This window comes from Telopea speciosissima, chromosome 2 (assembly GCF_018873765.1).
Source record: "Telopea speciosissima isolate NSW1024214 ecotype Mountain lineage chromosome 2, Tspe_v1, whole genome shotgun sequence".
Lineage (NCBI taxonomy): Eukaryota > Viridiplantae > Streptophyta > Magnoliopsida > Proteales > Proteaceae > Telopea > Telopea speciosissima.
The window spans coordinates 40,666,813-40,810,991 of record NC_057917.1 but is presented as its reverse complement, the minus strand read 5'-3'; the positions used below and the strand labels follow the sequence as shown (position 1 = coordinate 40,810,991).

Below are 144,179 nucleotides of genomic sequence, written 5' to 3'. Positions count from 1 at the left end.
TGATGGAATCCCCAAAAAAATTGAGGACTCCAGTACCCTTCTCAATCCTATTGTTGAATTAGACACTGACTAAACCTTCAGCTTCAACTCTATTCTGTCTTTTACTGTTCTTTATTGTACTATACTATTCTTAGCTGTACTTTGCTTTACTTTACTGTATTAATACTTCTAGACTTTAATTCTATCTTATCATGCCTCACAGTTACTGTTAAACAATCATAAAACAACGTCTCTTTTCGATTTTAAAAACATATAAATCATGGGGGCAATGATACTATGTATTGTAATGGGAAAACATGCAGAATATGATGGGATTCTCCTCACATGTCTCTGTAACTGTGTAATATAATCTATATCTGGTTCTCAACAGCGTTTCTAACAATCCTCTGTCACTCTTCGAATCCAAAAGAACCCCTAGACGACATTTGATAAGCATTAGACTCCTCTTTTATACTATGGGGATAGTGAAAATAATCTCCCACCATCAAATCTCTATTGTTCTTATCTCTATAGCCTTATATAGGCATTTAGGCAACACTAGACAACTCAAAAGTTGAACCAATGGCCAAAACCATAAGTTCCTAAACCCAAAGTTAGGGTTTCTTTACATTTTTCCACATAACTTTGTGGAGAACCATCCTCTTTCCATGAAATTCATTTCTGTAGCTTTACTATTGTACTATGCATCTTTCTAACGGATCAAAACATAAAAAAACTAACAATAAAACCAAAAAGCATTTAGGGTTTACCTTTTCTAGGCTTGAAACCCTAACTTTATCTTGAATCTTTGATCTTCTCAATGCAAATGGTGATCCTACGTTGTTTATAACTTGATTCCACGGTGAAATGGTGCTAAAATCACTTCTCCTTTAGTTTTCCTCTGTTCCCTCTTTTCTCTTTGGTTTTTTTGATGTTTGGAATGGCTCAAATGAGCCCTAAAAGTTTTTTAAAACATTGGTTCGGGTCCATCCGATCGACCGCCACAATCAACTGGTCGACCGGTTGGTCACCACATCTTATTTTACCCTTGCTGGACTGTCTCCAATCAACCTACAGATCGACCAGCTTCAACCGGTCGACCGATTTCTCAACCGGTTCAAACCAGCAGGTTGCTGCCGACAAACTCTGTGTAGGTTTTACTCACCTCTGGCCAGTATTTTGGCCATAACTTTCTCGTCCGATGTCCGTTTGATGCGAATCTTATATGGTAAAGTAGATAATTTAATTACCTAAGTTTCTCATGTTTTGGGAAAACCCAAAATCCAACTCTAAAGTCCTCTAAAACTCACTCGAAATTACCTTTTGACTAAAAATATTAAAATTTCTATTCTTTGGTCTTTGCTATAGAACACCCATAGGGTCCACACTCTATAAATAGCCTTTCTAACTTTACTAAATACTTATAAATATGAGAAATCATATTTACCTATACTTTTAAAATTTCCCCCGATGGGCTATCTCGCATTGGATTCCGTCAATATGAACCCGCTTAAGTCTATTAACAGTAAAATTAAATATTATATACATTTCTTGGGATGGGGTATTACAACCCAAGCCTCTCTTTGATGCATCACAATAAACCACTAACTCTTCGTTTTTGAAGGGTAGGGTGAGTACAGGAGTTGTCATCAATTTTTCTTCAATTCCACAAGGCTCTCCTCACACTCCGATGTCCACACAAACTTTTCATTCTTCCTTGTCAACTTGGTCAACAGAGCTACAATCTTAAAAAATCCTTCTACAAACCTTATGTAATAGCCTGCCAGGCCTAAAAAGCTTCTGATCTTTGATATCGTAATCGGTCTTGTCCAATTTACTGCCATTTCAATTTTGATGGATCTACAGATATCCCATCTTTAGACACCATATGGTCCAAGAAATTCACTCTAGAGAGCCATAACCTGCACTTTGAGAGTTTGGCAAAAAATTACTAGTTCTTCGATAGTAATTGCAATACCGTTCTCAGGTGTTCTTCATGTTCCACCTTAGATTTTGAGTACACCAAGATATTGTCGATGAATACTATAACAAAGTAGTCCAAATGAGACTTGAACACCCGATTCATCAAGTCCATAAACGCTACTAGAGCATTGGTTAACCCGAATGGCATAACGATGAACTCATAATGCCCATACCTCATTCTGAATATGGTCTTTGACATATATTCCTCCTTGACTCTTAACTGATGGTAACCCGATCTGAGATCAATCTTAGAGAAGAATTCTGCTCCCTGAAGTTGATCAAACAAGTCATCAATCCTTGGCAACAGGTACTTGTTCTTAATTGTTGCTGTATTCAACTGGCGATAGTTTATGCACATCCTCAAGTTACCGTTGTTCTTCTTCACAAAAAGGACTGGAGTACCCCATGGCGAAATACTTGGCCTGATGAAATCCTTATCCATTAGCTCGTCCAATTGGTTCTTAAGTTCCTTAAGTTCTGAAGGAGCCATACAGTATGATACTCTAGAAATATGTGCAGTCCCAGGCCCTAAATCAATAGTGAACTCTACTTCTCTTATAGGAGGCAAGCCCAACAATTTTTATGAGAAAATGTTTGAAAAATCCTTCACTACAGTTATTTCTTCCAATTTTACCTTGCCTTTGTCCACCTTGCTCACAATAGCTAGGTAGCATTCACGTCCTCCATTTAGCATCTGTCTAGCTTGCAAAGTAGATATCAACATAACGTTACTACGTCTTTTTATTCCCTTGAACTAGAATGTTGGCCTACCCGGTATCTCGAATGAGACCAACTTGTTAAAATAATCAACCCTAACATGGTATGCAACTAACCAATTCATGCCTAAGATAGCATGAAAGTCTTCTAGATTTAACACAATGAGGTCTACCACAAGTTCTTCTTCTCCTATCCCTACAATGCAATTCTTGTACACCCAATTTGTTTCCACTATATCTCCTACTGGTGTTTCTACTCGTAGAAAAAATTCTAGCTTGCTAGGTTCTTTGTTTAACTTGTTAGCAAACATAGTAGATATATAGGAATAGTTGCCCCTGGATCAATTAATACATGAGCTATAATGCCAGAAAGAGATAGGGTACCTTCTATGACAACCTCGTTAGCCTCCACATCTTAAAGGTTCATGGAATAAAGCCTCCCCCAGTGAGTTTGCTGACTGTCACCTTGCTTGTTACCCGGGTTTTGTCCTTGCTGTGAGTTCTGATGTTTGTCTTGTTGAAATATTTTCTTCAGATTAGGACATTTACTAACCCTGTGTCCCTGCTGTCTACAACCGAAACATGCATTGCTGAGTTTGAAACAAATCCCCCCTATGATGTTTACCACAGTGAGCACAAATAGGGTACTGGTTTTGAGTGGTTGCTGGTGTGCCCTGAGTCTTCTGCTTCTTCCCCAATGGGGCTTGAGCCCCAAAGTTGCCACTGCGATTCTTGTTCTACTTAGCTCTGTCCGATGGTAACTCATTGTCCCCCTTTTCTGCAGTATACGCCTTTTCCACCACTAATGCAAAAGTTTTCAACTTAAAAAGTGACACCTTATTCTTCAAAAATGTTCAATGGCCTCTAACAAACTTGTCTGCCTTCAATTCTTCAGTTGCCACCATATGTGGAGCATAGCGGCACAACTCAGAGAATTTAGACTCATACTGAGCCACAGTTATGTTCCCCTACTTCAAATCCATAAACTCTCCAGCCAAACTGTTCTGAACATACACGAAAAAATACTTCTCATTGAATGAATCTGTAAACAGCTGCCACGTTATAGGTAAACTCTCTACTATGCAGAGTCTTTCCACTCCCTTCCACCACTACTTGCCGTCACTAGATAATTTGAACACTGCCAACTTAACTTTCTGCTCATCTATGCAAACCAACATGCCAAAAATCTCTTCAAGGTGCACAATCCATTCATCCACTTGACGTGGATCTAGGTTTCCTTCGAACCGTCGTGGGTCAAAATCCTTAAATGCATTCATTAATTTTTTAACACCATTATCTCCAGTTATCCTTATAGCCACAGTCTTCTAGTAATATACAAAATTTCATTTTAGAATCTATTTTGGAGTAAGACACACACAAAATAGAAAACTTAATCTACCCAGCCTCAATGCGTACCCATTCTCACATCGCCTTAGGACCACTAAACCTAGGATTTGATACCAATTTGTAACGACCCAACCCCTCTATTGGCATGATATTGTTCTCTCTGGCCTAATGGGCCTCAAGGCTTTAAAATGCGTCAGACTAAGTAGAGGAGGCTACTCTTTATCAATAGCTCAGGATCTCCCTCCCTAGCCGATGTGAGACTAAGTTTACACCCCCTCACCGATCTCCCAAACCCTGGTACTGAACCATGTTTTGGTGGGGACAATCTCAACAATCTCCCAGGAAAGTCGGTACTGAGCCATATTCTTAGGGCGTTACATTCTCCCCACAGCATCCCTGCTATGGCCCCACCACCGATATGGGGAGTTTGCTCTGATACCAATCTGTAACACCCCAAAACCCGAATAGTCAGATTTCGAGTTGTTCACTCAAATCAAACATGCTAACCATTATTGCAATGCATTAGTCATAAAAAATATAGAACCTCATTAAATCAAAACCAAAATAAGTATGTTTGTCTTCAAAGAAGATAGCATAAACTAATGGTCCAAGCCACCCAAGCTGAAATAGAAATGTTGGCAACATGAGCTTTCCAACTCAAGAAAGTATAAAGTACCAATTGAAATAAGCCTAATAAAATGATAACGTACTCAAGAAGGCTCTTCACAATCACACGCGCTCAAGACTACTCGTTCCCGAAATCCTTGGCTAGATCTACGTCCTCATTTGCAAAACATCACATTTTCCAGAGTTTTGGAATCTCAATAGGCTGCCTTGAGTTAAGGAAATGCTTATGAAGACATGATAACAGTGGTTCATGATCTAATTAAGTAACAAAAATATAATGTAAACAAGTGTAAATTTCATATTCTATAAATGATTAAAAGTTTAATGTGCTATAATCCAAAACCCAAATCAAAATTTGAAATGACAACTATACTAAAAATCGTATAGCTTGTCTATCAAAGGGAAATAGCCATCGAAAGTGTACTCCAACAAAATATGAAACCCTAATTCAAACAAAAATAATTACATGAAAATCTTCAAAAAAATCAGAATCAAAGACAAAGGCTTTCACCTCCCATATTGTTATAGCCGGCCCAAAATACACCCTAATTTTCTGGGCCAAATTGAATTTTCATTGATAGGTGTTGCGACGCTGCCAACGGTCTACACCTGTGACTTTGAAAGCTTTTAACCCTAAATGTTAGGTATGCATACCCCTCCTTGAAGCCATTGAAGTGCGGGCCAAGGCCTGAAAACTTTACCCTTATTGTTTAGCTTTTTCAGTAGGAACGGACCCACTGCTGATGAGTCCGTTCGTAAGTCCAGTCGTGTTGATTGGTAATTTTGTGAACGAAATTCTTGTGGGACCCACATACCTCGCATCTCGGACACCATAGTCATGATCCTGTGCATTGTGGACCCCACCCCCATCTTTCCCTCATCTTGTTGGGCCATGTAAGTGGGCCCACAAGGCCTAAACTTAGTTTTAAATCGATTTTAGGATTTGGGAACCAAGGCAAACAGGCCTTAAGGCCCATTCTTGTTATAAAAGGACTTGAGTCCTAAAAACTCTATTCACTTCTCGTCAAGGCAAAACGTTGGAAGGAGGGAAAGAGGAGAAAGAAGAAGGAGAAAGAGAAGAAGAAGAAGAAGAAGAAGAGAAGGAAGAAGGGAGAATGGGGGAAACTGTTGTACTCTCTCACTCACACTCTTCTCCTCCCCTAGTGTGGTCCAGATAAGATAAGGGAAGGAAAGGATGAAGGGAGGAGAAGAAGAAGAAATTGGAGGATGATGAGGGTGGACTCGGCTGAAGATGGATCACTTGGAAGTAGCTGCGGAACTCCTCCCTCATGGCATAGGTAAATCCTTAAGCCCTCTACTTTTTTCTCTCTTGATTTTTGGATCTTGGAAGCTCATGGTTGGGGTTAGACCTAGGGTTCCACTTGGGACCCAAGGTTACTCTTGGCTTGGGGTGTAGATCATCTTATGGTGTTAGTTCCATCCCCCTCCATGCTCTTTGACCCCCATTGAACCTCATTATACAGCCTAGGGTTTCAATTACTTCAAGAACCCTAGTTTTGATTCAATATTGAATCAACCTTTAATTCCCTCAATCCCTCGGTGTAGGTATGTTTCCTTGACCCTATGTGGCCCTAAAAACACTTTCCCCAAACCCTTGGTGCCAATAATGGCCTTAGGAATCAAGTTGAATGAATTTTGGGCTGAAAACCCATGTTCTGGGACGGACCCAGGAATGGATCAACTGTAATGAATCCGTTCTGGGTACGAACGGACCAAACCTGGCTGATGTGTTTTGACAGCATATGTTAGAAGTGAATCTTTTTACCCCAGTGACCTCAAACCTAGGGTTCTACTTGGAACCCAAGGTATGATCTTGGTGGTATTATGGACCTCATTAATGAGACTCTACCCTCTATTTACAACCTTAGGAAACCCCACCCTACAACCCTGGTTGCTATCCTTGGGTTTCACCTGTCCAAACCCTAGAAATCAATCTTTGCGAGATCCAATTCCTTGAATCCCCAAGAACCAATGAATGGGTTATGGCATTGTGACCTTAGGGAAACTTAGGGCACCCTCCCCTGGCCATAAAGGCTTTAAAACCCCATAGAATTAGGTTAGGGAAGTAAAGACCTGCAAAATCTCTGTTTTGCCTCGAACAGACCCACGACCAGACTCATCAGTCTGCTTCCATTCTAATTGTTGTGACTTTTACCACTTCCTATCTGTGAATGGATCCACTACTGGACTCATCAATCTGCTTCCATTCGAGGATCCGTTCCATATATTTTGGGTTTTTACCTTGAGTGGACCTAGGAATGGACCCAAGGGCCGATGCCTCCGTTCCCAAGTCCATTTGTGCTCTGTTTTGCTGTACTGAAAGAAACTTTGGGAACCCTCTTTGGAGCCCTCCTACACTTCCTAACATTAATTTTCACACATTCCTAGGCAATTAAACTGATACGGGAAGACCCAGTCAGACAATGAATCTTATAACATACGCGAACTACTAGGTGAGTGGGTTTGGGTTGATTCTTGGGAATGTTTATATATATATATATTATTATTCAAATTTGCATCATTGATCAAGCATGTCGCATTTTGCATTTATTGTCTATGATTTGTGAGTGATTGATGATTTTGTGTTATGGACTTGATTTTATTATTTATGTCGGGTTACAGTGTCAGGAAATGCCAACATCAGAAACCCCAATAGATGTATTATTGATCGCATGTCATATTGGCTTGTATGCATTGGGTCATGCTGGTACCCGAATGCTAGATGGAATGGGACATTGATGCATCCGAAATACCTCTCAACACGATAGAAATTATGTAGTATAACTGTGATTAGGTTTCCGTTCCCTATGCTACGACTCTTACTAACAGGGGTTTAGGTGTTGGATAATCTGGGCTCCCTGTGTGCCTGAGGAGTGATACGAGGCTAGGTCAAGGATGACCATTGGTTATCGAGGTTTGCCTCTGGGTGGCTTGGGGCTTCTACCAACACGAGCTCCAAGGTAACAATTGAGGTTTCACTGTGGGGATGATGTAAGTGAACCACAGTGTCTCCCGAGTTGTTACAGTAGCATATGCCTAGTGACTTAAAATTATGTGTTAGGTGAAAATTTATTAATAATTACATGCATCATGGACTATGTGTATATGTTGTTTGTGTGTGCGTCTCCATCCCCTCACTGGGCTCGGTGGAGCTTACCCCTCGTTGCACAACCTTTTTAGATGTATGCAGGTGATGTTTTGAAGGTGTTACACCCGTACCCCAAATATCCCTTGTACCCCGGGGTAATCTAGACCTTACCCAATGGGAATTGCCTTATGGCTATGGTCAACACTGATGACCTTGAACTAGAAATAACATAGAAAGAACTCCCTCGAAGACTTGGAAGTGTGGGCCAAAGCCCCGCCATTTTCCTTGAAGTTTGGGCCATGACAGCAGCATCGGAGTCACGAACGGACTCACTCTTGTTGAATTCGCTCGAGGATCCACCTGTGCTATCATCAACCTTTTGGGTTATTTTCCTGTGGGACCCACACCCCCGCGTCCTAAACACCCTAATTGAACCATTGGACCCTGTGGACCCCTACCCCTACCATTTATTGGCCAAGTGGGGCCCATAAGGCCTAACTTAGGTAATTAATGGGTTTTTTTACACCCTAGCCTAAACTAAACAAGACCTAAGGGCTAATAGGTCTAAGTGAGGTTTGGACCCAACCCAAACAGACCCTAACTACCTAAATGGACCTAAGGGCCATAACTTGAGCCAAACATGGCCTAAGACCTAGCCCAAAACCCATTTCTAGCCTAAAGACCTAACTACATTCTAAGACCCCTAACCAAACACACCCTAAGGTCCCTTCTACCCCCTTAAAACTAAAAGAACCTCTTTTATTCTCTTATCCCTCCCCCTCCCCAAAACCATGGAGGAGAAGAGACAAGAGAATGAGAAGAAGGAGGAAGAAAGAGGGAAGAAGTAGGAGTGAAAGAAGAATGAGAGGGGAAGGGAAGAAGATGGGAGCTATGCCAAAATGGCTGGGTACCCCACATCTCCTCCTCTTGCTGACCGGACCAAGAAGGAAGAAGAAGGTGAAGGAGAAGAGATGAAAAGGAAGGGAGGAGAGCATGAAGGCTCACCTAGCCTTGGACCTTGCCTCCCCATTGGAGCTCCTCACCAAGGTAAGACTCCAAACTTGATATCTCTCTCTCCCCATTCCTTTTATTTTGGTTGATCCTTTGACCTAGGGCTAACCTAGAGTTCCACTTGGGACTCAAGGTGATGCTCGGCCTTTGCTGGGAGCTCTAATGGAGCTACCCTAGACCTCCTTATGCTGCAATTGCAGCCATGGTTGTGTGATCCTTGGTTTGAACTTTGAAACTCATCTCTTTGGACCAAATTGAGACCCAACCCTGTAGGATCTTGGATCCATGAGGTTAAGCCTAGGATCTAGTGACCCTAGGAATGCTTAAACACCCCTCCCCTGTCCCTGAGATGCTAAGGAGCTCCAAGGTCCAAGCTGAAGCTGAAACTCCTTGAAATCTCGGAAGACACTGCTAGCGGATGGACTACGGGATCCATCTATCGTGGTACCGCCCGTCAGTCCACCCAGTATAAACCCTGTGTATTGGCCTGAGCGGACGAAGGCACAGATTCACCCTGTTTGCCTCCGCCTGGGATCTGTGGCTCTCGGGTTTGTCTCAGGTATTGAATGGAGTCAGGGGCGGACCCAAGAAGCACATCCGCCTGTGGATCCACTCCCTTTTATGGTTGTCTCAGGTGTTGAACGGATCAATGACTGGATTCAACTAAGAAGATTTGCTCATGGGTCCGCTCGCTCTGATTTTACCCTTTGGCCTGAACGGAGTCAGGGGCGGATTCACCTCTGCTGAGACCACCCGTGAGTCCGCTCATGCTGTCTTGGTTGAAACTTGGTTTTAACCATTGGGGCCTAGCATGGGACCCTTATATACCTATTTTAATGCTTTCTTTTGTATGTTAGGTTGGTGCACCAGTGAGATTCATGTGAATCACGTTGGATGACACCCGATGGCCGAGGAGATTCATGCCAATCACGCCCAGTGATACCTACGCCTGGAGAGTGGGTTCTGGGTGACTTTGTTGGGTTTGAATATTATATAATTGTTAATATTATGCATGCTATGATATATTTATAAGCATGGTGCGCATTGCATTTTATTTAACTATGAACTGTTATGAATGTGATAGCATTCTCACCACTGTATCTGGCTACAGTGTCGGGTGTGCCAGTACCAAAAACCCTAATTTATTTAATTATAAAAATTATTGTATGTCATCCTGAACTGTATGTGCCGTGCCGTGCTGGTACCCGGGTACTAGATGGAATGGGACGTTGATGCACCCGGAATACCTCTCGGAATGATAGGACCCTGCATATAGTATATCTGCGGGTAGGATGCTTGTTCCCTTATGCTACGACCCTTGCCAACAGGGGTTTATGTGTTGGATAGTCTGAGCACCTGCGGTCTATGGAGGTGGGAGAGGCCAGGGCAGGGGTAGTGATGGCTATTGGGGTTTGCCACTAGGTGGTCATGATGGCTTCTACCGGCGCAGGTCCCTTCGTGATAATTGAGGTCTCACTGGGGCGATAGGATAAGTGACCCTCAGTGTTTTTTGAGTTATCACAGTAGCATATATTTGACCGATAGAATTATGTGTTAGGTGGAAAATGAATCGAACATTAGCATGCATTATTCTGTCTGATATTGATTGTGTGATGTGTGCGCATTCCCCTTTGCTCCCTCACTAGCTAGTGTACCTAACCCCGTTGTACAACCACTTTTTAGTTTATATGCAGATAGCCTCTTGACGAGCACCATTGGATGCGGATCAAGTGGAGTTGATGACTGTGACTTGGATGTAGATGTACACCCAAGCATTTGTGCCCTTGGGGTAATGGTTTATTATTATTTAATTTTCTGTATTCATTCCACAACTATGTATAAATTGTGTGTTTAATTATTAGGAGAGTTTGAATGGTTACGAACATTGATATCGTATTATGTGTTATCATTAGAGAACCGATGCTCTATAATTTCACATATTTTAATTTGATTTTGCTTTCGCTAACTCTGTGATTGGAACGATTTATTCCTCTGGTACATTCCTTTATGTCATCATAATGTGATGACTGGGTGGACTGTGGCTCGGGACACTGTATCTATGATCCTGGTAGGTGTTGGGATGATGTGTGATTGTCCCAGTCATACCCCTATGTGGCAGAATATCTTACATCGGGATGGGGGCGTGACAGAAGGTGCTCCTTACTCTTGATGTGAACCATTCGGAGCCGGTGACCTAGGACGTTGATGCTGGTGTACATTCAAGGACTATGCCATTGGGGCACAATTTCATCTTTTGTTCTTTTAGTTTATCATTTGCATTGTATAAATATTATAATATTATTGTTGTTTTAGTTTTAGTAAAGCTTTTGGGATAAAATGTAATATTCAATATTATCCATCACTTAGACTTTTGAACCCCTTTTGAATAGTTGATAAATGCTTTCGAACTCTTGATTTTACATTTGCTTATGTTGTAAATGTGTTACTTTCCGCACTCGAACGTATATGAGATGTTTGTGTTTTAAGTTGACTGTGATTCGGATCACTGCATCGAGATCCTGGTGGTGGTTCGGGATGTTGGGAAGCATCCTAGTCATACCAAAACCCTAGGATGGGAGTTAGGGTGTGACACATACCGTCGCACGGGGATTCTAATGAGAAGCAATAAAAGGGACTCTATCGGGAGGACCATAATCCATCATTTTTGGGCAACCACTCCCAAGGACTAGTAACCAGCCCCACTTTTGGCTCAAAAGTATTCCTAAGGTTGGCACTTACTGCCTCAAAATATGATAAAATATCAATTTGATAAAATGTCATGTATATAAAGTATATAACCAAAAGTTGCTAAGATTCAATGAGACAATGGTATGCGTACATATGTATATATATATATATATATATATCAATTATAAGCCTCTTAATGATGCCTTACAATGGATCCGATACCCTATACCTAACAAAAAAGACCTACTCCAAAAACTTTACCAATCCACCATATTTTCCAAATTTGATATGAAATCTGGTTTCTGGCAAGTTCAAATCCACAAAGACGATCGGTATAAAACAGCTTTTACTACACCTTTTGGCCATTATGAATGGAATGTCATGCCATTCGGTCTAAAAAATACCCCCAGTGAATTCCAAAATATCATGAATGACATTCTAAATCCATTTGGCAATTTTATAATTGTCTACATTGATGATGTCCTAATATTTTCCACCTCCATTGAACAACACTTCAAACATTTAAAGAGTTTCTTCCACACTATGAAAATTAGTGGCTTAGTATTCTCTAGGAAGAAAATGGAATTATTTCAAACCAAGATCCACTTTTTAGGATACTACATCTACCAAGGCAAAATTATCCCAATTGAAAGATCAATTGCTTTTGCAGAAAAATTCCCAAATCAAATTCTTGACAAAAAACAACTCCAAAGATTTTTAGGAAGTCTCAACTATGTAAGAGACTTCATTCCCCAAATCAGTCATATCTGTAAAAACTTATATTACCGACTTAAGAAAAAACCTCCTCCTTGGACTACTGATCAAACTACAGCAGTTCAAAATATAAAAAAACTTGTCAAAGAAATCCTCTGTCTCCATCTTGCTGATCCTACCTTACCCAAAGTTATAGAAACTGATGCCTCCGAATTAGGCTATGGGGGTATTCTTAAGCAAGTCCAAGATGATAAGGAACAACTTATCTAATACACTTCTGGGTTATGGAACCAAGCTCAACAAAATTACAGTACCATTAAAAAGAAAGTTTTATCTGTTGTTCTTTGCATCCAAAAGTTTCAAGGAGATTTATTAAATAAAAAATTTCTTGTTCGAGTTGATTGTAGTGCAGAAAAACAAGTTTTAAAAAATGATGTTCAAAACATTGCTTCCAAACAGATTTTTGCTCGTTGGCAAGCACTCTTATCTAGTTTTGATTTTGACTTAACTTATATAAAAGGAGATATGAATTTCATTTCAGATTTCCTCACTCGTGAATTCTTGCAGGGCCCAAAAACCATTTCTTTCATTATGGCTCCAAAGGAGCCTCCTAAACCCACAATCAAATCCAAAGATTCCTATGCAAATTCTACCCCTTCTAATATCCCTTTCAGTCAAATTGTAGCAACCAGTTCTACCCAACTTGTCTCAGCCACCAGGTCCTCACAATCAATTACTCGACCAAGTTCTTCCACTATAGTTTCTAAACCAGTTCCCTCTCAAACCCTTCCCCAGAGCCAATATGTCCAAAAATCCTTTTACCAAGATCTTTTTACCCTTGATGAACAATTTACCAGAGGATGTAAATCTCCTCTTGAAGTAGCTCAACGAGTATTCTACCAAGGATGGCATTTTTATTCTCCAAATAACACCAAAACCCAAGAGTTTCATGAGTTTATCCTTGTTGATACGGACTCTGTTCGTATAAAACAAAACTTTGATAAAAATGATCCCCAATTAGTCTCCCATACTTCAGTAACAATCCTCCAAATCCTTAGTCCAAAAGATTGGGGTACTCACCCTCTCACTACAAAAAGATTCTCACAAAATTACCAACCCCAAGACTATCACTATTTTGATTACATGGATGCTTGGTACCATGCATTCCTCTACCAAAATAGTAGAAACCAACATTCCTGGTTCTTTTGCTTTGACTACAAGTTTTTTAGCCCAATTCCCCATTGGTTTCCTAGATGGTGGGCTGTCTTTGGCCCAATTATTGATATCCTATCAGATCCAATTTTTGAAACTTTTCATATTTTTTGCCAACATACCGAACAGATCCCTGAACAACCAGACCTTCTCCGTTTCTTTATCCAATGCCGCCTTGCTTGGATCATGTATTGGGAGTATGCCATTGAACGGGTTGAAACTCCTGACTGGTCTATCCCCATACTTATCAGAGGTTTCAAAGTAAAATGGTGGGACAAATGTGACCTCAACAAGTGTTCCAAAGAAGCTCTTATTAAAGCCCTAACCACAATCAAACCTAAACCGCAAGATACTCTGTCCATAAAATCTGGAGACAGTAAACGCCTCCAGCTTAAAGCCAAACAAGCTAAAATTGAGGCCCAGCTTGCCGCATTGGACACAAAAGAAGAGGATGAGGATGATACCCGATCCAGTATTGGGTCAATTACACCTCACCTCCATGAAGGCCAATTTGCCCAAGATCCAGACGAAGGGCTAGAGTTCATTAGCCAACAATTTTCTTCCTCTTCAGCAAGATCCACTAGAAAGTCCATGGGCCACATGGGCCAAACATCCATGAAGGCTCTTGAGAAGCCCAAGGGCTAGTTTCCAAGCCCTGATTTTGGAAAATCGTCAGCCATGACAACAACAAACAAATGGCTCAGCAATTGACACGTAGCTGATTTCTAAAGACGTGTCTCAGCCACTATCTCTGATCATAGATAGTCAAGCCACCACTGGGCCCATTCTAATACAGTGATCACTCTAAACCAAACCAATGAGGAAAACAATGTTTTCACACGTGGAAGGCCTCGGTGCGGTTTTTGAAGATTCTCCAAGATCCATGGCTCAAATCTTCACCGACACTTTGATGAATAGTAAAAAAGTCAAATGTACTATAGCACTCCAGTCCAAAATTACTTTCGATGCCTTTTGCCTCGAAAGTCAAAAGTTTCCACCTCTACTTTCGGCGTTTGGGTTCCACTTGCCCCCGAAGTCAAAAGCAGCCGACAAGCCTTTGTACTCTCTGTCCAAGATTCCTTCCGGATAAGGTTTCTTTTTTGATGAAGAAGCAGCAAGTTCTCTTTAAAAAGGGCTCTTCATCTCCAAACAAAGGGAGGAGAATTGAAGAAGAGAAACGAAGGCAGATCCTCTGCAACTCATCTCTTCAAGGTTCTTCAAACATCAAAAGGATTTAAGTAAATCCTCTGCAAAATTTTAATTTTAATTTTTAATTTGTAACCCAAGTTCTCGAATGCCTGCATCAAGAATCAAGTCTATGTAATATTATTTCAAAGTCTTTCAAGTGTTCGCCCCAAGTTCCATAAGATTTTATCTCAGGCTTTTAAGTGTTCGTCCTCATACTTGTAAGTTACCCCTTTGGTATCCTTCCAGGTTTCAAGTCCTTTGCTTGTATCAAGTTCTCTTTATTTCATGTTTGTAATTCAAGATCTCCTTTAATATAATATATCAAGTTTTTCTTGTTTTAAATTTCAAATATTTCATATCTACTTGGCCAGCTCAGTCGCCTATTCAAATCACAGCAGAAGACTACCTGCAAAACGGTAGATCGCTGAGGGTTACCCCCTCTGAGTGTGAAAAAGGATCCATCTCTGGATTGTAATTAGACATTCCATCTATGTTCCATTCATAGATGATACCACTTTGATAGTTTGCTTGGGAGAAATCTTTCCTATTTTCTAGTTGGAGATCTGGGTAAGTAGGTCTGGGATAATAGTTTGGGGACATGTAGCAACTGGTTATGGCATAAACTTGTTCATCATCATCACTGGAAGTATCAGAAGAAGATTGTTGTTGTATGGTAGCAACAGTGCTACCCTGTGATTCTTTTTGGGGTGTGTCAGGGATGCATCTTCCTTGGTTAGGACCTTTGTCATGAACGTGTCTTTATACCATTTGAAATCATGCAGTTTGTTACATTTGAGATTGGACAATTGTTGAGGATCTATCTTTGAGTCTGATAGGATCTCCTAGGAAATACTTAGTGATACTGAAAATAAGGGTATTAACAGCATCTCCTATTGGTTGATTATTGACTATGATGCGAAGGCCAGTTTCAGTGATTTGGATTGCATTTAATATCGATTCTTTTTCTGCTTGGCTAAGAACATTATCCCACCATCCCTTGAGTTGACCAGTAAATCCAGAAATAAGTATTTCTGCAATAGCTTGGTCAGGAATTTCTTTGATATATATATATTATTTATTTATATATATAGTACACCAAAATCTTCTTCAAGAATAAGGGAAAATCTGTAGAATAGCGAAAAGAAATAAAGAGTCTAATTAAAATAGTCACATAAGAATGAACCTAATATTCGACCTAAAGCAACATATCAATGTGTTAAAATAGTCATATAAGCATGGGCTCAAGATAGAATTTAAGACAATATATTAGAGTTTTAAGCAGTTGCATGAGAATGAATCCAAAATAGAATTTTAAAATAGCATGTAAGATGTTAAATAGTTATCTAAGAATGGATTCCAAAACAAGATTTAAAATAACATTTTAGATATTAAGTCGTTACCTAAGAATGGATTCCAAAACAAAATTTAAACGACAATATTTTAGATAATAAATCATTACATAAGAATGGGTTCCAAAACAGAATTTAAAAACAGCATTTTAGATATATAATCATTCCCGAAGAATGGGTTCCAAAATAGAATTTAAACTGTATTTTAGATATTAAATCCTTAAATAAGAATGGGTTCCAAAAACAGAATTTAAAACTGTATTTTAGATATTAAATCCTTAAATAAGAATGGGTTCCAAAAACAGAATTTAAAAACAGCATTTTAAATATAAAATCATTCCCTAAGAATGGGTTCCAAAACAGTATTTTAGGTATTAAATCATTAAATAAGAATGGGTTCCAAAACAGAATTTAAAAACAAAATTTTAGATATAAAATCATTCCCTCTAAAACAGAATTTAAAACAGTATTTTAGGTATTAGATCATTAAATAAGAATGGGTTCCAAAACAGAATTTAAAACAGCATATCAGCTTTTAAGATAATCATGAATAGGAATGAGCCCATAACTGAATTTTTCTATATAACTCTTACATGTTAAAGACCCTTAGACCATAAATGCCAAACCAAGACAACACTAAGACAAACTGCTCCAGAGTATCAAGAACCTTAATCTACCCAAATCTGGGTTTCTTTTCAGACAATCAAAACACCCAACCAACAAAAAGTAAAGGATAAGGAGCCTATCTCAAGCAAAGCCGGTGTTCTCTCCCTTCTTCTCCTCAGCAGAGATTCTTCTTAGCCCTTCTCTCCTCCTTTTCCAATCTCCTTAGCTCTTCTCTCCTCCTTTTTCAATCTCCTTAGCCCTCTCTTATTCTTGAAACCTTCTGGCGAAGATGGAATGATTTCCAAAGACCTAATTTCCTCTACACAAAATACTCAAATCTCAGTCGCAAAACAGGGAAAGGAATCAGCCGAGACCTTCCTTTCCTTTCCCATTGTCTACAATCCTCCTCTTTCCTTTCTTTTTTTTTTAGTCAACGATCCCTTAAATGTGCCTACTTAACGGCCCAAATAATTTTGGGTCAAGTCTAAAGTTTAGGGTAGTTACATACTGCGCAGTGCACACAACGTGTTTGAGACTTTGAGTGAATGGTGTACCAGAAAGAGTTGACAATAGATTCTATTATTTATCTGGGTAATGACAATCTCTGTGGGGGAAAATGTTTTAGGGAAACTGGTCGAGTGAGAATAAACAGAGACGGCAATGCACAAAAAGCTTGGTGTTAGGTAAAAGTGAATCATATTACCGGCAACTAACATTCAAATATCGCCAAGAAAAGGCACTCTATTCTCACTTTTCACCCAATCTAACATTACATGATGATATATAGCAGACGACTTTGAAAAGGAAGGAGAGATTGAAGATTGGATGATAATAACTGTTTAAGGAAAGCCCAACAAAGTTTTTCTTTTCTCTAATGAACAAAAGACCATGTTTTTTGCAACTGGTTGTGAATCGCGTTCAACGTAGACTGGCTTACTGGAAGTCTAACTTTCTCTCTTTTGTAGGACGGTGCGTTACGATTCAATCGGTTCTCACATCTACTCCGGTCTACCTTATGCCCTGCTTCCTCTTCCCTAAGAATGTTTGCAGGGCCCTCGACTCGGTTTGCATCATGTTTTGGATAGGCGGGTCATCCTCAACCAGAACTCACTCTTTGATTGCTTGGGACAAGATCTGTCTCCCGACTAAGTTTGGGGGTTTGGGTATCCGCAAAGCCTCTGTTACCAACTCTGCTCTGATTCTCAAGCTTGCTTGGCGACTCCTATCCGAGCCTAACTCTCTTTGGGCCAGGGTTCTTAAAGCTAAGTACTTTCCCTCCCACTCTCTTTTCCATCCTTCCGTCACGAGGCGAGGATCGTGGACCTAGAACAGCATTGCTCATTTGATCCTGGTACTCAAGGGCTTTTCTTTCCGCGTTATTGGTAATGGGAATGATTCCTTCTTTTGGGATGATCCCTGGATCCCAAGTTTACCCACCTATTCGCTACCTCTCTCCCTAAACCCTAGCAGGAAGAATGAAAGGGTAAGCCAGTTTTGCTCAGGGTATCAATGGAACACGAAATTACTCTCCTCTTGTATTCCTTTTGAGCTTTTGCCTAAGGTTACTGGGGTCCACTTATCAGATCAGGCTGACAGATGGTGGTGCACTTTAGCACAAAATGGTAGATTTACCTCGCGGCAGGCAGCCCGTGTTCTATCTCTCAACAACTCTCCTTCCCCCCTTCAGGCTGGCTCTATCCGGTGGTGGAGGTTCTTTTGGAAATTACCTTTACACCCTAATTTTAAAATCTTTTTCCGGAGGGTTTTACAGGCCGGTATCCCTACAAGAGCTATTTTAGCTAAATGGAGCCAGATTGATCCAAGCTGCTTGTTGTGTGAACACTCTACAGAGTCGATTTGGCACATTCTGCTCTCCTGCAATTGGGCGAAGCATATTTGGGCGGTGGGGCCCTTGGGCCTGAGAACTGAACACCTCTCATTCCCCTCTCTTCAAGATTTATGCATATTCTTTCTCTCTAGAAGTAACTTTAATCTAACGTCCCTTACTTGGTTCTTTTCTGTTTTTTAATTACTTGTTACTTCATCTGGGATGCTAGGAACAAAGTTGTTGCTGGCAAGGCAAAGGCTGATCCTCTCAGAACCATTTCCTTGATAAACCGCTGGATCACAAATCTTAATCTTTATTCCCCTTTACTTGATAACTATGAAGCCACACGAATATGCAAATCATACATTTCACTCTCTATCTCTGATTTGTATCGACCCAATATTGAACTACCAACTTTATTTTGTGCAGGATGGTTCGACCCGGGTATAGATTCCTCGGCTTGAGCTTTTTGTGTGATGATCCAAAGACGTCTGTTTGCTGCACATGTGGATTTTTTGACGGCATATAGCCCTTTGGAACCAGAGGCGTCAGCTCTATTTTTTGGTCTTCGTTGTGCTACTTCTTTGGGCATTAAGGTCCATGAGGTTCGGGTTTCAACAAAGGAACTCCTTCACCATATCCCACAACCATCTACATATCCATGGCCGTGGGAGATGGTGCCTTTGTTGATGGGCATTCATGCTTTTTTGGATGGATTGTATATCTCAGAAAACAGTGATAGCTATATCGTAGGTTGGCTAACCCGCTTTGCTTGGAATGCCATTGAGCACCACCAACTCTTTTTGTATAATCAGGATGATGTACATACTATGGTTACTCCTTAGTTTAATGAATCTTCTTTTATCATCAAAAAAAAAAAAAAAGACCATGTTTTTCATTGACAAAGTCTCTAGTCTTCCAAGTTTTTTCAAAACCATTAGTTTTACTTTACATGTTCAAACTTCAAATACAGTATCTCCTTCTCTTCTATTCATCTTCACTTTTCCTAGTTCTTAAACACAACAATGTTTCTCCTCCACCAACTTTGCCAATTCAAAAGACCCAAACGCGCATCAATCCTATCCCATGTCCCATCTCTTATTATCAGCTCTCTAAATTGGCTATATATATTATGGTAGTTTAGCATTTCAGTAACAGCAGCTCTTCATTCATAAGACATTAATCTTCTTTAATTCTCTGAACCAAATGGGTTACTGTTTTGTCGTTTTGGGGGAAAAGAGGGAATATTTCTTTCTATTTCCCCTAATTCTTTAGAGCATGGAAATCGAAGCAAAAATGGTGCCTGTAGATTAGTCCCCTTCCTTGTTCTTGCTTCTTCCGCTTTCAGACCAACAAAGACGATGAAGAGAATGGTTTGTAATTTGGGGTTTTACCCTTAAGGGTATTATGGGAAGTTCGCCCTGTGGTAAGTGTAATTTCACCATTATAAAAGAGTTAACAACGACTTAATTGCACAGACCTAACAGAGTGGACTAAGTTGAAATAAAGTCATAAGGGTAAAGGGTGTATGTGATGTTTTAACATTTTTTGGGGTGTTCGTGATATATGATATACTTACAGGGGTGTCCATGAAATTTTCCCTTTTCTATTTGGTGTAAAAACAAAACTTCATTTCACCATTTTTTTTATGAACATAAAAAACAAAATAGATTAAAACAAATCTAACAAATCTAACATCCTTTGTTGAGTCACTTTTTGACCCTGTGATCTCCAACTCTTACTCTGTGCTCTGCCTGATCTAACTGAGGTTCAAAGGGTAATCTTCTCTATTGGCCGGAGCTCTTAAAGCTCCAAGTTTTAATGGGTTTCAAGATTTTTTATCAAAATTTTTGGGACTTAATTGCATCTGATGTCATGGCCTTTGTTCACAAATTCTTTCAAGGCCACCCCCTCACTACTGGGGTAAACCATACACTCCTGTGTCTTATCCCCAAAACTGATGATGTTGTTAGGGTGACTAATTTTATGCTCATCAGTCTCTGCAATGTCTCTTATAAATTACTTGCAAAAATGTTCGCCTGTAGATTAAAACCCTTCCTTTCAACCTTTATCTCTCCATTCCAATTAGCATTCATTCCTGGTAGACAAATCTCTGACAATATTGTTATAGCTCCATAAATTTTGCACATCTTATCTCACAGAAAGGGCAAGTCCGGATTTGTTGCAATTAAGTTGGATATGTCCAAAGCTTATGATAGACTCGAATGGAGTCTGCTTGAGGTAATTTTCAATTTCCTTGGGTTCGGCACAACTTGGGGGAATCTACTTCATAATCTAATCTCAATCTCAATCTCTTCCTTCTCAATCAAATTAATAGGTAGTCCATTTGGTTTTTTCCATGGCTCTCGTGGACTTCGCCAAGGATGTCCCCTAAGTCCCTATTTGTTCCTGGTAATTATGGAGGTTTTGTCAAGATTACTAAATATTTATAGGGATTTGGGAATGTATAGAGGTATCAAAATCTCTAGATCTGCTCCAAAAATTTCTCATCTTTTTTTTTTGTAGACGATACATTTTATCTTTTGCAAAGCAATTGAGAGCGACTTGCTTACTATTAAAGCTGTCCTCGACCTTTTCTCAGACCTATCTGGTCAAGAAATCAATTTTGGACAGAGTGGCCTTTTCTTTATAAAAAATGTCCAACATTCTGACCAGATAAAATTTGGATCTATTTTGGGAATAAAAAATGATAACCCTAGTTCTACCTACTTGGGTACTAACCTGCTTCTTCTGAGATCTAAAGTCAAAGAATTGGGAGGATTAGTGAATAGAATCAAATCTAGATTATCTATTTGGAAAGCTAACCATCTCTCTTTTGCAGGACGAAAGATCCTCATTCAATCGGTCTTAAGCTCCATTCCTGCATACTTAACTTCTTTCCTCTTTCCTCTAAAGATTTGTAAAAGCATTGACTCTATCTGCCTCAATTTTTGGAATGGTGGAGCAAAATCCCATTTGATCTCATGGGATAAAGTCTATTCACCTCAAACTGCGGGAGGGTTGGTTTGTGCAAAGCTATTATTCATAACAAATCCCTAATCCTGAAACTGGGTTGGAGACTTCTCAATAATCTAGAGGAGATGTGGGCTAGGATGCTGAAATCAAAGTATTTTAACAATTCTTCTCCCTTTAATCCTAAGGTAATGAGGAAAAAAGGTTCCTGGTCTTGGAATAGCATTGCCCAAATACTACCAACTCTGAAAGGTATGGTCTTTCGTCACATAGGTAATGGTACACATTCTTTTCTTCTGGGATGAACCCTGGATAGCTTCAATTCCTGGTCATAGTCTTACTAGTATAGCACATGTAAATAATAATGATGAGCTTGTTTGTAATGCTTTTGATAACTCTGGATCTTTACACACATCATTCTTACAAGGGTTACCCACTTGCTTTGCTTCAGTTTGTGCTAATTTTGGCCTTACCAATGGAACAGATTCTTGGATGTGTACCCTCACTAAATCGAAAAAAACTCTACAAAAAAGGCAGCTCACTCTTTTATGGTTTCTAACTCCATCCACTCCCAATGGTGGTGTTTCTTTTGGAAAATTCCCACACACCCCAAAGTCAAAATGGCGTGTGTTAAATAATGGTTTACCTGTCAAAGCACACATCTCACAATGGGTCAAGGTTGATTCAAATTGTGTTTTCTGTGGTACAAACATGGAATCAGTTTGGCATATTTTCTTATTCAACGTATATGGGCAGCAGGACATTTAGGTTTGAGAACTAAACATACTGCATACCCATCACTCTCTCATTTCTGTCAATCTTTCCTACAATACTGCACAAAAGATAGAGGAATGGCCAATTGGTTTTTCTCAGTCTTTATCATAACCTGCTACTTTATATGGATTCGTAGGAACAAATTCTTTTTCAGGGAGCTAAACCTGATCCATTATGGATCACCAATTTGTCTAACAAATGGGTGTGTGAGCTCTCGGTCTCCCCCCCCCCCCAATGTCACCAAGTTCGGATCTCCCTCATGGGTCCCTAATAAATTCTCTTTATTTCCCTCCTTATCTACTCTACCAGATCTTAATTATCCAATTTTGCTATGTGCAGGAGTTGCCGCCCCCAACCTAACTAGATCCAGTTGGGTGTTTTCCATTTTGTTGCAGGGAGAGATTAAGTTAATTTCTGCAAATTTTTTGAATACTAATGATATTTTGGAAACAGATCTATATGGAATTGTCCAGGGATTGGATTTTGCCAAAAAGGAGCGCTATAATGTAAAAGAAGTTTGGTGCAACAACAAGGAAATCATGGAATTGATCAATCAGTCTTATAATACTGTTCAACACTTGCCGCTGTTACACCTATTACTCCAAGCTCACAAGGCCTCTGTTTCGAGTCAGTTTGTTTTTAAAGAGGATGCCGCACTCTTTCTTCTGCTCTATGAATTAGCAAAATATATGTATATTAACAAAGAGCACATAATGCACTCACACATTATTGTACAGTCTTTATCCTTTCTTGTTTAATATATATATGTTTATTTCCCATCAAAGAAAAAAAAAAAAAAACAAATCTAACATACAAAATCCTGAAGTGTTGTGTAATATAGCATGGTTTGCCAACCTATGAGTTGGCAAGATAAGAGATCTAGGTTGCTTAATAATAGTTACAGACCCATAAGAAGAAAATAAAGTCTAAATATCATAGAGTAAATGGAAAAGTTCCCAAGGCCACGGATATTTAGCATTATCCATCAATCAATTCGTCACCTCCAGAGAGTCAGTCCATATTGTTAAGTTTTTGCATTTCATTTGGAGTGCCCTTTCACTTCCTTCTTTGACTCCTCTAAGTTCCATTTCCTGTGCTGAACTTACATAACCATAATTCATACAATAATCCATAAACCCATTTTGATGCAAGATAAAAGAACCCCAACCTCCCTTGTTATTGGACTTATCAAAGCTTTCATCAGAGATGATTAAGCTGCAATTTATTGAGATCAGGTTTAGGTAGAAGCCGAGGTTATGTTTAGCCACACCAAGGATGTCACCCTCAAGTTGAGTTGCAGGCTCATCCAAATTCCCACACGGATGAAGATTGTTGTCGATGATCCATTGTTCTATCTTCGTCATGAGTGATAGGGGGCAAAAATTCCTTATTTGAAAGACCACATCATTCCTATTTTGCCAAATGAAATAAAGTGTAATACTGATAATTCCAAGAACTCTGTTTGCCTCAGAATTAGAGAGGGGATCAAGAAGGGTAGAAATTGCCCCCAACAAATTATTCCCTTGAAAGAGTTCAGTTCGAAGTCCCAGAGGTCCAACCGCCCATATTCTTTTGACATAGAGACAAGATAAGAATAGGTGCCACGGTGTTTTAGGTTCAGTTTTGCACAGGGGCAAAGTGGTGAAATCAAATCAATCAACTTAAGCTTATCTCTTGTAGAGGCACCTTCTAAAAGGACCTTCCACAGGAAAAGTTTAAACTTTGGATGAATCTTGGGCTTCTTGATTATTAGACCTTGTTAGTGTAAGGATTTATGTAATATCCCTTCATATGTTCTAATATAATCCTACTTGTATTAATGCCCAGGCTGTGAGGGGCAATCTAGTAATTAGCCCATCTGACCTAAGCCCTAGTTTCCTATAAATACTAGCTGGAGGCAGCAGTCTGGGTATTCCGAACTAGATACTCAGGGTGTAATGCTTTAAGCAACCTTGTGCTTAAACCCTAACCCTAACAATCGTAAAGCATTAGATTAATTTTCTAGTAGATCGGCTTCAGGGTTCGTCGGTTTTTGGAATCAACGTTCGGCTTCTGATTTTGTTGATCGATTCTGTGATCGGCTTCGGCTTTGATTCATAAGCTTTTCTTGTGATTGACTTTGTGAAGAGAGAACGTTCATCATAAGTTTTTTATTTGATCGAAAGGAAAAAGGAAGTTTTTTAAAGCTTTGATTTGATCCAAAGACAGGTTTGCAGAACACTGTTTCCAAAGCTCTTATTTAACTCTTTTTGATTTGATTAGTTTTATTTTGAAAAAAAAAAACAAAACAAAACAAAAGCAAAAGCAAAAGCAAAAGGACAAAACAGAGTACTTGATTGCTTGTTCCCATTTTCCTTTTTTTAAAGAATTGGTTCATTATTTGATTTGAGAAGAAGACAAAATCAAAACTCTTATCAAATTTTGAAAAGCTTCTGTACTTTAGTTTGATTTGACAGAAAGCTTTATTAAAAAAAAAAAAAGAGAGTAAAATAAGAACATCTGCACGGATTTTCTCCTTTTGGTTTCGGCTATACATAATCGAATCGGATCGGCACCAGCATCGACATCATCGCACTAGCGCCAGCATCGTTGCATTATCGCGATCCTTTTCTTCGCTGCTCAAATCCAATGTTCTTCATCTCAGGTGTGATTGGTCCTTAGAGTTTTTATTTTTATTTGAATTTCTTCTTGGGCATATAAACAAATCACATCATAATGGATAAACATGTTGTTCCAATTGAGATGATCAAATTGGAAAGCTTTAGTGGCTCTGAGTTCAGTTCTTGGAAAAGGAAGACTCAGTTTGGACTGAAGTACCTCAATATTTTTTATACTGTGGTAAATACCTTTTCTGATTGCACGGACCTAATTGAAGCGCAATGGATTAGTGATGAGGACTTTTGCAAAGACTACCTATTGAACTGCCTGCCAGATAGACTGGCAGAGACCTATAGTAAATATGAGATTGTAAAAGAGATTTGAAAAAACCTTGAAGCCCAATTTAAAAAAGAGGAGGACCTATCAAAAACCCATTTGGTTGATAAGTTCATGGATTTCAAGTTTCAAGAAGAAAAGGAAATCACTCCCCAAGTTACAGACCTTGAGAACTTGAGAACAAAACTGAACCAAGAAAATATCGTTGTTGTTGATGCATTCTTAATGGGTGCAATTATTTTTAAGTTACCCTCTACCTGGCATTCCTTTAAAATTGAGATGCATAGAAAGAAAACACAAGTGGGGTTGGATGATCTGAAACGGTTCATTAGAATCGAAGATGAGAACAAAGCCAGGAATAACTTGGAGATGGTGAAACAACAACAGGCATCTACAAATTTTGTTTCACAACTCAAGAAATATCCTAGGCAGTCCAAGCCACCTAAGAAAGAACCCGAACAATTGGAGGCCACTAAATTTAAAAAGAAGGGCAAGTGCCGCAACTATAGAAAGTGGGGCCACTATGCATCTGAGTGTAGGAGTCCTAAAAAAGGGAACACTGACACACCACAAAAGAAAGTTCACATGTTGGTGGACAAGACTGAGCCTACTCACTTTGTTGCCATGGTTGGCAAGGGTAAAGGGTTGGCCAATACATCTTCAGATTGGTGGTTAGACTCTGGGACGACTTGTCATGTTTGCAATAACAAGGACCTGCTAACTGATACTATTCAAGTAGCAGAGGCTGTCACTGTTGCAAATGGAGACGTCGTGGAAGTGATACAACAAGGGACAGCAAACTTGGTTCTTTCATCAGATAATTACTTACTTTGAAAAATGTTAAAATCTTTCCTGATTTTGAAAAGAATTTAATTTCAATTGGAATTTTACTTAACGCTAGCATGTCTGCTATTTTTAATAGTGGTAGAGTAACACTGTCAGTTAACTCTTTTTATTTTGGATGTGCTTACAATTTAAATGGTATGTTTAGGCTGAGTTTAGCTAATGAGACAATAAATCAGGCTAACCATAATTCACTTGATCCCAAATACTACACTGTAGGTTAGGACATGTGAACTATAGAAAAATGCTCAAACTAGCTAAAACTCATAATTTACCACTAGACACTTCAATTAGATTTAACAGATGTGAAGTGTATGCTCAAACCAAAATAACTAGAAAACCTTTCAGACCGGTTACTAGGAGCACTCAACTTCTTAAACTTATACATTCTAACATTTGAGACTTTAAAAGTTATACAACTAGAGGAGGTCGAAAGTATTTGATAACATTTATAGACGATTTTTCTAGATATTGTCATTTATACCTATTAAAATCTAAAGATGAAGCATTTGAAAATTTTAAAATTTTTAAGAATAAGGTAGAAAATCAGTTGAACTTAAAAATTATAAGATTTAGAAGTGATAGGGAAGGAGAATACAAATTGACAGAGTTCAAGGAATTCTATGCCTTTGCGAGCATAATCCTTGAAACTACTGCTCCTTACTCACCTCAATCAAATGGCGTTGCTGAAAGAAAAAATAGGACGTTAACAGAGATGTTAAACTCCATGTTATTGACAGCTGGCATGCCCTCTTGCTATTGGGGAAAAATAGTGTTGACTGCAAATCACATTCTAAATAGACTACCACATTCAAAACTGACTTCTACACCTTATGAACTATGGCATAACCATCCCTGTAGATATGACACTCTTAAAGTTTGGGGCTGTATAGCTTATGTTAGGATACAAGACCCTAGGAGACCTAAGGTGGGACCTAGAACAAACACTTGTGTGTATCTAGGTTGTACAGAAGACAGTGCTGCAGATCAGTTTTTGGATCTATCAACCAATGTGGTGATAGAATCTAGGGATGCCATATTCTTTGAAGATAAATTCTTCAAAGATAAAGGCCTAACCTTGCCTGGTTTGACTGAATGGTTACAGAATCACCTTTGGAATCTGAACCAATTGTTTCTGACACTACTCCCACAATGCTCCCTGAATTAGAACCTAGAAGAGTATCTACTAGAGATAGAGTACCCAAAGATTTTGGTGAGGATTTTGTGACCTATCATTTAGAGGCTGATCCATCCACCTATAAGAAAGCGATGAGATCTAGGGACTCACTGCTATGGAAAGAAGTCATTGATGAGGAAATGAGCTCTTTAATGTAGAATGAGACCTGGCACCTTGTTGATCTGCCTAGAGGGGCCAAGACAATGGGGTGTAAGTGGGTACTGAAGAAGAAACTTAATCCAGATGGGTCTATAGCCATGTATAAAGCATGGTTAGTAACTAAGGGCTATAAACAGGTGAGAGGGATAGATTATTTTGACATCTACTCCCCGGTCTGCCATTTAGCAATGATAAGGATTCTTCTTGCTATAGCATCTATTGAGCACTATGTTGTGCATCAAATGGATATAAAAACGGCTTTCCTTAATGGAGACCTAACAGGAGAAATCTACATGAACCAACCTAAAGGGTTTATCATGGAAGGTTTTAAAAAAAGAGTTTGTAAATTAAACAAATTTCTCTATGGTCTTAAACAAGCACCTAAATTGTGGCATGAGAAGTTTGACAAGACAGTAAAGAGCCTTGGTTTTTAAACCAGCAACTCAGATAAGTGCTTTTATTTTTGTCTGAGTCAAACAAGGTCACGATTATTTGCTTGTATGTAGATGACATGTTGATTCTAGGTTCTGATCTCTCTGTAGTGAGTGACATTAAAGAAACCTTGTCTAAAGAATTTGACATGAAAGATCTTGGTGTGGTAGACACCATTCTTGGGATGAGAGTAAACTTCAGTGAGCAAGGGATCACCCTTAGTCAAACTCATTACATTAAGAAGCTACTTTCTAGTTGGGGATACAGTGATTGTAAACCGATTAAGACACCCTATGACTATAACAAACGATTGAAACCTAACACAGGTGGTACCATGAATCAGTTAGATTATTCTAAACTGATTGATAGTCTCATGTATGCAATGAGTTGCACTAGGCTAGACATAGCCTTTACGGTAGGCATGCTGAGTCGTTTCACTAGTAATCCTGGAAAAGAGCATTGGGATGCCCTATCGAGGCTGATGAGAAACCTTAAGGGTACTCAAGGTTATGCTCTATGTTATACTGGACATCCTCCAACTTTGGAAGGATATTCTGATGCATCTTGGTGCTCAGATTTGAGAGACAGCAGATCCACCAGTGGTTATGTATTTATACTAGGAGGAGCAGCTATAGCATGAAAATCCAAGAGACAGACTAGTATTGCTCTGTCATCTATGGAATCGAACCTTTATGCTCTACCTTCTGCGGGAGATGAAGCAGAGTGGATAAAGGTTCTGATCATGGATATTCCATTGAGGAGTTTTAAGTTAAACTCTATATCTATATTCTGTGATAATCAAACAACAAAGACGATTGTGAATAACTCACTCTTTAATGGTAAGAGGAGACACATCAGGCTAAAATAGGTCATGCTGAATTATAGAACGGAATAAGGGATTATCACTTTGATTGATGTGAGATCGAAGGATAATACGGCAGATGCTCTTACAAAGGGATTGAACAAAGATCAAACATTCAAAACTACGGGGGAGATGGGGTTAAAGACCATTTAGTCAGATCTTAATCTAACCCAGTATTATTTTGAATTATTCGAATCTCATCTAGCCTTGGTAAGCATTCGGGACAGTTTACATGTTTCAGATAACTTAGTTAGGTTACTAAATATGGGGGTTTGTGAAACCATTTCAAACTTGATGGTGTAGCAAATCTTCATGTGAAGTCTCCTTACTTTGTTATTCCACAAAGGAATATGAAAAATATCTGATATGTTTCAATGATATTGTGCTAGTCTTTATGTCATTCCAATTTTGATGATATGTCTTTCATAGTATTGTGTACCATTCCAAATTTGATGATACAACATAAATCTATGACTGATATGAGGAACACAGTATTCCAAATGGAAACATGGTATGGTCCTTATGATAGAGACTATATAGGATCGAGTTCTTGTAAAGAAACTTGATGATGATGCTTATTGTTTTTTGATTTACCTTCAGTCATATATGAAATGTACTAAGTTCTTATTGTTGAACTAGATACTATTATGCGAATGATTGAATTCATATTATCTTATGAAATTCATATTTGACAAATTACAGAGAATGGCGAAGATAGAGGAGAACGGTTGAACCTGGATCTCGATGAGGATGACTTCCTTAATGAGTAAAGTCACATGGATTGCAAGGACTTTTCCTTTTGATTACTTCTTTTGGTTTAGCCACTTGCATGTGGAACTCCGGATTTATTGTTGGATTTAGTTTTGATCTAAAACCCTAGTTTTATCTCTTGAAGTTTACCTATTGCTTACTTGATTTTTTGGATTATTGATATTCAATTTATACTGTTTCAATTACTGATTGAACAATGGTTTTCTATACATGTGTGGTGGATATATGTAGAACATAGGAGGAGATTGTAAAGGTATTTATGTAATATCCCTTCATATGTTCTAATATAATCCTACTTGTATTAATGCCCAGGCTGTGAGGGGCAATCTAGTAATTCATCCATCTGACCTAAACCCTAGTTTCCTATAAATACTAGCTGGAAGCAGCAGTCTGGGTATTCCAAACTAGATACTCAGGGTGTAATGCTTTAAGCAACCTTGTGCTTAAACCCTAACCCTAACAGTTAGACTTTAACAGTTGGGATTTGGGGCACGACAAAGGCACTCTACTCCTCAGAGGAAAATTTGTTTCCTCTGTTCATCCTCTGGTGTAGTAATATCATCCGAAACATGGCGTGCCGCGTTCGCGTTAACTCCGTTATGCAATCCCCTTCTGATTCGCAGTTTTTCCCGGTGATTTACTCCCGCCAAAAGCTTAGCATACTCTTCCACTCTCCCTCTAAATTTCCCCAAAAGGTAATAAATATATTTAATTCAAACTCTCCATTTGTTCAATCTATCCATGGAATTAAATTCACAGCATTAGTTTCTCTTTCTGATTCTCTGCACTTCACTAGCTCAAATTTCTTGCTCGAGTAGAATGCGAGGCAGCCTTTTTGTTGTGAAATCTCAAACGGCGACGGTGAACTACACAATTGTCGATGATAGAATGCTGGTCAAATGCTCTTATATTTGTCTTTTAGCAAATTTCGATTGTTTGGGGGTATTTATAATCGAGTAATCGGATTTACAGGTCCTTATTCCTCCACATCCGTTGATTAAGCACTGGGTTTCTGTTCTTAGAGACGAATGAACTCCTTGTCCCATCTTTAGTGAGTAGAAATTCGGCTGTTATACATAATTACTTGTTTGTCTGTTGAGCTGTTTATAGTTTATACTTCCTCATGTTGGTTGGTGGCTGAAAATTGGAGGACTTGATTTTGTCTAGAGTTGAGTGTCATTGATAACTCGGAAACACTTCTTTAGAGTTTTAGATGCTTGGTACTGGGTAACACTTAAGAATTCCAGATGTTTGGTAATGTTTTGATAGTGTCTTACATTGACATGCAAGTGTTATAGTGAAACGCTAATATTTGTTATGGGAATCTTTGCAAATCAGTGTCTTTAGATCTTCTTTGATAATTCCTTCCTTTCCAATTTCTAAATGTGTCTTATTTATTTATTTTGGGTGGGCAGGGAATGCTATGGCAGAGCTAGGAAGGCTTCTTATATACGAAGCATCAAGAGATTGGCTGGTAAGTTGTTTGTGGTCCATGAATGTAATGCATCTGTTAATTGTTGTATTCCGTTAACTATTTTGGCAAATATAAAACTTGCAAATTGAAGAAGATAAGTGCATGGTAGCCTATATGTTATCCTTAACAAAGTTGTGATATAGTAGTTATAATTTGACATTGTATGGTATATATTTTTTCAACAATAACACCCCCCAAGGGAAACCTAAAGGATGGGGGGAAAGGAAAGACTAAAATAACTTGAAACCTTGAAAACAGTAGATACCATTTAAGTCAACGAAGGACTGAAGGTACATGGTTTTCCTGTCCACTTACACCACAAATGTTGTGTGTTCAAATGCATATCTCTTGTTATATTAACATTTTAGGGACCTTATACCACAAAGGTTGCATGCTCTTGTAGATATGCCTTCTAGATTTGACCCTTAAGATAATCAAATAGAATGGTACCAAAATTTCCTTGACAATACATTTGGCAATTACTTTTAACTGCATGTGGAGTTGAACTTCATTGTTGCTGATAAAAAGGCAAAAAAGAAGTCATCAGAGTATGCGTTGTAAGCTTTGTACTTGACAAGGCTTCGCCCCCATTTCTTTATTTTTAATTATTATATCTCATAGATTATTCATGTGTGGTTTAGTCTTTTGTGTGTATCATACTAATATGTACTTCAGAGTTTTTTTTTTTTTTTTTAATATTTAATTTAACATTACAATTTGCATGTTTACAGAGGACAAAGCAACTATCTAGAGAATGAATGCTATATAAATAGCATTTGTGAAGATTATACTGCAAAATAATAGGTTATTCATTTCTTGGGAACAGGTTTACCGAGATATCTCTGTTTCGTAGGTTTTCGAGATGAGTTGGCCAGGTACTTGAAAAAATGCATGGTTTCGACTGGTTTCGATTGAGGTGTTAGTAATTTCGCAAGTTTTAACACTTATGCCCATCGAAACTTGGGGAAACCTAACTCGAAACCAGTACAGATACTTATGTATGCCAGAAACCAAACTAGAAATCAGCATAAGCACTTGTTTATGTCGAATATCATTTACATTTATTTACGATATTATTCATAAATAAGCAAACACCCCCTATTTAAATCCAATAAAAATAGTTAAAAAAATAAAATTCCTAAAGGATAAAAAGTCAACCCCCCAGTTCAAGAACAAAAACTGGATTTTCGACAGTAGGTGAAATTTTCAACGTTCTAATGTTGGAGTTTTTCTCAAATCTATAAATTCTAAAAATCTTAATATGGTAAAACATTGTTAAAAACAAAAAATGTGGTAAAATATTAATTTATTTTGATGTCTAAACAATTATTTTCATTCAGAGCCATTTTGACAGCATTCGCGCATACCAAATTAACTTTGACCAAAACATAACTTCTTCAATATAAATCAAAATTGCGTAAATCTGATTTATATTGAAAGAGTTATGTTCCGGTCAAAGTTAATTTGGTGTGCGCGAATGCTGTCAAAATAGCTCTGAATGAAAATAATTTTTTAGAGATCAAAACAAATGAATATTTTATTGCACTTTTGGTTTTTAGCAATGTTTTACCATATTATGATTTATGAAATTTATAGATTTGAGAAAAAACCAAGCATTTGAAAATTTCACCTACCGTTGAAAATCAAGTTTTTGTTCTTGTACTGGGGGGGTTGACTTTTTATCTTTTTGGAATTGATTTTTTAACTATTTTTATTGGATTCAAATAGGGGGTATTTATTTATTTATGAATAATATCTTAAGTAAAACATTTACTTACATGATATTTGGTATAAATAAGTGTCTGTCTTGACAACAATCATTCTCAGTACACTGTACATACACTAGTAAACTTGGGTAAAAAATCACAAGTACCATTTCGAGTGTTTTTTTTAATGAAAATAGTTCATACATTGTGTTTAAAATGTCAAAAATAGGCTATATACAAAACTTTAGACCTAAAAAACCATTTCTGGGCCTCGAAACCATTCTCTCGAGTTGGCTGGGAAAAAGTACCAGGTTTCGACCTGGTTTCGGTAGGTTTCGACCATAGCTTGGTTTCAGCCTGGTCGAAACTAGGTCGAAATCTGAGATCTTGAACCTTGGTTCTAACTTCATATTGTAGTTTCTATGGAAGCTCATGGATTTGCTCTACTATTGCACGGTTCTATTATTTTTCAACTGTAAAATCAGTGAACGCAAACTTCTGGAAACCATCTGTATTAATACATAACTAGCTAACTTTTCTAGGTTGTTGGCTAGGTCTACCTTGAGCCATGGCAAGGTTTTCTGATCCTTGTTGGAAGGAAAATTTTCCATTTGTGTAAAGCACGGAGAAACTTTTTAACCCCACTATAACCTGGGGGTAACATCTCATTCTTCTTTTCATACTGATCAACAAATCAGACAGCAGTTACTGCCTTAGCATCAACCTGGTAGTTGACTGGTTGGGAAGATCCCAGAATTTCTATCTTGTCAATATTTTATTACTGCCTTACATAATGTTCTGGGGATTTGAATGTGGCCGATTTCATTCATTTCATACTAGATGTATCTATACACGAATCATTTCACACTAACTTTTGGCTTTAAACTTCATCTCCTGATGAAATTGGTGAGTGTTAGCCTTAAATCAAATGTGCAAATTCATATCTCATCATAGATAGTGCTCTCAACTAAGATTCTCACTGCTTATATAAGCATGTTGCTTGAAAATAGATAAAGTCAAGTCTAAAAAATGGAAACTTTTTGTATTATTTTTTCTTTTAACACCTGAAAGTGTTGATTTCAAACTGGGGGAAAGTGGAGTATCAAGAATCAAAGATCACTATTTGCTTTCCAATGTTAGTCTGACACTTCAGAATAGGCCTCTGCCCCGTTCAGTGCATCAATTAAATGCAGTTCTCATGACATGCATGTGTCATGTCCCTCCTGTACCTGATCAGAGAGCTGCATTAAGTCAATAGTTTTCTAGAACTTCTGTAGCTGAAAATTATATAATTGTTTATTATCTTCCTATGAAGAATTTCTACGCTTTTTAATTGGAGAAAGATAATATGTGTTCCTTTGGATGATATCTGAGTCCGGGCATGTTCTGCTTGTTATTTTCATAAACTGAAACTCCTCTTGGTATTCCACTTCTACTTTTGAAATGTATTTTCCTAACGTGATATCATTTCCCTAATTGCTTTACCTCTAATAGTAATACTTATTGGCTCTTACAAGGTTCACTTTGTAATATTTTTGGATCTTGGAAAATATAAAAAAAACTATGGTGGAAACAAATCCAAGTTGTGGCTGTGTTTCTCCTTTCACTTCAGTTACCAATGGTATCTACTCTTAGGTCCTGCTTATATTTCTGTGTGATTGCTCACAGCCTACTGTCACTGGGGAAATTCAATCACCGATGGGTGTTGCTTCTGTCGAATTTATTGATCCAAGGGAACCTGTGCTGGTTAGTGTTTAAAAATTATAAGCATCAGTTTTTGTGTTGTTTTTCTAACAAGCCATGCTACTCTACTCTGCTTTTGTGTCCTGAATTTATTCTGCACACGTGTTAGTCTCCATTTTGTTTGTATAGATATGGTGATTTATGTAGGATTTATTTTTACTTTGTGTTAGTTTGGAAATTTAGAGGACTTCTATTGAGCCATCATCTAACACAGGATTCTTTTAGTCTAGCAGGTTGTCCCCATCTTGAGAGCTGGGCTTGCTCTTGTTGAGCATGCATCATCAATCTTGCCAGCAACAAAAACTTATCATCTGGGTAAGGAAAAGTTAATGATGTCCTAATGGAACATAAGTGGGATTTTTCTCTTAAAATCTTTGTTAAGCCCTAGTATTGAATGATCTGCTTAATGTCTTGGAAGGATTTTTTTACATACTCCATATATTAAGGCATAAAATGGGTTGGACATGGGTTGCAAATCCATGCAGTTTTGACTCGGGTTCAGACATCCGTATTTAAAACAAAATCCAGCTGTGGATCCATATTTGGCCCAAAATTCAAATGGATCCTACATGAGTTGGATTTGACAGCTTTTTGCATAGGGTTATTATAAGTGCAACGGCTTAGTCGTACACTTGTTACTGTCAAGAGGTCACATTTTGTGCCAAGAGGCAGGCTTGGATGGCGTGGGTGGGTCTTTGTGATAAAGGAACTTGCACCAATTTCACTGTTCATATTGCAGCCCGAACAAGCATTGGAAGTGGTTAAAAAGTGATTTTTTTTGGGGGGTGAATCCAGTGGCGTAGCAAAAGTGAATTTACACTTTCATAGAGATTATAAAACTACCATTTCACTATAATGGAATCCGGTGGCATTTCTATAATTTTTTATCACTTTGAACTCACTTTAATGCACTTTCCCATTTATTTTGAACTGAAACTTGACCAGTGGGATGGGTGGAGTCCTCTATCTCGTGGACCTATTCATGGTTGCTGAAGTGAAAAATATTAATAGATATCAAACATTATGAACATTCGTTACCCATGTGAGGACCATTTTATATATAATGTTGTATGGAAAATTATCCAAATGGTCCTATATCTAACTGCCTAGAGATTAGTGATAAACCCAAATTCATACTGACCAATCGGGAGCCACCACATGTCCCGACCTAAGGGAGTGGGCCATCCCAAGACCGGCGGAGAACCAGCTCTGACATGAACCACAAGCACGACCTCCAGACACAACCTCATGGGGCGCGACCTCACAGGCGCTGCCTCATGTGCGCGGCCTCACAGGTGCGGCCTCATGGGCTCGGCCTCAGGCAAGGCCACGGTCTCGGTCCCCGGGCACAGACTGGACCTCAGGCGTAGACCAGGCCCGGAGACATGACCAAGATCCAAGTGCAAGTACAACAGACTACTACCACCTCTATCAACAAGACATACACTATCTCAAGGACACTAGGCCACCGCCTACTAGCCACATAGTCCCAGACGGACTCAAACACGAAGGACCTTATCCAACACGCGCAAGCGCCTATCTACTAAGGACATCAACCCTACTGGGACACCACCTCCCTTAAGGAGACAACCAACCAAGGAAGAACCCTGCTACCCAGGGACTCTATCAACTACGAGGACTTCTCGCCATCGACTAGGACCCTCCACACCGCCACATTCCACTATAAAAGCAGAGGTATTCCACCCCATCAACCTATCTTGAATTCTATCATTCATCTGTTTACTCAGAGAGATCTAACTTAGGCATCGGAGAGTCCTAGGCCGGAACCACACCGGTTCTCCTTTGTCATTCTGTTCCTTTTGCAGGTTACGACACTCGAAGGGACCACCGGACGATTTCTTGACGAAACAATTAGTGTTTATAAAACCAAGTAATTTCCAGAATCTCAGAATTAGGAACTATGAACCAGAATAGAGAAGTCAAATAATAGAAAATCAAAAGGTCTGATTTAGCCAATGTTCAGGTCGAAGGCTCAGTAATTAAGAGATTAATATATTAAAATATGAAGATGATCAAATGGCTTGATCAAGAAAGATGGCACAATCTTTTAGTGTTATCCCATTCACCAAGGGGCTGGAGAGGGCAAGAGTGCGTATCGGGAGGGTATTTTGGAACATACTAAAACCCTAGGAGGGGTTTGTGAACCATCCTCTGGGTGGAGGAAGACTTTGTCCTTTAGTGTTTAGGATTCTTAATTGAGGAGTCCAAAACTGTCAATCGATATTAGCAAACTTATGGTCTTTACCACCAGTAATCAGAAAATGATCTGATATTGATACTAACCAGAAAAAAACTAGGTGATGTGATCTCGGGTTGTGAAACCCTCAAATTGGATTGCCATGGGCCGTCAAGAATAATAGATAATTCAAATTAAGAATCTAGTGAAAATTCTTTAAATAAATGGAATTTTGGAGGAACCCTTTTGGGTAAAATAACAAATTTAGGGAATAAATGGTTAGTAAAATTTGAAGAGGAGGGCTTTCCTAAAATTTCATAACAAATTTAGGGAATAAATGGTTAGTAAAATTAGAAGAGGAGGGCTTTCCTGAAATTTCAGAAGAAGAGAGAGAGAGAGAGATAGTAAAACTAAAAAAAAAGACAGTTATAAATACCAGAAAAATAGGTCTTTAATATCGAATGGAAGAAGGATTCTTCTTCTTTCTCACAATGAAACAGTAAACCTGCGATGGAAGAACTCCCTGCGATTGATCCAGTTTCTCTACTAGGAGCCCAAATCACAGGAAAAATCAAGAGCAGGTTCCTAACTCAAGTCACTATCAAAACGAAACCTATAACAGCCTCAAGGAGTAAGGAGTAAAGCAGAAAAGTTCAGCAGGTTAGGTATGGCAGTATAGCAGGATCCAGATTTGGTTTCGGGAGGATATCTCACGGTTTGGTTCGCTCTAGCTAGGGTAATTATTTTAACCTCCGAAGTCTAGAAACCAAAATAAGAATGACAGAGAAATCACACACTATCTCTTGCTGGACCCAGCTTTATGTTAGAACAGAGCATCGCCCACCAGTGAAAGGAAGCAATATTAGAAAAGAACAGAAAATAAATGGAAGAGGAACAAAGAATAACTAAGAAGAACAAAGGGAAGGAGTGTGTAAACTATCAGACCCAAGGATTAAAGTATCGGTCCATATCGTATCGTATCGGTCATATCAATTCAATACTGACCAATACGTCTTTTTTTTTTAAATGTATTGTATCGAGTGTATTCTAATGTATCGACCGATACGTGTCGATGCGATACGGTCGTACATATCGATACACTCGATACGTACTAATATTACCGTTTGTTTGGGTTTTTTAATGTATCGATACACATGCTTTTTTCACATTTTATAACAAACTCGAACCAGAACCCCCAAAATTTTTCTCCCTTCGGGTCGCGCCACAAAATATGTCAGGTTAGGTCAGATCCACATCGCACTCGAATCCTTGGAATACAAGATGTACTCAGCACTTGAAGGGAAAGGTAGGTTTTTTTCAAAAAACTTGATCTTTTGCTTCAAATCTTGCATTTTAGTTCTTTTTTTTTTGTTGCTATGATTCAAGGAGAATAGGTTCAACTAACTATTAGATGCATGCTTTGTAGACATTTGCAAAAATTTGAACTCAAATCCACCATTTTTCACCCAAAATCGAAAATGGCTTCCTTAAGGGTCAGTATTGTGCTTATGTTCGGTTAGTACACAACATCATCCTAGCAGCTCTTATTCTTGAAGACCCTTACAGACATGAGTTTGATCAACCCTGACATTCTTCATGGCAATAGAGTGACTCTGCATGTAAGAAATCTCATCTTTTATAACAGCTTCAAAGTGCCGCACTTGTCTGGTTATACATTATTCACAATTCTTAGTGTATATGCATGATATATGACATATATTGTTTGTTTATATTATTTTTTTGTGTCCAAAAATGTAGTTCCATGTGTATTTTGACCATTTTCATGCGTTTCTACACCGATCGATACATATCTCCGATACGATACATACGTCTCTTAAAATTGCCCAGCTGATACGACCCGATACTGATACTTTAAACCTTGATCAGACCTGGAGAAATGATGCAGGTCTGAAGACTTATGTTCGAAGGAAGAAGAAGAAGTCAAAGTTGTTCAAGTAGTGTTGGTGTTAGTAGTTAGTATTTACTTAGTTTTTATTTTAATGTAATAGTCATGTGACTACTTAAAGTTCACATCGACCTTTTTATTATTTGAACTAGTTTTTAGTAGTCATGTGATAGTTAAGGTTGCTCCATTGTGACCAAAAGGTCACAAGTTCGAGTCTGGAAACAGCTTCTCCGTGAAAGCAGGGTTAAAGCTGCGTACATTATGACCCTCCCCAAACCTGCAGTGGTGGAGCCTCGTGCACTGGGTACGGCCTTTTTTTCTTAGTCATGTGACAGCTTATTTGTCACCTCATAGAATCGATTAGGCTAGTTAGTAGTCATGTGATCATTTAAAATAGTCAAATGACCCTTTTATTTGTTGACTATGTAATTGGAATCGGCTGGGGGGCTTCTTAGTCTTCTAGGCTGAATAAGAGCATGGCCTTTTGGCCTTTATATATAATGTTGTATGGAAAATTATCCAAATGGTCCTATATCTAACTGCCTAGAGATTAGTGATAAACCCAAATTCCTACTGACCAATCGGGAGCCACCACATGTCCCGACCTAAGGGAGTGGGCCGTCCCAGGACCGGCGGAGAACCAGCTCAGACATGAACCACAAGCACGACCTCCAGACGCAACCTCACGGGGCGCGACCTCACAGGCGCGGCCTCAGGCAAGGCCACGGGCACGGTCCCCGGGCACAGACTGGACCTCAGGCGTAGACCAGGCCCGAAGACATGACCAAGATCCAAGTGCGAGTACAACAGACTACTACCACCTCTATCAACAAGACATACACTATCTCAAGGACACTAGGCCACCGCCTACTAGCCACATAGTCCCAGACGGACTCAAACACGAAGGACCTTATCCAACACGCGCAAGTGCCTATCTACTAAGGACATCAACCCTATTGGGACACCACCTCCCTTAAGGAGACAACCAACCAAGGAAGAACCCTGCTACCCAGGGACTCTATCAACTACGAGGACTTCTCACCATTCACTAGGACTCTCCACACCGCCACATTCCACTATAAAAGCAGAGGTATTCCACCCCATCAACCTATCTTGAATTCTATCATTCATCTGTTTGTTCAGAGAGATCTAACTTAGGCATCGGAGAGTCCTAGGCCAGAACCACACCGGTTCTCCTTTGTCATTCTGGTCCTTTTGTAGGTTACGACACTCGAAGGGACCACCGGACGATTTCTTGACAAAACAATTAGTGTTTATAAAACCAAGTAATTTTTAGAATCTCAGAATTAGGAACTATGAACCAGAATAGAGAAGTCAAATAATAGAAAATTAGAAGGTCTGATTTAGCCAATGTTCAAGTCGAAGGCTCAGTAATTAAGAGATTAATATATTAAAATATGAAGATGATCAAATGGTTTGATCAAGAAAGATGGCACAATCTTTTAGTGTTATCCCATTCACCAAGGGGCTGGAGAGGGCAGGAGTGCGTATTGAGAGGGTATTTTGGAACATACTAAAACCCTATGAGGGGTTTGTGAACCGTCCTCTGGGTGGAGGAAGACTTTGTCCTTTAGTGTTTAGGATTCTTAATTGAAGAGTCCAAATCTGTCAATCGATATCAGCAAACTTATGGTCTTTACCACCAGTAATCAGAGAATGATCTGATATTAATACTAACTAGAAAAAAACTAGGTGATATGATCTCGGGTTGTGAAACCCTCAAATTGGATTGCCATGGGCCGTCAAGAATAATAGATAATTCAAATTAAGAATCTAGTGAAAATTCTTTAAATAAATGGAATTTCGGAGGAACCCTTTTGGGTAAAATAACAAATTTAGGGAATAAATGGTTAGTAAAATTTGAAGAGGAGGGCTTTCCTAAAATTTCATAACAAATTTAGGGAATAAATGGTTAGTAAAATTAGAAGAGGAGGGCTTTCCTGAAATTTCAGAAGAAGAGAGAGAGAGAGAGAGAGAGAGAGAGAGTAAAACTAAAAAAAAAGACAGTTATAAATACCAGAAAAATAGGTCTTTAATATCGAATGGAAGAAGGATTCTTCTTCTTTCTCACAATGAAACAGTAAACCTGCGATGGAAGAACTCCCTGCGATTGATCCAGTTTCTCTACTAGGAGCCCAAATCACAGGAAAAATCAAGAGCAGGTTCCTAACTCAAGTCACTATCAAAACGAAACCTATAACAGCCTCAAGGAGTAAGGAGTAAAGCAGAAAAGTTCAGCAGGTTAGGTATGGCAGTATAGCAGGATCCAGATTTGGTTTCAGGAGGATATCTCACGGTTTGGTTCGCTCTAGCTAGGGTAATTATTTTAACCTCCGAAGTCTAGAAACCAAAATAAGAATGACAGAGAAATCACACACTATCTCTTGCTGGACCCAGCTTTATGTTAGAACAGAGCATCGCCCACCAGTGAAAGGAAAGCAATATTAGAAAAGAACAGAAAATAAATGGAAGAGGAACAAAGAATAACTAAGAAGAACAAAGGGAAGGAGTGTGTAAACTATCAGACCCAAGGATTAAAGTATCGGTCCATATCGTATCGTATCGGTCGTATCAATTCAATACTGACCAATACGTCTTTTTTTTTTTTTAAATGTATTGTATCGAGTGTATTCTAATGTATCGACCGATACGTGTCGGTACGATACGGTCGATACATATCGATACACTCGATACGTACTAATATTACCGTTTGTTTGGGTTTTTTAATGTATCGATACACATGCTTTTTTCACATTTTATAACAAACTCGAACCAGAACCCCCAAAATTTTTCTCCCTTCGGGTCGCGCCACAAAATATGTCAGGTTAGGTCAGATCCACATCGCACTCGAATCCTTGGAATACAAGATGTACTCAGCACTTGAAGGGAAAGGTAGGTTTTTTTTCAAAAAACTTGATCTTTTGCTTCAAATCTTGCATTTTAGTTCTTTTTTTTTTTGTTGCTATGATTCAAGGAGAATAGGTTCAACTAACTATTAGATGCATGCTTTGTAGACATTTGCAAAAATTTGAACTCAAATCCACCATTTTTCACCCAAAATCGAAAATGGCTTCCTTAAGGGTCAGTATTGTGCTTATGTTTGGTTAGTACACAACATCATCCTAGCAGCTCTTATTCTTGAAGACCCTTACAGACATGAGTTTGATCAACCCTGACATTCTTCATGGCAATAGAGTGACTCTGCATGTAAGAAATCTCATCTTTTATAACAATTTTAAAGTGCCGCACTTGTCTAGTTATACATTATTCACAATTCTTAGTGTATATGCATGATATATGACATATATTGGTTGTTTATATTATTTTTTTGTGTCCAAAAGTGTAGTTCCATGTGTATTTTGATCATTTTCATGCGTTTCTACACCGATCGATACATATCTCCTATACGATACGATACGTCTCTTAAAATTGCCCAGCCGATACAACCCGATACTGATACTTTAAACCTTGATCAGACCTGGAGAAATGATGCAGGTCTGAAGACTTATGTTCGAAGGAAGAAGAAGAAGTCAAAGCTGTTCAAGTAGTGTTGGTGTTAGTAGTTAGTATTTACTTAGTTTTTATTTTAATGTAATAGTCATGTGACTACTTAAAGCTCACATTGACCTTTTTTTATTATTTGAACTAGTTTTTAGTAGTCATGTGACAGTTAAGGTTGCTCCATTGTGACCAAAAGGTCACAAGTTCGAGTTTGAAAACAGCTTCTCCGTGAAAGCAGGGTTAAAGCTGCGTACATTATGACCCTCCCCAAACCCGCAGTGGTGGAGCCTCGTGCACTGGGTACGGCCTTTTTTTCTTAGTCATGTGACAGCTTATTTGTCACCTCATAGAATCGGTTAGGCTAGTTAGTAGTCATGTGACCATTTAAAATAGTCAAATGACCCTTTTATTTGTTGGCTATGTAATTGGAATCGGCTGGGGGGCTTCTTAGTCTCCTAGGCTGAATAGGAGCATGGCCTTTTGGCCTTTATAAATTAAGTAATTTTCGTGGGGCTCTTTTACCTCACAATTTGACAATTTTGTTCTCAAAGCTGCTGGTGCAAGTCTTCTCCAAGGAGATTTGTCTTGTGTTTGATCAAGGCTGACGAAATCAGTGTTTGATTCGATTGACACCTTGCGGTGGGAAGCCCGGGTGGTTCAATTTGATTACTTGTTTGCTCCATTGTTGTTTACTTTCAAGTTCTAATTTCAATCATTATTTTATTACAAAAAAAATTTTTGTTCAAGACTGTTCTTCATCAACAAGTGTTAACAATCTCAAACCCTAGAATCCCCCTTTCTTCCTTTTTCTCCAAGTTCTTAATTCACTACAGTCCTAACCTACCGTGGGAAATTAGTCCATACTATGATCGGAGTGCTCCCCTGCCCCTTTGGGAAACTCGATCAAAGTTGGAGGCAATTCTGCCCACTCTAACCCTAGGATTTCTTCTCTAACCCTAACCCTAGTTCCATCATACTTGTTGCTGATTCTGTCCAGCAACCTTAGACCTGTTATTTGTTAACATAACCTTCATTGGAAGACTCCCCTACACCATATAACCTTAACCATACCATCAAACTCTAACCCTCACTAAACCCTAATCCTAAATTTGATTTTTCCTAGTAGTTTATCCCTAATCGAGTCACCCTTTTAAGAACAGATTCTGGTTCTGGCTTATAGGTTGATTAGTTTCAATCTAGGACTACATTAAATTGGTATCAGAGCTATGGCAGAGGATGAAGATTCAATCATACTTCCAGCACCACCTGATCCTATGACAAAGGTCATTGAGATGTTTCAACAGTTAGCAGCTGAATAGAAAATTATTAGTGAAAGATTGCTACAACTTGAGGGACGCCAAGTTACTTCAATATGGGATAGTAATCTACCACTAGAAGAAGACAGGTATCAAGTAGCCCTAACAGATGGAATAGAGAATAACGGGAACAGCCTAGAACCCTAGAGGCTAGGCCTACTTTTGAAGAACATGTGAGCTCTTATTCTAATGCTGATACTGGTACTCCTCATCGACGTTTGAATGACACACATAAGGTCAAGCTCAAGTTGAAGGAATATGATGACAGACATGATCCACAGGTATTTATGATTGGTTAGCTGCTTTAGATGATTATTTTGATTGGTATGATTTGTCTTAGTCTAGAAAGATGAGACTAGTGCATACTAAGCTAGTGGGTTCCGCCCATGGATGGTGGAGAACTACTTAAAGAGATCTTGAGTATGATAGCAATGCACCAATTAATTGGGTAGAGATGAAGCAAGGCCTGAGTAAGAAATATTTACCAAGGGATTTCAGGGTAGAGTTAAAGGGCAAGCTAACTACCCTATGGTAAAGGAATTTGTCTGTGGCTGAATATATGCAGCAGTTTGACTCAGTCTCTTCTCGTACTGGCATTAGGGAGTGTTGAATAATTTATTACCAGAATACTGTGGGGGTATTCTGATCCTTTTGGGGCTTCTTTTTATGTATTGCCGACTCTCTTAGTAGAGTCGGCTAGAATAGGGACAATTCTGTTCTTTTGTAATATCCCTATTTATTATAAATAAAATGACTTGACTGATTTTTCAAATCATTCAAGCATTCACTCAATTTTGTTCTATTAACATGGCATCAGAGCCAAATTTTCTGATCTAGGATTTCAGAAACTTCCCCCCCATCGTCTCTCTTTTTTTTCTCCCTCCCTCTTCTTCTCGATCTCTTCTCTCTCTTTCTTTTTTTCCTTGGTTCTCAATATCCACATTAGGGCAGCACTAATGAGGTGATCGTATGATCTAGTTGCTACCCTTTATCCAACCTCTTCAATCACTGCTATAAACAAGGTTTCAAATCGATAGTTGCTGCCTCTCTCATCTGCGATCTTTGGGCAGCACTAATAAGGTGATCGTATTAGCTAGTTGTTGCCCTTTATCCAACCTCTTCAACCAATTCTATAAACAAGGTTTCAAATCGATAGCTGCTGCCTCTCTCATCTATGATCTTTGGGCAGCACTAATGAGGTGATCGTATGATCTAGTTGTTGCCCTTTATCCAACCTCTTCAACCAATGCTATAAACAAGGTTTCAAATCGATAGCTGCTGCCTCTCTCATCTGCGAACTTTGGAGTTCTCCCATTCTTGAAGATCGAGCCTCTTTCTATGTTGAAGGTTGATCTTTCCTTGTTGGAGATCCATTCTAGCAGCCTTGGACAACACTTATCACAGATTTATACCATCCATTGAAGACATCTCCCCTATATCGATCTCACTTTCAGGGTTTTCCAAAACCTTGACACTCATCGATTTTGGGTCAGGCTTCAGCCCTTGCTGATTTTTTTAGGGCACTTTTATTCTACTTCAAGGAGTACTCGACCCTGCTGGTGACTCTTTATATTGAAGCCCTTTCAAGTTTTTCAGAATTCTCCTCCAAGGATTGATTTCTGCCCATAGTTATCAAGGCATCGCCAAGGCGATGCCATGGCGTCCTGGCGGTTTTCTAGGGTCAAGGCAAGCAGTCACCTTATGGAAAGGCGTTATGTTATTATTTATTATTATTATTATTTTATTATATTTCCTATATCTGTATTGATTTTGTGTCTATGATTTTCATACAGTGTGATACACCGAATCATTTAACAACAAAACAAAATAAAAATATTTAGAATTTTATTTCATTTCTTAGATTTTCATAGGCTTGTGTACATTATTTTTGTACATTGCGTTGCATAGAATCACCTAAAGCAAACAAAATCGAAAGAAACCCTCGACTTCAACTCTCGACTTTGTGCTTCAGGGACTCCTGCTGCTGCTCAGCGACTCCAGTGCCTTCGACGATGATGAATCACAACCACGAACTCTGCTTCGGTGAGGGATTGCGACCACGAATCTTCTCCCGGTAAGTTTCTTTTCTTCTATGTTCCATTCTCTTCCTCTTCTTCTTCTTTAAAGGAGAAAATAAAACCCTCAACCTCCTGCTCCAGCGATGCCGGCTCTTGCTTAGCGACTCCAGCGCTATTTCCTTTGATGATGATGAATCGCGACCATGAACCCTACTCCGGTAATAGACTGCGACCTCGAATCCTTGGTGCAATGTTCTATTTTTTTTCTTCTTCTGTGATTGTTCTGTTACTCGATTATGTTACCTGATTCCTTTTTTATTTTATTTTTTTAAATATTCTTCTTCTTCTTCTTTTTCCCCTTTCCCTGCGACACTTCTCTGAAGAAGAAAGGAATCAGGAAACAGAATTGAATGAATAATCGAAGGAACTAGATCGTCTTCTTCTTCCCCTTTCCCTGTGACACTTCTCTGAAGTATTCTTTGTTCTTCTTTCGATTGTCAACTGTTTGTTGCAAAATTGATTGTATTGGTTCCCCTTTCCCTGCTACACTTCTCTGAAGACAATCATGATCTCTAGATTTTTCAGAAACAAAGGCATATGCCCTGTTAAAATTTCTGAACTTTCAATGTTCTTGCTCTGTTGCGTTTTCCCCCCCTCCTTTTCTCATCTTCCTTCTTCTATGTTGGTGGCAGTAGAGGTAGCTACTGGTGGCGTGGCCGGTGGCTGTAATTCTGTGGTATGTGATTTTGTTATTCAAATCAAATTATGCAACTGTTAGTATAAGTCATGTAATTTTATCATTTTCTGATTATATGATTATGTAAACTGAGATTATTTGATTTTGTGTTTCACTTATTTTGTAATGTTGTGATTATATGATTATGTAATTCCTTGAGTGTTGACTTCATTTTAATGTTTTATGGATGGATTGTTGACTTCATTGTAATGAGTCTAATGAATTATATAATTTTTGATATGCTATTTGTGCTAAATAAATTGGTTATCTAAAAAAAAGAACACTAGAACGCCTTGTTTGCCGTGGCGATGCCTTGCGGCCACCCTATCGCCAAGGCGATTAGGAAGGCTCTCAAACGCCTTGGTCACCTTGCCGCCTTGATAACTATGTTTCTGCCAATATCGATCTTCTTTTTCTGGTTTTGGTTCTTGGTTGGCTGCATCGATTCATTGCTAGTTTTGCTGATCTGATTGTGTCAGTATGTTTGGTTTTGATATTACTACGGCTACATCAGATTTGGGTTGCTGCTAAGGAGACTTATGGACAAGTTCGGAATGATGCTCAGGTGTATGAGAACAAGAAGAAGGTCCATGATACCACTCAAAAGGAACTCTCTATATCCCAATACTATGCTGTCCTCAAGAGTTTATGGCAACAGTTGGATCACTATTTTGATTTTCAGCCTATGAGTCCCATTGACATTGCTGCCTATCGAAAGCATGTTGATAAAATTCGGGTATATGATTTCTTGGCAGGTCTGAACATTGAGTATGATCCCATTTGTGTGCAGGTTCTTAGTAGATCTCCTTTCCCTACACTGGAGCAGTCCTATGCTTTGGTACATAATGAGGAAACTTGTCGGGCTGCTGTGCTGCATACTGCCACTGTAGATCGGTTTGCTCTACAAGCTGGTTCCAGTCCTACTCCCATAACTGATGGCTCTCCTAAGATTAATACTTCGTCCAAGGAACCTGTTAAGTGTGAACACTACAACAACCCTATCACACTAAGGCTACTTGTTAAAAACTAAATGGGAAACCTACTGATTTTGAAGCCAAACATGGTCAGGTAAAACTAAAAACAAGGCTAATCACACTGAAAGTGTAGCTACAACCCCCACTGCTGAAAATGGTCTCTCCCAGGAAGAATTACAGGCTTTCAGGCATATGTTGTAGCCTTCTACAGTTCTGCTGTATCTACTACATCACTTCCATCCACTTCTTCTACTCCATCAAGTTCCCACTTTGCCCATTCAGGTATTTCATTTGGTGGTCATTGTGCATTGGTTGTCTCCACTCCATGGATTATAGACTCTAGTGCCATTGATCGTATGACAGGCTCTTCCAGTCTCTTTCACAAATATTCTCCCACTTTTGGCAATGACAAAGTCAAGGTGGCTGATGGCTCCCTCTTATGTGTTTCTGGAAAGGGATCTATTAGTTGCTCGCCTTCCATTATGTTGTCTTCTGTTTTACATATTCCTAACTTTACTACTAATCTTCTTTCTATTTCTAGTCTTACTAAAGATCTGAACTACAAAGTAACTTTTTTTCTAACTCGTTGTGTTTTTTAGGAACTGATAACGGGGAAAACGATTGGATATGGTAAAGTGCAAGGTGGATTGTACCTGCTTGATGATGGTCGTCTTCCTCCAACTGCATTACCTTATCAATTATGTCAGACTTCCTCATTTCCTCTGAATTACACCAATGGCATTTTAGATTAGGTCACCCTCCTTTAGGAACTTTATCCGATTTATTTCCAGCATTAGTTAAAAAATTTAATAAGGAGGATTTTTTTTTAGTGAGGCTTGTGTCTTGGCCAAACAGACACATTCAACTTATTCTATTTCTAATTAAAGATGTTCTTCCTTTTTCATTTGGTTCATACTGATGTGTGTGGTCTTAGTCACAAAGTTCTCTTTCTAGCTACTAGTGCAGGCTCTTTGAAGGATTGTATCACTTGAATACCATATTAGCCACAAGACCGAGGAGCACACCTCGGTTAGGGTTTCAACACTAAATGTCAGGCTCCAAAGAAGAGAATGAGAGAGAAACTAAACCAAAGAGGAATAGAGAGGGGAAGTGGAAAATCACAGAGAGCAATCCTCTCTAGTAAATTTGTTGGATAATCCTCCCCTCCCCTTCATAAAGCTTAATATAGTTGAAGCAAATACTAATTCTTGTGTGTCATGATGTCAAACAGTGTAATCCTATAAGGTGAGCCTAGTAGGGTTGTTGTTGTGAGTCTAATTCAATCGAATTAACAGAATTATTTACTTACAAGTCAGACTTAGTGTAATAAACAATAAATTATGTGAAGCCCCTTGGTTTTCAAAAGAAACTCAAATTAACCCCTGCTTTTTGAAAATACTCAACCGTCCCCTCTAAAGTAATGGTGTTAGCTTAAATCAAATCAAAAAATAAAATGATATATTTATCCATTTTAGATTTAAACAAATAAAATAAAGGAGTGCCGGCATAGGCCACGCTTCCCGACAAAGAACTTTTCCCCATAAAACAAATAAAAATTGATAATTAGGGTTTTATTTCAATCGTTCTTCAAGAATGTTCAGGGAGTTGGGACTTCACAGCCCCACCACCACTACCATCGGACCCGCCGCCAGATTCTCATTCGCTCACCACCATCACCACTGGCGCTACACCTCTGAAGCATTTGGTTTCTATCTCACGCTTCCGAGGTTCCTCTCCTCCTTCTATCTACCTCTCTTCCTCATAAGTAGATCCATCTAATTCTGATCTCTTCCTCACCGTCATCGTAGTTACAAGGGCGTCAAATTCCCATTTCCATCTTTTCCTTCCAAATCCTCTTCTTCTTCTTTTCCAAATCACAGTGTTTCAAAGATAGACAAATTATTTATCAAGAATGTCCTCCATAGACAAGATGGTTTTTTTCTGGGTGCATATCTGAAGGTGAGAGAAGGACAGTGCAGATTAGTTGTCCGAATTTAAACCAGAAACAACAAGAACAGGAGAACCAGTTGATGAATTGGAGAAGTTGGACGAAAATTACTTCAACACGGCAATCTTGATCGGTTAAGAGACGAATCCAGCGGGTACCAGGCATGGGTTTGGTGCTAATGACTCGGTACTTCCCATTTGGGTCGCAACTCAATTGAAACGGGCGTCGCCATTGGAGCTTGGAATCGAATTCCACAGTTGAGAGTGGCAGAACCGAGTGAGAGAAGAAACCGATACCAGAGCAGCTCCCTTTGAATTTCTCCCTGTTTCATGCATCCTTCGGGGGGGCATTATTTGCTATCATGCCGGCTATCATTTAAAATGGCATTTCAAGTATGAAAAAGTCAAAGTCGACCTGGGAGATCCAGGTACGTTGATTTAGGGGGAAATGGTATCGGCAAGCAATTTTCTGGACCTCAAGTTATTCCACAGAATCGGATTGTGGGTTTTCGTGTGATATCTCGGCAAGCACTGTGGTGCGAGGAAGAGGATGGTTTTTCGTTTCAAAGGTAAAATCGTAAATCAACACTGGTCAAGGGTAGTTTAGAAATTTAAATTTATTTAATTGAGCTGTATCACTGGTTAATAATATAAAACTAATGGTAATGACTAATTTGTCACATTGGGGTCTACTACAAGGGGTGATTTGAGTATTTTCAAAATCAAGGGGTGATTTGAGTTTCATTTGAAAATCAGGGGGTGATATATAATTTATCCAACTATCTTATGACATGTAATTTACCCAACTATCTACTCATAAGATCAACTATGGATATACTTGATAGACCTCAGATTAATAGAATTAATTACATTTAAGTTTCTCCACTTAGCAATGTCATTTGATAGACTGTACGGGTATAGAAAGAAACACAATAAAAATTAGAGAAATTTTCACAGACACCCCCTCTAAGTATTCAATATATCACGGACTTACCAAACTTAGTCAAAATATCACAGACACCCCCTATTTTATGACTGTATTTCAACTTAGCCCACTCCGTTAGTCTCTGCAGTTAAGTGGTTGTTAACTCTTTTTAAATGGCAAAATTATCCTTACCTGTGAACTCCCCATAATACCCTTAGGGGTAAAATCCCAAATACAAACCATTCTCTTCGTGGGACCCACCATTTCTTCTTCTTCTTCGTTTCTTTCTGCTTCACCGCCGCAACCTCCGACCACCACCAATGTCAATGACTTTCATGGCAGCACTTAGACGGACCATCGTAATCGATGCCTAGGCTCGCATGTCTATCAACCTATAAATACACTTTACTTATCTCCATCTTCTACTCATCGATTCCTCTTTTATTTTCATTCAATTTCTCTATTCCTGTTTTGAGTTTTAGTTTCTCGAATCTAAATTCGATTGTTCCAAGCTCAAAGAAGAAGAAGAAGAAGATATTGGCAATCTTAACAAGATAGTCGCTCATCCACCAAAGGAGCTGCACCCCTGATTCTTCAAGGAGTGCTGATAAGACTAATCTAATTCCAAAGGAGATTCTCAAGGATTTCATCTCTTCCTATCCCGGTAATGCCTTTTCCATGGCGGTCAACAGTGCGCTCGCTAATGTTCGTCTTGACCAATTCTACTCCCTCCACAACCAAAGGTACCCATATTGAACGATTTTATTTGTTGCTTTTGAATTTCTTCAAGTTTAGATCAAAAATCAAACAGATTATTAGAGATAAGAATGAAGCAATATTGAAGACCATTTTGTTTTTTTGTTTACCTGTTCACAGCCGCCGTCCAGCCACCCTCTCTTTCCCCTTCTTCTTCTTCTTATTCTTATTATTCTCCATACACCATAACCGAACCCATCTCTGCACTGAACTTCAAAATTCATCTCTATTTCCCTTCCATTAACCAAATATCCATCATCATCGTTACCCACTCCCTTTCCAAAACCCCCAAAACAAAATCCATCTTCCTCACTTCATTCTTTATCCCAACTCAAAACCCCTGCCACCACTTCTTTCCCTAGTTTTTGCAGGTTAAATGATGTTAACGACCTCATTTTGTTTTTCTTAACGTTATCTGATCGGATCAATTTGCAAATTGTAAGAAATCCAAACTCTAGGTCTTCCAACAGTTTCCAACGGGAAAAATCCAAACTATGATGATTTTAGATTGATTTTGAGGTATTCAAGGTGTGGATGTTTGGAATTTCATGGGCACGGCAATCTCTGTTGACTCTTTGGATTACGGAAACGAATTGAAGGATCGAAGGGATGGAATCGTAGAGCGGCTTTACGGAAACGAATAAACAAATCATGGACACGACAATTTTGGTTGGGCGGAGGGGGGCGGGCCGTTGCAGCAGGTGATGGGGTGGTGGTGGTCGTGCAGGAAGACGAGGGTGTGGTGGTGGCGGCGGCAGTGGTGAATGGTGATGGTTTAGTACCTTAAACGTAATTTATCAAACATTAGATACCTAACTTATAATTTTATCAAACATTAGGTACCTAAGTGTCATTTACCCATTTTTTATAAAAATAACTAAGAGGGTAAAATCGACATTTTAACTCTAGGTGGTAATCCTGCTTTAACATTAGGGGGAAGGTTGCCATTTTGATCAAGTTTTGATAAGTCCGTGATATATTGAATACTTAGAGGGTATGTCCGTGAAATTTTCCCAAAAACATAATAATAAAAAAGAAAAAGAGTAGAAGAGTAGAAGTCAATGCAAAAATTCCTAGTCTCCTACCAAGCGAACCTTATGATCGGACCTTTTACGAGAACGATGAAGCATTTCCAACGTCAGCTGCCACGTTGAAAGAGTGATGGATCGTCTTGGATGACTTTGCCTAAGCTACTACTATTAGTAAAGGTCTAATTCGTGCAGACGAAGGAAAAATTGAAGCTTAGGGCCCGTCCAGGTTGTCTTTTTTATTGTCTTCTTGCTTAACAAGCTTGGTTCGCTTCCTGTGGTTAATCTATTGCCTCTGGCTGTTACTTATTTCTGTTTGATCTCTCGCCATGGACGAATCTTACACCAGTCTTCCTACAAGCCATTTACTGGGATCAGTTCCTGTACGTACATTTCTTTCTATTATATTTTCTTCAATCCCCTTAATTCCCATGCATTTTTATTTGACTAATTAGATCGCTTTTTTTTCTTTTTTCTCAATATGTTCGAAGACAGAATTAAACGGATTTACTTAATTTCACCTTACTGTGCTGTCATTTGCTTTTCTAATGTTGATTTGTTCAGCAATTCGATGTAACCAGGTTTCTAATTGTGGCTTCTATGCATTCTAAACACCTACTACTATAATGCTTATCATTATGAGTTCTTAGTTATAGGTAATTTGTCAAAGCCATCATGTCTGTATACAATTTAGTGAATTTGGTGGCCACTTTACGCTCGTTTATTAATTCAGTACGAATTCTGCGAATGCTGCGGATCAGCGCAAATGCAGCATGTAGGTGTGTTGATTACTACTCTATAGCCATGCTGAATGAGAGTCTTAACATTTCTCCGCATAGTATTCCTTCTTAAGTTTTCATAAGACAAAGTTCTGAACAACCGGGAGGAGGTCTTAGTGAGTTATTGCTAATTACTTCTACACACACTGCCTTATTTTATTAGCTAAAAGCATTTGTAAATTTTTAAAAAAAAAAGCATATAAAATAGAGGACGAGGAAGATGTCCGTCGAGTCGTGGGCACCTTCACTACCGACCAGGACCATGAGCTTTTCGATGAAATGCTACGTGGTCTCTCTAATCTCTGAGCACGAATCATGAACATAACTGCTAGTATGCATTTTGCAGTTGCTGTAACATTTGCTTAGCATTCAAAGAGCTGGCAATCTTATTCTCAGTTTGGAGGACTTTTCCATTAAATTAATGCTAATTTGTTGAATTTTTTTGGGGGGGTGGGGTACGGTGGGGGTGGGTGGGTGATAATTTCTGTATGAGATGTTGCATTGCTGCAATTTATGTAAGTTTTACATTTTTTTGTTGAATATGTTTATTATTATTCGAAATGTGTGACTTTCATTTCTATGTGCAATCATTCTATCCGCAGTGTATCTTTGAATACCTATCTAATTATGTGGTTACCCTGCTATCTACTTCTTGTGCAATTAAGCATAAATTAGCATTCAGTCCAGACACTAAGGAAGCTTATGGAGCTTCCTTTTGAACCCAAATTGTTGTTTACTTACATGTCTCAACTTAATTTTACCTTTGGCACTCTTATAAGCTTGGGGACTACTCTCTTTTATTTAAATATGGGACTGTTGGCTTTGATATGACCTCTTGTTTATACTTAATTCCTTGTTCATTACTTACTTGTGTACAGGCTGTGGTCGATGAAGAGAAGAAAACCCCCAACTATGAGGGTATGAGGTTCTGTTTCTGTGTGTTTATCTTTTGGAAATTGGTATAGTTTCTTGATATTAACCTTTTCAGTTGAATGAAGCAATTTCTTATTTCTTTTACCCCTACTATGCAGTCCCTGAAGCAAACTTGCAAATATTTCCTCCCACCAGTGGAGGAGATAGGGGGAGGGGATATCAAGCTTTTGGAAGTCCAATTGGTATTTTATTTATTAACTTTGTTCTTGAAATATAATTAAAAAGGTCCATGACACTGTCTGAATTTTTGTAGTACTAATCGTAGTTGTCAAGGCTGTCGCCTAGGTGTCTAGGTGCCTTGGTCACCTTGGATGCCTTGTGCACTTTGGATGCCTTGTGGGTGTCGCCTTGCATGTGGACCCTCTGATGTAGATCAAAACATGAAGAAGAGGCTAAAACACTGTTCACGTGAACAGTGTCACAGTCCCTTATTTTGCCTTGGTGAGAATATTATTAGAAGATTCTGTGGGGTCCAAGATTAGATTGCATGGTGCTTTATGCATGGGGATTTAGAAGTTTAGTTTAGTTTCTAATTTCAGATTTAGATAGTAGGCTTAAGTTTCTATTTTTAATTAGACTTAGTTTCTATTTTGAACCTTGCAACTTAGAGTTTCTATTTTAGTTTCATTACTTGTAACCCAAGTCTCAGCCTTATAAGGGACTTTCTAATTTTTAGTTTCTATTTTGGAGATCAATCATTGGGCCTTTATATATTGTAACCTGCCTGTAGAGGCACCCCACGATTTTATGAATTAATTAAGTTGCTTAGATTGCTTTGTGCAAGTTTTGATTATCTTGTTGTGCGGATGAAGGGCAGGGAACCTGACTGGTGAGAGTCGAAACCCTTGAAGGGCTGAGAGAGCCGAATCTCCTTATCCCTTTTCCCTTCATCTCCTATCTTCTCTTCTTATCCCAATCGATTCCCTTGTGTTGCTGGTATATTGTGATTATTGCAACACAAGGTTCGAAAACTCATCTCAAACAGCCATCTCGATCAGGTCGAGTTTTCCGAGATCTCGGCGGCAAGACATTGTATTTTTTTTTGTTTTGAACAATGTTTCGGTGGGCAAATTGCCATAGTTTGCTCCGAAACTTTATGGGAAGCTTGTTTTAGGCTTAATAAACATATTTAAAGGTTCAAATTGAAAAAAAAAAACCCACCCAATTTGGTGTTTTGGTAAAGGTCGAACCCCTAATGTAATATTGCCTATTCTACACATTGTTTGAAAGTAAATTAATTAAATTATGCAATAATGGATGAAGACACATAATCTTGAAAAGAAATAGTTAAAGACTTAAAGTTTCTACTACAAACTACATTACTTACTAGTTAGTACAATGAACAATAAATCAATAATACATAGCATAAGTCCCAACTCCCAACTCCCAACTCCCAACTCCCAACTCCCAACTCCCAACAACAAGTCAGTAATACCAACTACAAAGTACAGTGAACAATAATACATAAGTCTCCTAAGTCCCAACAAGTGACTGCCTACTGATATGAACTATGACGTGGTAGGCAGCTCCCAAGTATCTTTGTAGTGAATCCTAGTAGCAAATGGTGAAGGTTTGGCCAAAAAAATGAAGCAAGTAGGTTTTTTCTCTTTCTCCAGCGCAAAAAACCTCTGTTTCGACCGAGACAGTTCGAAATTTCAAACCATAGGTCAAATTATGGCTGTTTTATAAAGTGGATTTAAGGACTTTGTGATGTAGTCCTAGGTAGGAATAGTCCCACTAGGAACCAGGGTAATTGGATCACCAAACAAGGCTAGCCAATTGGGACGGCTTAGGCTAATTAGGGCAGAATTAGGGTTATGGTTAGGGTTTCGAGGTAGGGTTTTATTTGGTAATGATGTCCAGGTTTTTAGGATTCTATTGGTGTAGGTTTGGATTGATTTGGATGAAATTGGAAATCTAGGGTTTTGGGTTAGAAGCCTTGTAAAAATGGATTGTTTTCAGGATCTAGGGTTTAGGGGTGGATTTTGGGAAAGGGGTTTATAAGGTATTATGGGCAGGTCTAGGGGGTTATTTTGGTATAAAGAAGTTAGGTTTTGATGAGTTACGAAATTATGCAATTTAGGGCAGAATTGAGTTGCAGGTTTAATGGAGGTTAGGGTTTGATGGATGGAGGGGGTGTGGATTAGGTTAGAGGATGAAGAGGTAAGGATATATGCAGGAAATTAAAATTACTTACTCGTTTGATCTCCTTCAAAAGGCAGCAGCAGCCGCTTGAAGAAGCTCGATTGAATAAGAAGAAGGACCTCCCGATCTACAAGATGCAGGGAGTCGATCGGAGTCCAGCAATCCCTTCACCTTGATATTACCCACAAGGTAGCCTTGATATTACTCACAAGGTTCACTCAACAGAGCAGAGCAGCAGCTATGGCAGCAAACCAAAAGCTTTTCATTAATTAAATTCGTATGTAATGTTGGCCTCCCTTGCGAACTTATATAGAAGACTCAAAAATAGACTTAGACACTAAAAAAGGAATGGCCTAACCCTATCTCTAACCTATTAGGTAACTTAAACTGACTAGGAAACTAGAATACTAAAGGAAATAGACTTAAAACATGGCTGGGCTTATAGAGTCCTAAGCCAGCCCAACTTACATCACATGACCACTTAACCAAGTCACATGATCACTTAAATTGAACCAATTGGATGCAACCAATTTGAACTGGTTCAATTAAAAAACATAAAAAGACCTTAAGTATTGGGCTAATCCCGTATGAAACCTATATACCCTTATTTTAGGCCCATAAAAGTGGCCTATTACATTAGAAACCCATGGGATCAAAGGCCCAACATGTATGTAACCCAACCCTAGACTTATTCCCAATGAAACAAGCCCTATTTGGTGATGAATCTGCATCACTTTTCCGATATCTCACGAGGTTAAAACTCACGAGATATCGGTCGAAATCTTGACCAAGATTTTCGAGACAGTGCTTTTTTTATTTCGTATCATAACTCGTCTCGGCCATGTCAAGTTTTATGAGATTTCCAAAATCTCAGCGCGGCGAGATTTTGAACTATGTTGCAACATTCCCCCTAAAGTTGGTGCATGGATATCACACATGCCCAACTTGCATAAAATTTGGTGAAAAACTTTACTTCTAAGACCTTTGGAGGAGACATCCGTTAACTGATCACCTGTCTTCACAAAGGTATACAAATAAGACTTTGTTCTAGCTTCTCCTCGATGAAATGTCTATAAATCTCTACATGTTTCGTTTAATCATGTTGAACTGGGTTATGGAAAATGTTGATAGCAAATTTACTGTCGCAGTACAACATCATCGGTATCTGAACAGATACACCCAAATCTTGGAGAAGACCTTGAAGCCATAGTAGCTCAAATCCCATGTGCCATGGCCTTGAATTCGGCTTCAGCACTAGACCTTGCAACCAAAGCCTGTTTCTTGCTATGCTAGGTGACACGATAGTTACCAACAAAAGTATAGTACCTTGATGTGGAGCGCCGATCATCTGGTGAGCCAGCCCAGTCTGCATCAGTGAATGCCTCCACATGTATGTGATTATGTGGTGAAGAAAGGATAACCTTTCCTGGAGCTGGCTTCAAGTATCATAAAATACAGAACATTACTGATGACATCACAAGAGCCGTTGGCTCTTATTAAAGTTCTAAGAGCTAACGGCTCTTATTTTTATTTCTCTTTCCCCCATCCCCTTTAAATATGGTTATTTTTATTTTTATTTTGAAAGGAACTTTTGAATCCATCATTTTGTAATTAGAGAGCTAGTGAGCCCCTTTGAGAATTTAGTGAGTCCCTGAAGTTTCTTTTGATCTTGTATGCTATTGCTTCTTATTAAAATACTTCAAATCTCTTTCTACCTCAATTCTCTTTACATTTTGAAATTAGTCAGCATTAACAGCCTCCATATAAGAGGAATAGGGATCGTGCATATACTGACTAACCAAATTGACCGCATAGGCTATGTCCAAGCGAGTATGGGATAAATAAATGAGACGACCAACCAACCTTTGATACCTACCTTTATCAATGATCAAGAACTCGGTGCTGACATTGGTTTCGACTAGCCAGAAATCGAGATTTCCCATGTTTCGACCATCTCCAGACCAACTTGAAACCTGGGTTTCGAGGCCCAAAAGTTGTTTTTTTGCCCTTATTATTGTTGTGTTGCCAATTTTGACATTTTGAACCCAATCCATGCATTAGTTTTGATATCTGTGAAAATCAGAGAAACTTTAAGGAATCTCGTGATTAGCGCCTGTGCTAATCACAAGATCCTGTTTGGACCCCATGACAAGCACTCTAACACTCCCCCTCAAGCTGGAGCATATATATCAATCATGCCCAGCTTGTTACAAATATACTCTATCCTCCCATTACCCAATGACTTAGTAAATACATCTGCAAGCTGCTCTCCAGTTCTGATATGGCTTGGAAAAATCACTCCACTTCGCATCTTTTCCCGAACAAAATGGCAATCAATTTCAATGTGCTTCGTCCTCTCGTGGAACACAGGATTGGAAGCAATATGAATTGATGCCTGATTATCACACCATAATTGCATGGGAGTTGGAACCTTGAACCCCAACTCAGACAATAGCTGTTGTATCCACATTAATTCACATGTTACTTGCGCTATAGCTCTGTATTCTGACTCAGCACTGGAACGAGCCACAACACTCTGCTTCTTGCTCTTCCATGAAACCAGATTTCCTCCAACAAATGTGCAGTACCCAGTAGTCGACCTCCTGTTAGTTGGAGATCCTGCCCAATCAGCATCTGAAAACCCTTCAACTCTACTATGTCCATGATCTTGATACACAATTCCTCTTCCTGGAGCCTTTTTGAGATACCTTAAGATGTGTACAACTGTATCCCAATGAGATGTCCGAGGAGAGGAAAGGAACTGACTCACCACACTCACTGGAAAAGCAATGTCGGGTCGAGTAATTGTTAAGTAATTCAGCTTACCCACCAATCTTCTATATTTCTCAGGATCATCAAGAGCATCTCCTCCTTCGGCCACAAGTTTCACATTCTGGTCCATGGGTGTGTCAATAGGCTTAGACCCAAGCATACCTGTCTCAGTAAGTAAGTCCAACACATACTTTCGCTGTGATAGAAAAACTCCTTTCCGAGACTGTGCCACTTCAATTCCCAGAAAATATTTTTACTTCCCCAAGTCTTTGGTCTGAAATTTCTGTTGAAGGTATGACTTCAACTCTGCTATACCAACTGAATCATTACCAGTGATGATAATATCATCAACATACACAATCAGAAAAATCTGTCCTACATCTGACTGCCTATAAAAGAATGAGTGATTACTTCCACACCTGGACATGCCAAAGGCCAGAACAACTTCAGTAAATCTGCCAAACCATGCACGAGGAGACTGTTTCAGCCCATACAATGGTTTTTTAATTTACACACCATTCCAGACTCCCCCTGAGCAACAAACCCTGGTGGTTGCTCCATATCAACCTCCTCCTGTAGAGTCCCATGTAAGAACTCATTCTTAACATCAAGCTGGAATAAAGGCCAGTGATATGTGGCTGCAAGTGATATTAGAATATGAACAAAAGCAAGTTTGGCTACCGGGGAAAAGGTATCTAAGTAATCTTTACCATACACCTGTGCATAACCCTTAGCTACAAGCCTCGCCTTCAAGCGAGCAAGAGAACCATCAGGATTAACCTTCACTGCATATACCCATCGACAACCGATGGCAGTTTTCCCTTGGGGCAGCGGTATAATATCCCAAGTATCATTCACCTTTAATGCCAATAACTCTTCCTCCATAGCTGTTCTCCAGCCAGGATTAGATAATGCCTCTGTCACAGACTTAGGAAGGGGGTGGGCCTCAACAGTAGATAAAAAGAAACGAAATGGAGAAGACAAAGAAGAATAAATCTAGAGATAGGATGTTGAGTACAGCTACGGATACCTTTCCGTTTAGCAATCGGAATGTCAAGGTTAGAGACAACAGGCTCAACCGAAGGGGTAGCAGTGGTAGGATCTGCATCAGAAGAAGACGTGACAGAGTCAGCGAGAACAGGAGGGGCAGCAACTACTTGTGGGCGGCAAACATAAACTTTGGTTGGCGGCAATCCATGTGCAGGAGCTGGTGGTGTTGGAGCAGGAGTTTGAATGACATACACCGGGAAGTCATCATCCAACTCAGAGACATTTACTGGATCAGCATGGTATGGCGTGGATTCGAAGAAGGAAACATCAGCTGTAATAAAATACTTCCGCAAGGATGGAGAAAAACAGCGGTACCCCTTTTGGGTACGAGAATAGCCAAGAAACATACACTTAATTGCTTTAGGATCCAACTTAGACAGTCCAGGTGTATGATTACGAATAAAGCATGTACAACCAAAAATATGAGGCGGCAAAACAAACAATGGTTCAGTTGGAAACAATTAGGAATGAGGAATTTCGCCTCGCAAGACGGATGAAGGCATACGATTAATAAGGTAGGATGCAGTTAAAACAGCATCAGCCCAAAAATGTTTAGGAACCTTCATCTCAAACAACAGGGAACGAGTTACCTCCATTAGGTGACGATTTTTCCTTTCTACCACACCGTTTTGTTGTGGTGTGTCAAAACAGGAAGACTGGTGGACCATACCATGTTGTACCATAAATGTAGAAAAGGGAGTAGAAAAGTACTCTTTGGCATTATCACTACGAAGAATTTTCACAGTCACACCAAACTGAGTCCGAATTTCAGAAACAAACGCACAAAAGATAGAAAATAATTCAGATCTATTTTTCATTAAATATAACCAAGTCATCCTTGAATAGTCATCAACAAAGGTAACAAAGTATTTAAAACCCAAATTTGATACGACAGGACATGGACCCCACACATCAGAATGGACCAAAGAAAAGGAAGAAACAAACCGCTTATTGACTCTAGGGGGATAACTCACACGGTGGAGTTTCCCAAACTGACAAGACTCACACTCAAGATTAGAAAGAGAACGAAATCTAGAATCTAACTTCTTAAGGCTTTCTAGGGATGGATGACCAAGTTGACAATGAATTTGATGATGTGAAGCAACACTGGAACAAGCAACAGACTGAGAACCATTAAGCAGATACAGCCCCCCTGACTCACGTCCTCTACCAATCGTCTTCTTCTTAGCAAGATCCTGAAAAACACAAGAATCGGGATAAAACGTCACTGAACAGTTAAAAGTATTGGTTAATTTACTTACTGACATAAGATTGAATGGAAAATTCGGAAGGTGAGAATGGAAGACAGGGACAATGAAGAGTTAGGATGAACAGTACCAGTGCCCTTAACCTTGGCTAAAGATCCATCAGCTAATGTAACACTGGATGATGATGGAGACAAAGAAGAAAAGATACCTGACATTCTTGACATGTAGTCCGATGCCCCTGAATCAATGATCCAGGGACGAGAAGTAGTGGAAAGGCATGCAGTGGCATTACCTGTCTTAACCAAAGTAGCAGTGGAAGAAGTTGGCTATGAAATCTGAAACTGGTTGTACCGTGCATACTCTTCATCAGACATAACAATCACCTTACCCTCAGAAGGTTGAGACTGAGGGGCTGAATCACTACTAGCAGCTGAATTAGCGAATTGTTGCTGTCCACGGTAACTACCATCTCCACGGCTACCTCCACTGGCTGCATTTTGTGAAACCAAAGCTAAACTATCAACTGCTGGTGTGGAGTCACGAGAACTCTCACGAGATACTCGAAGAACACGAGCAAATGTATCTGTGAGTGAGGCAATGTTTTCACTTCCAAGGATTTGTGATCGGACAGATTCATACTCCTGCCCGAGTCCTCCCAAAAAACCCATAACGGCCAATTGTTCTCTTTGGACTTACATCTGCTTCACATCCGAAGAAATGGGAAGAAGGGCATTCAATTCTTCATATAGTCGCTTAAAATCAGCGAAATATTGGGTGATAGAACGCCCCTTTCTCTCAGTTCTGTAAAACTCCTATGACAATTCATAAATCCATGACAGATTATTTTGACCAGAGTAAAGAACTCCCAAGTAGTCCCATAAATCTTTCAGTGTCAATATGAGTAACCAAATCCACAACATGATTCTCCATCGAGTTTAACATATGTCTGAGAATTCTGGCATCGACAGTCTCCCAAGTTGCATCATCTGCTGGTCTGGGTCCTGTCAAGTGTAGTTGCTGATTTCGCCAGCTTCACAATTTACCTCCATTGCTGGAAATTTGTAATACCTTCAAGTTTCTTCTCTGTGATTCGATTGGAAGAAGAGGACACTACCTCAGTAACCACTGCACTACTTTTATCTTCATCACCCATGTTTTCTTTTCACAATAAAATTTCAGAAATCAACAAACACCAAACACAACTTCAATAGATGCTACCACTAATCAAATCAACAAACATCACCCACGGCTTCAAGAACTACTGCTGCAATAGTTACTGCCACCAATCAAGTCCACAAGCATCACCCACGGCTTCAAGAACTGCTGCTCAAATATAAATCGAGCCTCCCAAAGACATCAGTCCTGCAACATGGCACTCAAACACCCACAAACATCATCACTAACAAACCAGAATCTGCTTTTAATTATGAAATAGCAGCTTTACATCTTATACACCCAAATAACAATCAACCAACACCCAAAAAATAATCGCAGGGGTGAAAAATCACCCCCTTTCTAAGATCGAGAGCCTCTGGTGGTGTTAACCAGGTATCGCAGAGGAGAAAAGGAAAGAAAACGAAAGAAAAAAGAGAAGAAGGGGCTTGCGCAGATCTGTACCAGGCCTAGGAATGAGGCTCTGATACCATGATATCTGTGAAAATCAGAGAAAGTAAAGAAGAGGAGAAAAGAAGAAAGATGAGTTGCAGCCGTGAGATATTCAGTATATTCAATGAAGAGACAAAAGAATATATACATAGGTATAGGGTAAGGGCAAAAAGACAAAAAAGGGCCTCATAATGAGGCTTTAAGGAATCTCGTGATTAGCGCCTGGCACTAATCACGAGATCCTGTTTAGACCCCACGACAAGCACTCTAACAAGTTTCACATAGAGAACACTCAAAATAATAGTTGCAGTTTTGACCCAAGTTTGATAGTGTATATTGTTCTTGGACATTGTATCGAATAAAGCTTGACCGGAACATAACTCTTTCAATATATAAATCAGATTTAAGCAATCTTGGAGCTTTTCAACAAATCCAAGATTTCTTTAATCTGATTTATATTGAAGGAGTTATGGTTCGGTCAAACCTTATTTGGTGTGTGCAAATGCTGTCAAAATCGCTTTAATAAAAATATTTTTTTGGATATTAAAACAAATGAAAATTTTACCACTCTTTTGGTTTTTAGCAATGTTTTACCATATTAAGATTAATGGTATTTTCAGATTTGAGAAAAACCCCGACACTAGAAATTGGAAATTTCACCTATTGTCGAAATTCTAGATTTTGTTCTTGAACTTGGGGGGGGTGAATTTTTATCTTTTTAAAATTGAATTTTTAACTATTTGTATTGGATTCAAATAGGGGGTATTTGCTTATTTATGAATAATATCTTAAGTAAATGAAATAACAAAATATAAAATTAAATAATAAAATATAAAATAAAATAACAAAATATAAAATGAAATAACTAATATAAAAACTTGGCATAAATAAGTTCCTGTCTTGGTTTCCAGCTAGGTGTCTCAAGTTTCGATGGGAATAAGTGAATTTATATAGGTGTTTAGGTTGAAACTTGCGAAATTACCGAATATGGCCAAAACAGTGTGGAAACCATGCGAAACCTGTCGAAACCAAATGAAACCAGGTCAAATTTAAAGTCGACCGATATCTCATCTCAGTAGGCTGCGAAATTGAGACAACTTGGTTGAAACCTGCAGTTTCGGCCGAGTTCTTCTTCCATGGCCTCTATCAACTGGTTGACCATCTTTGCAACAGGCTTACACCCTGACATCTCGGTCTTTGAAAGAAGGTCAAGAGTGTACTTTCATTGAGAAACAAATACACCCCTAGTAGATTGAGGCACTTCAATAACAAGGAAGTATCGTAGCTTACCCAGATCCTTTATCTCGAACTCCTTACCCAGGTTCGTCTTAAGTCTAGGCGTCTAGCTATTTCAGTAGGATCACTCCCTGTGATGACAATGTCCTCAACATATACTATGAGAATAGTGGATATGATCACTAACACGCCTGATGAATAGTGTGATCGACATTGCTCTATTTGTATCCCACTAACACCATAGCCCTATGAAAATATGACCAAACCAGGCCCTAGGAGATTGCTTTTGCCCATACAATTCACGTTTCAGCTTGTAAACCTTTCATTGAGTTGCTTTACCAGAGTAACCAGGAGGGATATCCATATAGACTTCCTCCTTAAGCTCGCCATGGAGGAAGGCATTCTTAACATCCAGTTGTTGTAGCTCCCATCCTAGGTTAACCGCACAAGAGATGATAACTCTGATGGTGTTCATCTTGGCAACTGGGGCAAAGGTCTCCTGGTTGACGATCTCATAAGTTTGGGTGAATCCTTTCATTCCTTTGGCAATCAACCTAGTTTTGTACCTGTCATAGTGCCATCGGCCTTCTGTTTAACAGCAAACACCATTTGCATGCAACTAGTTTCTTATGTGGTGGAAGGGTTGCCAAATCCCACGTGTCATTCTTTCTTAGTGCCCTCATCTCTTCATTCATTGATTCTTTCCATCGAGGATTTGACAAAGCCTCTTGCCAGTTCTAAAGAATAGAAACAAAGGACAAGGAAGAAAAAAAAGTACGATAGAAAGGAGATAAAGAGTTTTATGACATGACATGAGAAATAAGATGTTGGGTACAGGTCCTACTTTCCTTACAAACAACAATGGGTAACTTAAGAGTAGGATCAAGAGAAGGAGTACTATCACTAGGAGGAAGGGAATTACTTGACTGATTGTTGAATCCTGGATTACGAGGAGACAATTGGCAAGGCATAGTGGTGGTAGTGGTATCAACTTGCACAGGTGGTGTAGTGGTACCATCATTACCACCAATTTGCACTTGCTGTCGCCGAGAATAAAATTGAAGTGGTTTTGGCTCCCCCTGAACCGAAGAGTCAGTTCAAACCTTGTCTGTCATCCCCTTCTCAACCAAACTCTCCTACTCCTCGAATACTGAGCTGCTATCAAGAGAAACCACCAAAGGCACATCTTCCCTTAGAGCTGCATACTCCCCTTGAAGAGGTGCTGACCAAGGGTAAAAGCCTCTGTTTCACGAAAGACAACATCCGTTGTTACCAGCACACGACGAGAGGGTGGGTGGTAACACTTGTAACCCTTTTGTAATGTAGGACAGATTTGAAAGCTTCAATCCATCCCAGAACGGGACCTTAAATTATGGAATGAATCACACTTAAAGAGATACTCAGGCTGTAGTAAGGCTGATGGGAAAAGGTATGAAACAGAATAGAAGGAGGTCAGGCTGTTAGGTAGCAGTTTTGGGACTGGGAATAGGACAGGGACGTAGAGGTATAGGTCTGAAACAAAGTAGGAGTTAATGCCAGAGGCCTCTATGCAATCAGTAGGTTCAAATCTTCCTACCAATTTCATAAACTGGGCTGAAAACTGCAGAAAACTTAACACAAGGACTGATTATGGGAGAAGATGAATAACAGCGGATCAGGTGGTCAGTTTGGTTTGAAATTCTGATCGAATTCCCCTCCTGGGTGGACTAAAACTCGATCAAAATATTGGCCGGTTTTGTTGGGTGGATTGGAGTGGGAGTGGTAAAGACTTGGGGAATAGGAAATTAGAAGGCTAAGGGACAGAATTAGAAACAAGCAGAGTTGAATGACTGAACTTACTCAACAGAAGATTAATTGTTAAAGACAACCGTCTAATGGCTTTAGAGTGATGTAGGGATGTAGAACACAATAGGTAACAGACTCCCAGGCTTCCCATCGCAAGGAGTCGACCGGATCGAACGCCAGCCCCTTCCTCCTCAGATCAAACACTAAGGAATCTCCATGGGGAGCAAACAAGCATGCAAACAGCAGCAATATGTTGAAGCATAAATCGTGTGCTCTTGTGCTTTCTTGGGTTGCTTTATATAATAATAGAAGGGAGCAGCAAGAGTCTAAAATTAGGAAGTTTCCAATTTGGTCCCCTTTTGCTTGGAGTACAAGGCACAATCAATTTCTAAACTGATGTAAACTAATTGCTGACAACTTCTAACTATGAAAATAGAAAGTAACTACTAGCAATGAAAATAGAAGGTTAATACTTCAGCAACAATGAAAATAGAAGGTAAATACTTCAGCTAGACCACTAGACTGGACCATAACTTAAAGACATAAGGACTCAAATAAGACAAAAAGACTAAATAACCCAAGACCCAAATATCATGCTGCTTAGTCAGCAGCTCAAAATTGTGGCTGTCCGCTAGGCAGCAATCTTCTTCTTCCTTGAATACACCTTCAGCTCTGCATCAACTCTCCCTGGCTTGAAAACATTCGTCTCCGACGAATAGGTGAAGGACATATATCGCTCGTACAAGTCAGGATCAAGCCTTTTGAAGTCATCGGCATGAATCCAAGTGCGATCATGCTGTGGGCAACCTTTCCATTTGATGAGAAAGGCATGGTAGCCGGTGCCACGATGAGTGGTTTTGTAGGTGTCGTCCAAAATCTCCTCAATAATGTCTTCTATAGGTGGCTTAAGTTGGGGCAGCCATAGCATTTGTTTAGTGTCACCGTCGTCAGAGTGATGCCCCACATAGAGGTGTAAATCAGCCACGTTGAAGACGTTGCTTAGGCTCATATCTTCATGCTACTCGAGCACAAGCGTTTGGTCCAATACGTTTCAGCACCTTGTACGGATCCATCTTCCTTGAGTGGAGTTTAGTGTTGACACTCGGTTGGAACATCTTGGGATTGACATGAACCGTCACCATGTCTCCCGACTGAAACTCCACAAATCGTCGATGACGATCAGCTGTAGCCATGTAGACGTCATTCCTAAGAGCGATTCGTCGTCGAACATCAGCATATATCTCCATGATATTGTGCAAAAACTCATCAGCTTTAATGCTGATGCGGGCTTGTGGTGGTAGTGAAACAAGGTCAATAGGTCATCATGGTTGAACTCCAAGTAGAATCTCAAAAAGAGTACGAGCTGTCATCCAATTTACCGAGCTATCGTGTGCAAACTCGGCAATGTCAAGTATGGATGGCCACGTCTTCTCATAGTCTCGAACTAAACACCTCAACAAGTTTCCCAAACACTGATTCACCACTCCTGTCTGTCTGTCAGTTTGTGGGTGGAAAGATTTTGAGAACTGATGCTTCGTGTTTGTTCTTAGTCACAACATCTTCCAAAAGTAGCTCATAAATTTAACATCATGGTCAGATACAATGCTGGACTTGGCAGGCCATGAATTCACACCACTTTCTTGAAGAACAATTTGGTAATTTGATAGGCATCAAAGGTCTTGCGACATGGCAATAGGTGAGCCATTTTAGAGAAGCGATCAACAACAACCATAATGGATTCATACCGTTCTCTAGTAGGAGGCAGTGCAAAGTACAAAGTCAATACTTATATCAGCCCATGGTGTGTGAGGGACAGGTTATGGAGAATATAAACCTGTATTTTGTTTCTCTCCTTTAGCGAGCTGACAAACCCGACACCATTTGATCACATGAGTAACATCTCTTGCAATGTGTGGCCAATAACAACCCATCCGCCACCTGAAAATAGTCTTATCCTTCCCAAAGTGTCCTCCCAAGCCTCCTCCGTGTAACTCCCTTATGATGTGATGTCGTAGAGAAGAGCTGGGAATCCATGGGCGTTTCCAAGAACAAGTAACCATCATGGACTGAATATTTAAGGTGCTGCCCACCCCACTGCAACTCATCATATAAGACGCTGAAGTCCTTCTCTGCTGTGTATTCCCCTCATATTTATTCAATACTACCATACGCTACCCTCTTGGCATGCCTATTACTAATTGACTTTTGAGAGTGAAGGTGCTTGAGCGCTTCATGGTCAGTATAAAGAATAAATTCCTTACCAATAGGGTAGTGTTTCCAATGACGTAACACTTAGACAACTGCATACAACTCAAGGTCATACGTCGAATAAAGCTTCTTGGCATCGTTGAGTTTCTTGCTATAAAAAGCGATAGGGTGCCCTCCTTGCATTAATACACCTCCTAGTCCAACATGTGAGGCATCTGTAGCAACCTCAAACACTAGGTCAAAATCTTGTAGGCGTGAAACTGGTGCTTCCGTCATCTTCTTGATAAGATGGAAAGCCTTGGTTTCTGCTGCAGTCCGTTCACATTTGCCCTTGCTTGACTTCATACATTGGGTAATGGGTGCCAGAACCACACTAAAATTCCAAATGAATCTTCGGTAGAATGAGGCCAAACCATGGAAGCTTCGAGCTTCAGTGATTGTCTTTGGTACCGGCCAATCAGTAATGCTTTTGATCTTCTCCAGATCAGCTTCTACTGCTTTGGCTGCCATAATAAAGCCAAGAAATAGAAGGGAGCAGCAGAGGTGCTTTATATAATAATAGACGGGATTGTCTTGTGCCCTCTAGTGTTGCTTTATATAATAATAGAAGGGAGCAGCAGGGGTCCAAAATTAGAAGGTTCCAAAATTAGGAAGTTTCCAATTTGGTCCCCTTTTTCTTGGAGTACAAGGCACAATCAGTTTCTATACTGATGTGAACTAATTGTTGACAACTTCTAATTATGAAGATAGAAAGTAACTACTGACATTGAAAATAGAAGGTAAATACTTCAGCTAGACCACTAGACTGAACCATAACTTAAAGACAAGGACTCAAATAAGACAAAAAGACTGAAAAATTGTGCTGCGTAGTCAGTAGCTCAAAATTGTGGCTGCTTGTTAGGCAGCAGCCTGCTTCTTCCTCCTTGAATACACCCTTGGCTCTGCGTCATTTTGTATAGCGGAATACCCAAAAAAAATACACCGAAGACCGCGTGGATCAAGTTTCCCATGAAGCTGATGGTTGTGAGCAAAATAGACACAACTAAAAACTTTGGGGAGAAACAAAAAAAAAAAGAAGATCTAGTAAGCACCTCAATCAAGGTTCAAGATCTCAGGTTTCGACCAGCCAGAAACTGAGTTATGGTCGAAACTGGTCCAAATCAGTGATTTTTTCCCAGCCAACTTGAGTTGGTGATTTCGAGGCCCGGAAATGCTTTTTTTGATCTAATTTTTTGTATACAGCCTAATTTTGACATTCTAAACACAATGCATGAACTATTTTCACCAAAAAAAAAAAAAAAAACACCCAAAATGGTACTTATGGGTTTTGACCCAAGTTTACTAGTGTACGCATAGTGTACTGAGAGTCATAGTTGTTAGGCCAATCACTTATTCATTTACTTAAGATATTATCCATAAATAAGCAAATACCCCTATTTGAATCAAATAAAAATAGTTTAAAAAATCAAATTCCGAAAGGATAAAAAGTCAACCCCCCAGTTCAAGAACAAAAATCGGATTTTTGGCGGTAGGTGAAATTTTCAACTTTCTAATGCTGGGGTTTTTCTTAAATCTAAATTCCATAAATCATAATATGGTAAAGCATTACTAAAAACCAAAAGTGCGGTAAAATATTTATTTGTTTTTGTTAACAAAACAGGAATTTCGTGAATGGCTTGAATGATCAATGAGATCAGTCAAGCTCTCTATTTATAATAATAATAATAAAAGAGATTACAAAGGGAAACACTGTTCACGATACTGTTCACGACACTGTTCACACTGTTCATGTGAACAGTATCACAGCCCAAATTACAATCCTACCCTTGTTCAAAAGTACATAAATAAAGCATAAATAAAAAACCCAAAATACCCTTATAATATCGGTTAACACATCTCAACACTCCCCCTCAAGTTGGGGCATAGATATCACACATGCCCAACTTGACTAGACTAGGATAAAACAATTTCCCACTCAGCCCTTTGGTGAAGACATCAGCCAGTTGATCTCCAGACTTCACAAAAGGAATACAAATCTGCCCACTCTCTAGCTTCTCCTTGATGAAGTGTCTGTCAATCTCCATATGTTTGGTACGGTCATGCTGCTTGGATTGTGGGCAATACTAATTCTTGCTTTGTTGTCACAAGACAACATCATTGGAAGATGAACAGTACCACGAATATCAAGGAGTAAACTCTGAAGCCACAGTAACTCACATATGCCCTGGGCCATAGCACGGAATTCAGCTTCAGCACTAGATCTTGCCACAACATTTTGCTTTTTACTCCGCCATGTGACTAGATTTCCTCCAACAAAAGTACAATAGCCGAGGTAGATTTCTGTCAGGGGTTACCACCCCAATCAAGATCTCGTGTAAGCCTCAATGCGAAGATGGTCATGAGGAGACAAAAGGATCCCCTTTCCTGGAGCTGACTTCAAGTAATGGAGAATACGAAGAACAGCAGCCATGTGAGTGGAATAAGGATCATGCATGAACTGGCTCACAAGACTCACAGCAATGGCAATATCTGGTCTGGTGTGGGAGAGATAAATTAGCTTGCCCACCAATCGTTGATATCTGCCCTTATCAACAGGTTCACCATCCTTCTCTTGCAGACGGGTAGTAGCTTCCAAGGGAGTGTCACAAGGATGACAACCAAACAAACCAGTCTTTGATAGTAAATCTAGAACATACTTTCTCTGGGAAAGAAAGATGCCTTTTGGAGAACGGGCAACTTCAATCCCAAGAAAATATCTTAGCTGTCCTAGATCTTTTATGTCAAATTCCCGTCCCAAGAAAGCCTTTAGGTGAGAAACTTCATCTGTATCATTACTAGTCACAACTATGTCATCAACATAAACTATGAGAAGAGTGACCTTTTCTCCCTTTCGCTTGATGAACAGAGTGTGATCAGCATGACTCTGTTTGTATCCATAGGAGACCATGGCTTTATGAAACCTACCAAACCGTGCCCGTGGAGATTGCTTCAACCCATAGAGTGTCCTTTTGAGCCTACAAACTTTCCCATGGGTCTTGTCAGAGGAAAAACCCGGAGGAACATCCATATAAACCTCCTCTTCCAACTCCCCATGAAGAAATGCATTTTTACATCCAATCTCAGAGGTCCTAGCCAAAGTTGACAAAGACAAGACAAGAAGACCCGGACGGTGTTCAACTTTGCAACAGGGCAAATGTCTCCTGGTAGTCGATCCCATAAGTCCGAGTGAAGCCTCTCGGCCACAAGCCTGGCTTTATATCTATCCACTGTTTTTCCGCTTCGCTGACAACAAATACCCATTTGCACCCGATCGGTTTCTTACTCGAAGGAAGAACAACTAGCTCCCATGTCTCATTTTTAAGTAAGGCCGTCATTTCTTCCATCATGGTTGCTTTCCACTTTGGATCTGCAATCGCCTCCTGCCATTTCTGAGGAATAGAAACAGAGGAAAGAGAAGAAACAAATGCACGATAGGAACGAGATAAAGCATTATAGGAAACAACATTGGAGATGGGGTGTTGGGTGCATGACCTAACGCCTTTACGAACAGCGATAGGTAAGTCAAGGGAAGGATCCTTACCAGATGATGTAGTAGGGTCTGGATCTGGATCAAGTGCAGACGATTGTGGAGGTGTTATGGTGGTGGTGGTAGTCTCAACTTGTCTTGTGCGCTCCCGGGTATATACCTTATCAACAGGGATTTGACTGACTGGTCTACGCTCCCCCTGAATAGGAGCCACTATAGGAGCTGAAGTTACGAGAGGGCTCCCCGAATAGAAGCCGGAAGAATAGCGGACACATCTTCAAAACCCCGATCCTGCTCCCCCCTGAAGAGGTGTCTGGGAATAATATGACAAGGACTCATGGAAGACAATATCCATGGAGACAAAAGTACGACGAGAAGGTGGATGGTAACACTTGTATCCTTTCTGGGTCGCAGAATAGCCCAAAAAAATACATCGAATGCTCCGTGGATCAAATTTCCCATGAGGATGATGATTGCGGACATAGCCAACACAACCAAAAACTTTGGGGGGAACCACAAAGGAGGAGGAACCCTGGAGGAGATCAACGGGGGAACGACTATCAAGGACACGAGTAGGCACACGGTTGATGAGATAAGTAGCGGTAAGAATGGCATCACCCCAGTAGTGAGAAGGAACCTGCCGTGCAAACATAATGGCCCGGGCTACCTCAAGGAGATGTCTATTTTTCCTTTCAGCAACCCCATTCTGGGCAGGTGTGTCAACACAGCTGGTCTGATGGACAATACCATGTGCAGCCAAATAAAGTTGGACCTGACCCTCCATGTACTCTCTGCCATTATCACTGCGTAAAATGCGCAAGGTGGCATTGAATTGGGTCTGAACCATACGATGAAATAACTGAAAACAGCGGAAGACCTCACTTTTATGGCTCATCATGTACACCCAAGTGGCACGAGTATAACAATCAATAAACGAGACAAACCATCGATGACCAGAAAGGGAAGTACAACGGGCAGGGCCCCACACATCAAAATGAACCAAAGCAAAAGGAAACTCACTTCTTTTATTTAATGAAGAATAACTGGAACGAGTCTATTTGGCCAAAACACAAGCCTCACATAAAAACTCATTCCTATTACAATGCTTAATCAAGCTCGGAAACAAAAGAGACAAAGTACTAAGGGATGGATGACCAAGTCGGCAGTGCCAGAGATGAAGGTCAGGGGACGAGGTGGACTGTAAATGATGAGCTGTAGAGGAAGCCGAATGCAAAGTAGAAGGCTGACCCGGGTCAAGTAAGTAGAGACCACCCTGCATCTTACCACCCCCAATCGTACGCCCTGTCTCCAGATCCTGTATGACACAATGAGAAGGGAAAAAAGTCAGTTTGCAGTTCAGATCTCTAGTTAGACTACTAATAGAGAGAAGGTTGGTAGAAAAGGACGGAACATGCAAAACAGATTTTAATGAAAGGGTAGGGGAGCAGCGTATGGAACCCTTCCCATTAATAGGAGAAAGGGAACCATTAGCTACTCGAACACTGTCTTTGCCAGAAGATGGAGAATAAAGATGAAATACATGGGAGGAGCCAGTCATGTGGTCAGTGGCACTGGAATCTATAATCCAAGGACTGGATACAACCGATGCACACAAACTACTGACTGGAGTACCTGAGGCAAAATTAGAACTAGGAGGGGCAGCAGGTGTAGATGCCGTAGTGGAGGCAGCGGAAGAGGCCTGTAGCATGTGACGGAAAGCTAGGAGCTCATCCTGAGTAAGCCCAATGTTAGATGAAGGGGCAGCAGCAGCAGGAGTAGGAGAATCAGCCATATGAGCCTTGGGCTTAAACTTCCCACGGGCTTTCTTTTCCTCAAAATCAGCAGGCTTCCCATGGAGCTTCCAGCATTGAGCCTTAGTATGATAGAGCCTGTTGCAGTGTTCACACTTGACAGGACCTTTAGGGACAGCAGTACCACCATCAGTAGGGGTAAGAGAAGGAGTACTGGAAGCAACTTGCAAGGTGGAGTGATCAACAGTAGAGGAATGCAGCATAGCAGCCCGACGAGATTCCTCATTATGAACCAAGGCAAAGGCCTGTTCTAGGGATGGAAAAGGGGACTGCCCAAGTACTTGCACCCGAATAGGATCAAACTCCATATTTAGTCCAGCCAAAAAATCATAGACACGTATTTTGTCAACGTGTTTGCGATAGGCAGCCAGATCAGTAGCAGTAGAGGGCTGATAGTCGGAGTAATGATCCAATTGCTGCCACATGTTCTTGAGGGCAGCATAGTATTTGGAGACAGAGAGCTCCTGTTGGGTAGTGGCATTAGCCTTCTTTCTAATCTCATAGACCTGTGCATCATTCCCCGTGCGACCATAAGTCTCTTTGGCACCATTCCAGATAGTATGGGCAGTGTCCAGTAGAAGAAAATTGTCTGAGATATCCCCTTGCATAGAATGGATCAAGTAGGACATCACCATCGCATCATTCGATAACCACTTGTTGAGCTGAGAACCCTCTTCCACTGGTTTAGTTGTTGTCCCAAGAAGATGGCCAGTGAGGCCACGGCCAGCTACTGTCAAATAGGTAGACCGAGACCACTTCAGGTAGTTAGAGCCATCAAGTTTGATTGGGGCAGCAAGGGGAAGAAAATCAGTCCGGGGCTGGCCATCAATGCCAGAAGAGGCCGAAGAAGAATCTGAACCAGTCATTGCAGCAGGTAACCAATCTTCAATGAAGCAGCAAACAGCCAAAAAATATCCAAAAAAATTCTGGAATCGACCCCCAATAGAAAAGGGCTGTATTGGAGCAAAAAATTTCAGATATGTAGGCTGGGAATGATGTCGAATGAAGGCAGCAAGGGTGCCAATCAGATGCAGCAGGAACCAGCAGCCCAACCCCAAGATCGATTAATGTCAGGGTTTTGAAAAAAACCCTGAGAAGAGAGATCGATAAGGGGCTGGGGTCTTCAACCAATCTGATGAAGTGAATAGGGGCTGAGAACAATATCAAATAAAGATCCCACAATAGAAGATGCAGCCGAAACAGATGTAGAGGCCTGATCTCCAAAAAAATAGGAATCTTCAAATCGCAAACAGTGCTTCAGCTCCACTCGATCCAAAAAAGAGGCATAAAAAAGGAGGTATATTGGGGCAGCAGCTAGATCATTACGATCACCTCAGTAGTGCTGCCCTAATGGGAGAAGAAGAACCAAAAGAAAGGAAGAAAGAAGAAGGGAAGAAGCTCGATGGAGGGAAGGAGAAAAAAATCGAAGGGAGGGAGGAGGGTTTTGAAAACCTAGATCAGGGTGTATTTGGCTCTGATGCCATGTTAACAAAACAGGAATTTCGTGAATGGCTTGAATGATCAATGAGATCAGTCAAGCTCTCTATTTATAATAATAATAATAAAAGAGATTACAAAGGGAAACACTGCTCACGACACTATTCACGACACTGTTCACTACACTGTTCACGTGAACAGTATCACAGCCCAAATTACAATCCTACCCTTGTTCAAAAGTACATAAATAAAGCATAAATAAAAACCCAAAATACCCTTATAATATCGGGTAACACATCTCAACAGTTTTTTATGTCTAAAAATTTATTTTCATTCAGAGCGATTTTAACAGCATTCGCGCACACCAAATTAACTTTGGCAGAAAGATAACTCCTTCAATATAAATCAGATTTAAGCAATCGTGGATTTGTTAGAAAGCTTTGTTTTGATAGCTTTCCAACAAGTCCAAGATTGCATAAATTTGGTATATATTGAAGGAGTTATGTTCCGGTCAAACTTAATTTGGTGTGCATGAATGCTGTCAAAATCGCTCTAAATGGAAATATTTTTTTGGACATCAAAACAAATGAATATTTTACTGCACTTTTGGTTTTTAGCAATTGTTAGGAGTTGATTTATGTAAAAGGGGAGGGAATCGTGAATTAGCGTCAGCTCTAATTCACGATTTCCCATTTAGGGCTATTTGGGTCTTTTGCTGTTTATATGGTTAAACCTATATATTATAATGTTTTGGGAGCAGTCTCTCTAACGGCTGTATCTCCCACTTGTGCAGCAGCTCTTCTTCCTCTTTCTCTCTTTTTCTTCTTCATAAATATTACATGGTATCAGAACAAGGACTGCAGGAGTCGATCCAACATCCTCAATTCTTCTCTGTTCCCTGCGTTTTGATCAAAACAAGCTTGCGGTTTTGAAGACCTAAGGTTTTGGGGTTTTTCGTGATCTTATCTTGAATGGGATGCAGCACCCTTTGCTGCAGTTTTGTGGATTTATTTGAGACTAGTTCATGTCTATATAAAAGAACTAGGTCTCGGTTTTTTTGGTATGTTTAAAGGATGAGATCAATTCAGGTACTGTTTGCGATTTGGATCTGAATCGATTTATTGGTGGTTATTCTTGTTGTTGGTTGGTGTATTTATTTCTTCACGAAATCAATGGCAGAAATTTTTTTGTGATTGATTGAGATATTATCTTCTTCCTGGTCCTTCGGTTTCATTCAGCAATCGACTTCTCTGTGAAGTATCAACTTGTTTAATTAAGAATGGGTGACGCAAAGACTACTGTGACTGAACTGTCCTCATCTTCTCATCGCATTACTGAAAGGAAACTTGAAGGAATTTCTAACTTTTAGCTATGGAAGAAGGTGGTTCGATTAGCCTTGACTGGGCGTGATCAACAGGATCACTTGACAAAATCAAAGCCTGAAGGTGACATAACATGGGATACTGTGGATGCAAGGATATTGAGTCAGATGTTGAACTCAATGGATAACCAGATTGCAGACCTGGTTACTCACATTGACACGGTAAAGGATTTATGGGAATATTTGAATGTCCTCTACTCTGGGAAGGACAACCTATCTCGAGTTTATGATTTGTCCCAAGCTTTTTATAAAGTGGATCTGAAGACCCTGCCTGTTACTCAATATTTTGCTAAATTCAAGCGCCTGTATGAGGAGTTGAATTCCATTCTTCCTCTCACTTCTGATGTGCAAGAGATGCAGTGACAGCGAGAACAACTGGCTGTTATGGTATTTTTGGGTGGACTTCGAAAAGAGTTTGAGCCAGTACGGTCTCAAATCCTCGGTGGGGATAGGGTCACCACACTCCCAGAGGCATTTTCTCGAGTTTTACGGGTTTCCTATGAGAGCAGCCAAGATTCCACCCATGGTGGTGATAGTTCGGCACTGGCAGCCTTTCCCACCTGTGGGTCCAGTGGTGGGACAGGTAATGGTGGCAGTGGTGGTGGTTGTGGTCATGGGCTAGGGAATAGTAAAGCCCCCATGTCTGGTACTTTAGAGACTTTAGGACAGGTGCGCACTTGTCATCACTGTGGCAGAACTGGTCACATTCAATGCTTTTGCTAGAAGCTTCATGGTAAACCACCTTAGTTTGCAAATTCAGCCAGCAGTGATCCAGTGGTTCCCGCTCCTTCCAAGCCTGAGGGTAAAACAGTGACTATGTCTGATGAAGATTATGAGCGATTCACTCAATTTTAGAATTCTCAGTCATCTCAGTTCTCCACTGCTACACTGGTTCAGCCAGGTAAGGCTATTGCATGTCTTTCATCTACTTCTCGTCCTTGGATCATTGATTCAGGTGCTTCGGACCATATGACTGGAGCATTAAGTATTTTTTCTTCATTTCGTGAGTCTTCCTCCAATGTTGTGTTAGCCGATGGATCTCTTGCTAAAGTTCGGGGTACAGACACTGTGCATGTTACCCCTTCTTTGTCATTGTCCTCTGTTTCTTATTTGCCCAAATTTCCTTTTAATTTGTTGTCTGTTTGAAAATTCACCAAAGCTAACAATTGTTCTGTTACCTTTTTTCTTGATTATTGTGAGTTTCAGGATCTCAAGTCGAGGAAGACGATTGGTAGAGGTCGAGTATCTGGGGAACTGTATATTCTTGAAGACGCATCCGCTGTGGCATGTTCGAGTGTGGCACTTCCTCATCAAGTCCATTGTCTTTTGGGTCATCCTTCGTTGCAGAGTTTGAAAGTTTTAGATAGTAGGTTTTAGTCGTTGTCAAGTTTGCATTGTGAATCTTGTCAGTTTGGAAAACTTCACCCTGTAAGTTATCCCCCTCGAGTCAATAAACGGGCTGTTCAACCCTTTTTTTTGGTTCATTCAGATGTGTGGGGTCCGTGTCCTATTACTTCTATGTTGGGTTTTCGTTACTTTGTCACTTTTGTAGATGACTTGTCCAGAGTTACATGGATTTATTTAATGAAAGATCATTCTGAATTATTTTCCATTTTCTGTTCTTTTGTGCTTGAAATTCAGAATCGATTTACTATATCATTGAAAATTCTTCGTAGTGATAATGCAAAAGAGTATTTGTCTGCTCCGTTTAATGAGTTTATGATTCAGCATGGGATCATTCATCAGTCCTCCTATGCGGATACACCTCAAATACTACCGAAAGGAAGAACAGACATTTGATGGAAGTCACTCGATCTCTTTTATTTGAGATGAAAGTGGCTAAAGTTTTTTGGGCTGATGCTATTTTGATTGTGTGTTATCTCATTAACCGCATGCCTTCTTCAGTCTTAAGTGGTGGTCTTCCATATTCTTTGTTGTTCCCTTCTCAACCCTTGTTTGTCTTACCACCACGAGTATTTGGGAGTGTTTGTTTTATTCGGGATCATCGTCCTGGTCACTCTAAGTTAGATCCTAGAGCTCTTTAGTATCTTTTTGTGGGGTATTCTAAAACTCAAAAGGGTTACCGTTGTTATTCATTTGATTTAAGGAAATACTTTGTTACCGCCGATGTCTCTTTCTTTGAATCTACTCCATTGTTGAATCCTCGCTGCCAATTTCAGAATTGGACGATGATTTGCATCTTTATGTTGTCGACACTTCTTTTGTGTAGGATCCTTTGCCTATTGTGCCACCTCCAACATAACCACTTGCTGTTTTTCACTGTCACTCATCTGATGAACTGACCCATCGCATTACTCCTATGGAGCGATACAGTAACTAGATAGCACCAGCTACCACGTCCTCCTCGCCTCTAGATCCTCCACCAGGTAATTCCTCTTCAGCTACTAATCCTCCTATTTCTGATCTAGATGTTCCTATTGCTACCCGTAAGGAGGTTCGGAGTTGTACCAAACATCCTATAAATTGTTTTGTGTCCTATGCTCGTTTGTCCTCCTCTTTTGTTGCTTGTTTGTCTACTCTTGATAGTTATCCTATTCCTAAGTCTGTGGTCGAAGCCTTGGCTCACCCTGGGTGGAGGGCTGCCATGACTGAGGAATTATCTGTTCGACTGGAGAATTAGACATGGGACCTTGTTTCCTTACCCTCTGGTAAGTCTGCTATTGGTTGTCGTTGGATATTTGTGGTGAAGGTTAATCCTGATGGGTCTGTGGCTCGGTTGAAAGCCCATTTTGTTGCTAAAGGCTATGCCCAGGTCTATGGTATAGACTATCTAGATACATTTTCTCCGGTTGCGAAACTTACATCTGTTCGCATTTTGATTTCTTTGGCTACTATATATCACTGGCCTTTGTTTCAGCTGGACGTCAAGAATGCATTCTTGTATGGTGATCTCCATGAGGAGGTGTATATGGAGCAACCTCCTGGGTTTGTTGCTCAGGGGGAGTCTGGTAAAGCGTGTAAGTTGAAGAAATCTTTGTATGGGCTGAAATAGTCACTGCAAGCGTGGTTTGGCCGTTTTACAGATGTTGTGTTAGAATTTGGTTTGACTCGATCTGAGAGTGATCACTCAGTGTTTTTTAGGCAGTCGGATGTAGGGAAGATATTTTTGGTAGTTTATGTAGATGATGTTGTTATCACAGGGGATGATTCTTCAGGTATTGATTGCTTGAAGACACATTTGGGACAACAATTTCAGACTAAGGACCTGGGACGACTGAAGTATTTCTTGGGTATTGAGGTAGCTCAATCAAGGAAAGGGATTTTGCTCTCGAAGCAAAAGTATGTGCTTGACTTGCTTTTGTAAACAGGGTTACTGGGATCTAGGCCTTTGGATACTCCTATGGATCCTAATGTGAAACTTATGGCAGAGGATGGTGATGTCTTGGATGATCCAGAGAAGTATCGAAGGCTTGTAGGGAAACTCAACTATTTAACTGTGACTAGACCTGACATCTCTTTTCCTGTCAGTGTGCTGAGTCAATTTATGCCCGCCCCTCGGACAGCTCAATGGGAGGCAGTTATAAGGGTATTGCGATATATTAAAAAGGATCTAGGGCGTGGTGTCTTATATTCTAATCATGGCCATAGAAGGATTGATGGCTTTACTGATGCCGATTGGGCAGGATCTCCTATTGATCGAAGATCTACTTCAGGCTATTGTGTATTTGATGTAGGAAACCCTAATTTCATGGAAAAGCAAGAAGTAGACCGTGGTAGCTCAATCTAGTGCAGAGTCGGAGTACCGGGCTATGGCACATGGCACTTGTGAGCTAATGTGGATTAAACAATTGATGGCTGAAATTGGATTTGGTGATGATTCTCCTATGATATTGTGGTGTGACAGTCAGGCTGCTATTCATATTTCTGAGAATCCTGTGTTTCATGAGAGAACGAAACACATTGTGATCGATTGTCATTTTGTTCGTGAGAAGCTGCAATAAGGGATTATTTCTCCTCGTCATGTTTGTACTGGGGAGCAACTTGCTGATTTGTTCACCAAGTCTTTGGGGAGTGTGAGAGTGAATTATATTTGTACCAAGCTGGGGATGATTAACATCTATGCTCCAGCTTGAGGGGGAGTGTTAGGAGTTGATTTATGTAAGGGGGAGGGAATCGTGAATTAGCATCAGCTCTAATTCACGATTCCCCATGTAGGGGTATTTGGGTCTATTGCTGTTTATATGGTTAAACCTATTTATTATAATGTTTCGGGAGCAATCTCTCTAACGGCTGTATCTCCCACTTGTACAGCAGCTCTTCTTCCTCTTTCTCTCTTCTTCTTCTTCATAAATATTACAGTAATGTTTTACCATATTAAGATTTATGGAATTTTTAAATTTGAGAAAAACCCCAACATTGAAAATTGCACCTACCGCCAAAAATCTAGTTTTTTTCCTTGAATTGGGGAGTTGAATTTTTATCCTTTTGGAATTTGATTTTTATCTATTTTTATTGAATTCAAATAGGGGGTATTTGCTTATTTATGAATAATATCTGAAGTAAATGAAATACAAAAATATTTACTTAAATGATATTAGGCATAAATAAGTGTCTGTATACCAAGGTTTGCATAGATACGTGTTTGTATACCAAGATTTTCCACTGAGATGACCAAAACCACCGAGATCTCGCCTCTCGGTAGAGATCTAGCACTCATATAAAGGGGTTTGGGTCGAGATTTCGGTCGGGTCGATATCTCGCGAGATCTCGTTCGAGTTGGGGTAAAATATAATCTCGACCTCCATCTCGTCTCGAGGTCTTGAAAAACTGAGAAACTCGTCGAGATCTTGCGAGTTTTAGTTCTATGATCAAAACCCTTCTAGATTAATAACTATATAGTAAAAAATGGAAAACTTTCAAGGCATTAGAATATTTTGAAGTGACAGCAAAATAATTTAATCAACCCCAAAACAGCAAAGTGACTTTGCAAAGTTATTTTACTCCTTTTTTTTAGTGACTCTGCAAAATGATTTAATCAACCCCAAAATAGCAATGTTTGTTAATGCCACAACACTTCCAAAAACTTGAGACAACAAAACTGAACACTACCAGGGCCATGAAGGATACAAATACTATTGATACAACAGCAGGAAAGTCAAAAGAATACAGTTCATGCATAAATACCAACCTCAATTTGAAACCAATTTCGGCTACATTGTCCAAACTTGGGCTTTCTTGTTTGGGAAAAATTAGGGTTTCTTGATAATGAAAAGAGAGCAGCATGGGAGAAGAAGAAAAAAAAAGATGAATGGAGCTGCCTCTGAGTCCATTTGCAGACTAGAAACTCTTTAGGAGGAGAGATTGGCAGCGGTTTAACTTGAATCAGGCGAGTTGCAACACAAAAGAGAAGGTTGCAGGCGAGGGCTTCACAAATCTAGGGCTGTAGAGGTCATGCCTCATAAAACTACAAATCTAACTATTACCTCTACCCAATTTTGGCACCATTTTCAGAATTAGGGCTTTATCTTTCGGGAAAAAGTTAAGATTTCTTAAGAATGGTAGAAAGAGAAGCATGAGAGAAGTAAAAGAAGAAGAAGATGAAGAAATAATGGAATGGACATACCTTTGATTCTGTTTGCACACAAGTAACACGGAGAGGAGAGATTCAAGAAGCTTCTTGCTTGAATCAGGCGAGTTTGAACATGAACAAGAAGTTGCAGGCGATGGTTGAACTGATCTCATCCAGCAGAGATGAAACTCTGGTTTCCTTCGGTCAACTATCCTCTCAAGTAAAGAAGCTGAAAATGGAGTTCTTGAGAAGAATGGAGGCTCTGGTTTCCTTTGGTCAAATAAAGCTAACCTCGAGTTTTGATGTTTTTATCGGGCACGTTTTGTAAAACTTGGTCTTTGAACAACAAAACACCCCATATGTGTTCTTACCTGTTCTTTAAAGCTCATTTGTGTTCTTCCAAGCTACAAGAACAAAAGAACAGAGCAGTTTTGCGAAACGATTTATACTCGTTCTTCAGTTCCCGCAGCACGGAAGAACAGAAGGACTGTTTTCTCGGATGGTTGTTAAACACCCCCGAAGTCTACATGGACATTCCTCCTGGCTTTGAATCATCTGCTATAGCTGGTAAAGTGTGTAGACTCCGAAAATCACTCTATGGATTGAAACAGTCTCCTCGTGTCTGGTTTGGCAGATTTTAGAAGGCTATATGCTGAAATTTGGCTTCACTCAAAGTAATGCAGATCATACCCTGTTTATCAAGTACAAAATTGGTAAGGTCACTGCTCTCATTGTTTATGTGGATGACATAGTGATCACTGGAGATGATGAGGAAGAAATCTCCCTTCTAAAAACTCTACTAGCAATAGAGTTTGAAACTAAAGACCCAGGGCACCTCAAATACTTCTTGGGAATCTAAATAGCCAGATCCAACAAAGGAATCTTGATTTCTCAAAGAAAGTATGTTCTCGATCTCCTTGAAGAGATTGGGATGCTTGGTTGCAAGCCTACTGATTCTCCTATTGAAGTTAACCACCAACTCAGCAACATAGGTGGTAACTCTGTAGAAAAAGAGCAGTATCAACGTCTTGTCAGCAAACTTATATATTTATCTCACATTAGGCCAGATATTGTCTATGTCGTAGGAGTTGTCAGTTGTTTCCTTCATGATCCGAAGACTGTACATCTTGAGGCAGTTTATAGAATTTTTCGGTATTTAAAGTCTGATCCTGGAAAAGGGATTCTATTATCAAATAATGAGAATCTGAAGTTAGAATCTTTCACTGATGCTGACTGGGCTGATTCTGTTAATGATCGAAGATTCACTTCAGGCTACTGTACATTCCTTGAGGAAATTTGGTGACTTGAAGGAGTAAGAAATAAGACGTGATTTCCAGGTCTAGTGCTGAGGCAGAATACAGGGCAATGGTACAAGAGCTTTGCGAACTCATTTGGTTGAAGAAACTTCTCCAGGATTTGAGAATAGCACCTGAAGGGCCTATGAGACTCTACTATGATAATAAAACTGCCATCAATATAGCTCATAACCCTATTCGGCGTGATAGAACAAAACAAGTTGAAATTGACCGACAATTCATCAAGGAGAAGATTGAAGACGGTCTGATTTGCACTCCATTTGTTACAACTGAAAATAAACTCGCTAATGTTTTCACCAAAGGTCTAATGGTCAAGTCCTTCCATCCTATCATTTTCAAGTTGGGCATGCGCGATATCTATGCACCAACTTGAGGGGGAGTGTTGAAGAATGAATGACCCATAACCCGTGACTTAGACCCGGATACACTAGTGTCCAGGTTCATTATGCACATGTTGCACATGTGATTGTGCTAGGATTATATTTCCACAATTGTAATGATCTTTTAATTATAAATAAAGTGGTGGCCTCTGTCTACAAGACAAGCCAAATCATTCTTTCCTTTCTCTCTTTCAACTGCATGTCTTTCCTCATCACTTCTCCTATGGTATTTTAGGCCTGCCCCTAGCTCTTTTAGAACCTTCAATCAGAATTGGTCACTATTTCGAACTGGAGCATCTGAAGGCCTCAGTTGAACAAGGTCATGCCACCTCAACAGACTTTCTCGTAGCTTATCTTGAATCGGGGCTACTCCCAGGCCAGCTCTAATAATATCATTCCTTATTTTATGCTTCCTGGTTTTGCCACTCATCGATCTTAACATCCTCATCTCTGTTACACTTAGCTTATCTATATGACACTTCTTGACAGTCCAACACGCCACGCCATCATAGTCGGTCTTATGACTGTACTGTAAAATTTTCATTTTAAGCTTTAAAAGGAACCGTCGATCACATAACACCCCGGATGCACCTCTACACCATCCAACCTACTCTAATCCTTTGAGAGACATCATCTTCTATATCACCTTCCTTACTAATTATTGATCCTAGATACCTGAAATGGTCACTTTGTGGGATCTCCATCTACTCAACTTTTACCCCCTCATTATCCATCCCAGAGTTGCTAAAGTTAAAAACCATATACTCCGTCTTCGTTCTACTTATCTTAAAACCTTTTGATTCCAAGGTTGATTTCCATAGCTCCAATTTGGTATTAATCCCAGCCTTTGTCTCATCCACCAAAACAATGTCATCAGCAAAAAGCATGCACCAAGGAATCTCACCTTGAATGCCTCTGGTTAACTCTTCCATGATAAGCGCAAACAGTTTAGGGCTCAAGGCTGATCCTTGGTGTAATCCAACTGTAATTGGGAATTCACTACCTTGACCCCTTACAGTTCTAACACTAGTCACCACACCATCATACATATCTTTAATTAAGTCTAGATACTTACTAGAAACATTTCTCATCTTTAGCACATGCTAGATTAAATCCCTAGGAACTCTGTCATAAGCTTTCTCTAGATCAATAAAGGTCATGTGAAGATCCTTTTTGCTCTCTCTAAATCTTTCCATGAGTCTCCTAAGTAGATAGATAGCTTCTATTGTGGATCTTCCGGCATAAAACCAAATTGATTCTCCGAAATAGAGGTTTCTTTTCTCAAGTGTATTTCAATAACTCTCTCTCATAATTTCATAGTATGACTCATTAGTTTTATGCCTCTACAGTTGTTGTAAGTTAGGATATCGCCTTTATTTTTGTAAATCAGGATCACAAAGCTTCTCCATTCATCTGGCATTTTCTCAGTGCACATAATCTTATTAAACAGGTTAGTTAACCAAGATAAGACATAGTTTCCTAAGCTCTTCCACACTTCTATTGGGACCCCATCTGGACCATGTGCATATGTCTATTTCTCTCTTTCCTTTTAATTCTGTTAGCTGTAATTTCTTAACTTCAAATATGTAGTTTACTGCATGATCAGTTACAGAATTGATTCTTCATTAATTATGGTTATTCAGCTACAACATTGATTCATCATTAATTCCCGTTAATATTGCCATCAATCTACTGTTTTAGCTCTTTTTCTTACAATTCAAATCAGTTTTGATTTCAAAACCCAAATCAAATTTCAAGAATCCTTTTGCTATTAAATTTCTTTAAACTGGTGCTTCTAAGAATCCTTGAACTATTAAATTTCAAAACCGAATTCATTACTCTTGTTTCTTTTGGATGAATAATCCATCCAAAAAAATATCATTACTTCAGATCAATAATTAAATCTGTTTAAAGCTCTAACTTCTGTGTATCGATTTTTGTTCTGAATCAGGATTTCAGTTTCCTAATCATAATAGGAAATCTCCATACCTTGAAATCTGACCTTTGGATTTCATCCCGATTTGGTTAAGTTGTTCACCCTGACAAATAGACCACTTGACTGTAGCAAGATCAGACCTGGCTTTAGTCTATTAGTTGAATTCTCTTGAAATCTGGTCAATATCTTACTGCGATTCTGGTTTTACGGGGACTTCTGATCCCTAATCCGTAGGTGACCTAAAACTCCATCAGCCACACAGCAGATGTAATGCCGGTTTAGGGATTTTCCTAGACCTGCCAGACCAGGAACCCTGTTCCCATTTGGTTCTTCTCAAGCTGATTAACCCGGTTTCTGTATCCTTGTTTTGAATTTATGTTTTGAAAATCATTTTTTAAATTGGCGAAGTTGAGCCAAAACCAAATATATTATATTTTGTATTACATATTCAATTCCTGCTAAAATTTTCCATTGTGATGTACTTATCCATGCAGGAGGAGATGAACAACCATCGACAAATGGTTGGAAGGGAGTGTTTAATGTTTTGTCATACACACAGTATTTCAATGTGGATACAGATACTGTCCTTGAAAGAATTATGAGTTCTTTGAATCCTCTTGGGGGAACTTTTTTCAGCAAGATTGATGCTAACCCTGACCTGTAAGTTTCATATATTATCTTGCTATTTACATAGTTTTTTTTTTATGTGGGGAAGGGGGGGGGGGGTTGTTGAACTCCACTGTTCCTTTTAAGATGCATAAAATATTCTCTTGAAGAATTTCCTGCTTATGTGTCAGTTTAATTCATTTCTTCTCCCTCCGTATTGTGAAGACTGTCCTCTTTGGATTTTTTTGTCCCAAATTCTTCGACAATTGTATTATTGAATGCATTAAGTTTTTCTCACATTCCCAAAGTAGCCTTTGTTCTATGTTTTATTGAAACTTCACAAGAAAATTAAATGTACAAAAAAAAAAAGGGACTAGTGGGGATAATCTTGGAAACTTCGAATAAGATTAGTGGGTAATTAATGGTCTTCACTTTTAAAAGTGAGATTTATCAAAATGGATAGTCTTTGTAGTTTGTACATTTTTTTGGGTGAATAAAGAATTCATTACCAAAACCCCGAAAGAGAGGGGGGTATACAAGGGGGAAAGGGGAACAAGGCACAACTTCAAGCCCTAAAAGGAAGGGACAGAAGGCTGTAACAGGTTAACCCCAGGAGACAACAATATGCCTGTTCCTTGGGGTATCACGAATAGGACAATGAGATAATAAGTGAATCTTGGAGCTGACATCAAAATAGATGGCTTTCCAAATCTTGTCGAAGATTCCACTCCATCAAGAGGTGGGAGATGGTGGTGCAAAAATAAGCTTCCCTGCAATATCACATATAGAGCTACCTGAGAAGGTCATGTCAATCCAAAGCCACTCCCTAGAGAAGGGGAGCGATCGTCTGAGTCGAGGCCAACAACGATCTAAGGCTCTTTTCCAAACTGAGGTTGAGAAGGGGCAGGAGAAGAAAAGGTGGTCAGTGTCTTCCAAACCATTCCAACAGAGAACAGAGGAGGGGGGACATGCATCTGTCTATGGATGAGGAAGGACTGGGTGGGGAGGCAATGGTTTAGGGCTCCCCAGACTGAAGCTATGGCGAGCGATGTGGTCCTTGAACCAAACAACCTTCCGCCAAAGGGCAAAGGGGGCAGAGGCAATGAACTCGAACAAAGTCCCAAGCTATGTAGGAAATAAAGAGGCCATTAGGGGAGGGGAGCCATGTCACAGAGTCAGAGGGGAGGGGAGGGCCATCGGAAGAGGGAAAGGGAGGTCCACACCGAGGAGAGGGCTGGAGAGGAGGGACAAGGGATAGACTAAGAACCTTGGGAGATAATGGAGGCAACAATGGAATGTTTATTGATGCCAGAGGAGTAGACCGGGACAAGGGATAGACCAAGAACCTTGGGAGATAATGGAGGCAACAATGGAATGTTTATTGATGCCAGAGGAGTAGACCACTCGCACACCAACCACAGAAAAGAGAACATCCATAGGGTTCCAATGGTCAAGCCAAAGGTACGTAGAGGCTCCATCAGCTATTCTAGAGGAGATGACACTAAGAGCAATGGGAGCAGAGGTGAAGGATTTTGCGCCAAACTTAGGAAGCATCGGAGGACTGAGAAACTGTCCACAAAGAGTCTTTTTGAGAGGAGGCTCAAGTATCCCACTTGTTGACCCAAATACTGTCATGTTTGGACACAATTTTCCAAATCAATTTGAGAATACCCACAGTATTGGAGTCCTTGATCCTCCTCAATCCAAGGCTTCCCTACTCTTTGGGAAGGCAAGTGGAAGCCCAGCTAAGAGGGTGGAGGAATCTGGAGGTTTCAGCTTTTTTCCAAAGGAAGGCACACATTAATTTTTCCAAGGCTATGATGGTAGATTTAGGAAGCCCAAAAATCCCACACCAATAAATATAGGAGGATTGGAGAACAGATCTGAAAGCTCTAGCCTCCCAGCATAGCATAGGAGAGAAGTTTACCCTTCAAGAGTTTGAGCCTTTTATGGATCAAGTCGAGCATTAGTTTTTTTGTGGGAGGGGGTGTCTGTAACTTCGAAAGGGCACTTTATTGATTATTATGAAAACTACAAGACTACAGAACAAACGCATGAAGACACATGAATAGCATGCATGCATTATTGACCACCAGTCATCACCCAAAGAAACTCTGTTTCTGACATTTCTAGAAGCTATTGTACAATCTAGTAGATCTGCAAATTCATGGTTCTCTCCTTGCTTTTTCATGAAAGACCTGCATAATTTTTTTCCCTAACATAAACATCACCAAAGAACTCTACTAATGCAGGCTGGTATCCAACAGTTCTCTGTTAGAGAATATTGGATTCCTATCTGCTCACAGGCCCAGGCTATAACTATACTCATGGCTTATAAAGGGCTTAATAATGAATTAACAGATTCTATTAAGCAGTCAGGATAAAAGAATGACAAACAGATCTAGTTTTTATGACAAACAGAGTAAGGATTATTCATGTTGTTTCAGATCTGAAAACAGAGAATGTGAAGCCAGAAAGCAGAATAGTAACTGTAGGTTCAGAAACAGTACTGATGTGGATATTTTCTGTTAACGGAATTTAGAAGTTACATAGCAGAGTGCCTTCTTCAGTGTCTGCGGGCAGGAAGAAACAGGTATGGACAGCAACAGAGAACCACTGTGTTGCAGGAAGAGAAAGAAAAGGAGAAAGTATAGAAGGCGGAACAGGATAGATCGAAGGGAATTGAAAGAGAAGAAGCATGAGAGAGAAGATACAGATGGCAAGAGAGAGAAAAGGGAGAAAACAGAATGTCAGAGAGAGAAAAGAGAGAAGAGAGAGATCACAACTCAATTTTAAATAAAAAATCAACTTCTATTCACTGCTATCGATTGTGGTTTACAAGCTTTATATAAAAACAGAAAATAGTATGATATTTAACTTAAAAAAACTTGTGACAGCTAGCTAATAAATAATTAACAGAAGAAATTACAAAAGGCCCCCAACTAAGTAAAAAGTTTTTAACTTTTACCACCAATGGGTCTTGAATTTGGCTGACGGGCTGTATTGCTAGGAGTTTGGCTTCCAATGCTTGTCATATTTATTCAGCCAATCCCAGGCTACTGCATCATTTACCTTTTGAGTTCAACCGAATCTCAAGTCTGGAGCTAAATATCCACTTCAGTTTCTGAGGCTCCTTTCAATTCCAGCCCTGACGGACTCAAATAGTGCTGTATCAAATACATGACTACTGGATTCGGAGTTTTGGGCATTTTAGCAATGTCACACTGGGGATAAACAATGTAGCTCTTCTCTTATGAGATGTATTTGTTAGATGGCTACTGATTTCCTTATATTTTTAATTAATTTAAACAAAAGGTATATCTTTATTGAAAAATATATTCCCTTTATCATCCATAAAAAAAAAAAACCCATTAAAATCTATTTAGTTTGGTGAGCTTGGTATATAGGGATGAATGATGTACAATATGTCCTACCTACGTGTAGTGTAAGTTTATCAGAAGGAGATTAAAATCCACATTGGAGTTGAAATCGTTATTTTCCGATACCAAAATAGAAGTGTAAAAGGAAATCTATCACAATGCTATCTTTTATTGGTGCCTTGTGAAATACTTATTCTTTTTCCGCAGCTTGGGGGGTTCTTTCCGTGCTGCATGTGTCGTCCAGTTGGTGCTTGTTCTTGTCTATTTTTAGCATTCTTTGGATAATCTGAGGGTGGGCCTTGGTGCAACAGTACTGTTGTTCCATTGTGACCAACTGGTCACGGGTTTGAGTCTGGACACAGCCTCTCTGTGAAAGTAGGAGTAAGGCTGCGTACATTATGACCCTCTCCAGACCCCGCCAGTGGCAGGAGCCTCGTGCACTGGGTATGCCCTTTTTTTGGATAATCTGAAAAATTGTATGGGGTGATCCAGGATGTGTTAACAAAATAGGTTTGTGGAATAATGCTTGAATGATCAATGAGATCAGTCAAGTTCTTTATATATAATAATAAAAGAGATTACAAGGGGAAACACTATTCACGACACTGTTCATGTGAACAGTGTCACAGCCCTAATTACATTTCTACCCTTGCTCATAAATACATAAATAAAGAATAAATAAAACACCTAAAAGACCATAATACCCCCATGATATTCTGGTGTACATAATTTAACACTCCCCCTCAAGTTGGTGCAAATATATCAATCATGCCCAGCTTGACTAGAATGGGATGGAACAATTTCCCAGATAATCCTTTAGTGAAGATATCAGCAACCTGATCAGCAGACTTCACAAAGGTACCACAAATCAACCCTTCTTCCAACTTTTCCTTGATGAAATGTCTGTCCACTTCCTTCTGTGGTGTGTCAGTGTTCCCTTTCTTAGGACCCCCACACACTTAGATGCATAGTGACCCCACTTTCCACAGTTGTGGGCCTGCTGCACTTGCCCTTCTTTTTGAAGTTAGTCTGTTTGGCCTCCAACTGTTGGGGTTATTTCTTAGGTGGCTTGGACTGCCTAGGATTTTTCTTGGGTTGTGAAACTAAATTGGCAGATGCCTGTTGTTGTTTCACCATCTCTAAGTTATTCCTGGCTCTGTTCTCATCTTCGATTCTAATGAACCGTTTGAGATCATCCAGCCCCACTTGTGTTTTCTTCATATGCATCTCAGTTTTAAAGGAATGCCAGGTAGAGGGTAACTTAAAAATATTGTACCCACTAAGAATGCATCAACAATAGGGATATTTTCTTGGTTCAGTTTTGTTCTCAAGTTCTCATAGTTTGTAACTTGAGGAGTGATTTCCTTGTCTTCTTGAAACTTTAAATCCATGAACTTATCAACCAAGTGGGTCTTTGATAGTTCCTCCTTTTTGAATTGGGCTTCAAGGTTTTCCTAAATCTCTTTTACAGTCTCATATTTACTATAGGTCTCTGCCAGCCTATTTGACAGGCAGTTCAATAGGTAGTCTTTGCAAAAGTCCTCATCAGTTATCCATTGGGCTTTAATTAGGTCCGTGCAATCAGAAAATTTATTTATCACAGTGTAGAAAATATTGAGGTACTTCAGTCCAAACTGAGTCCTCCTTTTCCAAGAACTGAACTCAAAGCCACTAAAGCTTTCCAATTTGATCATCTCAATTGGAACAGCATGTTTCTCCATTGTTATGTGGTTTGTTTATATGCCCAAGGAAAAATTCAAATAAAAATAAATGCTCCAAGGAACAATCACACCTGAGATGGAGAACTCTGGATCTAGACAGCGGAGAAAAAGATAGCAGCGGTGCAGCGGCGTCGACACTCGTGATGTATACGCTAGTGTTGATGCTGGCACGGGTGTTGGCTATTCGCTGGTAGTGGCCGAACCCAAAAGCTAAAGCTTTGCTTTCTGCCAACGATCTCTGATTTGCCTTTTTTTATTTTATTTTTTATAATAGCAATCAAATCAGAATAGCATTAATTGCCTTTCAAATCTAAAGCTGATGAGAAAAGGATAAAAATCCTTTTCAATTCAAAAGGGCAATCAATGCTGTGATAGAGTAATCAATGCTTTGAGATTATTAGGGTTTAGGGTTTAACCAATAGGTTGCTTAAAGCATTACACCTTGAGTATCTAGTTTGGAATACAATGATTGTAAACCGATTGAGATACCCTATGACTATAACAACCGGTTGAAACCTAACACAGGTGACACCATGAATCAGTTGGAATATTCTAAACTGATTGGTAGTCTCATGCATGCAATGAGTTGCACTAAGCCAGACATAGTCTTTACGGTTGGCATACTTAGTCGTTTCACTAGTAATCCTGGAAAAGAGCATTGGGATGCCCTGACGGGGCTGATGAGATACCTTAAGGGTACTTTAGGTTATGCTCTATGTTATACTGGACATCCTCCAACTTTGGAAGGATATTCTGATGTATCTTGGTGCTCAAATTTGGGAGACAGCAGATCCACCAGTGGTTATGTATTTACACTAAGAGGAGCAGCTGTAGCATGGAAGTCCAAGAGACAGACTGGTATTGCTTTGTAATCTATGGAATCGGAACTTTATGCTCTAGCTTCTGCAGGAGATGAAGCAGAGTGGATAAAGGATTTGATCATGGATATTCCATTGAGGAGTTTTAAGTTAAACTCTATATCTATATTCTGTGATAATCAAGCAACAAAGACGATAGTGAATAACTCACTCTTTAATGGTAAGAGGGGACACATCAGGCTGAAATAGGCCATGCTGAATTATCGAACAGAACAAGAGATTATCACTTTGATTGATGTGAGATCAAAGGATAATACGGCAGATGCCCTTATAAAGGGATTGAACAAAGATCGAACATTCAAAACTACGGGGGAGATGGGGTTAAAGACCATTTAGTCAAGTCTTAAGACCTAACCCAGTATTATTTTGAATTATTCGAATCTCATCTGACCTTGGAAAGCATTTGGGACAGTTTACATGTTTCAGATAACTTAGTGAGGTTACTAAGTATGGGGGTTTGTGAAACCATTCCAAACTTGATGGTGTAGCAAATTCTTCATGTGAAGTTTCCTTACTTTGTTATTCCACAAAGGAATATGGAAAATGTCTGATAAGTTTCAATGATATTGTGCCAGTCTTTATGTCATTCCAAATTTGATGACATATCTTTCATAGTATGGTATACCATTCCAAATTTGATGATACAACATAAATCTATGACTGATATGACGAACACAGTATTCCAAATGGAAACATGGTATGGTCCTTGTGATAGAGACTATATATGATCGAGTTCTTGTAAAAAAACTTGATGATGATGCTTATTGGTTTTTGATTTACCTTCAGCCGTATATGGAATGCACTAAGTTCTTATTGTTGAACTAGATACTATTGTGCAAATGATTGAATTCATATTATCTTATGAAATTCATATTTGACAAATTATAGAGAATGACGAAGATGGAGGAGAACAGTTGAACCTAGATCTCGATGAGGATGACTTACTTGATGAGTAAAGTCACATGGATTGCAAGGACTTTTCTTTATCTTTTGGTTTAATCACCTGCATGTGGAACTTCGGATTTATTGTTGGGTTTAGTTTTGATCTAAAACCCTAGTTTTATTTCTTGGAGTTTACTTATTTGATTTATTGGATTATTGATATTCAACTTATTCAATTTATATTGATTCAATTACTAATTGAACAATGGTTTTCTATACATGTGTGGTGGATATATGTAGAACACAGGAGGAGATTGTAAGGGTATTTATGTATTTATGTAATAGCCCTTCATATGTTCTAATATAATCCTACTTGTATTAATACTCAGGCTGTGAGGGGCAATCTAGTAATTAGCCCATCTGACCTAAACCCTAGTTTTCCTATAAATATTAGCTGGAGGCAGCAGTCTGGGTATTTCAAACTAGATACTCAGGGTGTAATGCTTTAAGCAACCTATTGCTTAAACCCTAAACCCTACACTCTTAAAGCATTAATTACTCTATCACAGCATTGATTGCCCTTTTGAATTGAAAAGGATTTTTGTCTTTTACTCATCAGCTTTAGATTTGAAAGGCAATTAATGCTATTCTGATTTGATTGCTATTAAAAAAAAAAAAAAGGCAAATCAGAGATCGTTGGCAGAAAGCAAAGCTTTAGCTTTTGGGTTCGGCCATTACCCGCGAGCAGCCAACACCCGCGCCAGCAGCCAGCACTAGCGTATATATCACGAGTGTCGACGCTGCTGCACCGTCACTATCTTTTCCTCCACCGTCTAGATCCAGGGTTCTCCATCTCAAGTGTGATTGTTCCTTGGAGCATTTATTTTTATTTGAATTTTTCTTTGGGCATATAAACAAATCACATAACAATGGAGAAACATGCTATTCCAATTGAGATGATCAAATTGGAAAGCTTTAGTGGCTCTGAGTTCAATTCTTGGAAAAGGAGGACTCAGTTTGGATTGAAGTACCTCAATATTCTCTACACTGTGACAAATAAATTTTCTGATTGCACGGACCTAACTGAAGCCCAATGGATAAGTGATGAGGACTTTTGCAAAGACTACCTATTGAACTGCCTATCAGATAGGCTGGCAGAGGCCTATAGTAAATATGAGACTGCAAAAGAGATTTGGGAAAACCTTGAAGCCCAATTCAAAAAGGAGGAGGAACTATCAAAGACCCACTTGGTTGATAAGTTCATGGATTTCAAGTTTCAAGAAGACAAGGAAATCACTCCTCAAATTACAGACTTTGAGAACTTGAGAACAAAACTAAACCAAGAAAATATCCCTGTTGTTGATGCATTCTTAGTGGGTGCAATTATTTTTAAGTTACCCTCTACCTGGCATTCCTTTAAAACTGAGATGCATAGGAAGAAAGCACAAGTGGGGCTGGGTGATCTCAAACGGTTCATTAGAATCGAAGATGAGAACAAAGCCAGGAATAACTTGGTGATGGTTGGCTCTGATACCATGTTAACAAAACAGGTTTGTGGAATAATGCTTGAATGATCAATGAGATCAGTCAAGCTCTTTATTTATAATAATAAAAGAGATTACAAGGGGAAACATTATTCACAACACTGTTCATGTGAACAGTGTCACAGCCCTAATTACATTTCTACCCTTGCTCATAAATACATAAATAAAGAATAAATAAAACACCCAAAAGACCGGTATTCTGGTGTACATAATTTAACAATATGTCATTAAGTTGAATTGGTGTTAAGAATCTCCTGAGTCGGATCTATTGAATGGTGGGTACAACCCATTGCATGGGGATACTGCACCTATTACGATAATAGAGTTTGTTTCCAATCTATTGACAGACATCTTACACTTCCTTTTATTGTGAAGATTGCAGTTTGGGCTCTTATTTACTTGTTTCTGCATTGCCAGCCAACTTTTGTAACACCTTGTTTCCTTTTATGGTATTCAAGTTGCTTATCAGTTTGGTGAAGACTTTATTACTGAAATCTCACCAAGAGATATTCATCCTCCCTAGACCCCCCCCCCCCCCAATAAAGGAGAAAGAGGCAATGTTTGAATAAAATACATCCTTATGAAGGAAAGTTCCAAAACCTAGTTTTGGTTTGTTATGGTCTCACAATAATGATAAATATCTCATGTTAAGGGTATAGTGGTAATTTTGTAAATATTCTGAAGTTTAGGACCTTGAATACAAGGAAAATAGAATCTGGGACTTAAATGTAATTAAATTTGAAAGGAGTGACAATTCTAGAATTTAAAGTAGGGATGGAATAAAACAGAAATAAATTGAGAAAAAGGGCTGTTATGCTCAAGGAACTAAAATTCGGAACTCGACTAGTTTTCGACCTTGGGAAAAACCGAGTTGTCTCGAGATATCTCAAGATCTCGGTCGAGTTGGTGCATTTTTTTTTTCAACTCGAAACCTGGTTTCGGTGGGTTTTAGACCTAGTTTGGGTCTGAAACTTGGTACTCAGCCTATTTTAGGTCATTTAAACACAATGGTACTATCAGATTTTGCACAAACAAAGTCCAAATAGGAGTTTCACTTCGGACCCTAGGCTGGTAGGCGACGACGTACTAAAATACTCTACACATAATTTAGTAATAGAAAGCAATCAAAACATTCAATTAATGTAAAACAACTTAAATAAGCATTAGAAATGTTAAAGTGTACAACATATCAATCTGTTTAACAATGTTACAACTATCATCCCATAAAATGTGATTGAATCACGCATTCAGTCCCCACTAGTGCCACATAGTCTTCCCATTTCATAGTGTTGTTGTACTGTTGCATATGGTTTGCCACAACAGTCATATAAGAGTTGTCATCAGCATATGCCAAGTCCCCTATCCTAGGGTATATAACAGGCAGTTGCCATGAAGCGTGAGATCCATTACTGCTGTCATATTGAGGCTTGTATGGGTGTGGCTGGTTTGAGACTGAGAATATGGGCCCAAAACTTGACCCTGTGCTTTGATTGTCCAACTCAAGTGTTGACTGCCTAAACTGACCATAGCCACTATATTCAGAACCGGTGCTCTCCTGGCCATAATCATAGTCATGATGAGGCTGAGATGAATGCCACGGCTAGAAAAAAAAAAAAAAGATTTGGGGAAAAAATGGTTACCTTTCAAAAGTTCTTCAAAATTGATGTAAAGAACCACAAATCATGCACTAATCTTGCTTTGGTGTAGCTGAATGATGCTGGCAGCAGCTTCTCCGATGGAATCCAGCCCAAAAATGGTGAAAAACCAGTGGCAGCAGCAGTGGAGCAGCCTCTCGTCGAGATAGCTCGAGTTATCTCAAGATTTGGCACTTTTAAAATGTACGTTGGGTCGAGATCTGGGCCGACCCGAGATCCCCGAGATCTCAACGAGATATTGTAGTTTTTTAACTCGCAGACCATCTCGTCTCGAGCTCCAGAAAAACCGAGATCTCGTGAAATTGGTTATGCTAATGATAAAATTTCTGGCATCACTTATAAATAGTAGGAGTTGTTCATCCCTTACCTCTTGACAAACAGTAAAACCTATAGTGAAATTCCAAGAGAGACTTTCAAGCCCTCTTAAGCCTTGGTTGCAGGTGAGAACTTATTCAAGAGAACTGAAATTTCTGGATAAATCCTAACTTCAAGCCCTCTTAAGCCCAACTGAATACCACCTAAAGGATCAATAAAAGAATGAATATGAGAACTTTGAAGTCGTATCTGTGGAAGTCACCAGATCTGATCTGAATATGGGTATGGAACTCACGATAGGAGACTCTTAAGGTTTTGGTCGCCCATGGAAGGGCTTCCTTCGATCCAAATCTCAAGATTAAAAGGGTTGAATTGTAGGAGCTCGATTCAACCTATGGGGCTGCAAGTACCACCCTAGAACAGAGGTGAACTTGATAGTACGGAGAAACGCAAGTAATAAGAGAAAGAAGCAAAGAAGGAACAAAATAATGAGCATGGTTTAAAGTATCAGTACGTATTGTGTCGGTCGATACATATCGGTATCGGTCGGTACTGATATGTCTCTATTTTTTTTTAAATGGACTGTCTTAGATTGTATCGAAATATATCGGCCGATATGACCGATACGTATCGATACATATCGATACGTCCAGTAAAGGGTTCTGTGGGTAATACGCATGGATATGTATCGATACGTATCGGCCGATACGGCTCGATACATACAAATATATTCCATAAAAAAAAAACAATTTTCACTCACAGACTCGATACAACTTCTATTCTAACGGAAAATGAAGGAAAACTCTCAACCAAGAGACTAAAATCTTGCATCTTATCTTGGTTTTTCACACTTTTGGCTAAAAAATGAATCAAGGAGTGCTACAACATCAACCTTTAAATCATCCAATAATCTTTATGGCTATAGACGATTACAACATCTAAGAAACCTCATCTTTTATAACAATTTCAATTTAATGCACTTGTTTGGTTATACATTATTCTCTATTTTAGTGTTTATGCATGACACTTGTTATATATTGCTTATTTATATTGTTTTTTGTTCCAAAAGTGTATTTCCATGTGTATCTTGACCATTTCTATGCGTATCTGTTGTGTTCGATATGTATGTCCAATACAATACGATACATCTCTTAAAATCACCCGATCGATACCGTTACTTTAAACCTTGATAATGAGAAAGAAGAAGAAAGGTACAATTACACCCAAGGCAAGGAAGATCAGCCAGAGACAGAAATTGAACCGTCATCCCAAGAATGCAAGACATCAACTCAATACTAAACTCTCTTCAATTCTCAATTTTATTCACTTGCGATCGCAATGGTACATATATAGACTCTTTAAGACTGAAATCGACTCCAACAAGGAAACTACTGATGGACTCTCCTACGTATCTAACATTCCATAATAAAATAAAATAAATTGAAAATTACAAAATAACCCTGCCAACCCCTATTGGACCAAAATCTTAGCTTGGATCTGGTTCATCTTGGTTTGGGTTTCCAGATCGGTCATGCCGGTCCAGCCATGCACATGCAACTGCATCAAAGGTTCGGTTGCGAGACTGTATTTTTGAGGTGACTTTACTTTCGGAGGAGTAACAATTAAGTGGAGTGTAGAGGTCATTGCCATACTTCTGGTTGATACATCTTGTGAGATTGGATCCTGACCATTTCATGTCCTCTTTTTATGTGACTAAAAATAGAATCTATGGCCTTAACACCACCTGGCACTTGGTTGGATTGTTGAAACAACAGATTGGTCCTTCATGACGGATGTCTGCCTGGAAACACTTATTGACTAATAGGTTTAAGGATGGTCAGGATGTGTTCTACATCCATGGCAGAGGTCTTAAGTATAATCTTCCATTTTCCTGCTTCACTCGAGTGGACCTGCAATATTTGTGTAACTAGTTTTCATTTTCAAAGTTTAGAGCATCTCATCATGCCCCCTCCCTCACGACCGCGCAGCTTTCCTATTTCTTTATTCTAATAGACATTAATTGGATAATTAATGTGAATTTGTGTGGCATTTTAGTTATGGACTGGTTTGGATCTCCACCACATTGGTCTTTGTGATTGCTTTGCTTGGGAATTGTGCTACCTATCTGATACGCAAACAGAATGATAGCAGCACATCATGGAGCTTCGATGTCAACTATGTGAACTTGGCTGCATGTGCAGTGTATGGTTATGCACTTCTGGTGCCTTTGGCATTTTACTTTTTGCTTCAGTATCTTGGATCAAGAGCAAGCCTTGTACATTTCTGGTGTATGTGGGGATATTCTCTCTTCATCTTCATTTTCAGCTCTGTAAGTTTCCTGTTTTCTAAATGTGGCTTCTATTTTTTTGGATTGCTTTATGATTCATGAACCGTGAAATGGAGGATGATCATTCTTCCACTCCTTGTCCTCTGTAGCCCCCCACTTGGATGAGAGGTCCATTTACTCCAGACAATTCAAACCTCATGTACCCTCTTGAGGAATTTTCCTACCCAAAATTGCGTTGATTGGATAATCATAAACATAGGATTGTGCTAAATATGGAGTTGAGGTTGTTGGTTGGTTTGATATTTGACTTATTGAATTATATTCTGGCCAAGTACCCAAAGAAAAAGGGAAAAATAATCTATGTTCTGGAATGCTGCATGTTTGACACTTGGATAGAAAACGAGCAAGGGAGTCGAATTTAGAAGCTTGGGAGATTCATAAAATGGAAAATGAAAATTCTAGCCAAATGATTTGACTGTCCAGTGGGGTTGTTAGGATTTTTTCTTTTAATCTTATATTTTGTTTCCTGTTTGAGGGTGGACCTTGGTGCAACGGTTAGGTTGCTCCATTGTGACCAAGTGGTCACGCGTTCAAGTCTCTGGAAACAGCCTCTCTGTGAAACAGGGGTAAGGCTGCGTACATTATGACCCTCCCCAAACCCCGCAATGGCGGGAGCCTCGTGCACTGGGTACGCCCTTTTTTTTTATTATTTTGTTTCCTGTTTCACCATCCTATCTGTGAGGCTTCCATGTGGGATGTCATGATTGGAAAGTTAGTCCATTTTCATGAAGGTGACTGTGCGGCTAGGAAAATCCAATGGAAAATATCGGGCATATGTGAAGTCTTTGTTTTATTTATTTATCTAAATGTTACTGTTTCAAACATCTTAATACTTTTTTTTCCCCAGGGGGTTGGGGGGGGGGGGGTTTGCACATGAATAAATATTTGGATATAATGCCAGGGGTGTCTTATTGACCGACATGAACAAAAAATTACAGTCCAATTGGTCATTTGCTAGCTGACAATTTTGAGAGATACAGGAGCATGAATAATCCTGTCTCTGCATTGGATGCTGAAAAGCAGCTAAGCTGCCTCTGTTGATTTGCAATACACATGCTGTGTCACTAATAACCATCTAATCCTAGCCGGGTGGCCTTTGAAGTCAAAATTGACTACTCGATCACCTTAACCATCCGCAGTATGTGCTGTTTGTTATTTTTCCTGGGCCAATAAAGAGAATATGTGTGATTGAGTAATTTAAGGTCACCCAATCACCTAGGTGGTAGCTGTTGACTGGGTGGGCTCTTCTCCCTTCTGTGTGGTGAACTGTTTCACAATGGGTGTTCTCTTTATAAGTATTTGTCAGTTATACTGCCTCAGTGTCTCTAGGTTAAATCTACCTATTACTGTATTTTAATTTATTGAGTCATAAGAAAATACTCATGAGTTTGTCAGCCATACTCTGCCTGAAAGATGCCTAGTTCTGTGTTTCAATTGTTTCTACTTTCAGTCTATGGAAGGAAAGATTCACGAGTTCAAACGCTTGTTTTTTGTGGTCAGTGATAGAATTTTCATTCTCACAACCCCTAATGCATTTTTCCTCGACAAGTTGCAGATCCTGCTGGTGATCCCAGTTGAGATTCTCCGATGGATCATCATAATCCTCACTGGTGTGGCTTCAGCTTGCTTTGTTTCTCTCAACATAAAGTCCTACATAGAGGCAACTGATCTCATGGTAGTGGTGGTGGCAGCGTTTGCTTTGCAAGTTGCTCTAGCACTTTTCATCAAGATCTGTTTTTTCCCATAAATCTCAGCTGCTACACTCAAATGGTTAAAAAGTGAGCTTGAGGTGCCATGTTTTCTGTGTTCCTGGCAGATGGCACTTTCATGGATGCAGCTAATAGAACTTTGTTGCTCATTCCAATGTGCAGTATTTTGAAAGAAAAAGAGATGTAACACTATAGAATCCAGTACCAGCGATGGTTACTTCATTTGACTTAGAATTCACTTTCTATTGAAGTCACGTGAAAGCTTCAGGAAAAGCAAAAGAGATGGAATTGCTTTTTGACAAATATTTGGGCCATGTCTGGTATGCATTTCCATTCTGAGAATACACATTATGATTCTCATAAGCTAAAATGCATTCTTAATAGAGAATGAGAATGTTGTCTGGATACATATTCTGCTGAAGTGCATTCTGAATTACTGCCACTGCTTTGCCCTTTTCAGGATGGTTCAATATAAGCATGAATGGACACAACCCTACTTAAATTTCAAGAAAACCTCATGTGTCTGAGACCCAAAGTAAAACCTTATGGTGAAAGAACCAAACCTCCCCTAGGACATTTGTCAAACAGTTCGACCCTCCAAAATATTCAGGTACAATTGTGGAAAATGATTCATACAGTGGAGTTTAATTTTCAAAACAGTTCAGTTAAGGGCCTTTTTTTTTAGTGTTCAGCATTGTGGACTGAAACTTCAACCTGTATTCCATCAAAAAAAACTTCAACCTGTAAATTTCAGAGAAAATTAAAAGACATCCTGATTTTAACCTAGATGTTTGTTACCAAACATGATAAGATCGATTATTCAAGTCACTATCCCTATATATATAAAAAAAAAATCGGTACCTAATATTGTTTTGTACAAAAGGTATTTATGTTTAAAGCAACCAAATCATACTAACGAAAATCAGATTACTGATGAAACCTGAATCTAGGTCTCCCTTGAGCGTCCCATGATATGTCATTCATTACAGAAGGTGAGGATGAGGAAGAAGATGAACTAGCTCTTTGTTTGGCAGCTATTTTTTATTAAGAAGCCGCTCTGACATTTACATTTCTAAAACAATGAGTGATTTTCCATGAAATCGAATTGATAAAAGACTTGAAATATGCCTTCATTTTTGAGATAATTCCCATTAAATAACTTCTTGCTACAAGCAATAAACCACTGCATATGAGTCACTTTTAAACCAAATATTATTTTTGTGTCTCCTATCCATTGCAATCTGATTAGAATGAAAGAAAGCAGAAATTTCTTTTAAGCTACTTAATTAAAGAATATTCTAACATTTTTCTATGATATTGAGTTACCCAAGGAACAACCGTCTATATTGAATTTAATCCAATGAATATGCGTTTTGATAACCATGAGAGTCATCCCTGACTTATCTTGGAATCTATTTGTCGAGATAATCAAGAAGCTTCTCAGTTCATGTCTTGCATTGTGAGATCCATTTGGGATTTTCGGGTATCTAGAATTAAACCTCACGATCCATTGGGGATTTTCAGGTATCTAGAATTAAACCTACAAAGTACAAACCAAGTTTCTTTTAAAGGAACCACTGTAACTTTCTTTCTCCCCCATTGAAATAGATCATAAATCGAGTTACACCCCGGCCAAGCAAGATTGAAAATATCTAGGAAACTTTGCCAAATAGATATGGAGAAAGAGCAGCCCAAGAAGATGTGGTTAAAGACTCGGATGAGCAAAGACATAAGTTCCATCGAGAAACCAAATTTACCTGCATTTTAGAGATAATATCATCCGTTGGCAAATTTGGTGCATTAGAGCGCAGCGTTTGGTATGCATTCTTGGCATGCATTCTATATTAATTTTCATTCTCAAATGATAAAAATAGTGGTTTTTATCGTCCGAAAATACGAAATCGACCTAGATAGCATTCCAAGAATGCATACCAAACACAGCCTCTTTTTTTTTTTTTTTTTTTTTTTAATGAGAATGCGAGGATTCTTATTTCTTAATTCTTCAAGGCTGAAATAACTAAAAACCGACCAAACAGAGTCAAAACTCCAAATATATTTGTCCACCTCACCTAAAGGCAGAAGGGATATCTCCTTATATGTATTAAATATATTTGTTAAAACAAATACCGACAAATACGAACAAAAACAAAAATAGAGCAAGATGATACAGAGATTTAACGTGGTTAAAACATCAATATGATGTGCTATGCGTTAGAAAAGGAAAGATGTTGAGTCAATATTAGATATTGGACTCAATATTGGATTCCTTTAGCAATCGAAATCTTTCCCTGGCTAGGAAGATTTGTGGACTAAGTAATTGAGTCCTATTAGGAAACTCAATATTAGCTGCCCTTGTGTTCCACCAATTAGGGATAAGAGGGGGCAATGATATAACATATATTGGATTGCCAAAAACCCTAGTGAGACTCTCATATACAAAAACATGGAGCACCACCCCTCCTTGTAAAAAAAGTCCTCTCTTCTCTTCCCTCTTTTGGTGTTTGATCTTGTAGATAGTCTAGGGTTTTGAGAACCCTAGAGTGTAGAGGAGTTGGCTTGATCGTGAGGGAACACAAAGTTGTGCGTGGTGTGTGGAACGATTGCGAAAGGGCTATCATCGATTGGAGGTTTTGCATATGTGAAACTCTAGGTAACAATCAATTCCCCTGTTATTCTTGTTTATTGAATGACATCTCCCATTGATAGTTATTGATCCTATTATGCTTCCGCTGGATCTCACACTGATTACCAACAGTGGCTTAGAGCCTCGCTATCTATGAGAATGTTTTCAATTTTTCCATTATCATATGTGATGCTCCTCAATTTTTTATTCAGTATTAAAAAAAAAAATTTGGGGAAGGGATGCATGCGAGGAAGGCCACGGGCTTGCTGCCTGCTGCATGGACTGGGCGTGGGCATGTGTACCAGGTGGCTTTTGCTGTGGGTGTGCATACGCCACGCGCCAGAGGCTGCGGCCTGCTGCCCTCGCCCGCCGCATGCCCCTGCCGCACGCTGCCCCTGTGACCCATGTGCGACACCCCCTACTGCGCGATGCCCCTTTCGCGTGCAGCCCTCTGCCGCACTGTCCCCTGTGACCAGTGCGCTCCCCGCTTGTGATGGCCCCTACTACGCCTTGCGCGTGCTGCTGCTGGGTGTTGTTTTGCATGCACAGGCTGCCCGTGATCTCTCTATTTTAGCCATGGAGAGTTTGTCCCGTCTTGTTTTTGCATATAGAGGTTTAAATATGTTCAATGGTATTAAAATATCCCGCTTCGGGCTTGAAATCTCACATCTTCTTTTTGTTGATGATATATTCATTTCATGCCGTGCTCATCTCTTAGATGTTTTGGCTATTAAAGTTATCCTTAGTCTTTTTGAAGATATTGCAGGACAAAAAGCAAACTTTTGATAATAGTGAAATCTATTTTAGTACAAATACAACGCAGGAGGCAAAGCATTTAATTTGTTCTCAACTAGGTATGAAAGAGATGTCTGTTAATTTTATGTACTTAGGCACACCAATGATCAATGGTAAATCTAAAAGAGAATTCTGTCACAAGTCATTGAACAAGTCCATAGCAAGTTAGCTTTATGGAAAATCCCATTACTATCCCAAGCAGGCAAATTAATCCTTATCAAATCTGTCCTTAGCTCAGTTCCTACATATCTGATGTCTTGTTTCTTGTTTCCTAACATATTTGTTCCCAAATGGATACAATTCAGGCTCGATTTCTAGAGAGGTAAATCTAGATATCATAGAAAGTTTTTGCGTATTCCTTGGAAGGAGGTTTGTAAGCCTAAATCAGGGGGAGGATTGGGTGTTAGATTGCATTCTATCCACAATGAGATTCTATTAACTAAGTTAGGATGGAGGTTTATCTGAAACTCATCACCATTATGGGTCATAGTCCTTAAGTCTAAATATTTTCCTTCTACAAGTATTCTTGATGCCAATTGAGGATAACCACCCTCTATTTAACAGTAAGGTATCTAATCGGTTATTGGGGAGGGATTGGAATATTCCTTCACTTAGATAGTGTATTTCTCATGAAATTGCATTTAAATTTTGATAGTGCTATTGGCAAGAACCAGCCATGAGGATTTTGTGTTTTGTCCCATGTCTAGGAAAGGAAACAAACTTTTTATCCACTCAACCATATGGCCTTGTTCAGGACATTAGGTTTAACAAGGCTATATGGTTTGTTAATGTGGATGCTACCAAAAAAGAATTTATCTATTAGGAGGGTTTGGAATACTATTTGGAAATGTGGCATTCACCCAAAACTTAAGGTCTTTTTATGGAAAGTTTTACATATAAGGATAGACTTATTTTATGACCCTTGAAGAATCTTGCCCTTTTTGTGAAGAAGAAAGAGAAATTGTATGTCGTATTTTTCTTTCCTATTCTTCTTCTCTAAGAGAATGGCAACTGATTAATTGAGCTTATGGATAGAATATCTCCATAGTACATTAGTTCTCCACCATATTTCCAGTTTTTCCTTGACTTGTGATGAGTAAACATACTTTGAACCTCAATCCTTTATATATTTGCTATTACATGTTATTTTATTTGGGCTCTTAGAACCATTGTGTGTTTTCCAATTCAGGTCCAACTCTCTATAATATTTAAAAAAAATATTAATACTTGGGTGCCCTATCTAAATTTAATTCCAAAGTTACCATTAGAGTTGCCTAAAAACCAGCACTATGAATTTTTGGACCTACTTGAGTACCAGGCTCTTTTTCCGGCCTCTTCTTCTGTCATAGTTTGCGATCTTTGCTGAGAGCTATCGAAAAGTATAATGGGCTTCTATGTTATTGATGGAAATTTTTATCTATGCTACATTAAAAATTACATGGAGCACATAGGAATTAGAGGCAAAAGAAATGTTCAACGACATCCAAAAAGCCAAGCAATTATGCGTCACAATCGTGAGCATCTGGACTATCTGCAATTAGGGATGTACACGAATTGGATTCGGCTCAGATACAGATCGGATGTGATCGGATCCGGATACTCTCTAGTTGGATATGGATACCTCTAAATGGATTCGGATGCAGATCGAATTCGGATTTTCGATCATCCGTTTACATCTCTGCCTTATGCAACCTGGACCTTCCTCAGTTCCTCCCATAGCGTATACAATTCACTCTCAATCTATATCTCTTAGATCATGTTCTCTTTTCCTCATATTCTAGAACCTATTGAATCTTTAAAAACCCCTAAGAATCATTATTTATTTAATTTTTTATTATTAAGTATTCAGATTTTTTTTGGACGATTTTTTATCGGAGTATTCGGATTTTTTTTCTGGATATCTCTAAACAAATACAGATTTTCCTAAATGGATACAAATGCGGATCGAATTCGAATTTTCGAATATCCATTTACATCCCTAACTGCAATGAATTGGTAACCTTCCTTCAACATGATATGGATGATCAGTGACCACCTTGGAAACTTTTTTCTTTTTTGTTGGGTCTGAAAATGCTTTTAGTTCTTTTGAATCAATGCGTAGCCGAGTTACCTGGTTTTTCTAGAAGACGAGTGGAGTTAGAAAACCTGTTTTCCAACTATGGTATTTTCTATGTATTTTAATTTTTAATTTTTTTTATAGGAACGTATTTTAGGTAGTGTTGGTTTTCTTTTCTTCCATTTAAAAAAAAATAAAAATCCATAGATACCTAATACTCTACGGAAATGTCAGTAAATAAAACCTAAAACCTGATCTCTCCAAAAGGAAAACATAGGGTTCGGAGACCCACAGTCCCACGTTCCACTTGACACGGATCTCAACACAAAAGCAGGCCGTCATTGAAGATTATCGTTGCCATGTCCACGTGGCGAGCGCCGCCTGCTAATCGTATTTAATTCCACCCCGACTCTTCGCTCTTTTCCGTTCTAAGCTATGACCGCATGGTTGAATATCTCTCTCACTCCCATCACTCTCTCTCACTCTCTGCTCTCGTTTGCTTCTCTGCTGCTTCTTTCGAGTTTCCTCATCTATCCAAACAATAGCAGGCGAAAGCTCCCTCTCAATCGAAGACTATGGACTCCATGGATCCTACTCGAGCTTTCGTCAAGGACGTTAAGCGTGTCATCGTCAAGGTGACCTGCATTCTCATATACTGTTTTTTGTTTTCGGTCTTTCCACTTTTCGCGTTCTATTGAGATCTTTCTACTGTTTCTTTTCGTTATCCTTAATTTCTATTGCAAAGAAGCATCTAATGTTATCTGGTGCAGATTGGAGTAATTTTCTTTGCCGTCAATTTCAATTTTTATAGGAATGTTGGTTCCTTGGACATGGAAATTTGCGTACTTAAAGTATGCACAGAAAACAAGATACAATGGCAATATCTAAAAATCCCTAAGTCTATTATCTCATAATCCTGGCTTAGGAGAAACTTTATGGTCCTCCTAGAGTCTCAACAAGTGTACAAAGAAGAAATATTCTCAAGTTGAATGTCAAACTTGATCCCTAAAGCATGCCTGTGCCTTGATTGCTAATAATGCAGCTGATGAGTCTGAGAAGACTTGGAGATTTCTAAATCCTCAAATGCTAGGTTCTTGAGCACCAATGAGATTCAACTTGTTTGAACTCTTCTACTGGTATAATTTATCTGACATAGGAAATCTTATCTTACTGCAGGATTATGGTGGTTTTTGTACAATCTGTTCTCATGTATACTTTGTGAAACAGAGAATGAATAACTTGGATTTCTCTGGTTTGCTTTGGCAACCTAATGCGGGATTATGTTGGTTTTTGTACAATCTGTTCTCATGTATACCGTGTGAAACAGGGAATGAATAACTTGGACTTCTTTGGTTTGCTTTGGCAACCTAATGTTAGAGTTTATTTCTCACATTTCTCCCAATATCATGAAGGTTTAGTTGAAATCATTTTGCTGGGCCTGATGCTGCTTTTGATATTTTGCCTGCTGTGGTGCAAGGTTTTAGTATTTGGGAATGGGGTAGGGATCAGTCTGATACCGATCCGTATCTCCCTGAATTGGGCTGGATCAGATGGATTTGCCCCTGCTTTTTGTTTATTTCCTTTATACCCTTAGGTCGTACCAGTGGATCAATACGGGATTGCCCTTGGCTGATAACGATCCGATCCGAACGGTTCCGTTGATCCGAGACTGATTCCTTGAACCATGCTGTGGTGGCTCTTACTAAAGTTAACTGCCTTTTCACATTTTTAAATGCAATATTGGAAATTCTGACGCAAAGGGACTTTCTTCAGTTGCCTCTAGATACTGCCACTTTCACACTTTGGATGACCAAGGGTCATACCATTGCTGTAGAAGTTGCATACGGAAGAAAATAAGTGGGATTAATGATTAGAATTAGTATAAGGAAAAGGTGTTAAGTTCTCCTAAATGACTTATCACAGTAGACCAAAGTATGTTGACCCTCTTAAACAATTTAGTTGCTGTTTTTCTTTTGCTAGACTGTTTCCACAAAATGGAATACAACTTCTTCTCTTTACATTATTATTACTGTTTAATGATTTTGTTTAGGCTGTCATTTTTAAAAAAAAATAGAGGAGTAAAACAAACTGAAGGAATATATGACTGAGTTATGTTAAATAGAATAAAGTTGTTAATCCTCTTAACCTTTTGCCACTAGAACCTTAATTAAACATTGACATCGCCACATCGGGTTCACTAATGTGCAAAGTTCTGATGGTTTGATGAAATTTGGGGCTTTACAGAAGAAGCCGGACGTCTGGCTTGTTGGGAGGTAGCATGCCTCTCTCAAGATAATCTCTAGAGAAAAATTAGGATTCTAAAGTCTGCTTACTATTGCACCATTCAAAAATAAATACATGTACAATAAGTGGTTATCACAGCTACCCATTCCCACTCCTACAACTTCTCCTACAATTTCTCTTTAATTCATCGCATTGCTAATAACTAATTACACACTTTCCACTACTAATTAACTACTTAATATGAAATAATTATTAATAACTAATTACTTAATATTAAATAAGATAAATATGGAGTATGTAACAATCCATCCCCTATAAATTCAATCTTGCCCTCAAGATTGAAACACAAACATAATTCCTAATTCCACCAGGATCCCAAATAAAAATTTTGCCGAAGAAAATTTCATGCATCGCCAAAACAACAAGAAGATGAATCTTCAAACTGGAGTACTTCAAAACAACTGAATCAATTCTACGAATCTTCTCGTGTTGCAATATTTCATCATCCAATTTTGCTTCCTCCATAACTACCATGATTTTGTTCAAACTCAAACCCTTTACAGGTTCCTTGTGCTTGTCCAACAAGACTTCATGAATTTGATAATTTGCTTCTTTTCTCATCTCCTTCTTCAACTTGGCCAAACTTTGTTGCACACGTTGATAAACTTTAGCCATCTCGGTGGAGATCGTCATCATGTACCGAACGGATGAACGCATGGCCTCGATGATCTCAATATTTGTATCCATAGTTGTATGATCGACCAAGCTCTGATGCCAAATGATACGTGCACGGTAATCTAAAATAAAACAAGAAAATAAAAGAGAAATACCAGAGAGAGAGAGAGAGAGAGAGAGAGAGAGGACTTTGGGGCTTTACAGACAAAGCCGAACGTTTGGCTTGTTGGAAGGTAGCTTGCCTCTTTCAAGATAATCTCTAGAGAAAAATTAGGATTCCAAAGTCTGCTTACTATTGCACTATTAAAAAATAAATACACGTACAATAAGTGGTTATCACAACTACCCATTCCCGCTCCTACAACTTTGCCTACAATTTCTCTTTAATTCATCCCATTGCTAATAACTAATTACACACTTTCCTCTACTAATTAACTACTTAATATTAAATAAGTATTAAATAAGATAAATATGGAATACGTAACAGATGCAATTTTCATTTGGGTGCAATGTACATGGATGGCACTGTTATCTTCAACTTATCCTCATCTATGAAAGGGTTGAATTTTTTTTTTTTTTGGGAGGGTGGGGGGGGGGGGGGCTACATTTGGTTTTCAAAAATTCGCGGTTGCTAACTTTGTCTTAATTATGAAAGGTCGGAACAGCAGTTGTTACCCGAGGTGATGGAAGACTAGCCTTGGGCAGAATGGGAGCACTTTGCGAGCAGGTACGCTTGGTTTGTCATACTTGCTTATTCTAGAATGTTAGGATTAGTTTTTCGATCTCTTTAGTTGGTCAATGTGGCATAATTCAAAACTTACAGATTTTCTGTCTGGATGGAACACCTGCAGATTAAAGAAATGAACTCTCAAGGCTTTGAGGTTATTCTGGTGACTTCAGGTGCAGTTGGTGTTGGCCGTCAAAGGCTTAGATACAGGAAACTAGTCAACAGCAGGTTCATTTCGTTTTCTCAATGTTTTCATATATTCTCTAGCATTGAAACAACAATTTGGACTCTTCCATTGATCAAGAGTCTTGAGTTATACATTTTAATTTTTCGAAGTAGACATAAGTCGTTCCTTGATATTTGCTATCTAATTGAAGTAATCATGGTTTCTTTTTTGGTAAACATCAGACAGAAACATTTATTTGGGATCCATAAGCAACTCATTTATATGTTTTCTTTTAGTTTTTGCTTGCTTGGCCACCCATAATAGTATAGTAATAGGAAAATGGAGCAAAATGTCAATATATTTGTTTACAGCACCTAAGTTTTTGGAATTGTTACTTGTGTCTTGATTGCAATTTTCTTTGGGTACATTTAACTATTTCTTTTAGATTGGTTATGGCACAGAGAAATGAATTATCTGAAAGATTCATTGTGTTTGTGTTTTTGTCTGTGTGTGTGTGTGTGTGCATGCACGTACACATTTTGCAGCTTTGCTGATCTCCAAAAACCACAAGTTGAACTTGATGGAAAAGCTTGTGCTGCAGTTGGTCAGAGTGGTCTTATGGCTCTTTATGATGCATTGTTCAGTCAGGTTTGTTCATCCTTGTTACAACTCCATCTTCACCTTTATGTGCTGTTTTACCTTTTTTTCTGAGGCATTTGCATTTCCCTATTATCTGCTAGTGGCTTTCTTATGAACATTTATGGGTTACTCTGTATTACAGCTGGACGTGTCATCATCACAGCTTCTTGTGACTGACAATGATTTTAGGGACCCAGATTTCAGATTGCAGATTTCTGAAACAGTTCAATCATTGTTGAATCTGAGGGTTATACCTATTTTTAACGAGAATGATGCAATCAGTACCAGGAGAGCTCCATATGAGGTATATTAATTTTCCATATTTGCTTTGTCTTTTCTATCTCTTACTGAGCTGTTTGATAATTTATGGTGGGGGGTTCTTGTTTTGTTGAAACAGTTCTCTGTGCCTGGTAGACTGAGACTTGTCCGCTAACAACCTACTTATACTATTTTTTCCATTGCTTTTGTTATATAATGACATAGAACCAGATGTCTGCAAAGATTGGTTGAAATTGCTCTTTGGCTGGACTGAATTCATGACCAAAATTGAATTTAGTTCCTTGCTTGTGTTGATGTTTAACAATAAATAGAATACCAACCTATTTTTATTGTACTTTTAGAAATTCTAATAATGATTCAACCACCTAGTCATACTTTTTCTGTTACCATCAGGCCCATCGATCATTGGCTAAATCCTTCTTGTGAGTTATGGCTATGTGCCAGAAGGTGTGCCTGAATCTTTTTGCATTCTTCTGAGTCTTTAATTTGTCATCCATAAAAGATGCTAGGGCATCCTTGGATTATTGGGAAAAGAAAAGTGATGTAAGGGTTTTTTTTATTAGTTTGAATCAATAAGCATTAATATGGGTTTTTGAGATGCATGAAATGAGAGGCCACAAGTTACATAATGAAATGGTCTTGCAAACTCCCATATTGTTGATACCATAGGTGACGGTGTATTTGACATACATAATAGCATTTTGTAGGTTAAAATTTCCGTTTGATTTTGGGATCCTTGGGGGGGTGCAGTCCATGAGGCCATTTTCTCTGAAATTCTAGAACCTCCAGAATGTCTGCAGGTATCTAATCCACTTTACAAGTTTACTTTGCATCTTGCATAAAATCTAGATCTCCAGATAATTATCTCTCATTTCAGAATCCCAGAAAAGTGTAAAATGACTTGAACTATGTCAGGGAATTTCCATGTGAGGGAGTGGGGCAGTTTTCTAAATATTGGTTGGGTTAAAGTCAGAAACCTGGTGCTTCTTGGGAAATGGTTGTGAATAGGCATGCAAAATGGATCAGATTCAGGCTAGATATGTGTATCACTTGTACAAATAGAAGCCAGCTGGTGGATTTACATATCCACATCTGGTTATCAGCATCAATCTGGATATCTCTAACACTAGAAGCTTCTGGTTAATCAAGTTAACCTGACTAAATTAACTAGTTGGGCTGTAGCACATGCTTAGGTCTTGCCATATGGCCATTAAAACTGTCCTTTCTTAATTTTGGTAGTCAAAATAGTTGGATTTTAGGTTATGAATGCAAGTAAGAGAAGGAGAAGAAGTTGAAGGAGGAAGAGGGAAGGAGGAGGAGAAGAAGAAGAAGACAAGGGAATAGAGGAGAAGAAGATTCGGTGGTAATGGGTTGTGTGTGAGAGTATTCTCCACACAGCTATATTACTTCATTGACAACAAGAAAGAAATTACATCCACCTCCCTAGGGAGGTAAAAGGTAAAAAAGATAAAAAAAGGAGAAAATACATTATAAGGAAACTAGACAAAAGACTAGTTCGAAAAGTACCCTGATTACATAAATTCTAACAACTCTAACAGTCCCCTTCAAGTTGGAGAATAAATGTCATGCATTCCCAGTTTGCATAAGAGGGTACCAAACTGAAGAGAGGTAAGCCCTTTGGTGAAGATGTCTGCCAGTTGATCACTAGTTTTCACGAAAGGGGTACAAATGCAGCCAGAGTCTGTCTTCTCCTTGATGAGAAACATTTTGGGAAGGTAAATATGTGAAGGCGTGAGCAACCGGGGTGATTCGACACTGAATCAGCAAAGAAACACACTCAGGTCGATGTTGGATCGACTAGTCCCATCGACCTGAGTGCTGTACTCAGTAAATCTCTGTCCCGTGAATGTGGGACGTGGTGCCACGTGTCGGGGACCTCGTTACCTTGTCCCAAATACCTACTAGAGGTATTCCCCCGACAATTTGGTTAAGCGGGACCCATGTAACAGCCTGCATACTCTAGAATCGGAAATATAATGCAAATTAGGCAAATAGACCCCAAACCAGTCTTTTGCATCATACAAAATATCCATTTTCTACTGAACGATTCTATGGAAGATACTAAGGTATGCAATTGTTTGTAGTGGGTTTGGGAGGAGAGGAATGAGAAGATATTTGAGAATGAGATCAGACTCAACTTCAATAGCTGCTCTCTTGGGGACCTAGTCCTCTTTGGGTTTGGGGATCTTCAAGATCATAGTGGAAAAGCTTTTTTCTCTTTCTTATGGCTTATTGGAACCTGAGGTTGTACATTTTTTTTTTTTTATCCCCCATCTCTCCAAAGCTTTCATCTTTGCTGAATAGCTCAATTGAGTTAAAGTGGCAGTTGTAAGAAATTACTATAGAGCCATTAGAATTTTTTTAGTAGGGGGGGGGGGGGGGTGGGATAAAATAAAAGGTTATTGGGAGCTTTCTATTTTGTCAAGAAAAATCCTGGTTTTGACATTCTTTAGGAACATCTCTCCTCTTGTTCATGTATATTGCTTGACACTACACGGCACATGATAAGGCAAAGTCGGGAGTTCAACTGGAATACACTGTAAAGTTGTCTGACTTTGCTTTGTAGTGCCTCTTTCTTTTCTTTTTCAATAAGGTTTTCCTAGTTCTTTAGCTGGTATGACTTGTTGCATGTTTATCTGTGGAAGAAAATTAGAAGATAGAATCTTAATTTTTGCTTGTTTGTTACTTCTGGAGGCTTCTATGATGCTTATGTTTCACTCACACACACACCTCTTATTTTCTGGATAGCATCCAGCAGGTTAAGTTACTGCTTCTTTACCTAAATTTTATTTGAAACCTTGTGTCCGTGCCCACTTATTGGTTTTATAGCTGAACCTCCAAAATAGTTCTTGATGGTTCTTAGCCTCTGCCTTTTGAAGTATGTGCTTTATTTGTTCTCAGCTTTCTGATTATTGGCATTACTTGCAGGATTCTTCTGGCATATTTTGGGATAATGACAGTTTAGCTGCTCTTTTGGCTTTGGAGCTGAAAGCTGACCTTCTTGTGCTATTGAGTGATGTAGATGGCCTATACAATGGGCCTCCAAGTGATCCAAATTCAAAGTTAATCCACACATACATAAAGGAAAAGCATCAAGGAGAAATCACATTTGGGGACAAATCTAGGGTAGGAAGAGGAGGTATGACCGCAAAAGTAAAAGCTGCTGTCTACGCAGCTTATGCTGGTATCCCTGTTGTTATTACAAGGTATACTTCTATATTATGCATGGTGCCACTAATGGAAATATCAGATATTACTACTTGGAATGTATATTCTGCTTTTAATTTATACCATAATCTCCAAATGATATTGAAATTGATAGCTCTGCATTTTCAGTTATTTTGACAATAAGGGCAATCATCAGTTTTATTTTGTCATTAACTGAAAATGCCCCAACATTAGTTAATGTTATGTATGTCTCGAATTCTTGTACCCGTTTCGAAAGTTGACCCACTACGACATTTTTTGGTGGCGACCTGCATGGAACTTTTTCTGAGATTTGTGATGGTAGCGGAGGGCTTGGGCCGATCCGATGGATCGACCCAATCCGATGGAGAAGTATTTATATTCTTTACCCGCTTTATTGTAAAGTGTGTATGTGATTATGTGATTTGGGGTTTTCGATTTAGGGTTTCTGGGAGAGAGAAGCTGTTTTGGGTGTTCTTGAGAGATCTCCATTGTAATTTCCTCTGGTTTACATAGTGAAACATCTTCGCCTTCGCCCATGGACGTAGCACACCATACTGGTGTGTGCACCATGTTAAATCTGTGTCATCTTGATCTGTTCTTGTTTTGTTTGGTGTTTGTTCTAACAGTTAATCATGCCATCTTCCAATCATTTGAAAGTGGGAGTATTACCAAAGAATCTTAGTGTGAATAATGATGTGTTAACTAAGCAACACCAAATTGAAGTGTAAAAGTTGATTGGGAATCACTCTCTATTATTTGTTGAAACCAATGCTTCAGCTAGACAGTTATTCCTCAGTTGGCCTGGATTTTTCTGTTGAGCTCTATTTTCCTCTTCCACTGTATGATGAAGTGGCTTTGCTCCTGAGTCCGGACAACATCATAAATATATTCCCAGAGAATCTTAATGTGGATAATGATTTGTTAACTAAGCAACACCAAATTGAAGTGGAAAAGTTGACTGGGAATCACTCACTATTATTGTTGAAACCAATACTTCAGCTAGACAATTATTCCTCAGTTGGCCTGAATTTTTTCTGTTGAGCTCTAATTTCCTTTTCCATTATTTGTTGAAGTGGCTTTGCTCCTAACAACATCATAAAAGTACTTAAAGGAGAACATGTTGGTACGCTTTTTCATCAAGATGCACATTTGTGGGTTTCACTCAAAGGTACTGGTGCACGTGAGATGGCAGTTGCAGCAAGGGAATGTTCCAGAAGACTTCAGGTGGCTTCATTATCACATTACCATCATTTGCATTTGCATTTGCTGAGTTTTGGTTCTTCCATCCAGTCTAAAAGTCCATTTATTTCCATAACTTAGACTCTACCGATATTGATTCTTTGTTGGCCCCTTAGTCCCTAGGTGTTGCGAATGCATGCATATATTTTATAAATGCCTTGGATGCAGAGCCTGTCTTCAGAAGATAGAAGGAAAATTTTGCTGGACATTGCTGACGCACTTGAGGCAAACGAAAACTTGATCAGAGTTGAGAATGAAGCTGATGTTGCTGAAGCACAGCAGGATGGCTATGAGAAATCATTGATATCTCGGTTGACTCTGAAGCCTGGGAAGGCAAGATATCTCGCTTCTGTTTTAGATCTCTCCAACCTCTGGGTTCTGTCCTGCTATGATTATATTCAAAATGTGATATTCTTGCATGTTTAATTGATAATCTCACTGTTTCAGAATGATTTCAAACAAATTATTTCTGCTCTTTTTGAATGATAAGATACATGTTCTGTTGAAGTATATCCTACATGAAGGGAGAGGCAAATAATTCATCTTGTTGAATCCAGTGTGTTGTTTGTTTTTCACAGATCTCAAGTCTTGCAAAATCAATTCGTGTACTTGCGGACATGGAAGAACCAATTGGTCATGTTTTGAAGAGAACAGAGGTAAGAAGAAGGGGATGTGATTTGATATATATATATATATATATATATATATATATATATATATATATTTATTTATTTACTTTTTTCTTTTGCAAACTTATATTATGACTTACAATATAGAAAGGATAGACTTGATACGTAAATATGAGGGTGGCATAGCTGTAAATATACAATTTTTCAACTTCAAGATGTAAATTAAATAAAACTGAAGTGAAAGGTGATTAGTTTCCCAGAAATATGGTAGTAGTTGAGCAGATGGTGCAAAGTCTACAATGTGGGAGCTTACTTAGCAGTTAGCACCACAAGAAGAAGGTATAAATATTGATCTGGCATTTCAGAAATGGAAAAATTAAGTCCTCTGTTTGGTGATGAAAGGTTAACAGTCTGATAGCTTGAACTGCAAAGAGTCGAATACATGGTAGGTAATACAGTTGAGGTGGTCATTCTGAGGTTCTCTCCACCACTTTTATGAATGACCACGGAATGATGTGTTTTTTAGAAGCCTAAGGGGTTAGGTTCAAAAATTCATTTGAAAACCAGAATCACAGTGAGAGAAAAGACCAGATTTAGAAGATTTAAGAAATCAGAAGATCAAAGATTCTGATCTGGTCAAAAGAGTGGTCATCTATTTGGGAAGGAGAATATGATATCAAAACTTGGGACCAATCTGATGGTCTGATCTGGAAATATGGGAGAATCCTACTGAAGATAGGATTCCAGAACAGTAAACGAAACCAGATTTAGGTTTCCAGAACAGTAAAACGAAACCAGAATCTTTAACACCCAAACTAATGTTAAACAGATTGTCAAATACAGCAATAAACATCAGGAATGGTAATTACAGAAATATCAATCTGAATTTGATATCGTTCAGAATTGAAGATTTTAGAAAATTCTATTAAGAAAAGGATTCCTTGAAACCAGCTCAGAGATGATATTTTGGATCCATGAATCAATGAAGCATGAAGTGCGATTTCTGTATATGTAAGCAACAAGGTTCAAGGTTTCGGTTTTGAAACCAGGCTCGAAACCGAAATATTTTGTGAAATTGCGAAATTTCAAGGTTTCGTTTTTGATTTCGAGGCCCAAATGGCCAAATTAGTTCCCAAACTTCTAGGAAACCCTATTTTAGGCCCTTTAAACATAGTGGAACTCTTATATTGTAAAAAAACAAAAACAATGTACACGAGATGCTGTACGATGTTGTATACACTAAAATTTAGTAATAGAATATATAATTCAATTAAAACAACTAAAATATGATTTAGGAATGAATAAACATAAAATTAGAAACCATTTCATAATTGTCAAATATTATTCCATGGTTCATTACAAAGAAATGGGAGTGATTTGGCAAAAAATCATAAAACTGAGGTTTTCTAGGAAGTTTTCCTCCTTGGAGTTGAAACTAGCGAAACGATACCAAAACTCGAAACATGGACAAAACTTTGATCGAAACAATGCATCTTATATAAAGGGTTTGATCGAAACAATACCAAAATTCGAAACATGATCTTAATTTTGCCGAAACTGCGAAATTTCAGTTGAAACATTGAAATTCTTCAGTATCACACAGGCTGTTTAGATTCGACAGCTTGTGAAACCAAAATATTTTGGTTGGTTTCGCGAAATTTCGTCAAAACCTTGTACCATAGTTCAAAATCTCCCTGGAAAACTCGGAAAACTCGAGCTTCACGAGACGAGTTATTATATGAAACAACAAATGTAAAAACTCAAAAACTCGACCTACTTAGTACTCATAGAGTCATAGTACTGTATTGTTGGGACTTGGGAGTTAAGAAGTGGAAGACTAGGATAGTAAGTTGTCACTTATGTATTATTCATTGTACTTAGGTTGGGTGTCTATGTAATATGCATTGTGAACACTTCATTGTATCTTGTGGTTTGTAGTAGAAACTTTAAGTCTTTAACTATTTCTTAAATAATTATTCAATATTATGTGCATAATTTACTTGTTTAACTTGCCAATTATGTCTCATATCATTCAAACAATGTGTAGAATAGGCAATATTACATTAAGGGTTTGGCCTTTACTGCCAACCAAGGACAAAACTCCAAAACTCCAAATTGAGTGGTTTTTTTTCTTCAATTTGAACCTCTTTAAATCTGTTTATCGTAAAACAAGCTTACCTTAAAGTTTCGGAGCCAACTATGGCCATATGCTCACCGAAACATAAAAAAATAGAGTCTCTCCGAGATCTCAGAAAACTCGACTGGTCGAGACTGAGTTTTAGAACCTTGCCTTGTACCATGGTAAGCATATCTGAAAACTCAGGTCTAAAACTCGAGAATCCTATTAAGAGTAGAAAAACCTGAAACCCAGTTTAAAGACTTCATTGTTAAGAGTCAAACAATAATTGAATTCAGGTCTTTTGTTTTGGGGAGAGGGGGTTGTAAATGATTCAGTCTGATTTGAGAAAGAAATACTGAGCAGTGACCGATTCAAAACTCAGATTCAATCAAAAACTGTATGCAGGAAATTAAGTTGCAGAGCTGGCCTGGTTGCAGGAACTTGAATAATGTAAAGGAGATTAGAGGAAGAATATATGATTAGATCTCTCACCTGTCCTTGCTGGAATCCTACTAACTACTAAGCAGTATTAGAATCTCACCAATAGAGTAGTTGAATCTCACATTCACTCTGAGTAGCACAGAAGAACGGAAAAACGCCATGCTTTATTCATAATGAAATCCGTATGCCTTAGTGGCTGGTTACAAAAGTATGTACAGACTCTCCAAATATGACTCACAACATGACTAGGAATAGCCTAGCCAATTAAAATCAAACTGGCTACTTAATTGACCAACAAAAGACTTAAAACTACTCCTAAACTGTTTCAAGAACCTCCAGCTGTGTTTGGAGTCCTAAACCAATTATTACTTGACATAATGAAAGAAAATCAACTCATAATAGGACTGGATTACAGATTCCTAATCCAGTCTGAACTAGGACATCGAAATAGGAAAAGAAACTGAAACAGAACTCTCCTTGAATAGAACTCCATAGTAGAGTAGTAATAGGATTTCTAGTGAGACTAGATTCCTAGAGAAACTAGCAATTCTGAACCACAGGTTCTTCTTCTCTTGGAATTGCTGCTAGTGCCCAAATACTGCATCACATAATTTCTCCACTTGAATGTTGGACCTAATGTAGACTTGATTAAATATCATGACATTGTTTTCGTAACTGATCTCTTTGAGTTTCTAAATGCTATTTCATCCAGCTTGCAGATGGGCTCATCTTGGAGAAGACATCATGTCCATTGGGTGTTCTTTTGATTGTTTTTGAGTCTCGGCCCGATGCTCTTGTTCAGGTAAAAAAAGATTTATTTCATTTCAATAAATCATTGAGCCTATTTGAGTTGAGGTTGATGATATGATTGATTTGATCATGTCAGGATCGTGTAGATGGTATTTTTTTTTCTTCTATTTGGTATTGTTAGAATAACATATAAGGTTCTTGTGGGAATGCTTATGTAATGTGTATAGAATACGGATTAGTATCATGTATGGGGGTATTTCTGTACTTTCTAGTCTTTTATATGACAGTAATATAAAAGGGGAAGAGGTTGACTTGGACTGCCCTAACCTCTCTTCTTCCCATTGTTGTGTTGTTTTCTGTATCTCACCGCTTCCTTCTGTTTTTATTCTCTTCATCCATGCCGCTGCTATTTCTCACCTTCTCAAAACTTTGTTTTATTCAGCACAACATAATTTAACTTGGTATCAGAGATTCCCAGTTTTCTCAGCCAGTTTTGAGAGTTGGTGAGCTCCCCAAGCTCCCACAATCCCGGTAAGGATCTCCGTCAAAGAAGCGGACTCCAGTTGCCCAGGGTATATTGAGATTGAATGAAGGTCTGTAAGTACAGGGCAGTCTACCAGGGTAGCAGTTGCATAGATAAGCTCTCAACTACAGGAGATTTTTTGGGCATGAAACCTACACATTTTGTGTCTCCTAGGGGTCCTTGATCTCTGCTCAAGTCTTGCTGGAACTTGGAAGAAGCCACCGGGTGTGAGTGTTGTGACCTTAAAATTGAGGTGTTCTTCCGCCCCTTGCTGGTTGCAGAGCTTGTTTCCATACCTTCTGGAAGTGATTTGGGTGGCCATTGAGGAGCATTGAGGTCTCCCTAGAGGTGTCCTTGACTGCCTCAGACCTCAGATTGGGCGGCCATGTATTCTGGCCACAGGTGCTCAGAAAGTGAAAAGCTTTTCTACCGCTTGCAGTGAGAGAGCAGGGTGAATTTCTTAACTTGTTCAGACATGCAGGCTTGCAGTCAGCCAAGCCCAGAGGTAGCTTTACCTGAGGAGAAAAAAACTTGGGTGTGGGTAGAGTGTGCTCTCCCCACAGGTTCGAGTACCCAACCGAACCCATTTTTATCAAAACCTTGGGCTGCTGTAAAAAATCGGATGTCAGAGGATCAGAGTGAATTCTACACCAGGGAGAGCTGGCAATGCCAGTCCAGCCATGTTTTCAACGGATCAAATAAATCCCCAAATTTCCGTAGTCAAGTTGGATTATACTAACTATATGGATTGTTCCTACTTGGTCAAGCTATCCTTGCTGAGCCAGGGAAAGCTAGGATACATAAGGGGGACAGTTAAAGCCTTAAATCCTAGTGATCCCACTTACCAAAAGAGGGAAATTGAGAACTTGATGGTCATGACATGGCATATTTTCTCTATGAAACCCCAAAATTGGTTGGCACCTGATGAGGAATTCGACAGCATAGGAAATTTGGGATAGTGTGGCAATATTCAGTGACTCAGCCAAGGTTTATCACCTCCATTATTGCTAATAAACAAGGAGACAAAATAATCTCCTAGTACTACATACCATTGTTGGCTTTTGGGAGTGATGCAGTTGCAAGGCTGGTTCTACCTCACTAGGGATATTTTTGTAATTTGAGTTTTTTTATTTATTTTATTGTTTTGAAGTTAGATATGTTTGTAGCAAGTAGGAGATAGAGCTTGAGTTAAAGTTGTTTCTAGTTTTAGGATTTGAATAGGAGTTTTAGAATGGAATGGAGTTTCTCTACGGTGTTGCTGCCAAGAACTGTGAGTGCGCAGGCCTATCTCCTCTGCTTTGATCTTGTCTCTGGTTACAAGTGCACTCCATCCATACTCTTACCTTTATTTCGTTCCGTCATTCCTTTGTTCTTCTATTACCACTTTTCACCTTCTTTCAATTCTATTCTCTAATTCTTTCTTTTTCTGATGCTGTTTCCTACTGAACTGAAAGGAGTTGATCAATCTCCCTGGTGATCAATTGCTTGGACCTGATATTCTGGGCATAGATTACCCCTCCATAGGTGAATCAAATTCCAGGGTCTCACCACCAAACTCAGCTCCTGTCGTGAGATCGAAGCCTTCAACCAGAACTGACTTCTATAATACTGCCCCTGCTGATTTCAGAAATTTCTCTCGCTTACTTCTGTTGACAATCGAACCTGTTGTGGGGTGGATTCAGTAGGATTGGGAGTTGGACAATTACTCTCGAAATTGATCCCTGTTATTAGTTATTACCAAACTAATCTTTCTTTCTTAGTTTGAGACTATATTATCCCTTACATGTTCTGAAATCCCAGAAATATCCTCCCTTCAGGTTATTTTACTGTTCTTCCCCTATGTTTTGTTTCTTCCTCAAAAGGATCCTAAACTTTTTGAATAATTATGAGATTGCCAATGCTCCTTTATATTTGGATATTCATCACTTTAGTGGGCCCATTGTGACCTACATCAGGGTTTTGGAACCCGTGGTCACATCAGGGAAAAGTATGGCCACTACCAAGATTATTACCTCTCCAACCCTGAGGATGAAGCCAATATGTATTGAATTCTAGGGAAAGAACGTGTCATGTTTCTTCTTAGTGGATTGAACCTAGAGTATGAACCTATCTGTGTTCAAATTTTTGGTAAAACCCCCATCCTTGGATGTAGTTTATGGATTTCTTTAGAGCATAGTTGTTATGGCGTCTAGGCGACCCAAGGCATTGGAGAGGGTCAAAATTAAAGGTGACACCAAGTAAGCAAACAAGGCGTCCAAGGCGCCTGGACGCCTAGGCGACGCCTTTGACAACTATACTTTAGAGTGAGGAGATCTGGTGACAAACTATGGATGTGGGGTCCCTGTTCGAGAAGTCAGCGATGGTCTCAATGTCTCCCCATGGTGGTCGTATAGAAGGCTGTGAGTATGGCACTGGACATAGTGACAGTCGTGGTGATGATAAAGATCGTCTCTGGTGTGACCATTGTGGCAAGCCAAGGTACACCAAGAAATCTTGCTGGGAAATTCATGGTTGTTCCCCCAAACAGATGACCAGGGTTCATTCCGCTGTTTTCAACAATGATAGTGATGGAACCCTTCCACCTCTGGTTCCCATCCTGATGGTGATACTCTCATACGCATAGTTGTTATGGCGACAAGGCGATCCAAGGCGGTGGCGGAGGCAAGAAAACCAAGGCCACCCAAAATAGATACTTGTCCAGCCTTTCTGACAAGTTGTAGCCAAGATAGGCAGTATTAGTATGGCCACTGCCTTTGTCACATTTGCTTTTACTCAGTTAGGTACTTTGGTCTTTGCCTTACATGCCTCCACATCTACTTCATACACTTCTTGGATTAGAGACTATGGTGCTACCAAACATATGACTAGTATGTCTACGCTTTTTAATTCCTACATTGTTAAGGTCGAGACAATTTAGGGTTGATGATGGCACCGTTTCATATATATCAGGAAAGGGTAATGTTCATGCCTCCCCTTTCATCTCTCTTGATTCAGTTTTGCATAGCTCCAATTTTACAACTATCCTTTGTTAGTTTTCTCACAAAATCCTTATACTGTAGCGTCACCCTTTTTTTTTTTCTCCTACTCATTGCCTCTTTGAGGATCTAGTGACGAAGAGGACCATGGGAATTGGGCATGAGGAGAAAGGTCTTTAGTTTACCCACTCGACTCAACATAGTCTGGTCTAAATGTAGTGCAGTCTTTTGGTGGTTTTAGTGATACTCGTGTTGGGGTTGCTCAAGGGATTGATAATGTGAATACCGGATCGAACTGAAGGGGGTGGGGGTGAATCAGTTCCCTTAATTTTGACGACTTCCGCTGACCACACAGTCGCTTACAGTCTCACCTCGCACCACCAGAATGTGGCCAGGTCTACCAAGACTATAAACCCACTTTGCAAAACAGGGATTAGTCTCCAACAAATAACAATAGACAAAGAGACACGATATACGTGGTTCACCTCATAGTATGTGAAGGCTACGTCCACGGAGCAATTCCCCTCAATACTTAACTCCAATACAATTAGCCACCCCCACGATCAGGATACCCCTTACCCTGCTTCAACCTCTCACCTCATTGAGGGCAAGAACCTCAATCCCCAATACAAAATGGCCTCAGCCTTGCAATCAATCAACCCAATTAATAGATTCAATCACAAACCCAACCCATAACAGATTACACTGTAGGTTCTACCCAATACATTCAAGAATAAAGAAATAAACCTAGAACACAGGAGCAATAGTTTGTGAACACGTTTACCTTCTCAAAGGCAAACTCCCAACTCCAAACGAATGCTGTGAGATCTTCAATAGAACGTATCAAGTACTCGAATCCATCACCAACAACCAAACCGATGTTCTATGTTGATTTCTTCGCGCCTATGTTGTCGAATCACGCCAGAATGGTAGAAGATGACTTCTCTTTATTTTTTCTTCTTCTCTAGGGCTCTTGATGCGTTTTTTGTCCTCCCAAGAGAATATATATAGTATCCCAAGAGATTTCCTTCGGACCAATAAGAAAGAAGCAAAAATAACGCATGCCCAAAAATTATACACCCTACTAACCAACTGAATATTGTCTCCACAACCATCTGCTGATGACCACCATTGCCAAATCCTTGTTGCCAACAATGACAACACTGCACTGCTGCTACGATAAGCGCCAAGAGCACTAACAGATAATGTTACATTATGGCACCAATGCCTTGGGCATCCTTTAATTTTTGTTCTAAGAAAACATTTGCATGATCTTTTTTCTGCCGTCCCTAATTCGTGTGTCAACAATGTGAATTGTGTAAGTTAGATAAACATTTTAAATCAACTTATTTGTATCATGGCAATGGAACTACTTCTTTTCAGCTTATTCATTCTGATGTTTGGGGGCCTGCCTCCATGTCTTCGCTGTTTAAATTTCGTTACTTTGTTACGTTTGTTGACGATATTCTCGACATACTTGGGTGTATCCTATGAAATAGAAAAGTGATACATGTTCCATTTTTACTACTTTCTGTCGAATGTTGTGTACCCAATTTTTTCCCAAATCAAAATTGTCAGAACTGACAGTGGGGGGTGAATACATGTTTGCGAGTCTTCAAAATTTTTTCGATAAGCATGGCATAATGCATCAACTTTATTGTGTTGATACACTTCAGCAATATTGAGCGAAAAAACCGCCACTAGTTGAAAATTACCCACAATTTGCTCTTTGGTATCCCTGTTCCAACTTCCTAAGATGTTTTTGGTTTGAAGCTTTGCATACTGTCAGTTTTCTTATAATCACATGTCATCTGCATTTAAAGCTCCTTGTGTGTTCTCTCACCTATCACACCTTATTTTCCTCTGCCAGCCAAAATATTTGGATGTGTTTGTTATGCTCATGTTCAAAGATCTAAGCATACCGAACTTGACTCCGAAGCTCTCAAACATATATTATTGGGGTACTCACCAGTTGAGAAGGGGTACGAATGTTACCATCCCTCATCCTGAAAACGCTTGGTTTTTTAAGATGTTATAATAGTTGAATTTGGTTCTTTCTTCTCCTCTTAGCAGTCACCTCATAAAGGGGAGAGTAGTATAAAGGTTTATGTGCAGAGGTGACTCATTACGTTCCATAACCTGTACCGCTGTCCTATTTTTTATACCTACCTACTATCCCGAGGATGTTTGGGAATCAGAAGTGGAGGAAGAAAAAGGGATGGAATCAGAAAAGGAGGACTGTTGGGAGGGGGGGGGGGTGAGAGCAACGGCAACGAGAAGGAATTGTTGGTTTATAGTTGAAAGCAGAAAAGCCTTGCCAATTTTCCTCTTTAGATCGTCATCCTTCAAGTATAGATAATTATCCATCATCATCCCCTCCTTCATATTCTATTGTTTACCATCTGACTTAAATCTTTCAATTGCAGTTCAGAAAGGAAAAAGAGCTTGTACTAACTATCCCATTGCCAAGTTTGTTTCCTATGATTCCCTCTCCTCGATAGGTCTAGCATATTCTGTTATTCTATCGTCTACTCCAATTCCTAAAATATCTTAGAGGCTTTCGCAATCCAAAGTGAAAGCAAGTTATGCATGGGGAAATGAGGGTATTGGAGTGGAATGGTATATGGGAGTTGGTGGACCTTTCAGAAGATTAGAATCTAGTGGGTTACAAATGAGATTTATAATGATGTAAAAGTCGGATGGCACATTTGAGAGATATAACGGACAGACTAGTGGCAGAGAGGTATGTTTAGGTTTATGGGGTTGGTTACTAGGAAACCTTTGCTCTTGCAGCCAAGTTGAATTCTATAAGAGTTCTCCTGTCCTATATCAATTGATGTGAAAAATGCCTTTCTTTACAGTAATTTGGAAGAGGAAGTGTACATGCAAACACCTTTAGGATTCAAACCCAAAGAGTGAGGCAAGGCATTTAGTCTGAAGAAGGCACTCTATATCTAGAAACAATCACCAAGAGCTTTGTTTGATCAGTTTATACCATAGTTAGTAAATTTGCTTATCATACAAGTATAATATGTGTATCCTCACTTATCGTTCAAAGAAATGTTTTTTTTCGGAATTTTTCATAGTTACGAGAAAAAAATTTCGGATCCATATTATTCGGTGAAAAAATGCTCCTGGATCAGGCCCCTCTATAAACGCCGTCAACGTCTCAGCCAACAGCCTCAGCCTCCCGGATCACGCCATCAGCATTGTGAGAGGACGTGTGTCTGCTGTTCCAGCAACTGCTTCCTCTGCCGGAACAGCCCTGACATGAGAGATCCACTATTGGACCATGCTGGCAACGACCCTCTCACCAGTCACCAGTCACCACTTCTTCAGCACACAGAGAGAGAGAAAGAGAATGCCTCCACACTATGTCTCCTCCCTCATCTCCTCTTGAGCAGCCATGATGTAATCTCCTTATACTGTTCAACAAAAAGTGCCACATTATTTACTTTTCTACATCAATTAAAACTCTTATTGCAACAATAAAGCTATTTCCTAATTTTTAGTAGGGCTGTAAACGGATCGGATTCGGCTCGGATAGTGCTATATCCGCATCCGCATCCGCATCCGATTAGCTATCGGACGGATTCGGATAGTGCTAAACGGACACGGACACGGATACGGATCGGATATTTTATCCGTTTACATGTAAATATAGCTTTTCGGATAGCTATAGCCTATCCGTATCCACATTCGTTTAGCTTTCGGACGGATTCGGATAGTGCTAAACGGATACGAACACGGATACAAAAACGGATTTCGGCTATTCATATACACCCCTAATTTTTACTTTATTCATATTTTTTCCTAATTAAAACTAATTTTTTTTATAATTTTTAAATAATTACTACCAATTTTACCAAATTTTAAGTATGTAACGACACATTAATCACCATTTTCAGTTGAAAAGTTTAAAGCAATAGTTCCATAAATTGTCATGATTTTTCAAACCAAAAAAAATATTTTTCCTTATTTTTTTTAATTTTCTAATTTTTGAACAAATAAGAAATGGTACTATGAAGCCATAGTTAGACCAACGGTGTCTAACATTCATCCTGATGTATAGGACTTGGTAATAGAGAGGCACTTTACCTATCTGAGGATCCTTATAGATATCTGGATTTGCTGAGATGATGTATTTACTTCTTCAGACTTTATTCTTCCTTGCCATCCTTATGTCTCTGTGCATGGTCATTGATGTTTGAGAATATATTGTACAGTGAAATTTACCTTGACTTCAGTTTTGAAATGGATTGACATGTTCAAAAGAGAAATAACTATTCCAAGTTTAGATGCCAGAATTTGACTGTCAAGAGTGTCAGGCATTACTTGAGCTGTTTGTTTTTATGTAATATGGGTGAGAATTAAAAATTAAAGATGAAATTTTAAGTTGTAAAATTTGATTCAGTAGAGATAGAAATAATGATGTAAAAATTTATAGTTGGGAAAGTTTTTTATGCCCAAAGAATGCAAAATACAGTAGCTGAAGTAAAATATTTCCCTTTATTTATTTTACTACCAGGTACTTTACGTCAAAACAAAAGGAGCCTTCTTGTTAATTTAAATGTTAATGTTGTATAAGTAGAATAATACCCATATCAGCATGCTCCATTTTTTCAATTGGAAATTAATGCTTAATTTTGTTTTGGTTTTGGTTATTGTTTCCCCTCCCCCCCCCCCCCCCACACACACACACACCAAAACCCAAAAAAAAAAAAAAAAAACCCTTAATGCGCTGTTTTCAGTGTATACTAACCCTTTAGCTTTTTATATGATTCAATAGATAGCTTCATTAGCTATTCGGAGTGGAAATGGACTTCTCCTGAAAGGAGGGAAAGAAGCAAAACAATCAAATGCAGTCTTGCACAAGGTTTGGTTTCTTGAAAGTGGCATCTTTTATGGGTCATTTGGGTGGAAGATCTCCTTATTTCCTTGTCTATATTTGACAATCAATTTCTTTATTTAAACTTCTTGCTTTCTGTAGATTATTACTGAAGCCATCCCTGATTCTGTTGGAAAAAACCTTATTGGACTAGTCACTTCAAGAGATGAGATCCCTGATTTGCTAAAGGTACATGATGAGATGAGGGAATAGAAAAAGCTGTTCTGATTTATTTAGATCATGTTGGTCTTAACTTCTATGTGCCCTCTGCTCCAGCTTGATGATGTCATAGATCTTGTAATCCCAAGAGGCAGCAATAAACTTGTTGCTCAAATCAAGAATTCTACAAAAATTCCTGTTCTTGGTCATGCTGGTAAGATACTGTTTGGGATCTTATATCGATATTGAAAATATCATGGGCCTGGGCCTTAGATCATTCTAATGGTCTCTGGCACTTTAACTTGTCATGTTTCGAATGGTATGAGTATTGGGACCATTTGATGGGTTCCGTCAAAGAGATTAACTAAGCTAAAATTCAACTGGAAAGAGCAATTTTAACCTTGTACAGATCCCTTATCACAGACCTGAGATGTTCCCTTAATATACTATTGTCTAATAACAGATCGTATGACATAATGCCTTTCCTTTGAGAACTAGAGGCTTAAAGTATGACTGGAAGTTGTCTAACTTTCAATTTATTTTGTTTATTCTTTTTCCCAGATGGAATTTGCCATATTTATGTTGATGAAAGAGCTAATATGGATATGGCAAAGCGAATTGTTTTGGATGCGAAAATAGATTATGCTGCAGCCTGTAATGCTATGGTATTTCCTGAACATTCTTTTCATTGAGAATAACATGGCTGATGATACTGTATTCCATAGGGTTCACGCTATTATAGTTCTTGATTGTAGTTATAACTAATGCATGCTGTTAAAAAAAGGATGTTCACCTACCTATTTACAACATGCTACGGTTTTCGGTGTTCTCATCTTTCCTCAGGAAACTCTTCTTGTACACAAAGAATTGGTGAAGAATGGTGGACTTAATGACCTTATGGTCGAGCTCAACAGTGAAGGTATACTTTTCCTCACTAAGATTTGTTAAACTGTCAAGCAAAATAAGTTGGAGGAAATTTCTACTAAGGAACATCGGGCATTAGGCATTAAGTCAATTGCGTGTCTATAGACTTTTCATAAATGTAAGCTCTCAAACCAGAAGTTCAAACAGTTTCTCAAATCCCCGAGGAGAATCTCTGTATGAGCCCTGGCATCTCAGAATCAAGTTGGAAAGTAGTTAGGATGAACAAAGATACCATATCTGTAGAACACTAGTCTGTGTGTGCGTGTGTTTTCTCTGATTAATGCAGTTTTCTGCCACTTGCTGTTGGGTCAACTGTGCCATAAACACATGGGTGTGGCCAACCTTTGATTACTCCAAAGACCAGATATTTTCTTTCCCCATCATCTGGATTGGTATTCCTAGGCATGAGCACATGGATGTTAAACCTTTGGGTGCAGACTGGTGATTGAAATTGCCTATACTCCATTTGAGTCTATACTAAATACTTAATATTTCTGTCTCTTTATATTTATGTGTTTATTCTGAAGAGGCAACTCCCGGGAGTACTGTTTGTTGGGTGGTTTTTAGTGTCAATTTACTAACAATTTAGCAACGGCAAACCAATAGAGCGACAGATTGATAGCTTCACCAATTGGATGTGCATTTATTGTAGGTGTTACTCTATATGGTGGGCCAAGAGCAAGTTCCTTGTTGAATATTGCAGAGGCACAATCATTTCATCACGAATACAACTCATTGGCTTGCACCATTGAAATTGTGGATGATTTGCACGAAGCCATTGACCATATACATCGTCATGGAAGGCATGTTAGCATCTCCCTCCTTTTTTTTCCTTCTTTATGCAGAAATGAGTATCTCTAATCTTATCATACTCATTTGTTTTCAGTGCACATACGGATTGCATCATTACGGAAGATCATGAAGCTGCCAAAATCTTCCTACAGCAAGTTGACAGGTATGACGGCTGCTGGCATGTAAATGATCTGGCAGTAAAAATCATTTGCAGAGAATCTGGAAACCACAAGCACAGAAAACATATTAAATAGATACATAAATAATTTTTTAAATTTAATAAAATATTATAACATAAATACACAACATTTACAATACAACTCTATTGTTGGACACTTGGACTTTGAGAAATCCTTGAATGAGGCTACAAAATTTGCATGTTGAAGCGTAGTTATAATTGACTTTCATTTGGGCCCAATTAAAATCGATCATTTAATCTAAAACAAAAAGACTATTATAATAAGTACACAACATTTACAATACAACTCTATTGCTGGACTTTCGGAAATCCTTGAATGGGTCTACAAAAGGGCATGTTGAAGCATAGTTATAAATTGACATTCATTTTGGCCCCAATTAAAATCAATAGATTTAACCTAAAACAAAAGACTCCAAATCGACATTTGGTATTTATATTTCAGCCAAAATCACCAAAATATATTTGAACAGATAAAACTAACTGAAACCACCAAAATTGATGCAGATCATAAAGAAGATAGTGATTCTGGTACAAAACCTGCAGATCTGGTTTTAAGATCTCTTAGAAGATTTGATTTGAAGATTACAAAAGCATGGGGAATATTCTGCTGGATATTCCAGTAGAATATTCCAAAACCTGCAGATTGGTTTTAAGATCTCTCTTATAAGATTTGATTTGTAGATTACAAAAATGTGGGGAATATTCTGCTGGATATTGCAGCAGCTTTTTGGCAACCATGGGCTCTTATTTAGTAGTTTCTTTTATTGTAAATCCTAGCTACTAGGTAGCTTAGCAATTAAGTATTTTTGTTTTTATTTTTACAGTTACTAGTTACTTTCTATTTTGGTGACTCTTCCTCTTAGCTATGGAGAGTTACTATTATTGTAAGGGACCCTCCTACCATAATAGAGGTTTTTCCTTTTTTTTTTGTTTTTCGTTGAGATTATAAATAAAAAGAGGGGGAAAGTACTCTAGCCAACAATTTTAGACAAAAGAAAAGATGACGGCTTTATGTTGTTTTCCTTGTGAGATTCAAGTTGGGTTGTGAGATACAGTTGCAAGGTGAGAGGCTTTGCATGGTTGGTGGTGATGCTGATTGAGGCTTTGGTGGGATACCCAAGTCATATCGTTCCTATATCATGGATCCTGCTGCAATTGATCTCCCATTGGTTCGTCCCTGGTTTGAGATCAATACCACATTAATTTGTATACGAAATAACCAAAGCACAAAGCTGAAAATTTTCACTAAATGTTCTGTTTCATTTTGGCCACTGAATTGAAATGTTGCCGGTTTTTATTTTTTTTGGCCAACCCGAAAGGAAACAAATTATTATGAAATATACAACATAACTAGAAAATGGATCTCTTTAATTGGCTTTTAGGGACTTAGGCTAATACTGTGAACTTACTTGTCTATCTTTGTACAGTTAGTCATCCATGGAACTGACCTTTGAACAGCATCATTGTGGAGATGAATCTAGTAACAGTAAATAAAATTCATTTTAAATACACTACCTCTCAACTTATTGTTTCAAGCACTGGATTGGGGATCAGATCAGTTCTAGACAAGTCCTACCTGGACTGGTATGGATAACCTGATTTTGGGTGGTAAGGTATGATCCTTGCCTGAGTGGGTATTTTGGATCAGAATTGGCAGTCTCTCTTTGGAACTTGCTGCAGTTGGATATTCTGTTCGGCAGTGCATGGAGAATATTGGATTTGATGCAAATACTCTTCTGATATTTTAATACAATTGTTGTGTAATTTATAATGAGGTTTTTTCCAAGACATGATGCAATTAAACTTGCTGCGTAACTAAATATACTTCTCTCTCATCAACATTTTCAGTGCTGCGGTCTTTCACAATGCGAGCACACGATTTTGTGATGGAGCTCGTTTTGGACTTGGGGCAGAGGTATGGTTCATTAAAAAATTTGAAAGTTAGACATCAATTAATGTGGTCAAGTTTCACATCTCTTGTTTGTTATTTATCAGGTTGGGATAAGTACAAGCAGAATCCATGCTCGAGGACCAGTTGGGGTTGAGGGACTATTGACAACACGATGGTATGTACATATTCATCTTGATTGCTTAAGTATCTTTCATGGCATATTTTGAGGACAACTGGACATACTCTCTTAATTTTTGGATCACATTGAGACAACTTCTATTTTTAATGCCCCTTAATAACAAAATTCAAACCAAATATTTGATCATGATAGTAATGAATGTGACAAGGCCCATCTTAACAAAACAGTTAATAACTTAAAGTATCTTCAAGGAGTAGTTCTGTTTGTCTAAAAGCCTGCCTCTCTCTCTCTCCCATCTTAACAAAACAGTTAATAACTTGAAGTACCTTTAAGCAGTGGTTCTGTTTGTCTAAAAGCCTGCCTCTCTCTCTCTCTCTCTCGCATGTGCGCGCTCATGCATGTGTGTGAACGCACTCGCTTCTCTTTTCTTGACTTTTGCTGCCCCCAGCCATTCAGAGTTCCATTAAGAAACCTCAACTTATTTTGGCTCAGTTGCATCATCCTAAAAAATATGATGTCATTAGCTCCATCCTGCATCGTATGTTACTGTACCATATCATTTGGAATGGACTACTGGTAGCAAACAGTAAATGCTGATTCGTTAAAGCATTTTCTTGTTTCTAATATTTGCCAGCTTATTTGTGACGACAATGTTAGGGTAGGGAGTCAGATCCTATGACATGCTTTTTCTTTGCCTCCCCCATTTATACACGACAGCTACAGGGAAGAATGGTTGCAGACGATCCTAGTCCCATTTTATGTGCCTTCTAGGTAAACTTTTTCACACCTGACGTGCACCATGTTCTAGGAAGTGAAGCAAATCTATGTTGCTATCATACTTTGTTGAGGTCCTAGGAATGGAGATGTGCACTGATTATTGTTTTCCCCAACTATCTCACTTATCTCATTTGAAGACCATGTGTTTGAAATCCATAGTTGAATGTCTGACAGAGTTGGAATGTTTTTCAAGAGCTGATAAACATTGCCAATTGTGTCAGCATTGAACAAAACCTTTTGCTTGTATAGATGAATGAAGTAGAAACGGCATTTGGCGTAATTAATTAATATTGTTGGGGACTGATAACCTGCAAAAAGGTTACTGCTTTTACAAGTTCATAACTTGTCACTCAACAAGCAATTGATTGGTCTTTGGGTGGCCATGTTATAAAGGGCTTTTCATCCATCTCATTGGTTAAATTTCAGCCGAAAAATGAGTATTGCTATATGGGTTGAAAGTGTCTCCAAAGCCGTAGAGAATTATAAACATCTACTAACCTTATTACAAATTATAGATTCATGGCATTCTGTACTTTTTCACAACTTTGAACCATGTATTGGGCTGAAAATTTGCCAGTGAGATGTATACAGGATCCTATATACAGTGATCCACTCATGTCCATCATTTTTTCCCACTTGGCAATTGGTGAACTCTACATAGTTCATGTATCTTGATGAATGTTAACATTTCTCTACATTGTTTATGTTTGATCCATGCAATTGCTAACTGGTTTTGAAATTGTAGGATCCTGCGAGGAAGTGGGCAAGTGGTGGATGGTGATAAGGGGGTTGTCTACACTCACAAGGATCTGAGTTTGCAGTCCTAAATGCTTATTGCTGGGATCGGTTTGCCAAAGCTCAAGGACTCGGTCACCATCTGGTGCTGTCATTGTTGTAACGTGCATGCCTCCTATTGGTTATCTCTAATAAGTTTTATTATTGGTTGTGCATTAAGGAAGATAAAATGGTTAGAAAGGCAGAGAAAGCAAAGCTAGAATTATTTTCCCCATTTTATCCCAGAGACTAAGAGTTTCCTATGCTGTGATGCTTTTTCTAGTTGCAGTTTTTGAGCATCCTTGGGAACAGATTTGGAAATAGCTCAAGGAAGGGAATTAGCGTGATGAATTAAACAATGGTTAATTTAGGATCGATCGGAATATGTTAGGAGATGGGTGCAGAAGGTATTTTCTGTGATGTACATGTTAGTGATGGTTACTTGGCATTTTGATTGAGATTAGATTTATTAGAAACCAATCTGATAAGGCTTTGTGTTCCACCAACTTTGGGTTAAAATAGGGAGAGTTAAAGAATGTATTTATATTTGGCTTCAAAGTTGGGAATGGAGTTGATGCAACTCATTATACAATTACCATCTATCTTCTATAAGTTACGAAGCTTAGACTATGAATGAGGCTAGATGTCATGTAGTATTTGTTGATTGATTGACTAAAATCGAAAATGTTCACCTGTCAGTGCATGCAACATATAAACGGTTGTGACATGCATCAAATATGCAATATGTAATTTGTCTATTAGGTATGTTTTCCCTCACTCTATGCCTAACTATAAAGGAATTAAATTGCATTTCATTATAACTCACCAAAAATAGAAAAAATAAAACACGGGGATTCAACAATGCATTCTTTAAGTGTTTGAAATCCATATTATGTATTTTCCTCTACGTCACACTCATGAATGAAGCTTGTAGGTTGACCTTGCAGTAGATGAGAATACACGTCACTATTGTTTGACATATCTTAAAAAGTATTAGGAACTATGTTCAAATGTTCCTTAATAACAGTCTCCTATAAAGAATGTTAATGAGTCAATAAATGTTAAAGAGGCCTTCGTTAAAAAATCATAGTAAAAGAAGAATTCTAGATTTTTTCTACACAAAGTCTATATAACCTTTATTTATTTATTACTTGGTAGTACGTGATATACAAATTGAAGGACATACTGAATTACTACTCGTTGTGGATACTTACTACAATGTCTTAGAAGGCACATCACATGCCATTTTAGATTATCGAAGCCACAATACACTTCTTACCCTTTGGAATGGTTTCTCCATCAATCATAGGTCAAATAGCCATTGTGTGCTGGTTGAAACCAACATGATATTTGACAAATGCATTCTGAGTTTGTTCATAGGGGGTGTTGAACTTGTCTATATAATCTCTAGCAGCAGCCTACAGAAGGTGGTAGTCTTCTATAACAAATTATCCCAATGACTAGGTATCACTAACGATGAGGTAGCTATGGTATTCAGATAATTGATTATTTAACAAGTTTCATTATTTATTTATTTTTCAATAGATACTTTTTTTTTGGTAGAAGGAAACTTATTCATATCAAACGTGGTGAACTCATAGTTGTTGGGATGCATGATTCTGTCAACATAGTGGAATTGAGCCAATACATGTCACTGACATGGCCTTCCTAGCTAAGGAATCTACAATTTGTTCAACTTCCTAGGAATAAAATGGCAATTACATTCTTGAAAATAACTAGACAAATGAATGTATCATCTATCATAGGTTGTGTTTGGCTCTTTTCCAGATTGCTCAAACAATCGTTCAACTGCAGGATCAGTCTATTGTGACAGACAGTATTAATGGAGAGCGCGGGTATGCCAGAGTCTTCATGACTCAATATGAAAAAAGTTTGCACTTCTGATTTCTATCAAGGTATGCAGGTCACCCTCTTGCCTCGATTGCTCCAAGGACTTTAAAATAAAGACCAAATTGCAATGTTTAACAACAAAGGGTAATCACAGAATAGTTGATGGTGAGATAAGAAATCGAAAGCTTCTATTAATTCCTGATTTAGTTACATACAAAGGAAATACCACTGTTACAAGAAATTACATAAGATTTTGATATATATATATATATATATATCATACTATATTATAAAAGTAGGAACTCAAAAGTCATGGCAAATCTTTTCATACCAAAAATGCCCTTCAACAATATCAATAAACCCAAAAAAATTGTCCCTCATTCTCTCCCAAAAAATAGCATTCATTAATCTTGAGTAGTTTACATTGAAATTTCCCTTGTTTTTAGGTAAGTATATTTAAATTATTTAAGAAGTTTAAAAAAAAAAAAGGATTTTTCCATTCTTCCAAAAAAAAAACATAGAAACGCATGTATGTACATTGCCATGCTCTGTACCAATCTTCATTTCCTAAGAACATGGGCACAAGTTGATTGTTCCATCAGAATCTATAATGGTTCCCGAGCCTAAACTCCTCAAAGTCGTTCCATGGAAATCTATGCAACATACATTATAATCTTGATCAAATTTTCAAAAAAGTAGTCACCATAAAAAATAGAATGTAGTATGGGCTTTTTCTAAACACCTTTTGCAACAGAAAAGACGACGACAGCATGACCAACCGTAGAAGCCGCATTGGCGATAGAGTCTCTACCTAAAGATCCTAAACATCCATAACAACATTTCGAACTAGAATCAGTTGTACAAAAAAGTAGCCGCTTAAGCCCTGAATTACATAAATAGAATGCATCAGATTGTGAAACTGAAGGAGGAGTTTCTACTTTAGCTCGACATGCCAATACGCTAATTCACGCAATTGAGGGGAGACTGAAACTGATATGGTGGTTTCTGAAGTTTATCATAGTTCAACGGTAAGGGAATAAATGTTGAATTTTGATGATTAAGATATAATTTGAAATATTAAAATAGTAGTTTATAAATAACCGATGCTTATGGCTTATTTATAAATATAGTTTATAAATAAGAGTCTTTTTAATTTCTTTTTAAATTAAAACCAAGAGAGATAGAGTAGGAGAGAGAGAGAGACATCGAGAGAGAAGAAGGGAAGAGAGAGACAGACGGTGAGATATGTATAGTGAGAGGAATCTAATATCCATTCGAATTGCAACATTGTTTTAAAAAATTTATGTATATTTTAATTCTTTTTTTTGTTTTTTTTTTGAGTTATACTATGAAATCTTGTTGTGACTGGTAAAACTCAGAATGATAATAAATAAAACGTAATATAATTGTTTTTAAAATTTCTGTATAACTGAATTTTTTTTCCACAGGTTATAACCAACATATTTCAGTTTGAACTATTACCAAAAAAAAACCAACATATTTCAACTAAAGCAGTTATGATTATTTTATTATCATCTTCTTTTTTTTGGGAAAAGTTATTTTATTAGTACTGGTATTAATAGATATTAGTATAAATTATCATGGAATAGTTTTTATTAATTAAATTTATTTACTAAGAAATAATAGTAGAATGTGTGATTTGATCATTATCCGTTGCAAAATTAGTTTAGATGGTAGTTACGTGGACATTTAAAAAATAATTTAGTTTTATTCTCATATATATCTACTCTAAGATAACCAAACTTATTGTTTAAAAAATAATTTAATTAGTTTTATTGTCATATATATCTACTTTATAGGGAGAGGTATATCGAGAGAGAGAGAAAGAGTTATTTACGGTTGCTAATTAATCATTGGAGAGTAAGTTTTAATTTTTTTTTTTTTGAGTTGTACTTTCACAAAAGTTTAGATAATAGTTACGTGGGGAAGATAGGAATATCGTTTAAAAAATAATTTAGTTTTATTGTCATATATATCTACTATACGAGTCTTTTTAATTTCTTTTTAAGTATTTTTAAATTAAAACCAAGAGAGATAAGTAGACACGAAAGAGTAGGAGAGAGGGAGAGAGACATCATGAGAGAGTGGAAGAGAGAGAGAGAGACGGTGAGATATACATAGGGAGAGGAATATCGAGAGAGAGAGAAAGAGTTATTTTGGGTTGTTAATTATTCGTTAGAGAGTAAGTTTTAAATTATTATTTTTTTTGAGTTATACTTTGACAAAAGTTTAGATAACAAAGCAAATCCGATTTGGATTTTTTTCGTAGTATTCATTTTTTTCTTCCGGATATCTCTAAACGAATATGGGTGTCCTTAAACAAATACGGATGTGAATCGGATTTGGATTTTCAGTTTTTCATTTTCATCCATCAAGTATTGTCACAACCCTTAGAAATCAAGAATCCTGACCAAATACATAGCTTTTCCTTTTTTGAGATTGTGGGCTCCCCTATAGATTGATTTGTGATGTATCGAAAATGACTTACCCCCTAATGCGAATATGATTCTAATACAAGCGGGCAACATGATCATCTCTCTCTCATAGTAGGTAATCATAGAATTTTTAAATACTATGGTTTTTATAACTAATACATCTAATCATGAACTTTGGTATGAAATTTACTAACATTGATAGCCAATTAACATGTGATTTTTAAAAGATTTGCAGTGCATATGTTTACTAGGGTTTTAAACTCAATATAATTTGTGCCATGCACGTGTTCGATACTATTTTTCACATTGAGAAAGTCTCATTACCTTATCAAACCAAAATAATTTGCTCTCCAGACACTTAACAAATGCTTACACGTGGTATGAAATTTACTAACATTGATAGCCAATTAACTTGTGATTTTTAAAAGATTTGCAGTGCATATGTTTACTAGGGTTTCAAACTCAATATAATTTGTGTCATGCATGTGTTCGATACTATTTTGCACATTGAGAAAGTCTCATTACCTTATAAAACCAAAATAATTGCTCTCCAAACATTTAACAAATGCTTACACATGCATTTGCAAGTGCGGTTTTACTAGTATATATATATATATATATATATATATATATATAGAGAGAGAGAGAGAGAGAGAGAGAGAGAGAGAGAGAGAGAGAGAGAGTTATACTAAGAAAATGTAAATGCAGAAAGAAAAATAAAAGATAAGTTGCAGGTTTTGCTGATTGATCGAGAGATCCTTTCCTCTTTTGTGGTTTTGGATTCTATACTTGTGAGGATGGAGTCTCCATTACGTGTTTCCAAACTGTAACTGCTTTAACGGTTTTAGAGCCATTTGGGACCCACGTCCTCTTGGAGTGTTTACCACTTTGGAAGTGGTTTAGTTGTGGGTGCATCGCGGTTATAACCGTTTTGGTCTTATCCACGTTCTCCTTTTGAAAAGCCTACCTTGCTGATCGATCCTAAGGAATAATCGGTCTGTTATTACCGGTTAATCGGTAATTTATAGTGTAAACAATGCCCCTTGCAACTTCATAGGACGATGCTTATAAAGTTCTTATGGAGTTGCAACAATGCTTTAGACCGTTGGTTGGGTTCTTATCAGACCGTAATAGTCGGTTCTTAGAATCTTTTCCCTCCTTTTAAATATAATATAGGGAGAAAGAATTCTACTTGGTCTTGTAGATAGTGTATATTCCACATAGCCAACCTCATGGTCATCGGATTGGAATCATGCATTAATAACCATTGATGCATTTTAGGTATTTAAAATTACTTGATTTAATTTTTTAAGATTTATAATCTTATTTAAATACTGGTTGAATTGGTTAACGGTTTATATTTACCAAAAATAAATCTATTAACAATTAAGGTAGATTATCTCTCTTATTCTCTCTCTCTCACTCTCTCTCTCTCCTAATTAAGGTAGATTCTCTCCCATAATCTCCCTGTCTCCTCCTTTGGGCCAAACTCCATTAACGGCACCACCTTCATATTTGGTGGTTCTGAGATTGATATATTCTGTCATCTATATCTCTACTATGTTTTTTCTCTTTATTGGAAGCAAGTGCTCAGTGTATAGTTTAATGGAAGAGGGGAGAATTCCAAGATCAGAAAGTGTACAGTTTAATGGAAGAGGGGGGATATTAAAGTTGTATAATATGGAAATACTAAAGACAAGGATTTGAATGGAATAGGTTACCTTCTATTGATATGGAGGTGTCCATATATACAAGAGATACAAAATTCAAATACCCAACATAGTCCTAGGATCAAGCTATACAATGAATATACAATCAACATGATTCCTAAGATCAAGTTATTCTCAACTATCCTAGGCCTAGAATCAAGCTATACAATGAATATACAATCAATCACCCTAGTCAGCAGATTATGGAGACTTATACGGTAATACTCCCCCTCAAGTTGGAGCGTGTAGGTTACAAACACCCAACTTGGAAGCAAGATCGTTGAATTGTTCCCGGCCAAGTGATTTGGTAAAGAGATCGGCAATTTGGGCGGAGCTTGCAATCTTTGCTGGATGGAGAAAGCCTTGTTGGAGTTTGTCACGAACAACATGGCAATCAATCTCGATATGCTTTGTACGTTCATGAAAAATGGGATTTGAGGCGATGTGAATGGCCGCCTGATTGTCACAGTATAATGGGATTGGTGAGGTAGGAACAATGCCCAAATCATGTAGTAGATAGGATATTCAGGTGAGTTCGCAGGTTGCAGCAGCCATGGCCCTATATTCTGCTTCTGCCGAACTACGTGAGACAGTGGTTTGTTTCTTGGTCTTTTAAGAGATTGGGCCGGATCCAAGAAATATGCAGTAGCACGTCATGGATCGCCGGGTCATGGGGCAAGTTGCCCAGTCCGAGTCACAGTAACCACTAATATTGAGCTCGGTATTGGCTAAGAAAATATTCCCTGGCCTGGGGTGGCTTTCAAGAACCGCAGTAACCTGTGCGCGGCATCTAAATGGGGTTGCCGAGGAGCATGCATGAACTAGCTTAGAATATTGACAGTGTGAGTGATATCTGGTCTCGTTACTGTGAGATATATTAATCGCCCAACAAGCCTGCGATAAGAAGCAGGTTCAGTGAGGAGCTCTCCTTGGGAATCAGTGAGACGCAAGTTGAGCTCCATAGGGGTGTCAGCTGGCCGAGTTCCAGTGAAACCACTGTCTGGAAGGATGTCTAAGGCATATTTTTGCTGTGAGAGGTAAATCCCTTGGTGTGCTCTGGCAACTTCAATGCCCAAGAAGAATTTTAACGAGCCAAGGTCCTTGATGTGAAAATTGTTGAAGAGAAATTTTTTCATTGTGTCGATCAAGGTGCTATCTGTGCCAGTGATGATAATGTCGTCTACGTAGAGCACAATGTAGACACTTTTGGTGTCTTGGTTCAAAATAAATAAGGAATTTTCTGCCTTTGATTGGGAGAATCCAAATGTCAGTAGAGCCGTTGAAAATTTGGAGAACCATTGTCGAGACGCTTGTTTCAAGCCATATAGAGATTTTTGGAGCTTACAAACAAGGGTCTCCCCCTTTCGACGATAACCCGGGGGGGTGTCATATAGACATCTTCGTTGAGATCCCCATGTAGAAATGCATTATGAACGTCCATTTGGTGAAGGACCCATCTTTTCACAGCTGCTAAGGCAATGAGGGTGCGAACTGTTACTAGTTTTGTGACAGGTGCAAAGGTATCGGTGTAATCAATACCTTCCACTTGATTGTAACCCTTAGCCACTAAGCGAGCCTTGTAGCGTTCGATTGAACCATCAGAATGCCGTTTGATTTTGTACACCCATTTTGATCCAATGGGTTTCTTGTCAGGCGGTAATGGGACTAGGGACCATGTCTGATTTTCAGAGAGAGCCAAAATTTCTGCCTTCATTGCATCGCGCCACTGCAGGTATTTCATTGCCTCTGTAAATGTAATAGGTTCTGTGGTACTAATCAAAGAGGAAAGGAAAGCAATATGTTTTGTGGAAAAAAGATTGTATGGTAAGTAAGGATGAAGTGGATGAGAGGTACCTTGGACCGTTGTTGAAGACGAAAATTGTGAGTGTGTAAACGAGCATTGATAATCATTGAGGTGCTTGGGCTTGAGTCTAATCCGTTGCGGTCTAGGATTTGTTGGTGCAAGTGGTGGTACGGTTGGGGGTGGTGGTGGAGCAGGAGGTGGTGAAGGGTCGGTGGTGGGTGGTGGTGATGGTGGACTAGAAGGCGCAATGGGAGGTGGGACAAGTAGCTCGTTGGTTAATGGAGCTAGAGCCTCATCCTCCTCATTGCCAATGGGTAGAAGAGGGCGCACCGATTGCTCGGTGGAATCTGAAATTTTTTCAAAAGGAAATACATGTTCATGAAATGTGACATCCCGAGAAATTATGGTTTTTCCTGTTTGAAGATCATAGACACGATACCCCTTTTGCCCAAATGGGTAACCGATAAAAACTCCCGGGGAGGCACGTTTATCAAACTTATGAGTAGGTGAAGTGTTTCTTGCGAAGCATAGGCACCCAAAAACCCTTAGGTTGGAAAAAAAAGGCCGTTTACCAAAAAGTAATTTATATGGGGTTTTTCCTTGTAAAACAGAGGTGGGTAAACGGTTAATTAAATAGGTGGCTGTTAGGATGCAGTCACCCCAAAATTTAATTGGTAAATGGGCTTGGAAGCGCAAAGCACGAGCCACATTGAGAAGGTGGCGGTGCTTGCGTTCCGCCACACTATTTTGCTGTGGTGTAGCAACACAACTGTATTGGTGGAGAACCCCTAAGGTTTGTAGATGTTGAAATGTAGGGTGGTTTAAAAATTCTGTCCCTTGATCGGATCGAAAGATTTTAATTTGGATGCCAAATTGTGTTGCAACCATTGAAAAAAAAGATTGGATCAACAAAGGAACTTCAGCTTTGTGCTGCATAAGATAAACCCAAGTTGTTCTAGAAAAATCATCCACAATGGTTAGAAAATAACGTGCTCCGGATAAGGTTGGAGTTCTATACGGTCCCCAAACGTTAAGATGTATCATATAAAAAATAGATGTAGTTGAAATAGAGCTATTTGGAAATGGTAAGCGTGTTTGTTTTGCCATAGGGCAAACGATACATGAACAATCCTTATGAAAATTAATATTAGAGTCCAAATGTTTCAAAGAAGATAAAATGGATGAACCAGGGTGACCTAGGCTGCAGTGCCAAAAGTCCAATTTATTATGATTAGCAGTAGCGACAGATGGGCTGTGAAGGTCCAGAAAGTAAAGATCTCCATGTCGTTTACCCCTCGCAATAATCGTCTTCGAATGTGAATGCAAGAAAGTTTGGAAATTAGTACTTCACAAGAAGTATTAGAAGTAAATTTAGGAATAGAAAGCATATTGTAATTAAATGTTGGAACATATAGAACATTTTCAAGGGTAATCAACGGAGACAAACAAATAGTGCCGATTTTAACGACCGGTGTGTGAGTGCCGTTAGGCAAAGTAATAGGTAATGAATTAGGTGGGACTGAAACTTGTGAAAAGAGAGTCAAATCGGAACAAATGTGATCAGTAGCCCCTGAATCGATGATCCATGGGCCGGTTCCAATTGAAGAATTAATGGAAATCTTACCTGCAACATTTTCCAGGGGATGGGAATTACCAACAGGGAGCAATGCTAGAAGTTGTTGAATCTGGTTAGCAGACAGCGTGGGCCCTGAGATCGAAGCAGGTGGTCCTGTTGTCACGGTTGCAGCCATGGGTGGGGCAGTATTGCCGCGAGGTGTGAAAGTGCCCTTAGAATTATTTCGCTGGTTCTTGTTGTCCGGGAAGCCATGCTTTTTGAAGCACCGGGCCTCGGAGTGGCCATCTTTGCCGCAAAAAACACAGTGATAAAAGGGTTTTGGGCGCTGTCCAGGTACTTTGGAACGGTCTAGTGCCATGGCGGCATGGTCAATTGGTGGTGTTTGTGAAGAATGAAGCGAACATTGACGTTCCTCTTGCAAGAGAAGGGAATAAGCCCTGGAAATGGATGGCAAGGGATCCATTAGGAGGATCTGGCTACGGACAGCAGTATAAGAGTCGTGAAGACCTTGGAGAAAATCCATCAATATATCGGGGTCATAATACCCCTGAATGGTGGTGGCTGAGCCACAAGTGCAGGTAGGCAAAGTGCAATATGAGGAGAGTTCATCGCACAAGCCCTTCAACTTGGTGTAGTATGCCGAAATCGATTCAAGACCTTGTTGTAAGGTTGCAATAGAATGACGGATTTCGAATATCTGTGGTGCATTTTTCTGTGAAAAGCGGGTGTGCAAGACAAGCCAGGCATCTCTTCCAAAGGATGTTGTGAGCTATGGTTTGGTATAATGGAATGGACAATCCAAGAACGCACCATGCTATTGCAGCGTATCCAATGGGGTAGATCGGTTGAAGTGGAATCTGGTTTTGAGCAAAGATCCGTCGATGAACTGCAACTTGTTCTTTGCTTCAAGAGCCATTAACATGGCGCGATGCCAGGTCGAAAAGTTGTCCCCATTGAGAAGGGGGGTAACAAGAGGTGTGCTTGGCTGGTCGGATGCATGGAGAAAGTATGGAGAGTGAAGGAGAATGGCCGGTTGGAGGGAAGGAGCAGCTTCGGTTTGGGCATTTTCGTTAGCCATGGTTGGAGGAAAATGAAGATTGAAAGTGGATATTGGAAATGAAGTTTTGGAAATTGGGAGAGAGCAATACGTGGAGATTGAAAAAGGAAATTGAAAATGGAAATTTGAAAAAGGAAATTGAAAATTGAAAATGGGGAATGGGAAGATCGTGGTTAGGCTGATACCATATTAAAGTTGTATAATATGGAAATACTAAAGACAAGGATTTGAATGGAATAGGTTACCTTCTATTGATATGGAGGTGTCCATATATACAAGAGATACAAAATTCAAATACCCAACATAGTCCTAGGATCAAGCTATTCAATGAATATACAATCAACATGATTCCTAAGATCAAGTTATTCTCAACTATCCTAGGCCTAGAATCAAGCTATACAATGAATATACATTCAATCATGCTAGTCAGCAGATTATGAAGACTCATACGGTAATAGGGGAATTCCAAGATCATAAAGATAAGGTATAAGGGGCACATGCAATCACTCGTCTCCATTAATTTTCATTCATGCAATTAGAGAGAGCGAAAGAGAGGCAAAGGGCGTAAGGCCCTACTATATATAATCCTCTTCTTTGTTGTGACATGTGCCCAGTGCCAACGGCCCTACTGTAGCAATCCCTTATTCCCTCTGGGCTCTGGGCCTCTGGCTGCTCTCGCGTTTCAAGTCTTAGAACACAGGAACAAACCTACTACACCAAACGGACAAGGTGGTCTCATGGACTCAGTAGTCAGCTCTGCTCTCCCTATTTACTTGCCTAAATTATGCTTCTGAGTATTGAGTGAGCTCAAATGGTAAACATCATGTGTTCAATGTTCAAACTCCTGGAGGAAAAAGTGATAAAACGCTTCAATCTACAAAAGCAACCCAATTGAATGCTATCCTGATGAATCTGGACTTCTGTTTGCACCATTAACATCTCCATGTTTAGGCCCACATTCTACAATTATGTAAGCCTTTGACTGAGTCCAAGTTTGGATCTTTTGCAAGCTTTGTAAATTCTGATTAATCAACCCAGATAGCATAACCCAAATTCCAGAATCTGCAGTTAAAGCAAAATATGAACTAAGAGTAAAAAAAGAAGGATTACATCTAAATCTTTTTCGTTGGTATGTGACCCATTTTGCCCAGAATAATATATTGATTACAAAACAAGGATACAAGAAAAAAAAACAGTAAAGCCCTCTGAACTATTTCGTTTGACCCAAAAGCATGTCGAGGACAAGATCATCTAAGCAATAAGATAATGTACTGAACAATATGTGACACTGATCTCCCTAATTACTCCCAATATGCAGGTGACGCCATTAATGGAGTTTAACCCAAAGGACGAGACAAGGAGATTACGGGAGAGAATCTACCTTAATTAGGAGAGAGAGAGCGAGAGAGAGAGAGAGAGAGAGAGAGAGAGATAATCTACCTTAATTGTTAATAGATTTATTTTTGGTAAATCTAAACCGTTAACCTA

General features: G+C 38.9%; 2 protein-coding genes, 1 long non-coding RNA gene and 1 pseudogene across 8 annotated transcripts; 3 read left to right on the top strand and 1 right to left on the bottom strand.

Annotated features, from left to right (window-relative positions):
• The first annotated feature begins 29,797 nt into the window (after positions 1-29,797).
• LOC122650709 lies at positions 29,798-38,380 on the top strand (annotated as a pseudogene).
• Positions 38,381-51,593: 13,213 nt separating this feature from the next.
• LOC122652349 (protein YIPF1 homolog) lies at positions 51,594-99,908 on the top strand. 5 transcript variants are annotated; one of them, XM_043846063.1, is made up of 7 exons: positions 51,594-51,913; positions 53,188-53,227; positions 53,341-53,424; positions 85,063-85,228; positions 97,605-97,878; positions 99,116-99,176; positions 99,446-99,603. In XM_043846063.1, exons 1-7 carry the CDS (start codon positions 51,860-51,862, stop codon positions 99,472-99,474), a joined length of 708 nt encoding a protein of 235 aa, XP_043701998.1. In that variant the 5' UTR covers positions 51,594-51,859; the 3' UTR covers positions 99,475-99,603. The 5 variants fall into 5 exon arrangements, with proteins under 5 accessions (XP_043701998.1, XP_043701999.1, XP_043701995.1 ...); XM_043846064.1 differs by having other exon boundaries at positions 51,595-51,913; positions 99,452-99,603; XM_043846060.1 differs by lacking the exon at positions 99,116-99,176 and having other exon boundaries at positions 51,598-51,765; positions 51,814-51,913; positions 99,446-99,908.
• LOC122652350 lies at positions 56,075-66,068 on the bottom strand. The gene is made up of 3 exons (XR_006331586.1): positions 65,726-66,068; positions 65,459-65,460; positions 56,075-56,120 (listed from the first exon to the last, which is right to left on the bottom strand). It is a non-coding gene; the product is annotated as an uncharacterized LOC122652350 (long non-coding RNA).
• Positions 99,909-105,556: 5,648 nt separating the features above from the next.
• LOC122652005 (delta-1-pyrroline-5-carboxylate synthase) lies at positions 105,557-132,612 on the top strand. Of its 2 annotated transcripts, XM_043845621.1 has the most exons (21): positions 105,557-105,714; positions 108,654-108,725; positions 108,850-108,953; positions 109,437-109,539; positions 109,673-109,834; positions 112,759-113,036; positions 114,093-114,243; positions 114,427-114,591; positions 114,837-114,914; positions 118,160-118,249; positions 126,485-126,571; positions 126,686-126,772; positions 126,860-126,956; positions 127,304-127,407; positions 127,586-127,661; positions 128,319-128,469; positions 128,553-128,621; positions 130,506-130,572; positions 130,653-130,723; positions 132,210-132,294; positions 132,338-132,612. In XM_043845621.1, the coding sequence occupies exons 1-20, from the start codon at positions 105,655-105,657 to the stop codon at positions 132,289-132,291; spliced, it is 2,154 nt and encodes a 717-aa protein (XP_043701556.1). In that variant the 5' UTR covers positions 105,557-105,654; the 3' UTR covers positions 132,292-132,294; positions 132,338-132,612. The 2 variants fall into 2 exon arrangements, with proteins under 2 accessions (XP_043701556.1, XP_043701555.1); XM_043845620.1 differs by having other exon boundaries at positions 132,210-132,612.
• Positions 132,613-144,179: the final 11,567 nt, after the last annotated feature.

Bases quoted from the DNA above. Each gene is read 5' to 3' on its own strand.
- LOC122652349 (XM_043846060.1), top strand. From the start codon at position 51,860: ATGGACGAATCTTACACCAGTCTTCCTACAAGCCATTTACTGGGATCA. The intron at 51,914-53,187 runs GTACGTACATTT...ACTTGTGTACAG, and splicing joins ATTTACTGGGATCAGTTCCT to GCTGTGGTCGATGAAGAGAA. The intron at 53,425-85,062 runs GTATTTTATTTA...TTATCCATGCAG, and splicing joins AGCTTTTGGAAGTCCAATTG to GAGGAGATGAACAACCATCG.
- LOC122652005 (XM_043845621.1), top strand. From the start codon at position 105,655: ATGGACTCCATGGATCCTACTCGAGCTTTCGTCAAGGACGTTAAGCGT. The intron at 114,592-114,836 runs GCAAGATATCTC...TGTTTTTCACAG, and splicing joins TGACTCTGAAGCCTGGGAAG to ATCTCAAGTCTTGCAAAATC. The intron at 118,250-126,484 runs GTAAAAAAAGAT...ATGATTCAATAG, and splicing joins GGCCCGATGCTCTTGTTCAG to ATAGCTTCATTAGCTATTCG.